The 143,086-nt window shown below is 29.4% G+C and overlaps 3 protein-coding genes across 5 annotated transcripts; 1 reads left to right on the top strand and 2 right to left on the bottom strand.

The window, feature by feature from the left end:
* Positions 1-1,805: 1,805 nt before the first annotated feature.
* On the bottom strand, positions 1,806-12,401 carry mRpL20 (mitochondrial ribosomal protein L20). Its single transcript, XM_075355625.1, has 4 exons — positions 12,213-12,401; positions 7,924-8,034; positions 6,339-6,482; positions 1,806-2,025 (listed from the first exon to the last, which is right to left on the bottom strand). Exons 1-4 carry the CDS (start codon positions 12,297-12,299, stop codon positions 1,891-1,893), a joined length of 477 nt encoding a protein of 158 aa, XP_075211740.1. The 5' UTR covers positions 12,300-12,401; the 3' UTR covers positions 1,806-1,890.
* Positions 12,402-21,649: 9,248 nt separating this feature from the next.
* On the bottom strand, positions 21,650-53,474 carry LOC142318942 (ubiquitin-conjugating enzyme E2 J2-like). 3 transcript variants are annotated; one of them, XM_075355622.1, is made up of 6 exons: positions 53,167-53,474; positions 45,050-45,185; positions 41,066-41,191; positions 33,822-33,930; positions 30,379-30,507; positions 21,650-26,130 (listed from the first exon to the last, which is right to left on the bottom strand). In XM_075355622.1, the coding sequence occupies exons 2-6, from the start codon at positions 45,166-45,168 to the stop codon at positions 25,891-25,893; spliced, it is 723 nt and encodes a 240-aa protein (XP_075211737.1). In that variant the 5' UTR covers positions 45,169-45,185; positions 53,167-53,474; the 3' UTR covers positions 21,650-25,890. The 3 variants fall into 3 exon arrangements, with proteins under 3 accessions (XP_075211737.1, XP_075211739.1, XP_075211738.1); XM_075355624.1 differs by lacking the exon at positions 53,167-53,474 and adding an exon at positions 49,195-49,292; XM_075355623.1 differs by lacking the exon at positions 53,167-53,474 and adding an exon at positions 47,075-47,189.
* Positions 53,475-54,112: 638 nt separating this feature from the next.
* Pink1 (PTEN-induced putative kinase 1) lies at positions 54,113-96,388 on the top strand. Its single transcript, XM_075355621.1, has 9 exons — positions 54,113-54,746; positions 66,408-66,561; positions 75,495-75,681; positions 81,194-81,373; positions 83,322-83,444; positions 86,088-86,265; positions 87,563-87,808; positions 93,432-93,536; positions 94,318-96,388. The coding sequence occupies exons 1-9, from the start codon at positions 54,363-54,365 to the stop codon at positions 94,477-94,479; spliced, it is 1,719 nt and encodes a 572-aa protein (XP_075211736.1). The 5' UTR covers positions 54,113-54,362; the 3' UTR covers positions 94,480-96,388.
* The last annotated feature ends 46,698 nt before the right edge of the window (positions 96,389-143,086 follow it).

Here is a 143,086-nt window from a genome sequence, read left to right as displayed (position 1 = left end):
AGAAAGAAGAAAATGCCAAGTGGTAGAAGAAAAGCCAGTGGTAGAAGAAAAGTAATAATATTTTTTTTTTATTTTCAACTGTTACTAAAACCTGATTTAATGGTTTTTTAGGGACTGAAATTTTTTTGGGAAATTGTGTTAAATGCTCTTTTTTTTCATTTCATTTGTACTTGTTTAACACAAAAGAAACAAGAATAAAGAATTATTATTACTATACACTCAGCACAAAGTCTGGGCTATAAGGGGGATCATCAAAAATATCCCATTGGAACTGATTCAGAAGTTCTTGAGTTCTTTGAGCACTGAGGAAAAGCCTTGTCATGCAAAAAAATGACAGCATACTGTGATGTTGATTCTGAATAGCTTGCCTAAGTTTCTTCAAAGTTTTACAGTAGAATGCTGAAGTAATCGTCGTACCACGTTCCATAAAATCAACTAGAACTCCCTTGACATCCCAAAAACCGTAGCCATAACCTTCCTTGTTGATAAAGTTTCACGTTGGTTTGCATGGAAAAGTGGTATAGTCCCAGGACACCGACTGTTGTTTTGCTTCGGCATTCACACACGCCACCCAAATTTAATCCCCAGTCACAATTGTTTTCAAAAAAAACTTTCTCATTCCACTTTGTAGCTTGAAAGAAACTGTAAGGCAGAGCCCATTTTTGGTTCTATGGATCTCTGTGAGCATTTTTGGAACCCACCGAGCACAGAAATTACAGTAGCCCTACTTTATCGGCAACAATCTTGTACAAAGCCGTACGAGAAATTTTCAGTTCGGAAAGTTCAGAAATGGTGAATCTTCAATTTTCACACTTTTTCATCAATTTCACTGAAAAGATCATTACTCACAACAGAAGGCTACCATTTTTCTCTTCTTCATGGATGTTTGTCCTTCCCTTTTTAAAAAATTGGACCCATTGCCGCACTACACCGTCACTCATAATGTTTGGTCCATACAGATTACACAACTGACGATGGATGTCTGCTGCAGAAACATTATGTGCCCAAAGAAATCTTATCACTTTGGGCATGCACTTTGTAAAATTTTCTATTGCAGCACTCATATTTTTAGGTTATAACAAGTGAACAGGTTAAAGTAAGCAGTTTACACTGATTCAGAGAGTATGCCGATGTGTCAACGGCATTGCCACTAACAGCACTACTACTATTGCTGCTACAACAAAGGTTACTTTCTGAACTGCCTTCATAGAATGTGTAACAATTTATACCTAATCATAGTTTAAAATACAGCTTTAATAATAACATATTAGGCTGAAAATAATATACTAGATTCTTTAAATTATTTTTAATTTGTATTTGTTATGTAATTAAAATAAATAACACAAAAAACTCTACATTACCCCCCTCAGATAATTGATTCCAGTTAACTTCGATTTTTTTACAATAAATTTTTCCTTGTCGAACATTTGAACAAGTCATAGGGAACTGACTGTCATAGCTGCAGCAATTTGAGAGTTGATGTAAATAGGCAGGTTCAAACATGTAGGTTTGATTAGATAGCGGCTAAGCTGTCGAACAGCTCAACCTCTATGACAAATTATGACTGAGTTGCTGTTGAACTGGCAATCATTTTTGTTACAAACATTTCAAAGAAATATGTTTTCTGAAAAGCGACCACCACAGCTGAACAGCAGCGACCTGCTGATGTAAACTAACTCTTAATTTCTTAAAAATGATGTATATACAATATTTAGTACATATAATTATGCATGTACATAATTTAAATAATCGAAGTGCTGTACAGCAATAATTCTCACAGTAAAATGGTTAAAAAGTAGACAAAATTCAAAATGATGAGCATATAACATTTACTTTTAAACACAACAAAAAATAAACTAACCAACCATACTTTATATTATAAAATTAAAATTAACTATCCTTTATTTCTTTTTTCAGCATGCCTCTAGTGATAACATTTTCAGGAGATTTTCCCAATTTATCTATATCTCTGAAGCCATTTAAACCATCCTCAACTCCTTTAGTCCAAGCAAGCTGGGTTAAGGCCTGTAAATTTTACAAAACAGAATGAGAACATTTTAAAATACGAAAAACATATGAACTAAAGGATTCACATTAGCTGAAGAAATTTATCTATATTGGAAAGAAATGATTAGTAAATATCTAGAAGCACTGAATGTTTCACTAAAACTAACTTCATTTTATTAATTTTAATAGACAGTTCCTTTTAAAAAATATAGCTTTTATTTGCATTGCTTCAAACAATGTACTCAAAATACGATACTAAATGGTTTAAATAAATTAAATATTACTGAGGAATTATTTGGAATAGTATAAGTCATTAACTCATGTTCTCATATTTTGAGCAGCAATGTAGGAAAATCATACTACAGATATAGCTGTATAGCTAATTTTATTGTCTACCATGTCTGTTTACATTCTGATGCACACATATCTTTCCCACATTTTATGTTGTGCTTTTCACAATCTCTGCATTATAGTAAATTTTATTAATCTCTTTTACAATCAAAGGAGATATGCAGAATGGGTGATTAAACAAACAAAATTTTAATAGTAGGATTTTTTGTTCTGATATGCAGTATTAAAAAACATTTTTCTCAGTAAGAAAAAAGCTTTTTTAGCAAGGATCAAGTGTCATACAAACTGGTATTTACGTATTAGCCCACCAACCATAACCACAATGATACTGTAACTTTGAAAATATTTCAAAGTTACAGGATCATTAACAAATTTTACATATTAAAAATACAGGCATTATTGCTTATAATTATAGATATAAATTAACCAAACTTAACCTACATTTGCTAGCCCCGACTAATTAACAGCAATGTTTTGATTGTTTAAATAACCGCAATACTTACTGAATTTATAATTTAAATACTCAAAACATTACAATTGGTCAAGATTAGTGAGTATATGTTAAGTTTGGTTAAATTATATTTATAAATATAAACAGTTAAAAAATGGTAATATAATGGTTATGTCGGGTGATATTAATAACCCAAAAGTTTGCAATTTATTGGTAGACGGGCTAAAAAGTAAGTATCCCAACCCTGTAGGGGAAGACACCCACCTTGTGATGTTACTGATCGTCATACCACCCCCTCTCTTCCGAACCCTGAGGGTTTTTACCAAGGTCTTCTTTAGACCCTCTAACTGATTACATCTCACAGTCATCAGCCAGGTCTCGGTCGGGATGCCACCAATGTAAACGCTTCGGCAGACATTTGCATCAGTAAAATAAAATTTCGCCTTCACATAGGCCTCAACCAGACATCTTCACATCCAACCTAACATGATTCCCTCAGACTAACTGACCGAAAGTCAGCCATCTAAACACGGATTCGTTGGGAAGCAGCCAATCGGCCCTTAAGCAACATCATTTTAGGTTTCTCTTGCCTGAAAATCATCTTATGTTGAAGACTCCACAGAGTGTCTACCTTGTTACGTGAATCCCTTTCAATCAGCAGTAGCGCGTCATCAACATAAGCGACGACATGGCAACCTTAAACATAACATAGAATCGAATTCTATGATCCAAAGAAGGAGGACTCCGAGCACTACCCTGAGGGCATCCTTTAGTTAAGGTCTTGATGAGCCGCCATACTCAGGGATACGGTCTGATGGCTGAAATAACTTGACAGCACTTCTAATTCATTTCGTGTATACTCATGCTTCTGCATCTGAAACAGAGCAGAGGGCCACCATAAGTTGTTAAATGCCCCAGATATGTCCAGAAAAATACCTAATACATATTTACATGGACTAGAGGAAGTTATATCCATCACCTTTAGTATGGCATCCTCAGTCGCTTGCCCGGTCGGAAACCATACTGGTTGTCCATTAGCAAATGATCAGTGGCCATATTAATATGCAAATATAGGACCTTGCCAATTGCAGGCAAGAGAGTTAGTGGACGGTAAGAACAACTAACAGTAGGATCTTTGTCGCCACCTTTCAACAACACGAAGTCTCCACACTTCCAACATACCGGAAAGTGGTCAGCGAAGAGTAACCTATTATATGTTCTAGTTAGAGGACCAAGGACTACTGGAAGCACTCAGACGAGGAGCTCCACTGTGATACTATCATATCCAGGGGCCTTGTGCCATGCCATACTACAGACCATCTGCCGCACCTCCGCCTCAGTGATCTCAAAAGATTGCAAGTCAGTCTCGAAAATTGTGACTTCCCCCTGACAGGCTGGTGGTATGAAACCTCACCCACCATAGTGTCATCCAGGAGAAAATCATTCAGCAAAATATTAAGGACACGGTCCTTATTGATTACCATACCTTCGCAGTTTGACAAAGATGACAAGAGGACATCTTTCCTGCACTTTGTCCGACGGCTCTATACACTAGACCCCCAAGGGTCTCTATTCCCTTGCTCCTGAATGGAGGAGCACCAGGTATTACGCTTGGAGGACCTAATGCTATGAAAATACCTAGTCCTCCTGTGGTAATCCGCAGTTAGGGCTGTACGCCGATCAGAATCACCCTCTCATTGTGCAGCCCTTCTGAGTCGATTCACAGACTGCTTCATGGCTGTCAGATTCCAACACCACCAACCAGATATACATTCCCAGCCAGTGCCTCTAGGAATGGTGGCTTCAGCCACCGTCACCACTGCAGAAGTGAAATTTTCTGCCTGGATATCTAATGGCAGGCCGTCAGGCTCTCGAGAAAAAATCTCCAGTCTGGACTCCAACAAAGAGGAGAATTTTGACCAGTCCCTATGCAAGAAACACTCCCAATAAACAGGAAAGTGTCCCTCATGGCCATCGTGTAACTCATCCGCTATTTCAAAAAGTATCAACCGATGATCGCTAGAACAGTCGTCGACCACAGACCAGTCAAAGACCCTGCCACGGAGGTACTACCAATGGTGATGTCAATATTTGTACCTGAAAAGACCCTTCATCTGTTAATCATACTGAAGTAAGTGGCCAACTGGTCTGCAACATTAAAGATCTCAAAATTGTGCTGCACGATGAAACTATCAATTACGCCACTGCCATGATCAGTGATCCCACTGTGCCAGAAAAGCAACTTCGTATTAACATCGGCACCAATAAGGATTGTACAATTACCCACAATACGAAGGATGCTATCCAATCTCATTAGATGTTCCTCAGTGGGATCCCTCTACTGGAAATATGAACTAACAACTATAAGGTTCTGTCCGTGAATGGCAAGTCTGACCACAACATGATGTATGTCAGAAACTGACTTGATAGTATCAAGCGACTTCCTGCACAGAATAGCAGACAATATACAGGTATGCCCTACACAAAAATTTTTCCAGCTGTGAAAGCCCAGCAGATCACCCCATATATAATTATATATGGGTGCTGCAGAAGGACAACATTGAGGCTCCGTCTCTCTACAACCTCACCTAACTCAACTTGGACCCTGGCAATTTACTTGACGAAATCTAACCATCTAAGGAATTAAAGTACAGCAAAATGGCCCTTGCATAACAGTCACACGTCTTGCTAATAACTGGGTGCTCATGATTCTTGCAATCTCTTACAGTTAGTACAGGCCGGAGCCTCAGACCCATGCAAACAATCATCACGCTTGTGGCCCTCCTCACCACAATGGGCGCACACCAAGGCAAACTTACAAAATTTAGCCCACTGACCAAATCTGCAGCACTTGAAACATCTTTGGATATCCACGTACTCTTTTACTTGGCAGGACCTTAAATCGATACATAGTCTGCCTGCAGACTTAAATTTTTGAAATAGACCAGAACCTACTTCAAAGACTCCGTGATATTTCTGGATATCACGCCTACCTGCTTTAAAGACAACCTGCAGTCCCACCAGAAGGCGGCGTCATCCAAATCAGTGTTCTGCTCCCTAATGAGGGACAAGACATCTTCATCGGTAAGGTTACGGTCAATATCATAGACTATAATGCAGGGCCTACGCGTTCTCTTCGGGTCTATTTTTACATTCAATTGCTTAACCGCCGTTGAAACTCTAACTGCCTGAATGGTCTCAGTATCATCCGCTACCACAACTAATTAATCCCTTGCCGGTCTCTTTGATGTTCCTGATTTTAAGACCTTTCCAGTCACCCCGAGGGGCAACCTTGAGATCTTTCTTCAGCTGACTGCTGGACAGTCAAGCCCTCTGCTCTGCTGACAAATACAACCTCAGGTTTCTTAGATTGGCTGGCTATGTAAGTATACACAAACATTGCAATCATGCTTCATTTATTATTTTATAAAAAGGTTAAAATTGTGTAGGTGTAATTTTCAGTGCCATACTGCCAATGAGTATATTTTATGTATCAACACACTGAAAAGAATAAAAAAACTTTAATTACCTTAAATGTGCGAGGTTCCCAAACTGCTAATTCAGAAAGAGTTTTCTGACTAAGAAGTATATCAGATCGAATTAAACCTTTTTGAAAATAATTAAATGGTAGTCCATGTTCTTCACATCCAGCTGAAACTCTGGTAATCCACAACTGTGAAAGAAAACAGTTATTTACATTTTTTTCCAAATCATATAAATTCAGTTTGTCTTAGAAATGGCCAGTGTCACAGAAGTTCTTACAGAGAAAATGTTACTACTTCAGGAGCTGATTATAGAGCTAAGAAAAAAAGTTTTATAAACAAACATCATATCATGGCAATGTCTGTTTTCAAGTTTTGATTTCAGTAAGATTTTTTCATAAATGTTTGGTAAAAGTTAATATAAATTTTAAAGAAAACTAAGGCTGTCTGAAATAATTTTATGTAGATTGTTACGTGAAGAGTTTAATTTAGTTAAATCCATAGACACATTCCCTCTAAAAAAAAAATTGTATGAAATATCAATCAATGAAATCTAATGGGTAATCTTCATTAAGGAATAAATATTTTACTAAAATTTAGAAATATGGGTGTTAATAATTTACAGGGTTTATTTTAAAAAGATTTATATAAAGGAAAATACTAATAAGAAATCTCATAAAACCAAAATAACAGAGTATTGTCCACCTCCATAGCAGAGTTGAATTAAAGAGTATCTTCTTTCAGAAGATACTTTAAAACAGTAACATAAATTTCACCATTTTTCAAATCAAAACAAATTTTTCAAACCAAATCAAATTTTATTCTAATGTTTTTTTTTAAACAAATAATAATAATGCTTTCAGCTGATGTGCTGACTTTCACTTGAGTTAAGAGGATGTTTACTTAGAAAGGAGTCTGAACAAAATATTTAAGTTATGCCACTTTGGAATTTTATTTTTGAGTATTTTTTTATAACGTTAAATTACAAATCTATGTATGTGTATATTTTGACTGCTGTTAAGTTGGTGTAATTGTTTCTATGGGAGGTAAACAAATGTTAACTATGTTATAAAATTTCTTTATATGTTTGTTTAAAGCTCTATTTTTTAAATATAGAACTGCTCTGCAATCAGAGCAGTGTAATAGGTTTATATCCAAGAGGAATTCTGTTACACATAATAATTTGTTTTTGTTCTGAAGGTTACTTCAAATGATGTATATGAGAATTTAAGATCCAATTATATAACACAGTCCCTTTTCCCACAGAGGAACTGCAAAATGAGACAAACAAATTTAGATAAAAAGATTGTCAAGAATTCAGATAGCGTATAACCATCCTGCCCCACACCTTTGGCATATCATCCAAAATGGGAATACTGTATTCATCAACAATTTTGCTTCGACTAATTTATAAAAATATTTACAGTAAAAGACTCTTACTCCAGAAACTAGGCAGCCACCAAAAATATTCAGGCTAAAGAATAAAGAAAACCTTTGTTCAATCCCAGCAAGAATGTATGTGCAAATACTCAACTGAAATCATTCAACCACATCTCTCTTTCAAGGTGATATGGTTACTTTTACTAACTATGATTAATATAAGTTAACACGTTTTACAATTAAAAAACTCACATTTCTCATGTCTATCTTCTTTAATTTTCTAGACATGGTTGCATAAGCCAGAGCTCTATGGACATATCGTATTGCAATCGAGTAACAATTTCTTTTGCGACCCCAGAAGTGCTGCAACAAAAAACCATATTATAAAACATTATATTCATAAAAATAAAGGAAACAGGTTCTACATTATTCAGAGTACGATAAACAAACCTTATTAATAAAATAAATTGGATACACTCACGGTTTATTGTAATTAAAATTAAACAACTGTGAGAGAATCAATAGAATACTGAAACAGAGTTAAACTTAAGCGCTAAATTATACATCTGAGATTTTATGTCCAAAGCCAAACAGCTGAACATTACAGCCATACCATAAACAATAATTAAAACTAGCTTTAAGCACAATTACAACAAAGAGTCAGTTCAGACTCCGAACAATCATTTCCGACAGTCCTAGTAATAAAGTACCAATAACCAAAAAACACAAGTTTGAGACTTGATTAAAAATAACAATAGCTTTAATGACTACACCATAAAAGAACTGTAATTACAGATGATCTGTGATGACGCAAACTTTTTCAAGTTCTGCAATGGGGAACAGAGTTCTGCCACAATCTGAGTATGAAAGGTTTCATAAACCCTTAGGGGAGAAGCAGCTACAGTCAAGAGCCTGGACTTACCTGCTTTAAAAAAGCAACCTTCAACTTGTCAATCTTGGTAAGAAATAATAATTTTCATATTAGATAACTTTTACAGATGTAGGTAATACACATGATATAAAAGATGAAAAAGCATTTTTATTATTACAACCTTCAGGATATTAATAATTTAAGGAGAATAAGTAGGATAAAATAATTAATGAAAGATGTCAGTTATTGAAAATGTTGATTTAAGCCAACACAGAACTGATTACCAAGTCATACCAGTTTTTAATACAAAACTGTTTAGTTGCTCAGTAAAATGTGAAAACATGAACTGTAATGGACAAATCAACAAACATAGACTGAAGACCACTTCACTGACAATAAATAAACTCTTTTCTGTTTAAGCATTAACTATTAGTCAAATAACAACTTAGTTAATTAACAGGATATAAAACTGAAATTAGTTGTAAAATGTCACTGGTGCTGGTTCAGTATACAGTCTACTGTTCCACGTAATTTATTTAAAATATTAAACTAATATTATAAATTATATATTTTATGTTAATTTGATGAGGTTGGGTAATTTTTTTGTGTACTGAACTCATAAGATATACACATAACCTAAACTTGTCTAATTAAGTTTAAATGTACAAATTATATACACAATAGTATGGTAGACTGCATGGTAATGATGATGGTGGACTACATACTAAATAATGTAGCACCTGTCATTTATATAGATTTCTTTAAATCCAATTGTCATGACAAAGGGTTCAAAAATACCATTTAATTCATAATTCTCACTACGGATTATAAATCTATAATAGTTTTTCAATAATTAAAACAGAGATAGCAACACTAGAAAAATTGCTTAATAGAATAAGCTGAAACTGTGTGACCTTCAAGTTGGCACCTGTAACAGAGAGAATATCAGCTGTTTGAAAAAAATTTTTGTTATTATAACCTCTTGTTTATTTCAAAATTTTAGCTCCAATTGAAATTTGTACCATAGAACATCATTCTATGATAATTTTTTTTAAGGTGTTAAACTGGCTGAAATTCATTCTTAGGATGTAAACAGCCTGGTAAAAAGTGTATTAACCCATTTTTATAAGTTGACTGAACAATTTAAATCAGGGGGAACAAATAACACCAATTCACAGTAAACTACAATTTTTAGTGGAAAATAGTTCTTTTTTAGATTGCATAATAATTTGCATTGAAATTTGGATTCATCGTTTTTAACCAGAATACAAGGATCAAAATATGAAACATGAAACTTCACCTGCCATTAAAAAATTTGAAACCTACCCATCAGCCAGTAAAGTGATGCTAATGAAGTTTTGGAATTGTAAAGGAACAAATTTTTAGAACAACAACATAATATCAACAGTGCGTACTACTGTGACATGCTAGAAAATAAACTAAAACTTGCAATAAGGAAGAAACATCCTGGTTCTCTTTCAAAAGGAATAATTTTTCTGTATCATAATATCTGCCATCCCCATACTAATCAAAAGAAAGTAAAAGCTATTCATAATTGGGTTGGGGATGTTGCTACATCCACCTGACAGTTCCAATCTTGCACCAAGATTTTTTTTGTTTAGTCCTCTAAGAGTTTTTGGTGGAAATAATGAGCAGATCAAGAATGGTTCAGAGACAAAGAACAAATCAATACTGTAATAAAAAAGCTCATAGAAAGATGGGATGAGTGCCTAAATATTCCTAGGGATTATGTTGAAAAGTAGCGTTAGTTTCATTATCATTCAATAAATAATTTTTCTTCTTTTTTTTAATTATGATCCTCCAATCATACACAGAATTTTAATTCATTATACACTTCATGGTGCTTGACATTTAATAACAGAACATAATCACTAATGAAATTTTGCTGTTCAAATGACAATTATAACGATGTCATCTAGTTTAACTAGTTCTTTAATGAATTTGTAATTAATTACACACAATATAATTAATGTAGGAGTCTTCCAGACTTGGAGAGATGTGCTCAGAGAGTCTCCAGATGTTTTAAGCATAAGGCTACATGTAACCATCAATGGTGGTTGGTTTTTGGTGCTGTCACATGTGAAGCTCTAGCAAGAAGTTAATTTAAAAAATAGTATTTAGTTTTTACATCTACAGTTACAAATCACAAATTTTATTATAAAATATTTTAGAATTACAGTAATTCTCAGAATATGATCATATACTTACAGGCCATATTCTAGTGTGATCAATCATACATACAAATGAGTGAAAGATGAGAACTACAATAAATTACATGCAGTGCCTTCAGTATGCACTCATACTGACCAACCCTGCATCAGAAGAGGTTACTTGCAGGAGTGATGTGTATGCCACACTGCTTTATAGAGCTGAGTTATGGGCCGGAGTAACTAGATATGTAAAATATCTAGGTAAACTAGAGGCGATCCAAATACAATGTTGTTTACAAATCATATCTGCATATAGAACTGTCTCTAAGGAGGCTGCTGAAGTTTTGGCAGATGCAATGCCGATTGATTTAGTTATATCTCAAAGGAGGAGACTTTGGGAGCAAAGGCCTTTGCCACACACAGACAGGAAACACATATCATCCAAGATAGGAGAATTAATGGAGGTCTGGCATGGGTGGTGGGACCGAGGTACTGAAGTCGGTGGACCTACCACCTCATTAGCAACATCAGGAGTTGGTGTAGGAGGATCCATGGCTCGCTGAGATACAGCTTAACGCAGTTCCTGGCAGGCTATGGTGGTTATAGGGCATATCTGTACAAATATGTCTGGACCACATGGATCGCTGCCCTGAATGCGACAAGGAGGAGACTTCCTTTCATGTACACTTCTAATGCGAAGAAATGTTAGACACATTGGATTTGGAAGATATGTTCTGCTCGGAGGCCACAATGTATAATGCTGAAGGGTGTTAAAGAATGGAGAGCAGGATGAAAACTACGTTAGAAGGTAATGGATAGATTACATACGTACGAGGAGACTCACCAGGGAACATATCGGAGGATGCCGAGGCGGACAGGCCCGCGGCTGAACGCTTGTGGTGGCCAGGCCACGGGCACTCCGCGTACCGGCATCTGACAGCGTGATACTCTCCCCTTTCAGAAGCAATCCTCTCCACGAGTGGTCCCAGAAAGGGGAAAAAAGTATGCACTGATCTAACAAATCAGTCAACCCAACCGATTTAATTCTTAAGAAGTTATAATTTTAATAATTACTAACACTAATTCTATTTTATAATTCAATTTTAATACATTATTGTGTTTTCAATAAAATACGCCAGTTTAATATGTAATAAATTTTATAGTTGAGAATGCTCAGCTTTAATTCATTCTACAATGTATTCTGCACAACATAATACGTATTACCGACAGATTTTCCCACCTTTATTATTGAGAATAAATGTAGAACTACTTTAGGTAAATATATTTTAATAGAAAATGAAAAAAGAATAAAATTTTCAATGCAATTCACTGGATAAAAAATGTATTCCCACTTAATACGTTTTTCATACAATACTAATTTCCACAACGTCGCATGAAAAACGAATATTTCCCATTAAACGAGTATCACAGCATAATTACAGCGTCTTTCTTCCAATTTACAAAAATTTATAGAATATAAATTTGCGAACATTACTTACCGCAGCTAATTTAAAAATTTTTCTTTTCCGCCAGAACTCATCAGGTCCTCTATTTCTAATCAGTAAAACTGCTGTTTGGAAAACCATATTTTTGTAAAAATATTAATCCTGCTATTTGTTGAAAATTATCAGTTACGACTTCCTAACCTAAATACAACAGAAGCAGCTGTTAGCATCGATTGTAGAAGCGATACCTTACCGCCAAATTCTAACACATTACTTTGGAAAGATCGACTTGAAAATGCATCGAGTGTACAAAAGTAAAAGTGTATTTATAATATTTGGTACCGCACACATTTTTATACATTAATAAAATGAAACAGCTCGAAAAATTCTAATACCATTGACGTTTGTACATAAATCAAAAAACCATATGTTTTTAATAAAACCGGTTTTAGTATAAAATTTTGATATAATTAACATCCTCTTGCCTTAAAAGTAATCGCCGACAGTCAGGTCAAAAACATTGGAAATTTCTATTTTTGTTGGGGAAATGCTTCTGATATTACATAAGCTAATTATGGTTGTATTGGATGATCGCTATAAAAAAGTTTTTAAACTAAAAACTGCATTAACCGTTTGAAGTTTGCTTTGTTCATTAATCATCATGCTGCACACAACCCTTTAAAAGACTTAAAATATATTGGTTGGGATTAGTACCATAGGTGAGAGAACTGCTTGTCAAAAATAAAAGGATTACAAACAGCTGTCAAGTATGAGTCGTGGCTCTCTTTAATACAGGAATATGTAATTCCCTCCCACAAAGACGAAACTAAATTGAGGGTAGCAGCAAAAATTACCCAATTTCATAATGATAGGGTGACCTTTCAGGCAATCATTTCATATTGAAATTGAATGCATGTAATAGTGGGCATTTATCCAGTCCAGAAACTAGTTAAAAAATATAAGATGACTTCACTCAATAAAAGAAACCGACTTCAAATTTTGAAACAATTTAAAAATCTGAATCAAAAAGAATTTCTCCTTTTATGATTTAAGAGATTTTTCAAGTTCTACAGCAATACATTAATTAGGTTTCTGATTTGCATAGATATTCCATCTATTCCATTCCATCTATATGGTTTATCAAAACATTTCAGTATTTAGTGATAAGCATTAAAACACGTGATTTCATGTAACACAAACTTCATAAGACATGCTTTCATATATTTCTGTATCTTTTATTATGTTTTCCATTATGATGCTAATGGTGAAGGTTTTATTTCTAATAAAAGGATACAAACATCAACTTTATTGTTTCACTTCTTCTATCACTAAGCAGTTAAAACTGCTGTTTTAAATGTAAGCAGAAATAGAGCAGATACAATAGCAAATAAAACTATTCACTTAACTTCCATGCTTTGTTGATAGTAAACTGAATTTGGACTGCCGTGGTCTATTGTGCAAGTAGTGAATGGTTGGTTAGTTTTCCGATATAGAAATACTACAGTTGTCATTATTATTGTTATAAATATCATTTTTACTATGTGAAATATTGACATTTTTATTTTTATTACTACTACACGACAGTTTTGCATTTTACACTTCGTTTAATTTGCTGTTACTATCAATCCTTTTTACTGGATAAACATCATTAGAAAATATTTGTTCATACAATTCCATTTTAATACTACTGTTATTCTCATTACTTTTTAAAGAATTGATTTCACTTTCATTTTTACTAGATAACAAAATATCTTCTGATTAATTTTATTAATTATCATTTTCTCCAAATTATTAACATTAATTTTCTTTAAGTGAATCCTTAACTCCCTAAATACATCTTTATTTATATTATTAATTACATTAAACTGTTCCAACTTATTCAATCCTTGACTTGACTTTTTAGCATTAACAAAACAATCATCTAGTTGAATGTTATTATCTTTGTGTGGTAATGACATGACAAATTTGCCTTAATATTTCAAGCAGTGTTGGATTAAAAATGTTTTTCACATCTAGAGGTTTCATTAACTGAAGCATCAATATTGACTTCAATTTTCCAGAAATTCTTGAGTATAGTTGGGAGATTTTTATTAATGTTACGAGCAAGAAAAGATGCGACAATATTGCTGCCCTTAATATTATTAGAAAGGCGACCACTAAGTAACCATTACGACCATTAGACCACTAAGTATATACCCTAATTTAATTTCCTGAATAATAGGATCTCTGGAATTTCGAATGAATTAGACAAGATAGACTAGGCAAGATAAGACTCAAATAGAACTGAGCTCCAATCAGTATGTGAATGTTATTTGCTATATTGAACTTGGGATCTGCTAGAAATATATTACGAGCATAATTAAAATTAGAAATGTCAAATGTGGTTGATGGAAGGCTGTCTGATCATTAAATTTGTCCATGTGAACAAGTGTATTATGTTTTTTTGTAAAAATCATACATAACTTTTTTGAGTAACACTCAATAATAGAATGGCTTTTATTTAAATAAATAAAACAACAATTATGATGCCCCAAAAAGTCTCTGCGTTCATTGATGAACAAATTTTAGAATTCCTTACATTGTTGTAAATGATGATTTGACTTACAAAACAAACATTGCTTAGAATTTAATTTTGAATAAAAACTGACATTGTTTCCTTAATATTGCTTATTAGGATTAAAGTAAAGCGTTTTTTAAAAGATTTGGTTGTTTTGTTATAACGTTGTCCTTTGGTTTTGTTTTCTGTTTTCACTTGCGTGTTTGAACTGAATGCATTAATATTTTTGAGTTGTCTCAAATTAAGAAATTTTTTAATAAAATCTTGAAGTTGGAAATCTTTCATTTGACTACTTTTCCTTCCATAATCTTGAAGTATCGTAATCCAATTTTGATGTTAAAAATTGGAAAACAATAAATTCAATTGCTTCAAGTGAATTTACATTTGAGTTAATTTCATTAATAGATTTAGATAAAGTATCTATGGGATCTCTTTTTATAAAATCTGATCTTAAAATGCGCTCAGCATTATGAAATGCAATTATATCTGTTATCAAGTCGTACCTTTAATAATTCTAGAGCGATAATAAATTTTCATTAGTTATTGGCAGACCTTTAATGATAGTTAAGGCTTCATCCTTCAAAGAAGAATGTAGATAGTGTAATTTTTTAATATTAGTTAAATCATCTCTATTATGTATTAAATCAATAAATATATTAAAATAGTGCTGCCACTCTAACAAATTACCTCTAAATGCAGGTATCAATGGGATGTAGTTAGTTATGTTTGTTTAAATATCGTAATTGAATTAATTTCTTTATTAGATGATTTTTGATCATTATTAGGTATCATTCATTAAACATTGCAATTTGCATTCTATCATACACGTCTTCCTCTACTTGTTCACAATTCAAAGACAAATCATCATCAAATTCCATTTCAAGTTTTGATTGAGTGGTGTCATATTTGTCTTGCAAATTAAGAAGATTCCTTAAGTTAATTTGTAAGTCCATTCTATAATCTTGTGAGGGATCAAATTTGTCAGTAAATGTGCCAATTCTAGTTATAGAGGCCTTTATTGATTCTCTTTGTTTAATTAACTGTTCCTTTTCCATGACAGTAATAGTAATAACTTAAATAAATAATGTGTATTATTAACAAAATAAATTAAATGTAAAATGAATCAAATGATATTGTATAAACGATGAAAATAAGTTAAGTGTATTAAATTAAAAAGATATTATGCAGCTGTCCAAAGAACTTTTAAAAATTAAAAATCTTTCTTTAAAATAAAATTTAAAGTTCCTCATTAAAATAACCCTGCATTTTAACAGTACTGATAAATACAATAGCACAAAAAACAAAATAGCCGATACATCAGAAAGTCAATACAGTAAACTAGTAATAATTCACAGTAAAAAATCTAATGGAAAAAACTGTTCTTTAAAAAAGCCTCTCAATGATGCTATTCGATACAATCCATTTGATCACATCATTAATGATTTTTTTTATTAAGACTAGTTAGCATATGTGAAATGATTACGAATGAAATTTATCTTATTAGAAATATGGGTGAATTATCTTCTACATGTTTAAATTAGTATGACATACTTTAAAGTAATGTTTGAAAGTCGTAGATCATATAATGTTTCATGAATGGTAAAAATATATATAATAATATATTCTTTACGTAACTGACTTAGAATCTTGAATTCATTGAATAAATCCCTGCTATGATAAAGCCTACGTCTACCCAAAAGCATTTTTAGTAAATATTTTTGGATTACAAAAATTTTATTCAGATTTATATTTGCCGCTCCACCCCACGCTTATTCCATATTAAAGCATGACTTGAGCATATGCAAAATAAACAATTTTAGATATAGTCAAATCCCTTAATCTATTGACATATAAAATTTATGAATTAATATTTGAGCCTTTATGATTGATATGAGCATCCCAGTGTAAATGAGAGTCCAAACACCTAAATACTAATCTTTATTTTCTCTTTTTAATTTTGGACATTAACAAATTATATTAGAATATTTATCACAATTAGGTATATGAATATTTATATTATGTAAATTTGCTGGTTGACCTCAACTAAATGGAGAAAATGTCAAAATGTACTTTTTTAGAATTAAGTGTTCATCCAACCAAGATTTCACAATACTGAGCCCTCATTCACTTAAATCTTTAACATTTTCCTATGAGTTTTCTGTAAAAATTAATGTCGTGTTGTCTGCAAATGAGACTGTACCTATATTTAATTTTAATAAATCATTAATGTATATAAGCAATAATATGGGAGATAATACAGTTCCTTGAGGTAGGCCATAACCAGGTATTTTTAAAAGCTTTTATTTAATTCACTTTAGGAATAATCAAATCTTGCAACTGCTGTATCTTTTTATCTATCATATGAAAATCACTGAAATTCGGTACATGTGTGTAACTTTGATGACAATACAGCACTACAGTGTCGGAATTTGGTATGTTTCTTTGATGGTTCAAATTTGCACCGAGATGACCTTTAATACAGTTCCTTGAGGTAGGCCATAACCAGGTATTTTTAAAAGCTTTTATTTAATTCACTTTAGGAATAATCAAATCTTGCAACTGCTGTATCTTTTTATCTATCATATGAAAATCACTGAAATTCGGTACATGTGTGTAACTTTGATGACAATACAGCACTACAGTGTCGGAATTTGGTATGTTTCTTTGATGGTTCAAATTTGCACCGAGATGACCTTTAAGGGTTAATAAGATTAAAAATAAAAATTAAATTTAGAAATCTTGCACAAAGTTATTACGTTTTGACGGTAATCTGAAAAATTATTAATTATTATCATTATTATAATTGTAATCGTAATTATGTATTCATTAAATAAAAATTCATAATTAATTAAAATGAAACTTTTAGCGGAAAGAGTGCGTTCAATTTGGCTTAGATTACAAGCAGAATTCGAAGATGAACTTCATCTATGTGAGAACACGTACAAAGAAAGCGAGTGGGTGCATTTTCCCAGATTGTTACTTGTAGATAGTCAGGCTCAATTGGAGAGGTTCCAGCAGACCTTTCTGCTTCCTCGCGTTATTGAAAATGAAAATTAATTGTTGTAAAAATAAATGTTGTGTTGTTTTAAATAAATTATAAAAACTGTGCCATGCTTTTATTTAACTAAATATTTTCATTACTTTTAATTTTAAAATTTAATAATTATTACATTTATTTATTTTTTATTTATTTCATATTTATATAATTTATTTTTTACTTTTCAGTGCATTTTTATATTTGTAACTATATATATAATATATTATATTTTTTTGTTTAAAATTCTCAATTTGATTTATTTCTTATTTTTTACTTTTTAGAGGGTTTTTCTAATTTGTTTCCTTTTTTTATTACTGTTAATATTAATATTAGTTAAATAAAAGCTTTTTTAAAAAATAATTTTTTATATGTAATCAAAAATACTTTTGTAATTTTTTTTGTATTTTTTAATACTTGTTTTGTTATCAAATGTAAGAACCTGAGATAGTTTTCCATGTAGCCTGGTAAATAATTTAAGGGGACGGCCATGAATTCCCAAGTTTTCCAGTTTTTGCAAAAGTCTTAGGTGTGGTATAGTGTCAAAAGCCTTGGTCAGATCTATAAACACATCCAGAGGTTCTGGGTTCAAATCCTCATCAGGCATAGCATTTTCATACGCTACAAAAATTGTCATTCATCCTATCCTCTGAAGTAATTCCTAATGGTAGTTCTGGAAGTTAAAAAAAAAAGATATAGAAACAGCAAGGGTTTTATTTTTAAAATTGTTAGATATATTTATTACATGTGATATAGAATCTTCAGTGTATTTATTTGCTACAAAACCATATTGTATGAATAAAAATTTTCTAAATATTTTATTAACTTCATTTTAATTAATTTTTCTAGAAAACCTTAGAAAAGTTATAGAAGACTAATAGGCTTGTAATTTCTTAGGTTTTCAGGGTCCCCAGATTAAAACAGGCATACTGTTAGCAATCTTATGGTTCAGGTAAGTGTCCTTTAGACAGACATTTATTATTAGTTTAAATGGCTTTAATATGTATGACAGAAATTTTTTTAACTGAAAATTACTTATCCTAACAATTCCCAGAGATGAATTGTTTTTCAAGAAAATTAACATTGGAAATTTCGTTTTCATCTGTTGCAAGATAAAAAAAAGGAATTCTGTGAGTTAACTACAACATCTGGATATTTATTTGGTTTATTTTTATATTATGGGAATACTTTGATTTGCCAACTGTTTGGCATAAATTTTACCTACTTGTGCAAAATGCTCATTTAAAATGTCAGATCTGTATTCGGTTTAGAAACTTTTTGTTTAATATCTAGTAAGTAATTTATATATTCTCAAATTTTTTTACTATTACCCTTATACCGTGTGATTTTTATTTCATAATAGTCAAATTTACACAATTTTATTAATTTGTTTAACATATCTCTGTACTAAATATATTGAGTTTTTAAGTTTGCATTGTAAAGTTGTTTAGTGACTTTTTATATACCTTATCACATATTCTTATACTGTTTATTAGGCCACTAGTAATACAATATTTATGCCCTATAACATTTTTAGTTGTTGCACGTTAATGTAGTTACTTTATTTGAAAAAAAAAAAAAAACAGTGTTGACTCATCTGCATTTGCAGATGAGCTAATTGTTTTTTCCCATTTTTCATTTTATCAATTTAAATATCAGAATTGATCTCCATATGGCAAAGATTTTTACAAACTTCTTTTATTTTACTCTTATGAATTAATTGTAAAGTAGTAAAAAAGTGATCAGTTATATTAATTTTAAAGATTGAACCGACTATGTTCAATCAATTATGCCTCAAAAGATGTGTTTTTAAAGAATTTATGATCTATACAGGAACTTTTACCTATTTTTAACCCTAGTAAGTTTTATTAATATATGATTTCAATCTGTGTTAGCTGCCATAATACAAAAATATTTTTTTGAAACATTAGTATTTTTATCGAAGTGAATATTTAGATCTGCGATTAGAACAGTATTACACATTTAGTTTTCAAAAATTGTAAATACTCATTAAAGCTATCTAGAAAAATATTTATATATGTAGATTGAGAGTGATATAAGCTATAACAGTAAGAGGTACACTTTCATGTGGCAGTTGTATGTCTAAAATTGTTGAGTTTGCTTCTAAAATTTTATATTTATTTATACTTTTGTCAGACTGTCTTTAATGAACATATATATACCATTAAATCTGTAAAAACCTAGTTCAGTAACTGCTGAATATTCATTCAACAAATAATCAAAGGAACATTCATCAGCTATCCAAGTCTCTGATAATGTCACTGATGCGTATATGACTAGAAATTTAATATGTCACCGATTTCAATAGTGCTATAACATTCTAAATAAATCTCATTTTCAAAACTGTTTACGAATACCATAAAGCAGAATAATTAAGGAAAGGTAACACAAAAAGAGAGTAAAAAGTACTACTAAAGAGAACAGTGATTACATGCCACACTAGTCACTTATTTAGTAATACGTACCAAAGAATTGATATCTACAGAATATTACAACATATTAGTACAAGATCGGCACATGATTTCTGCAGATATCTTTTTTTTTTAATGAAACTAGATTTAAATGAATGATTAATGATAATTTAATACATTACTGGTGGATTTCTTAGCAAAAATTAGCTGCAATTACCTTTAATTAAATATATTGTAATTAATTTATTTTAACGAATTGAAACTTTATTTTTTTTAAGTGAATTAAACATCATTTGAAAGAAAATGATGTGAAGAATATAAAAAAAAAAAAATGGTTGCCAGCTCTCAGTCAGCCACAACCTCCAAGTATGTTATTGTTAATTATTTATGCTCATCGTGTTTGCCAAAAAAATTATATACTAAATTGAAGTTTATTTTTTCTGTACATGATAACACATGGTTGCCTGTAAAAAAATGGCCCCAAGTAATGGTTGCCCTTATTTGAACTATTACTTACAGTTTCGATGTGAATGCTTTGGAATGTGAATGCTGCTTCAAGTTGTAAACAAGAATGTAGCACGACTATCGTGTACAGAAAAAACTAACTTCAATTTTTTTTTTTAGAAACATGATAGCATATATAATTAACAAACCTGTTTACACCTGGCAACTTGGAGGCTGCGGCTGACTGAGATCTGGCAACCGTTTTTTTTATATTCTTCACATCATTTTCTTTCAAATGATGTTTAATTCACTTAAAAAAATATAGTTGCAATTGGTTAAAATAAATTAATTACAATATATTTAATTAAAGGTAATTGCGGCTAATTTTTGCTAGGCAATCCGGTAGTAATGTATTAAATTAATTAATCATTCATTTAAATCTAGTTTCATTAAAAAACAGATACCTAAAATCAACAACTAAAGGATTAAGCCAATTACTTTTAAAAATCGACAAACGCAAGAGGTAAGTGGTTGTTACAAAGATGTATTACAAGGAACTCCTTAAAATGGCATAGCCACTTTTAAGAACAAGCAACCCATGTCAAATTTACTAAAAAAAAATAAATGGTTTCTAACTGCCTTCTTCACTAAGCCAAATTATACAACTGCTTAACAGCATGCCAATTACAATAAAATGCTGGTGATATACAGCCTTTTAAGTGATAACCTTGGTTTTTTTCACCATAGGGACTGATGGTAGTATAATGAACATCATTATACTCAAAGAAGATATAACTATCACCTTTTATATGTCACGTGTTACAACTGTAAGACGGACAGGGAGAGGTAGAGTAAAGCAATGAATTAATGTTGCTTATCAGTAAAATGATGTACAGTAACAACCAATTTCATGCTTATTCATATCAAATTCTCTTTCCTTTAGTTTAATTACTTTTAAACATCTTCAATTTGGAAAATCATGAAAGTAAAATAGGACCTAAATTCGAATGAATTAAAACACAAATTAGTAATAAACAAATTTACTTACATATTACAATATAATTTTTTTTTAATATATTAAGTTCTAAAAAAAAAGAAAAGGGCTTTATATAATCATTAAACAAAATATTACAATCCTATATATAAAGTAACATGGTACACAATAAATAAGAAATAACAATTTAAGCAAAAGCTTCCGTTAAAAGTAAATTACATTAAAAACATTTTTCCTTTACTTTTTAAATTGTTTTATTATGCAAGTTAAATCTATTTCTTTAATTGATTGATATATGTCATAAATTTCTTTACAAAATTACAAAAATACTACATTAACTTTGAATTCAATAAGGCTGTAAGTGGTAAAACAAAAACAATTTTTTCTAGATAAAAAATATATTCCTTTAGGTTACTTTTCTTAAGTAATTTAAAATTTAACTTCTAGAATCATTTTATTATACAATTTATATGCAGTTCACATGCGTGAAAGAAAATGGGGCCAATAGAATTTATTTTTCTTTTATACAAAAGCCTTACTGAATTAAAAGCAATAATAAATATGTAAATTATATTTTTATAATGTTTGTTAGTAAGATTTTATAATAATTGTTAGGAGTAATTTATTGATTTTATAATAATTGTTAGGAGTAATTTACTAATAAGATATACCGTAAGCCTTTAGGATTTTCAAAAGAAAATAAACTGGAAAAAATGAAAGTTCATTTTACTTATAAGAACATAAAGGTTTAAATATTTACACTTTAAAATCTCTGTAAATTAGTAGTTTGTATTAAATTTTAAACTGTATATTATGTACCTTGTAAGTTACATATAACCATTTTACAGAATACATTTATAATAGTTTATATTCATTATACAATCTTGAATTATTATCCTTTCTTTAATCTCTGAGAAAAGCTTTTATCATCGATAAATTATTGGATAATTCAGTTGAGTAATAATGCATTAGCTAGCCGTTTGTTTATTTTTAATAGTATTTCAAGCTTTCTTTTCAATAACAATGCCAATCCATTAATTTAGTTAGGATTCCAATGACAATAAACATTAAGAATACCAGAATATACACATGAACTCAACATGATCAACTCTTTCCTGTAGTTTATAAATTAGTTATCTGACTATAAATTCTTTGTTATTGTTATCTAATGAAAGCAGACAATGTTTTTAGTAATAATAAGAAGTTGTATGACCATCAAAAAATAAATACATTTTCTACAAACAATATACAATCAACTCTATGAATTACAGTAAGGCAATTCATAAATGTAAATTATGTATTAAGTAGTATTTATGATAACACTACCATAGAGACTGCTAAAGCCACCATACTTTAAGACTTTACAGTTAAGAAAAATAAACACATCGAATATTCAATCCTATGAATATAAAAATGTACTGGTTAAAGTAAATTTTAAAACTGTAATAACATATCTAATATGCGGGATTAAGTTCAAAGAAAGCATAAATAAACGACCACAAAATCAAAGAGCTAAATAACAATTTTGCAGGTACACGCATACGTGTAGTAATTAATTTGAACTCTTCATACTCAGATCAACTTTCTTAAAACAATTTTAGAAGTATACAATCTTTTACCAGATAAATTTATTTAAATTTCATGAGCAAAGTTCTCATATTACATATGTTCAACTCAAAAAAAAATACCTTTCAGTTTAATTTTTGGATTGGTTGTTCAATTACAATGAATACTTACAGTATAAACAAAAAATATTCAGACACAATTACAAATTTAAACATGGCAAATATAGATATCTCTTGTTGCAATAATATTGATGAAAAAAAAACAAAATACTTTCAACAGAAAGGAAATGTCGGGCAATCACTTTTATACAAAATTAATCATATTACATATAAACAATTATTATTATATATATATATAAAACCATATAAAACACAAACCAGAATTAGCTACTTTACTAATACTCAAATGAAACAAAAATAAGTAAAATCTGATGTTTTCAGTCATTTACAAGCTGTAAAATCATTCCTATCTTATTTCTGGCAAACTCTATGTTCCAACACAATCTTACAATTAACTACAATATTTATAACACTAATTAAAATTATAAGAAGAAATTAATATTGTATACAAAAAAAAAAAACAAACGACAGTTTTTTCTAGTAACTAAACAGTACTAGGAGAAATGCGTTTCATTAATTTTAAAGAAACACACTTAAACATAACAGAACTTAAATTTCTAAATTTACCAATTTCAACTTATTCTTTATATTTTAATCCTTTTTCTGCATATATTTTGGTATGTATAACTTTAGTAATATAATTGCAACTTATCAAAACAAATAGGAAATTAGGATTAAAAAAAACAGAAAGAATTTGTGTCCTTTAATATATAAATGAAATATAGTATTATATGAAAAAACTGAACTCAACCTATTTTACACAATGTCAAACTAAAATTTCTATGCATTTACTACTATAATATATTTACTAACAACTTAAAACATTATTTAATATAAATTATAAAAAATAAACTCATATTTTAGTTAATTTGGCCAGAATCAGGGCAAATTACTATTTTGCTTACAAGAAGCACACAACGTATTTCAAGGTATACTTGAAACAAGTATATAAACTAAATAAGTATAATATAAGCTGTTACTATAATAGAAAAATACTGAATAAACTTACAAAAGCATTGGATGGCATAGATCAGATATAAGTTAAGAATCTAAAGCAAATTCTTTGAATAAAATATACATTTGTTATTAAGGCAGACAAACTCACTTGTAAATACATCCTAAGAGAAAAAAAAATAAAGTGAAAAGTAATTTTTTGTCAGAATCATTCAGATACCACAACAAAATGAGTCTAAATGTTCCATTAATATTAAAAAGTGTTGAATACACAAGTAAAACATTCTTTTACAACTACGTTACATTTTCTATTTATATTCACTTTTTTATTCATAATCTATGCCTTTACAATACTTTTATCATGTTTTTGTATTTTTCTCAGTTAATAATTTTACAATATTTTAAGATAATTGTTTTAGTAATGAAATTACTCAATTTTACATTTATAGAAAAAAAATGGTAAAATAATAAAATCACTTGTAAAGAATTAGTGAAGAGACTGTCTACTAATCTGTAATAATTTGTGGCCTTTAATCAATATTTTGAAGGAAATATACACATGCAATTCATAAAGACCAGCTTAGTATCAGCTAAAAGTAGTTAAATAAATTTTACTGTAAGAACTTAACTAACAAGCAATAACATAAGAAGGAATGAGTAAGTTTTAAAAAAGTTCCAATTTTAAATTTGGATTTTATCGATTGGTTTATACTTGGCCTTTTAGTGACATCAGAAATAATAAACAGAAATAATTTCACCTACAAGATATAACCCACATATATTAAATTTTATGTCAAAGATTTATTCTGATACTATCTTGAAGAGGTAAAATATTGAAGTGACATGTTTCTGACCACCTGGACACTTTTAAGTTCCAGTCTTACATAATACAAAATTATTTTAACAGTTTCAGAAATTTAATACAACCTTTATCTTTTAAGAAAGCTTTTTGGAAGGTAAAAAAATATTAGCGCTTGAAGCCAAATATTGAAGAGAAATATGTAAAAGCAAATCCATAATACAAAATTTATTTATAAAAGATATTTCTGGTAAATAAAATTCTTCATATATTTTCCTACAGTAAACTGAATAATTTTATAATAAAAGTAGAATATAAGAAGTCACAATATTTTTATAACATAAGAATATGTGAGGATACATTCATCATATTCTGCCAATGACTCACTCTATTCAAATAATGAAGATGTTAAAAGAAAAAATACAGTCAAGCTGAAAATTTATTACTGAAAGGTAAAATTATTTGAATATTAAAAAAAATCTGACGTTACTATTTAGAAAATATTAATTACTTTAATGTTTAAAACAATAAACAGATTTTCTAGTACATGTTTTTAAATGTATGTATAATTTAATTAATGATTACAATTTTATTCATAAAAAAACTAATTAACAGTTAATCATTTCACAGTTAACAGGAAATTATTCAATTTGGAATGCAACTTTTTATGAAAAACATATATACATAAACATACATACATTTCAGCTGTTGATCAGTTAACAATGTTTGATTACACAAGAATTATTAAATTCTTGTCAACCTTACAAAAGTAAGGCAGATTTCTCATATATACTTTTATACCACATTATTTGAATACTAGATGTTACAATTAATTACTCGGCAGCTATACTGCGTAAAACGTATTTAACTGTATAGGCAAAAGCTGCAAAACCAATAATGACACAGAGATTCGTAATAGCGCCATATAATGGACTCTGGTCCCTTGGAATATTACCACCAGGACCAAACTGGTCTCGCAATGATGATAAAGTATCACTGGTTACATCCCCATTTGACACTGAATTACTGTGAGCAGTTGCTTTGGCTCTTCTTTCCTGCTCAGTCTTAATTTTCTGAAAAAAAAAAAAAAACATAACTACATATATCATTAATAAACTTTGTTTTCATAAGAACTGATGATTTACAGTAATTTAAGTAGAGAAAATTAAGTCAAACTGAAATGTAGATGATTTTGGAGTAGCTAGTATTAGTTTTGTGGAAAAAAATAAGGGAAAACCCTCCTGAAGAATATAAGTCAAGGATATAGTTTTATAATCAATAATATGAATGATAATTTTATATTAATTACACTGCCCAACAATGAAAATGTTTGGGCTCAAAAATAGTTTATTCTTATGTATTTCCACTTGCTGAATTCAAAAATCACCATAAAAATATCCGATTAGCTCTTGCTTTAGAGATACAATGACGTGTGATATTTACCCGATCTACATTCCAGTTTGGGGGTAAATTCTCTGTTTTTGGAGTTGTCACGCTTGTTAAATGACAAAACAAAATGTTCTCCAGCTATTTGTAGGTTATAAACATTACTACTGTTACTGTGACTGAGTTTCATATTGTTTGTGTTGTAATTAGTACAGAATTTCTGGTTTTCGAGTGCTATTGAAGTGAAAAATTTGTTATATCAAAGAATGTGTAAATTCAGTGAATAATTTTTGTTACATGTGTGGTGAAATAACAATTCACAGAAACGCAATTCAATGCCTCTTGTTAAGACTGCCCATCAGCATTATTTTGGTATGAAGGTAGGGGACTAGGATAAGTCATGGGCTACATATATATGTTGCAACTCTTGTTAAGTTATACAAGAATGACTGAAAAATAAAAAGCGATCTATGGCTGTTGCTGTGCCTATAGTTTGGCAGGAGCCTACAAACCATATGGATAACTGCTATTTATGCTCGACTCCACCTATAAAGGCAGGATTGTCAATGAAAAAAAGAGGAGAACAGTTCAATACCCTAATCTTCTATCTGCTATTCAACCTATTCCATATTCAGATAGTTTACCAGTTCCTATTCCACCCCAAAATTATGAGCTTGAAGTACAAAATGAAAACAGTGTGGAAGAAGAAGAAACAAGCCTTCCACCCTCAGGACTCTGATTTTGATGAAAAAGATGATAAACCACACTGACAGAGTCAAATGGAATTGAGTTATCTCATTCGAGACCTTGATTTGTCGAAGGAGAAGGCAGAATTTCTAGGGTCAAGACTACAGCAATGGAATCTTCTCCACTACAACATAGAAGAACTACATTTCTTGCCATGTAAACATAAATTTACAAATTCTTTTTATTTTAGTTTCATAACCCAGGGTGGAAATCAGCTATTTAACAGCTGATTTTCAAAGTTGAACATTCTAAACTTCAGATTCTACTAAGTTAGGTTACTTTTATGCAGAATTGAATATGAGACAGTGGATACCAGTGCACTGGTGCAGAGAATTCTTCTCCAGATACTACACGAGTCTGCAAGTGACTATTGTTTCTACCAGCTTGCTCATAATCCTTACTAGAAGAGCTGGGTGTTAGCAGGCAAAGCAATACTTCTCCTTATTAGGCTTTAGTACAGGAATCATAATGATCTTATAACACACCATGTTTAAGAAAAACTATGCTGTTTATAAATTTTGCTGTGCAATTTCAATAAATATTTTCATACAAAATTTAGAAGATCTAAGTTTTGAATTATATGATTTTTAAAGTTTTTCATTTAAAAATGTTTAAATACAACCCCCAATGGAATTCAAAGATCTACTTTAATGAAGGAAAACTCCAAAAGCTAGAGAGGTTGCTATTTTTTCTCCTGTTTGAAACTGAGATCTAATTTAAGAAGTATAGTATAGCCTACTTCAATTTTTTGAGTTAGGGTTTCATTTCAACCTTCTTTTTTTCATTTACTGCTTTCAGAGAAAATACACACATATAAAAAAAAACTTTCCGTTTTCAATGTTTACAATGTTGGTCGGCACATTGGACTGGTTTATACTGAGTTCTAAAAACTACTACAATTAGATTCTATTTCTATGTTTCCCACTCTGTACTGGACAGCTCATTATAATGTTCATTAAAAACCAGTTAATCACTGAACAGAGTTATGTTTTTGTAGGTAGACAATAAATAACTTTTGTATACACTAAACTGACTTTTTTTAGTAAAGTAAGTGAACAGACACATATTCAAAGATATCATTTCAAATAAGTAGATCTTTTCTTTCTTTTTCCTGTATAGCCTCTGGGAATTATCATTCATGTACAGACTAAGTTTGACCATTCCTGAGATGTGTGGTTAATTGAAACCCAACTACCAAAGAACAGCGGTATCCACAATCTAGTATTCAAATCTGTATACAAGTAGTCTGTTGAGGTCGTTTATTAGGACTTGAACGCTGGAACTCTCGACTTCCAAATCAGATGATTTGGAAAGACGCGTTTACCACCAAACCAACCCGGTGGGTTAAATAAATAATTGGACCTACATCCAATGAAAAATGAAGTATAGTTTTAACCAGAGATTCTTATACTAATTTCTTAATACTTCTCTCGTAGTGTTGTAACTTAACTTTGACATTCAAACTTTTCTTTACAATGTCTGAATGTGAATTGAAACAAAGAATAAGTATAATTGTTTAAGGATATGTTGACGAAGTTAAATATTTTGAAGAAATTACCAATCTGACTCATTCACACTTTAATTTCTCTTGAATAAAATGGACAGTGTTATAGTTTATTTTTTTTGAATAATATACACTAATAAATAATTACTATTTGTAAGTATGCAACTCACATTCACAGTATAGAGAAACTATGACTTCTGCCACCCAACATTATTTTCACTATTTCCTACACCCACCTAAAAAACATGCAGATATGTGTAACACTCCATATTTAACAGCAGAATATGCTGCCTTCAACTTTGGTAGGGGTCACTATATGACCATCCCTTTGCAATCTGTGACTTAACCATCTTTAGAAGAGTGGTTAATTCACTCCCAAACTAGCCACCCAGGTACAGAATATAAATTTGCTGGCTAACAGTTAAAAGAAAAAAAATTATTTGTCTTTCCTTCAAACAGTTTAACATCAAAATTGCAATGTTTCACAAAACTGTGATGTCTCTAATAATAGCAAGCCTAACCGTAGCTCTGTAATTTACATAACAAAATCTTAAACAAATACTGATGATCCACAAATCCACAACTGCCTGCAGTTGAATTAGTAAAATATCATAAAAATAAAGCATAGAAATTCTCTAATACATGTAAAAAATCCAGTATGAAAAAAATATTATATGAAAGAGTAAAACAAAAACAGTAAATATTCGTTTATTTTTATTTATCTTTTCCAAATCAGATTAAAAAAAAAAACAAAAAAAAAACAGCCATAAAATAGTCATATCAGGAGAGCCATGGCTCTGCTATGTGATTGTATATAATAAATATACGCAATTTGCATTACATAATATAACATGTAGAAAAGATTTCTCTTTGCATCTTACAGATTCCAAAACTAAACCAGTAAGAGATATCCACAGCAAGTCAAATAACCCATGAAACATTTTTTTTTATCAACAGCACAGACTGGATCAGTCAACAGAGCTGAATTCAGGATTAGAATCAGTTTCATTAATTTCATAGTTTTATGGTCTAAAATCAGACTGGTAATGAGACAGCCTCCACCTTTGCATTAGGGCTGATAATCCATGTAAGAGTGCAAACTAAGAGCTAGAGTAAAAATTGAAAGAATTTGGAATGAAACTAATAAATGATTTTTGGACTGAGTATATTATTCCTCTAACTGGAAAGCAGTGTCCAATCATAGATGGTGGAGTAAGATAAGAGGACTGGCTTCGAATGGAATACCGCAGATGAAATAGCAAAGAGAAGGAGAACAAATTTCAACAAAGTTAAGGTAATGATCCAAGGTAAGATTAGATCTAAGAAATGGCTGAAGAAACGTAATGTCTAATGGATACAAAAAGGAAGGAAAGAAAGAGTAACTACATCTATCACAACTGATGGTTTCAGAATATCAATCTAATGAAATGACTTACAAGGAATCTCTTACATGTTATATAAATTATGTGCACAGCCAATATTGCTGTCCAAGATGGTTATCAATGAAGATTATACCATGCAAATTTTTAATGATAAACTAATCTGATGAAAGTAAGAAATATCTGCTAAATATAATTTTAGATTGTCATTAAAAACATTGTCATAGAGCATAATGACAGAATAAACATGTTGCATGTAGTAAGATAATATTTAAAAGATAAATATAATAATAAATTATACAAACTTGAACAAGATCAGGAAAAAGTTCACAGAAATGCCTATCTTTAAGATTGAAGTCAAGGCTTTGAATAGCTAACTGGCGGCGCTCAAGCTCTGATGTTTCAATGCTGCCCAATGTTGGAATTTTCTCAATCTGAAATCACATAAGATGTTTTAAAACTTTAGTCTCTACAATAATGGTAAGGTTACATACAAATATGTACATAATCAATAATAACTTGTCACCGAAGATTAAGACAATTTAAATGATATGTATACTAAAAATTCTTTTTTAACAGCATTTATTATACAATTATAGAGTTATTCCCCAATTTAATATGTTATAGTGGGTTTGTTATTAACACTAAGCCTTCCAACTTAAAGGGTTATTGTAAGCTTCTTGTACTTAATTCTGTTATGTGCTAACAAAAAATTAAAACATGTTTGCACATTTTTATAACTGCTGTAAATGGTAAACCAAATAAATTCTATAAGTTTTTAGAAATTAAATAAAAATTGACTTCAGCAATTCTAGATTAATAAAAATTGAAACGATCAGTTATCATTATGATCAGCAATTGAAATAGTCAAAGACCTTTCATATGAACTACTTGTTTGACTCTCTCCTTAATCCCAGGACATTTTTATCATGGCTTGAAATGTAATATGACCACCGAGCATCTAGTTGAAAATCTTTTTCAAGTTGGAAAATTGCAGTTCTTTGTTCTTGCACAAAGCAGCATCACCAGTTAAATGGTGAAATGTCTGATACATATGGAAAATCTATACAATTATTAACAAATATTAATTTTTTACTTATTTAATGCTTAATTTGTTCTTTTCCTGTGTTTTCTAGTGATCTCGCAGATATGATTTTACTGAAGATATAATAGAAATTTAGATTAAAAACGTAGCTACTCAAACATTAATTTAAAATTCATGTTTTATATTAGTTTAAAATATTAATTTTTGGAGAGGTTAAATACACCTCTCTATAAAAACCATTAATAAATAACAATATTCTTATTTTATGACACAATTTGCTAGATTATACATTAACATGGGAAACTCTCTTTAGGAGTCCACTGACAATTTTCAAGTCACCAGGTACATGAATGAGTGATGAAACACATTTCTAGGGTTATTACATGTAACCCACCGGGTTGGTCTAGTGGTTAATGCGTCTTCCCAAATCAGCTGATTTGGAAGTCGAGAGTTACAGCGTTCAAGTCCTAGTAAAGCCAGATATTTTTACATGGATTTGAATACTAGATCGTGGATACCGGTGTTCTTTGGTGGTTGGGTTTCAATTAACCACACATCTCAGGAATGGTCGAACTGAGAATGTACAAGACTAACAACACTTCATTTACAATCATACAAATCATCCTCATTCATCCTCTGAAGAATTATCTAAACGGTAGTTGCCGGAGGCTAAACAGGAAAAAGAAAGGAAAGGGTTATTACATGTAACAAACCATCCTGTATGTGACCCTGAATTAAACATGAGGATCATCCTTTACTGTAAAGGAGCAATTCTCTAACTGAAATCTATTGAAACTAATGTGACCAACATTGGTTCATAAATTTTCTAAAAAATTGAAATTCCTTACGACTTAAAAAAAACCAGCAATGAAAATGAACAAAAGTAAAATATGAACTTGCTGACTGGATTAAGGAAATAAAAACATAATTTAAATTAATAAAAAAATGTATAATTTATATTTAAAAATATGGTAGTTTAATTTTCTAAAAATTGTAATTGCAGCAGAATGATTGATCATTATATTTTATTTCAAGTGATCATAGTATACATGTATAATTTTAATGCTTAAATAATGAATTATCTATTCTCTTTACAAAAAAAAGGTTGTGACCAAATAGAGATAAATTACTTAGTTTAGATAAATAAATTACGTGATAAAATATTTTTAATTTATATTTTTACGTGATAAAACATTTTTTATCAAATAGATTCATATTTTTTTTGTGGACTGATGATAATTCTTAGCATTAATTTTTTTACTGAAAATTAAGTTAATTATCAATTCATTAAGATTGACTGATTAATATAAAAAGTGTATTTTTTTTTGGCTGAAAAAAAAAATTTTACCTAAACTACTGCCAAAAAATGAGAATCATATATGTTAGAAAAAATTTTGTGTTTACAAACCTATATGAACACAAGAGTGAAACTTTGTAAAAATCTGAGCTGGTAAGTCTTTCCAGATTGAACTGATGTCTTGTGACCCTACCACCTCTTAGGTCTCCTTGTGCAGCAAAGCTCCAAGATGTTCCTCTGACTGAATGCTCTGAGTAAGTCTTGTTTATTGAGCATGTTAGACATCTTTTGTAATCACACCAGTGTCACAGCAACGGTCTTTTAGTTTGATCTTTATCTTGAGTTAAGAGGAAGAAGTTGCAGGGGGCCAAATCTGATTGCAGTTAGAGCATACAATTATTCTTGCACCACAGATCAGGGTTTTCCTACATATTCTCCAAGATGCTGAAGTCTTGTAGAACTGGGTGTTGACAATTTGATCCACAAGAAATTCATGCAGAAGAACCCTGTGAATTTTAAACAAAACACTAAGCGTAGTGTAGGTTGCAGTCCTGTCCTGGGAAGTTTGGAATTATTCACCACAAAATCCTGTCTAGTCATGATTGTAGCCACAGACCTATTTCTTTTGCAGGTGGAGACCCTTAGTGTGAATTTTGGATCAGAGTTTCTTTGCTTTGTTAAGAAAAGATTTGATCAAGACATGTGTATGGAAGCAACATGGTGCTAACAGAAATAAGTTTGTTTAATGCAAACATGTTTAAAATGACATAGAAAACAAGTTGTACTACTCCAAATGATATATTGATAGCAGAAATTTCCTTTGAAATTTCTTTTGAAACTGATCCAAGAATCTTCACGTACAAACTGCTTTTTCTTGTTCACATTATGAACAGTTTTTCATAAAGAGTTGCTCTCATTTCTCTTTGCCCACAAGTAGTGATGATTTGCCCTATGTGTACACAGAATAGTTGAGCCTTAAAACATCTTTCCTCACACGCTGTTCTACTGCTGTTAAACTGCTAATAGCAGCAGAGATGAAAATTAGAGTTCTCTTGAGTTTGAGACAGGATAAAATGATTTTTTTTAATCTTATGGTTTACAGTGAAATTACAAATACAACCGTTTACATTCCATACTTGCAAAAACATATTTAGCAGATAATGTTCTATAAAATAATGCCTCTTTCATTATTATTTTATTGAAATTAATATTTTTTCTCCTGTGAAAATAATTTCAGAAAAATTAAGGTAAGATATGTCTTACTTCAATATTCTGTACTAGGTAGTTTATTTAATAGAATTTAAATAAATATAAACATGTCCATTTTTTTTTCTATTATTAGAAAAAAATTCTGAATTTGTGATAGAATTTCTAAAATTTACTGTATACCTATAACAATCACTAACCATAAAGCTCAATAAACCAGTTAATATAGTTGAAACGCTCCAAGCAGGGTTCCACGTGTCTGGATGAAAGTCACTGATAGAAAGACACAAACGTGTATTTGTTTTAAACCTGAAAGAGAATAAACCAACAGCAACAATTAAGTTATAAAATCAATTTACATATTAGATATTTACATTTTACATATTTAGTTATAATTACATATTTATCAACAACTTTTGAGGAAAAGATATCAGATAGAAATTTAAAAATAATTTCCTTTTGATTAATCTGGATTTGTTTATTTAGGTCAATCATACACTTTCTTCTAGTCTACATTATTGAGTTTCTAATACCTGGTGTGTTTGACAAAGCAAAGCAAAAATTTAATGACAATTTTTTAGGGGAAACTCTTTTTAAGTCTTATTCCAATGTACATCAAGCATAAGCTTGATGTATGCTTAAGGTGGAGGTGTGGAAATTAAGAATGACTTCAGTAACGTGCTAATAGCATCACCTCTTGACTTCGCACATACATATCAAACCTTTCTTGTATAGAAACATATTAATATTACTTCTTTCATACTCAGCAGTTCATGGGAATTTCTTTTGTACAAAGGAAAATATATTAAAGTTGAGCTGATAACATCATAACCATTTGTTTCTTCCTAATTACACAGAGGTGCTGATTCGGGAGCAGTCTCTATGTGTACTGTGGTATACAGAATCAGAGGTGTTTCCAGTTACAGATATAAATTTAAAGGAAACTACTTCCACCTTATCAAGTTAAAATGGAATATATTTTAAGAAACAGGAGGAGCAAATAAATATTAAATCATACATTTTGTATATTCAAGTTATGTTAAAAAAAGACATCTTTGCAATCACATTATGCATAATCCCATAAAAAATTTGCTGTTTCTAGCAATCCTGAGTTTATTTCATAAATAAGCTGAATATTCAGATTTTTTTTTGTAATTAAATATTCACAAATTAGTAATCTCTCATGCTTAATTTTTTTCTGAGAAATATTTTAAAATATTTTCTCACATTAACACTCTTCATTATGAAGGAAATAGTAGTTAGACGAATCATTAATATCTATGTTAATGATTTGCATGAATCTATTTCAAGACAATCTAAAAACATTTTCATGGAGTATTTCAGTATTATTTGTTTAAAATAATATAATTTAATTACAGTTTAATGTAAAAATATAATGTATTTTTCTTAATATTGTTTTTTTTTTGAATAAGTTTTTATTATTCTGAAAAATAATATAACAATCATCATTAATTCAATAATGATGAAATATATGAAAATCTAGCAAAAAAATTCAGAAATCATTTGAGAAAAAGAAGATTGATTCTAGTACCTTTGAGAAAAAAAGTTAACAAGCTGGATCCAAAAAAATCACAAAAGATCTAGAAAGAAACAATATAAAGGAGGATGAAATAACGAAAAAGATGAATTTCAGAGTGTGAAAAGTAGGATTCCAAGGTGGGAAAGATAAGAAAAAGTGGTCCAAGGAAAGGAAAAAACACATAGCAAAAAGAGTACTGGAAGAAAAGGAAACAAACAAAAGAATTTAATGAAATTGCTATGTGGTCCTTAGTTGGCCATAATAAAGGAAGAAGAATCATTAATTCTTACAGGTAGATAATTTTCTGATTATTGGCTATTTTTAAATAAATTATTTTTACATTTATAATATCATTACTAGAAAAAAACACAGTAACTTCAATTTTATGAGTTAAAAAGAAAACATTTAAATTAAGTTTCAGAACTGTGATGGCTGACAAGGTAAAACCAGTCCTGAAAATGAAACAACCATTTCAAAACAATAATAGGCAACTTATGGCAAACTTACTGGAGAAAGTAAGGAGTAAAGTTGCTTTCTGTTGCCTTCTTTACTGAGCCAAACATACTGTAGTATGTAAAATGCCATACCAACTGAAATATAAGTGACGTTCAGTCCTAAAAGTAACACCTTCATTCTATTTACCATAAGGAGTTCGATATAACAAACATATTATCCTCAGTGTAAATAAGTCTTGGCTGATCTTTTGCACTTCAGGTGTTTTACATGATTAAAACTGTAAAAAGATTGGGACAGTTAATATAAAACAATAAATTATTGTGCTTCTTTCTGTGGTGAAATTATGTATTTAATGCTTCAATTTGTTCCACGGTAGTAGTCTCTTCAATTCATCAAGAAGGTCCAGTATTCAAATCATGGTAAGGTTTGGGATTTTTCATAACTATTTACTAACTTTATTCTTTGTATGTAGTTTCATAATCTGTTTTCTGTATCTTGGTGTATGGTGATGTATCTTGTTTGCTGTTGTTTTGCTGTAACTGATGTGTTTCTGTTGATATTCCTATTATGATGCGATTGCACTATGACAAGTGTGTATGAGTGTGTGTGGGCGTGTAACCCCTCTTCCAGAAGGAATGCTTCGTTAGAGATTCCAGGAAGAGTGCTAGCCAGGGGTGGCGGTTTAGTCGGTAGTGCCCAGGTTTACATACGCATATTAATAACATCTTGCAGCAGCTGTTAGCAAGCTTGACACTGCTTAGGCGTCCATAAATGTGATTCCCCACCTCTTTAACAAAAAAAAGTTTGGGATTTTTCATAAAGGGTTCATTTTTCATAAAATAAATGTAACTGGGTGTAAGCCTCTTATTTCACAACAAATACAAAAAGTAAATAAAAAAATATATAAGTAATATTGTATTAAATATAACCACCAAAACACAGTAATTAGATACATTAAAGTTACCATATTAATTTCAACTTATCTAATTGCTGTATTTTGTTGGTTTATATTTCATATAATACAAAATATTAGTCATCAGTATGTTAATGAGTTATTTGAATTAAAAAAAAAATATTAATATATAAATATACACAAGATCTGTAAATAAAGTAATGAAATTGGTTCAGAAAAACTTTTTATTTACAATCAAATTATACATGGATCTATTACTTATGAAATAGATCCCTTGGGAAGCCACGCAATGCTTCAAATGGTTTTCCCACTCTTCATAGCGTGCTGTAACTCAGAAACTGGAATATCCTTGATGGTTGGTTATATATATATTTTTATATTTTCTACTGTTCCAAAATGGTGTTTTTTTAAAGTAGGGAACAGGAAAAAATTGCAGGGACTCAAATCAGATGAATAAGACTGTTGAGGAACTACGGGAATGTTTTTCTTTCCAAAAATTCATTAATTGAGAGTGGAATGTGACAAGGTGCGTTGTTATAATGTAGCATCCAGTTAACTGTCTGATGGCTGGTCTCACATGGATAACTCTTTTCTGCAGTCTTTCAACAATTTCTCAGTAAATATACTGATTTACAGTCTGTCCTGTAGGAAAAAACTCCTTATGGACAATGTCATTACTATCGAAGAAACAAATTAACATGATTTTGATTTCTGATTTGCTCATTTCTGGTTTTTGTGACACGGTGAGTTTGTAGTGTGCCACTCCTTGCTCTTGTTTTGTTTCTGGGTTGTACTCAAATATCCAAGATTCATCACCAGTAATAATATTTTCTAGAAAATCAGGATCAGTTTCAATTCACCATAGAAGATCGCAGCAGACTTTCACACTGTTGTTTTTCTGTTCAACAGTGAGGTTTTTTGGGACCAATTTTGCATAAACTTTTTTCATGTCCAATTCGTTTGTCAAAATTTGATGGACTGTGGTATGGTTAAAATTCAATTGTTCTGCAATTATTCTAACAGTTAATCGCCAGCCGTATCATATCAAGTCTCTGACTTGCTCAACACTGTCATCCTTTTTGATGTTAACAGCCTTCCAGAGTGTGTATAATTCGCAACTGATTCCTAGCCATCTGAAAATGCTTAAACCACCTAAAAACTTGGGCTTGTGACAGAGCGTCATCTCCTTATGCCCTTTTCAATTTTGATAGTTTCAGTAGCATTGTCAAAGAGTTTTACACAAAACTTGTTTGCGTAACATGGCTCATAATTAATAACACTAATTTAAACACAACAAAAACTCATTTCACAAAAAGTTTGTTTATGTCTCACATGGCAACAATAGACTAAAAATATTAATACCTAATTTAAATCAGCTGTTCATATAACCATATGTTTACTAGTAACTTTACAGTATTGCCACTTTGGCTGTCAAAAAAACTAGTCTCATTACTTTATCTACTGACCTATATATATATATAGGTCAGTATATATATATATATATATATATATATATAGGTCAGTATATATATATATATATATATATATGTGTGTGTGTGCGTGTGTGTGTGTGTGTGTGATTTCATATTGCACGGCAATTTCTTGGGAGATTATATGACTAAAAATAAGAAAAAAAAAATCTCATATAAACATAGGTAAAAAAAAAAACGGTTTGTTAACGAGTTTGGATTTGTGAAAACATTTAGCCCTACTTTCCGCTCCCTCTGTGAAATTAAACAATACAAAAATTCTTTGGGTATAAATTGAGGGGTAAATTTGGTGCATGGTTTTTGATCTAAGAAATTGAATAAAAGTGGTCTGACATCTCTATCTCACTTTGGATTTAAGAAAAACAGGGTAACATATGAAAATTTTTTGTTGGAAAATACACTTTTTTAGATTTGGAATAAAATAACTTTAATTTACCAATAAACACAAATAAAAATTTCTAGTTAACTTTGTGGAGAATTTCATTCTAAGAAAATTGATGTAAATAATGTCCATTAAACGCAAATTTGAGAAGTTCAACTTGAATTAGAAACAAAAACACAAACTGGATCAGAAAGGTGATACGATTTCAAACAGAACAATTTTCATCAATGTTTGAACAACATAATGTAAAAGAAAACAAATAGAAAACTTATCCATAACAGGAAAAAATGAATAAAACATAGATTTAAAAAAAAAATCACACCCTTTTTGTTTTTTCTAAAAATGATTAAATATCAAAATGGTTACTTGATAAAGCTACAAATATTTCTTCAAAGTAGTTGCTTAATGTGGCTGCCTTCTGTTCAATGCATAGTTTAGCTTGGCAAATCCATGCTAACCAGGCCCATCTAATAGCATCATTATTACACCTAGTAGTAGCTAGCTCCAGCTTCTACTATATGATGTATCAATTCTTCTTGTGAGCCAATATGTACAGAAAAGACTAATGACTTCATCCAACCCCAAAGGAAAAAGTCTGCTGGCATGAGATCGGGAGATCAAGGTAGAAATCATATAATCATCTGCTCACTCAGAATATTGTGTACATTACATTTTGAAGGCATACCAGTTCCCCCTACTGCCATATACCAATACCATGCTCTCAAATGATGTCACTTGCAGTGTTTACCATAATGTTTTTAATTGATGTGCTTGACTGAAATTGCCATGTCTTCTATGGCCTCTTGTTTCGTAAAAAATGTGGCATACCAACAAAAACATGTTGCATATGATACAAAGTTCTTATTGGTTCGTTCAACATTTTATATGTTTCAGAAGCTGATTAAGAGACACAAACCTGAATTTTAATGTTAACTGATACTTTTTCCATGCTAAGTAATTACCCAACATACTCTAACAAATGATCAATAACTACAGCAATCAACTTGAAATTGACACAGGAAATAGACAACACATCTGGATACTTATATGCTTGCAGGTCTGCCACTTTGTGTGCTTTAAATTTGCCTGTGAAAGAGAATTAGTCTCAATACTCTTTGAATCACCCTTGAATATGAGAAACATTTTGTGCAATCCATTTTAGTCATAGTTTGAAATGCACTGTATGATTTGACACACATTTTAGAGAATGTCTAACTTTCTTTTCTTAATTCACATGTTTTAAATAGTGATTATTATAATATTACATCTTAATAATTTAGTAAATAGAATAATTTATCTCTCAGATAAACAGTGCAGTTACTGATATTACCAAAATATTATAAACAATTTAAAAAAAACCTTTCCTATCAATTTATTTCAATTACAACTAAAATATTTTACAGAAATAATCTTATTACTAAATAGTCTAATTATTAAATAGAATTAATTAAAATTTAACAATTTAAGAATATTTTGAAATTTTTAATGTGTTCTCACTATAATATTACTTTCCTGGATGCAATCTATAAAGAGAAAGTATATAAATTGGTCCAAAATTTTTGCACCTTTCTGTTGATATACAATGCATATACAAAAAACAAAATAAAAGCACACATGAAAAGCGATTATTAGTATTAGAATATATTCTTATATAAATGCCAATCTCCATGCCAGAGTAGTAAGAGTCTCTGCCTTTTTTTTTATGGAAGGTCCTGCATCAGAACACGGTCAGGTTTTAAACTTTTTTTTTGGCTATAAAATTATATATTACAATGTTCTGGTTATCTCCAAGCAATGAATGTATGAATAAACATCTTTTAGCACATGTATTGGGAGAAATAGAAGCCAACTTGAAAATGTAATTTAAAAGATTTTTTTTCACTATTAGGTTCTCCAGCCTATCCCTGTTATACGATTCAAGAACAACAAAAGGATAGTATCAAGTTTCCAATGGAAAAAACTGAAAATATACAATCACCATCTAGACACAGCGGTCATATATCTCAGTTTATTAATTTTTAGAAACATTTTCAATGACAAATGTCATCAAAATGATACATGTCAGCTCACTTGGGAAATGCCAGAACAAAATCAGTCATTACCAAAGCCACACAGAATGCACAATGTAGCCAAGTAATATTGTAAAGGGAATGAGTTTAAGAAAAAGTTCCATTCTCTCCAATTTAGTAGATTCCTCCAATCTAAAAATTATATTAATTTCAAGGAAGAATCATACACAGATATTTTTGAACCTCCATGATGCTGCACAGACACCAAAATGTCTTTTAACATAATTAACTTGTTTGCAGCGATTTATTTTATACGCTAGATGCGTACGTGCTTAAAAAAAAATAATCATACTGGTTTTATTATCATCACAATTATTTCTACTATGCACTTACTAAGCGATCACATAACATAATATAAATAACTGCAATATCAGCAGGTAAATGTAGCATCACGATTAGTAAATGAACGGCTACTGTCATCTTTCACATGATATTCTTTTATCACAACTTCTGACAGAAGTATTACAAATTTATTGCAGGTTACAATAAGGAATTATCAGATAAAATAAAGAATGTTTTTAATAGTTTTACAATCAAAAAATACTAAAATAAATAACTATTCAGGTATTAAATAAAACAAAGTAAGGCACAAACCGGCCATTAGGTGTCGTCATATAGATGCTCGGCGGTCTGAATGGAAATTCTCTTTGAAAGACCAATTTTCCAAGATACATTCCACCTTCATACGGTGTATTTTCAGGGCCTCTAACTACATAGTACCTATAATAAAAATAATTACATAAATTTTATAAAAGTAAAATTTATATAGCATGAAACAACCTTAAACTACTGTAGTTTATAATAAGGCTATATAAAAACAAAGAGCAATGTGGTACAATAGGGAGTTTGTACTATGACTTCACACAGTTTATTTTCAGATTGCTGCATTATTTCTTAAAAACTGCATATATAGAAATAATAAGGCTTAACAATTTATTATGGGAATTCTCCATTATTAAGGTACCACTTTCCATTATTGGCTTATTTTTGTATCAAAGATATAAGCTCATTCTAGATAATTACAGATATTACTTAAAATAATTTTTGACTTCTGTGGACTTATAAGTTATATTCTTATTAACATCAAATACTGTCCAATGTAGTAAAAAAAAAAAAACATTGAGAGTGGTAAAACAATAACAAAAAAGTTATAAAAAAAAAAATTGAGTCGTAAAAAATAAATTTCAAACTTTTAGGATATCTCAACATAATTTTATTACAGAAAAAATTAAACAAGAATATCAATAAAGCAAGATACCTGGTATCTTAAATTCATAATCTGTAATTTATGTATAAGGGTCAATCCATTTGAAGTGTCCCAAAAAAATTAAGCTGGTTGCTTTACCCAATTCAAAAAAATTGAAACTACCCACTTGTTTCTTACATTTCTCAGGACCTTAAAAATATTATTTTTATATTTTTTATTTAAGCAGTTTACCTGTGGTGGCCATTTTTGTTACGGTGTGCAAAGCTAATTTTGTGATGATAATGGTTTATGGAAAGAATGATAACTAAAAACCTATTGGTCCTGGAAAGATGAAACAAAAAGCAATTTATTTTATTTTTCTTCAAGGTAAAAGATTGGTTACCTACCTCTTCTTTCTATGAGAAGATTACCAATAAAGTTGAATATGAAAAACAGTGGAATTTCACTTTTGATAATTTTTTCAAGAGGCAGGGATGGTATACACAGTTTGAATTATCTGTTATATGTAGGTATATGTTAGTAATTTTACCATAAATAATATTAATGGTGATAAAAATCTAAAATTTGCAGAACTTTCAGTGTTTTTGTAAATGTTTATGGCAAATAAAAAAGTTTCTTGTACTAATAAAAAAGTTATAACCGCTCAAAAATCATGAAAAATCTGTTAAAAGCGATACCATTTTGACTCATTAATAAGTGCTCCAAGGAGGTTTCTTGTCTTCTTGGCACTTTAATAATTTTATACTTATTACTATAGTTGAAATTGACTTATTTGAACCATTCACCTGCAGTGCTCATCTTCATTGACCTGTTCACATCTTTACAGTGTCTCAAATTTCATTCTGTGTTTGGAAGTGTTTATTAAATAAAAACGTTTTACTTAATAATATTATATTTGCAAATTTTAAAATCAATTTAATTTTTACATTATTTTCATATAATTTCACATAAAACAATGAAAGAACAATGTTCCATATGAATTTATGTGAATGAAGTGTTACAGTGTATGGTACAGTACATTAAAATTTGTGAATTTAGTGATGAAAACAACAACTTCTTTTTTTACATGTAATTTCAGATGTCACTAGTGTTTGTAAATATCATGGAAAAAGGTTTTTGTCAAAATTCAGTCACCTGTATGGACAGTTCTGTTGTGACCCTTTGAGAACTCAAAAAAAAACAGTTAAAAAAAACTTAACATTAGAACAAGCTCTTGAAGAACATATTTTTCCAAATTTAAATTTAGTTCCTGGAAAGTTTCTTTGTGTTAACTATTTCAAAAGTGTTTTTTCTCAGCAGAACAAAGAACTGTATGAATGCGAAGACCGAGAGCAATACATTGCTCCACATCACAATATTGAACAATTGGATGCTGCTTGTAGCATTTTGGGTTTATCACCTTCATCAAAACTGATAAAGTTGACATCACTTGAACTAACTACAGTGACGGGTTGTTCTCACACAATTTCAAGAGAATTATCAGGAGAGATATCAGAGCTGCTTGAAACCACACTAAATGTTAAACTTCACTGCTACAAAACAGGTTATTTCACTGAAGAATAATTAGAATTTTGCTACAATCTTCGATAGTGATTACAAAAATAAAAATGAATTCTTGAAAAAAGATATAGGCTGCTCATTGAAATCTCAGTTTGAGTAAGTTTTATGAGCATTTTTGAATCAAAATTATATTAGGTTACTGGTATTGGTTAAGTTATCATTAAATTACGATCTATCATTAATAATTTAAAAAACTATTTTAGAAATATTGAAAACCCCAACTTCAACACAATATAGGGGGTAAATATAAAACATGTAAAATGCAAAGAAGATGAGAAACCCCCTTGGAGCACTTATTTAGCGAGTCAAAATGGTATTGCTTTTAACAGGCTTTTTATGGTTTTTGTGAGGTTATAACTTTTTTAATTAGTACAATACACATAAAACGTTTTTATTTGCCATAAACATCTACAAAAATAATGTAAGTTGTGTAAATTTGAGATTTTTATCACCAGCCCCATTAGAGTTATTTGAAGCCAAAATTTGATTATAAAAAAATTAGTTTTCAAAAATTCACAAAACTTTAGGGGTAAGTAAATCATGATTAATATTATTCATGGCATAACTACTAACATATACATACATATAAAAAAATAATTCAAACTGTATATGCCATCCCTGGCTCTTGAAAAAAATTAACAAAAGTGAAATTTCACTGTTTTTCATCTTCAACTTTATTAGTAATTTTCTCATAAAAAGATGAGTTAGGTAAACAAACCACTGGACCAATCTTTTACCTTGAGAAAATGTGATTAAATTTCTTTTGTTTCATCTTTCCATGAGCAATAGTTTTTTAGTTATGATTTTTTCTGTAAATCCTTACAATTACAAAATTAGGTGTGTGCACCATAACAAAAATGGCTGCCACAAGTAAATTGCTTAAATAAAAAATTTAAAAAGAATAGTTTTACGATTCTGAAACGTGTAGGAAAGAAGTGAGTTAGTTAAAATTTTTTTTGAATTGGTCAAGCAACCAGCTTATGTTTTGTTGGGACACTTCAATTGGACTGACCCATAAAGGGCAGCGATGTGCTACAATGACTTATTTTAATCAAAATAAAAACACTCACTCAAGAAACAAAATAGTTAAAAGCTTGTTTAAAAATAGACATTTAGATAATTTGCATAACTAAACAATAAATTAATTATTAAATTAATCATAAATAACATATTTTTATAAAATGTAATTAATTGAATGAAACTGGTGGATGTATGTTAGGTTATGGTAGACTGTAATGGTTATATAAAACTTGACATAGTGGTTACTTTAAAAAATGCCACGTTAAATTTTTAAGAATAACAAGATCTCATGTCAGGCTTCCTGAAGAGAGCAAGGAATAAAGCGGTTTCTTGCAGCCTACTTCACAGTCTGATATTAGCGTGCCATAAAGGCATGCTGCCATATTCTGAACTATAAGTAACATCTTCATTCTGTTCAAAGGGGTTGGCTATTTAATAAAAACAATTACCTGGTCAGCAACTCTCCTGATTACTATGGCTTATACCTAAGACACCTTACTTGCATCACAGTTATATAAAATAAGGTGATAACATAAAGCATCAAATTAATGTACCTCTTTATGAAAAATAATATATTTCAATCTATTTTTATTCACACTATCTCCACTCAATAGGAAAAGTGATAATGCATAATTTCAATACTTGCTTTACAAATGGCAAAATATCTGATATGAAATTGTTTCATCTTTCTAAAATTTCTATTATGATACTTATAACCAATCTAAATCAATAATTTAAAATTTACACAGCATCATCAATAATTTAATGTAAAAAAAATAATGTCGGCATACCATTCAAGTATATTAGATGGTAAAGGTTCAGCTACGACATAAGGAACAGGATCTTTTTTTAAACGCAGATAATCTTGTTTTAAACGTGAAACAGCACAGTTAGGTTTTCTATTTGACATTTTCTATACAACAAACACTGAAACAAATTAATTTTATTATACAAACATCAATAATAACAATGTTTATCTGTAATTGAATAATAATAATTATGTATTATCTCCACTCTAAAAAGTTCATTTTTGTTTAAAATAATTACTAATTTTACCAATTAATAAAGGTTTCACTTTAATCTAATATTTGTATTATGTCAAGAGATGTAATCATTAGTTTAATAAAAAAGAAAAAAAATTCTTAGAAACAGTAAATCTGATGTTATTTAATTTGTTAAGATCATGGATTGTAGTATACATTATAGTCACGGGAGAGTGCAGTTTTAAAGTGAAATCTGATTAATGATATCTCTCTAAATGATACATTTTAGCAAAAATATAAATTGTTACACAATCTTTTAAATTATTATGGAAAAAATTATTAAATCTTGCCTAAAACAACTCTAATGCTTATTTAGTTAAGTGCTATGAGTATATAAATAGTTAATGTTTGATTCTATCAGTGTTCACTTAAAACTGACAAATTACTGGAGCAATTATAAATAATTTATTCAGTGATATTTTTAACAACGAGAATAATTGTAGGCAAAAATATCTCCAGGTGACTCCATTCCTGGGTGAGTAGTATCTGTATACAGAATTAAAGAATGGAATTAGGGGGTGCGAGGGAAGGCACCTGATTTTTCTCCATTTTTCTTTAAATTTTTATTACAAAACCATCAATAAGGTATAGTAGCATTTCTCAACTCGGGGTTGTGATATTATAGCCTACAACTTTACAAGTAAACAACACTAAAACCATTTTATAAGAAAAAAGATCATTTATTATATACATTTTACTTATAATTATTAGAACACATATAAAATTAAATTAATAAGATGGTTGCATTTGTTTTTCATTTAAAAGTTTCTCCATACATGTATTTATGACAAAAGCAAATTGTTTTCAAGTGATAAACAACAATTCCTATATTTAATTTTTAGTACACCTAGGCAAAAAATCCTTTTCACAATGGTAAGATGTGGTGAAACGGATTAATATTTTCAATGGTCTGAGGCTAAATTTCAATATTCACTTCGACAAGCAAGCCAAGACATATCTAAATAGTCAGAAGTGAATTGTAGTCTAACAGAATTTTATCGGCAGAATTTTGATGAGCTGATCATGAATCTCAACGGTAACATAGCAGCTGCAACAATGTTTTCACTAAATGGATTCAGTACCCATCCCTTCAATAATACATCAGCATATGTATTACAACAAAAATACACCACCTAAGTAAGCCAACAGCAACATATACTCATTGTTCTGTAAAAACATTGAGAATGGTGTTTGTTTGTTTACCCTGGAAAGATATTATTAATTCATCTAGCATTTCCAATAATCAGGTTAACAATTTTCCCTGCGATAAACATCTGACTTCTGTATGGAAGAGAGATTTTTTTCTTTTTGCCTATTGCATTGCATAATTTAGCAAAAGCATATTTTGTAATGGTTGACTTTTTTACAGCTTTACAAAGAATTTGTTTGAGATTTTCTAGAATATTTTTTGAGGCAAGAGCGTGTCTGTGAAAGAAGCAGTGCATCCATTCTGTCCTTGGTATAAGATAATCTTTTAATTTTTTCAGAAATCTACTGTTCTTTCCTGTTATCATCTTAGCACAATCACTACATACTACAATATATTTTGTCCAGTCTGCGTTAACAGTTTTCAGTAACTTCATAAAAAAAGGGACAGAAAAGACAATTGTCCGGTTACATGATTAGGTACTGATTTGCAAAACAACATATTTTCTTTGACTGATGACTGATCTGTTCCTATCACATTCATATCTACAAAACGTAAGAACTAAGAAATGTTTCCCCACAGCTGTCGATTAATCAAATTGAAAAAAAAAATTAATTTGAACTCACTTTCTGAATTATCTGAACGTGAACATCACATCATAGTGTCATAGATTCTTCGTCTTTATACTGGTGTTGTTTTCAATTATGAATTATTTTCAATTTTTTTTTGCTTCCTTCACGCGTATTAAAACAGTGACCATATCAATTACTACAGGCAATATGAGGTTTTCTTGATTGTATGGGGTTTGGAGATCTTAGCTACTATTAATACTATGAGATAAGGCGCTTAAAGTGATCTTTATCAGTATGGCTTGACTTACAGATAGAACCTTGTTGATTTCTTAAAGTATGTAATTTTCTTTCGAAAAATTTCACATCTTATGATCTGGATGTTTAGTTTCAAAGTGTTGAATTAGCCTAGATGGCTTCATACTTTCATCGGAGAGGACTTGCAAGCAAAAACACACTGCGGCTTTCCATCCAATTAAGTAAAACCGTAATTCAAACAACTGCCATTGTACAATCTTGTCTTTTTTGCAAATCTACTCACTTTTTAAAAATTTTTTCACATATTTAACTATTTTGCATAACAATCTAAGTGAAAAAAACCAGTTACACCATTTGACAGCAAACTAAAAAAAAGAAACCTCAATTATTACTATTTGCAGAACTGACATTCTGCAATCTATTACGCCTCATTTATACTGCTGAGAGCACAACCAGTTCAAATGCTATCATATATATATTCGAACATGATGCTCTCACAACGAATATTATGCAAACAGACCACATTATAAGGAGCATGTACACATTAAGTTGGCTGTTCATACCACTATCGATACAGCTAAATAGTTTTAATTATGTTTTGTTGGGTTGTGGTTGGGGAGGGGGGGACACAAAGTATTCATATATATTTTTTTCTAATTTCTGCGGGTCATGTAACTAAAAAGGTTGAGAATCACTAAGATAGAGGAAATATCTTTATAATATTTGAATTGATAGTAATTAAAATAACCACAGAATTGAGGATGCACAATAGGTAACAATGACCATTCTATTTATGCAATCATCTGTTTACTGTCTGCTATGAATTTGAAATTGCTTCCTCGCTTTGTCATTATTTAGTTAGTTGTTACTCATTCAAAGTATTACATGTTATTATACGTTTTGAACATTGCTGTTAATAACCTTTATTATGTTAGACGGATATTTGAAATTTGCCTGGAAGTGAAGAAAAGGTGTGTGCCTTCCTTCAGCAGGTATTCTACCTGCTTCTAAGATGGAAAAATTATCATGATATGAAGCTTTACTTTGGTGGAAATGTGGAGTGGAGCTGCAAATTTATGCAAATGCCAAAATAAGATTAATTTGCACATAGATAACTGGCCAAAAAACCACGTATTTTGCTTTAATCTACCAACCTTGTGCTTCTTCTACTCCTGGTTCAAAGATTTTATATTTTTTAAATAGATTCTCCATCAATTTAAATTGTGTAATAAACAAAAAACTGGAACAATTACATGCGGGAAGTGTGCACAGACGCACTAAGCAAGCAGCCCATTGTTAAAATCAGAGAGGCAGATAAAATCATCTAGACTGATGAGAGGTTATTCAGTAAAAGGAGGAGGAAGAATAATGCTGGCTGTTACTTTCACAACGGATATTCAAAGGCATATGTCTGGGAATAGAGACAGCTGTTTCTGAGCAATCCTTAAAGCTAAGAAATCATTTTGGCCTCCAGTTACATAGTAGTAACAATGCCTATCTTCATTTGGGAAAAATTGGGTTTCTCGCCCTGTTAATAAGTAAATAACCATTAAAGTTATGTAATTATGCAAATAACTGCTAAGATGTACTTCACTTTCATCTTATCTTTGCATTCCATGTAAATCTAAAGCAAGAGAAGATTTTTGTTTCAACCAACCAACAAACCCAGCTAACTTTGGATCTGTTTTGTTTAACTTTGATAAGAGCTTATGCATAAACATAGCTTGTTTAAATTAATCTTAATAAAATAATTTATTTTAATTAGATGCAAGTTCCTAATCTAATTAAAATATCTACAAATATAAATAATGTAACAGTGAAATCTTAGAAATCCTATTTCTTCACTATAAATATTTACTAGTAGGCTATTCCTTGACCAAAAAAAAAAAAATATTAGATTTTTAGTATTTACTACTTACTCAGGACATAGTTAAAAAAAGGACAAGTTAAATTTACATTCCTTTGTAAAACTTTATTTACTTTAGTTTACATATTCTCATTGCATTCTAGCAAAAAACTCAAACTCTGGAAACTACAAAAAAAAAAGAAAAAAAAAGTATAACTATCACAGTTTTTTGAAGGGTTATGGGAACAATAAATAAAACTTGGAAAAATTATTATTGTAGGTATATAAAATATATTTTTTTTCTGGGATTTTGACAGAGTAATCTTTTTGAAAAAAGTGTAATCCATAAAATTGAAATTAGTATGGAACACAAGGTAGCTCTGCCTTTTTTTTATATCTATACACACAACTAAACAATAGGTCAATACATTTTATAAAAATAAAAAGCAAGTTTAAATGTTCCTAAAATCCTAGGATTTCTCAAATGTAAAAAACCACACACATTGTCGATCAAATTTGACTGACTCTCTTATTAGTATAATATTTTTCAGTATTAAGATACAGTTACTAAGATAACAGTTGGCAATATTATGTTAATTCTAAAAATGCAAATTTATTCTCATTTTATAAATAAAAACACTACATATGTATTGTGATGGCAGTCAACAGTTTGATAAATTGTGATCCAACTGTTGGCCAATTGTAATCCATTACAAACTTCAACTGCAAAATCCAGTGAAACATGTTAAGGAATGAAAAATAACAAACCAAAGATATTAAATGTTAATGTCCACTTTGTGTAAACAGTGATTTATTTATTTTTAATACTTCATTTGCTAATATATTCACCAAAATTAGAAATTTTAGAATTAATAAAAATTCTGAAAAGGGAACTGTTTAAAAATGTTTTATTGAAAGAATGCAACTGAAATTTGAACAGAAATGTAGAAATCTAATATATGTAACAATAATTTGTACTATATATTATGAGTTACACTTAAGTTTTATGTAGAATGTTAGAAACAGTAGCTTAAAATATAAGCAGGAAATTAAAACATAATACATATAGAAATGAAGTATAGAAACTATAACTTTTGATTATATTTAATAGTATAATGTTAATACCTCAAGTAACTTTGTTAATTTATTGAGTAAACCTGACCAAATAATACATAACAGTAAAAAAAAAAAAATTAACATTAGTATATTAATAAAGAAAATTTTTAAAAGTATATTCACAAAACACACTGCTTCCCTCAAAAAACAGTTTAAAAACTTGAAGAATATATTAAAATTATAAATCCTCCTACATTAGAAAAAAAACAATACTTATATTCAACCTCATGAACCCCAATGAAATTAAGCTTCTGATAAATAAGTTATCCAATATGAATTGGAATTTAATCACAATCAAATCATTTATAGATACCAAACACTACTTTTAAAAATGTATAATTTCATTAATTATTGCTGACAGAATTAATTATTACAATCATTATTTAATTAATATATTTATAATAAACGCAGTATAAATCATTAATTATACTGTACAATGTTGTAACATGCTAATTTTTTTTTTGTTAGAAATAAATACATTTTCCCACACTTTTTTACCCTGCTATAGTTTTATCAGAATTGCAGCATACTACATAATATGAAACTTGCTACATAATATATCTTTAGTTTACAAAATTATAAGTAAATTTCATTATTGTTGTATTTTCTAAAGTATTTAAAAAAATTATGAAAATTGACTTTTAACTTTTCTTGAAAAGCATACCATATTAACAAAGTTTCAGCATGGTTTTGGGAAAAAATTGTCTACTGATATAGTCTGCAGAAGGTACCTTGGGCAGAGAATGCACGAATAAGGAAGAACTAACTACTCTAAATATGAGAAAAGAGAATGTTGCTAAGATCAATAGTGAAGCGGAAGAATAGTATGGTTGGTCATCTACTACACTACTCAAGCTGGTTCACCACTCTCTAGGGGGGGAAATAGAAGGAAGCAAAGGATGAGAAAGACAAAGACAAGACTTCATGGATGAAGTAAAGGCAAGAAGACCATACAGGAAGTCAAAAGACTGGCTCCAGAGAAAAAAGATTGTAGACAAACCTTTGGATTGAAAGAAGAAAAGACTAGTAGCTATAGCATTAGAGGAACTGTTTACAATTCTTTAAAGTCCTACCTTAACAATTATAAACAAATGGTTAAAGTTTCATCTTCTGATAAGAATACACATGTATAAGTGTTCTTGGTCCCTTACTTTCTTATTGTTTATTAATGACATGCTTCAAAATCTTGAGCCATTCATTGGAACCCTTTTTGCAGAAGATACAACTGTATCTGAAGATAATTATTTAAAAGCATGTGAAGATTGTACAGTAAACTATTCACTGGATGAATTTTAACTTTAAATTTTGATAAAACTGTTGCATTGTGGTTCTCAGGTTGATGTAATATTGCTGATCCTGTGGATGGAATTTCCGTTAATGATACAGATAGATTCTGTTGCCCCAAAGCAAAACTTCTACATGTTTTTATAAGTTCTCTTGGAATGATCAAATTGATTTTATATGCAATAAAATCAAGCCATACTGCTGTGCTTTGAAGTGCCTTAATAAAATTCTAAGATCGTCATCATTACTGGATATTTATTATGCCTACATATATTTTCATATAAAGTATAATGTCACCTCTTGAGACTCCCTCAAACAGTCAAAATGAGTTTTTAAAATACAAAAATAGGTTGTCAGATCCTGGTGCTTGCGATTAGAAATTGAATAGACCTATATTTAGAAAATGAAATGTTAACTTACTTATCCTTGTGTTTATATTTACGGATGTTCAATATTTGCTAAAACAAAAGAAGGTCACTTATTCTTAAAAAATAACAATAATCTACCTTTACCAAACCAAAGGAACTGTTTTCTTATAACTCAACAGAATACTTAAGCTTATGAGAAAGGACCTAATTTTGTTTTTACTGACCTTTTTAAAAATTACAGAAATATCTATTTGAAATATAATATATACTGTTATTATTTTGAAATTATACCAACATTTGAAATATTTATATAATATTATATAACTCTGTTGATGAATTTTTAAATAATATTATGAAATAAAAAAAATATTTATTTGCATCCATTCAACATATACATAAACATGTGCTCAATATAGTGAGGTATATGTTTTTGAATTACCAGTTATTTTGAAGTATTTTTTTATATTTAATGTATATTTATCTTAATATGTCACTTGTTTGTATTTAAATAGTTAATACAAACCTCTATTTTTTATCTTTAATTTTGTTTTTATATTTATAATTTAATTTCACTAACGTGATCTGTATAACAAATTTTTATGTTCAGAATAAAGATTTATTTATTTATGTATACAGTATGAATAATGATAAGCAAATCAAAAATGTGGTACATTACAATGGAATACAGCAGAGTACTAGATCATGACATAATGCAAAAGAATGAATGTAGTTATGAATTACAATTCTTGTATTTCAAACAAAATTTAATCAATATAACACCACTGAACCAAAATGAATTTCAAAAATTTTAAATCAAATCCTAACCTAACAATACAGTTTGGACTTTTATCATAATACAAACATGTATTTCACATGTTAAAAAATCATCATAAATAACACAAAAATGTTTTAAGTAGTGATTAATCTAATCATACAGAATAAGGAATAATAGTAATCGTAATGCTAAAAGACTATTTGAAGGTAAAAATGCATAAATTAAATCTAACTTCACAACAAACGTTTCTATAATTTACAAAATCAACAGAAATTAAGTATTAAAGTATAATTAATAAATACAAAGTAATAAACGGATTTGACGCTAATTATAAGATTTATCTCATTATAGTTTTGTACTTCAGATATGTTTTTAAAATAAGAGTCATTACTGTATGGTAACTAAGATGTTATCATTTTCAAGGCTGTGGGTGAAACACAAAGTAAGCAATATAATTAAATGAAAAGAAGTTAATTAGCACATTAAAGGCAGAAAAACTTACCTTAAAATCAAATCACTGACAAAAATGATCACTCATAACTATAATACTATTTTAGAACTTCTATAAAATGGAATACGTCATTGACCTAGCAGAGCCAGACATTACAATTGTAAATAAAATTTTTCAGTCTTAATAGTCTTTCTTAACAAACGATACCTACGGGCAATGTACAAGTGAATACGTAATGGACCTTAGCACACTCGGATTCACATTAAATTTCTAACAATTAAACTTTCGTTTCTCCAAAACCAATTTGACACACAGCAGTAATCTTTCATCAGCTGATACAAACTTCAAAGTCAAATTTAATACTGAAAGTTAGTATTAGGTATTCAATTTTTAAAATAATGTAAAAAATCATAGCAAATGCTAATTACAAAAAATATTAGCTGTAATTTTATACTAAGTCCACATAAGTTATATTTTATTTGGGAAACCTAAAATTATTAGTTTCTATACTGATTCTGGGTTTTTGAAATAATTCGTGCCTATGAGATTCGGAAATTTACGTATTACAGAGAAATATTTTCGCAGCAAAATAATAATAGTAATTTTTGGTTAAACTACCGCTAACGATTTGGCCATTCCATCGTTATTGATATAATACAATATTATTTCCTTCTAGAGATGTATTTTAAAAGGATTTTAAAAATGTTAATGGAAACTTAAGTCACACGCAATTTCAGAGTCTATTTATTGTTTAATCTACATATTCCGCAATATATTTTTCTTTTTCAAATATCTTTGGTAAATTAAATAATTATACAGGTATTCTATTTTTGCATTATTTGCAGATTGATTTATAATCATTATTGAAAATTTAATATCGTTGATGTTATCTTTTCTCCTAATTGTTTTCAACGGAAAGATCTAGTTTTCTTCTTTGCAGAGGTGAAACTTTTTTTACGCTTTAAATAAATATTTCGTAATTCATTAGGCTGCGTTGGAAATCAGGACTCCACATACACAGTTGACAAGGTCGTCAGCTGTTTCGTTTGCTTTTTATCGCGTTAACTACGGTGTTATTGTTTAATTTTTTTTTGGTATGGTCGGTTTGGTGTATAAACCGAGTGTTTATACGTAAACAGTTTTTAATAATTATTTATTTTTTATAAAACTATTGCATTAAATTCAAGGTGAAGATAATTGGGTTTAAAAGAGCTTGGTTGTGGGCTCGACCTGCCCAAGGCTGGGACATGTCTCTGCGTTTAGCTTTGAGTCGACTAACACAAAATGGTCGAGTATTATTCCGATTCTGCCGATCCCACCCAATCATTGTGGACGTCAAGAACCTCAAAATTTTACCCCAAGGCGTTCAAGTAAGGGCTGGTTCAACCCCGAGAAGTATACCCAGTTCTGGTGTACAATCTCATTTTCAGAATTTTCGCAAATTAATTGTTGATAATGTACTTAAAAGAGTTACAAACTCCTTGAATACTGAATTAAGACAGCGTACTACTAGGCAGTTGCTTTATGGTAATTCTGCTCCATTCTTTGCATTAGTTGGTGTAAGTCTTGCTTCTGGAACTGGCATTTTGACGAAAGAAGATGAATTAGAAGGTGTCTGCTGGGAAATTCGAGTAAGTTAACTACAAATTTTTGTTTTATTCTATATTAGTGTTAAATTATTTTAAAATTATGCTAGAATTATTACAATCTATCCACAGAGTAATTTTTTGTTACTAAATTGTGTTATTACAGATTTTATTCCCTTAATTGATGTCGTACTACATTTTCTGTTTGTGGCATTTGTTTAGATATACTTATTCTGACTTACTTTCATACTGTTTATATTGTTGGTAAAAATTAAGAATTTCTATATAACAATAAAGTTATTAATTCTAATAATCATATATTTTTATAAAAATATTAATACAATTAATAAAATTTTTAATTATCTGAACACCTTGAGTGATAAAAAAAATGGAATTTGACAATTATAAAATAATGCGAGTTGTGTCATTTGTTATAGTTTTATCAGTAGAATTAAAAAAAACAAAAAAATTGCACTTCACTACTATAAGAGGGGTTAGTTGTGATTTTTATTAAAATTACTTTTTTTTTTTTAATGAGTTTGTAATTATATTTCTTTCCTGATACAAAAATAAATATGTAATATTAGTAATATTTCTCTTAAAGATTATTCCATCTTTAAAGTATGGAACATACTACATACTTGTACATACTACACAAATTAACAATTTATTAGGGTTAACAGAATTTTGCTACTAATAGTTGTGACAGAGCTCAGAGCTAAAGTGACTGATGGCAACTGTCTAGTCAGAATGGTAGAATATTATAACAATTTTTCCAATCCCATTAAAACATTGTGGATGTCAAGAATCTCATTAGTTTAATCATGAGAAAGGTTATACTTTAAAGCCTGGACTGGTTTTATAATATTTTGCTATGTATTATATATACTAGTATGCAAATTAATCCAAACATGGAATTTTTTGTTTTATTTCTATATTGTGGCTACACTTCTTCACTACACCCATTCTTTAAGTTGTCTGTGTAATGTGAGATTATTTTGCAATTTTCATGTTATAAGTTTTTTGAATGGTTTTTAATTTTTTATTACAAAATCATATTTTCGTATTTTTTGTTTTTCTGTATTTCTTGAATATATATTAATGGACATAACTCCAAGAAAATGTTTGAAAATTGTTTCTCTTTCTGAACATACCATTATGACACTGATAAATAGCTTCTCAGTAGTGTGGACTAGGGACAGTGAATGCTATTTTAAAACAATGTAAAGAAACTGGCCCCTTTTCACCTCTTTTGAAACTTGACCTCTTTTCACCATAAGGAAAGGGAAATTGTAAAAAAAAAAAACTAAAAACTGGAAAAAACTAATAATACAGGATAAGTTTATTAGTGAGAAAAAGTAAACTAACCAGAATTATCTGGGTGGACTTACGTTAAGAATTAGTAGCCAATGGGACAAATTTACATGTGACAACTGTTAGATGCCAACTTCTTACATCTGGACAGAAAGCTTTGTTGGCCAGATAAAAATCAGCTTTTGGCACCTGCAGGGTGTAAAAAAGACCCTTGTGGGCCAAAGCAAATGCTAACTTGACCAAAGAAGTGTGGAAAAATGTTATGTTTACAAAATTAGTCACATTTGTTTTGTTCAGGGACAAAACAAAAGCATCAGTTGAAAATACATCACCTGCTCATATTCAAGAATCAGTTGAACATTCTCAGAAAATAATGTTTTGGAGTGTTGTTTTTGCACATTTGAAGGCCCTTGTTCATTATTTCCAGTAGATTGTATCTTGAAAAGTTATATCAAGATTCTGCATTAAAGGGTTGTGACACAACCTTAAAACAAATTCCCATAAGGTAATGGAATGTTCCAACCAGATCTGGTGCTATGCCATACTTCGAAAAAAGTGTAAAATGTTTGAAGAATGAAACATTAAAGTGCCCCTGCAGCCAGACAACTTACTAGACTTAAATCCAATTGAAAATATTTGAGCAGAAGTCAAAAAATGAAGTCTGGTATAGACGTTGGCTTCTTCAGCAATTTGTCTCCAATCTCTCTTCTCTGAACTATCGCTCCCAGTGACCTCATTCCTCACTCCCATTGACCTCAAGTCCTCCAGTATCTCATCCAGTTAATGCTGCCCTTCGTCTTCCTCTTCTTGTACTTTACAACACACCGTGCAACATCTATCTTGCTAGTCACTGGAATTGTAATGATGAGGCAGAAGAAATTTGCAGCAAACTTATCGAATTAACATACTTTAGGTCAGCAAAAGATAAGTACTTAAGAGTTTCATAAAATCAGTGTTAGTTATTTACAAACGTTTGCTCAAATAAATTTTAAACTGTAAAAAATTAAAGTATTGCTCATAATCAAACTCGCTTACTAATTGTTGTTAAACTCGCTTTCTAAATTATATTGGATCTAGTTGAGGAATCAAATCAAATCAAGGAATCAAGCATCAAATGCTTTTGAATAATTTTAGCTCTTACTGTATCAAAATCACATTGTAGTTTTTTAAAGGAAGTTACATGATTGTCAATCTGTATTTTATTTTTAGGCTGTAGATGAAACAGAACCTAAAATAAGTTTTCCCCAATTCCAGAAATTTTCAGTCGTTCCTCTTTTTATATAAATATATGTAGCTCTTCAGGCCTTTTCTTACAGCAGCCAATCTGAAATTTTTTCTATAGAATTTCAAATATGGTATCCACTTGTGGTAGCATGGAACCAGATTGTAGAAGTAAAAATTTGAATCCAAAATTCAGAAATGTTGAATGAAACACATATGTGCTACTATTACTGTTACTATCCTGCTTATCTATGCTTTCACCAGTTGACTGAAAAAACTGCAATAGAATGTGTTTGTAATTTTTCTCTGGAGATTAGTACTCATAGGTGCAGTGGATGGGAAGCTGTTATTTCATCAAGTGCAATTCACTTGCATGATTTTGAGCAAAAATCTTGATGTCTGACAGAAAATGATGTAAGATAATGTAAGATAAGATAAGATAATAATTGATGTAAGATAAAAGAGTTTTCCACTCTTTTGTGGCTAACAGAATTATTTATACATTCATTCTATGGACAATGCAATTGTAATTAATTCTTGTATGAACTGCTTTTAATTAGGGCCTGCAAACCACTGTGCTGTTCAGCCATCGCATCTGTTTGATTGCATGTTTGTGCAAGTAGTTTATTTTTCCACTGGAATTATTTCTAGGTATCAAATAATTATTGAGCTAATGCTTTGTCATCACAACTGAAACTCCCAGAGATTAATAAAACCAATTTGAATTACTCTGATTTTATCTGCATACCATATACAGTAACTTGTTTGGTATACAAGTGGTTTCATCAGTTTTACCAAAATTCACTTTTATCTTCAACTACCAGATTTGCAGTAGAATTCACTCTTTATGACTGCATGCAGAATTCTCACTAAGAAGAAAAAATGTAAGCGGTGCTATAATGAGAAATCAGTTATTGGATTGCTTACAGCAGTCTAATATTAGCCATGTTAGAGCAGGAGTGGGGAGAGTGTTCAAACATCACAACTAATTTGCAGTTGTTTAAGTATAAGTCTTAGTAAAGCCAGTTATTTTTACACGGATTTGAATACTAGATTGTGGATACCGGTGTTCTTTGGTGGTTGGGTTTCAATTAACCACACATCTAAGGAATGGTCGAACTGAGAATGTGCAAGACTACACTTCATTTACACTCATACATGTCATCCTCTGAAGTATTATCCAAACGGTAGTTACCGGAGGCTAAATAGGAAAAAGAAAAAAAAGTTGTTTAAGTATAGGGGCATAATTTTTTTAATAGCTTATGTTAAACACCCATTCGCTTAAGAATTGTTAGTAGTTAAGTAATATTAATTTAAAGTTAAATTTTCCCATCTGTACCACCATACACTGTAAAAAAATTTTTTTTTGTTCCTAAATGTGCAGTAAATCTGTTATTTACAATATGCATAAAGTTTTCATTACATTTTTAAAATCCCTTACAATATTTGTTATAAAATATTATTGTAATAACCTCCCCCAATTTTGGATTGTCTCAACTTCATGAAGATCTCGTTTCCTTATAGGAGATCCTGATTCTGGTGGTCGATGTGTTTTGATTACTGATTTTTAAATTACTTAGGAAAGCTCTTTCTCAGAACAAAGTTTATTAATAATCTTTATAAATAGATTCGTATTGAGGGATGTTAAACTTCCATCATTTACTTGTTACCGATCAGTTGCATCGAGTGCACTTGAAAAAATGAGAGTACCTTTCTATTAAAATGATAAAATTTTATGAACATTGAAAGTAGTTTATTCAGCTTAAAATTATATTTTGCCGATTTGTCTAAATTTGTTTTCTGCACTTTCTATCGGTTTAGTACTAATCGTACTAAAGTTAGAATTTTATAAATATAAAAATTTATCTTTAGTATTGTTGAATTTTTTTGGTTTGTGTAGTCAATTACAATTAATTATTTTCAATGATTGTAGCCTAATAGATTTTAAAAAGTATTCATTACTATTTTTTGTATTGTTTGTTCATTGAAATTGTCAGTTTTTACTTGTAAAGAATTAGAGCTGCTTGTGTGGTTTACTAAAATGATATGTAATGAATTACTTGTGTGGTTTTAGTAAAATAGTTTAGTTTAGACCACAAAGTGACAATTTTATCAAGTTTTATTTTATATTTCATTATGATGTTTTTTCAAGATATTGCTTTTATGATTATTGTTTTTAATTTATTTTCTTGTAATAACGGGTTAATTTTTTTTTCTTAAAAACTGGAGCTATGTTAATTATCATTTTCTGAGAAAATCCATTCTAAGCCATGATGAATTTCCTTTAAAAATGTGGTTTATTGCTTGCGAGTATGAAATGTAATATTTTTGTGTTTTTCATTATCTTAGTTTACAATTTTATAAATATCAGACAATAATAGTAATTGTTTATGATAAAAATGGATTAGTGTGAAATGAATTTATTTGAAAAAAAAAAATTATAAAATTTAGTGTCGATAATTTCTGTTGCTCTCTATAATTGTATGTAAAAGTAACAGAGAAGATACTATATCCGAAAAAGAAAAATCCTCCATACGTAAGCCAAAAAATTATTTATTTTCTTGGTAATAAACAAAAATTTATCTCATATTTATTTTAAAATCATAACTAGTGAATAAAATTTCACATCATATTCATAACATTTTTTTCTCAAAATGTAAAGGAAAAAGTGTTTTCACGACAAAAAGGAGCAAAGGGGAATGAATTATTGTTTCATTTTGTTTCTGTCCGTGCTGTTCTTACAGCTGTGATATATGTAAATCACCTTTGATCTAAGGTAAAGGAAAAGCTCAAGTAAGAGTTAATTTTTTTTTATAATGTGTTATAGAATGAGAAGTACATTCTTATCTATAAAATTAAACTCTCATTTATAGCTAATTAATTGTGAATGTTGTTGACGCACATCTCTCTTTTCATATATTTTTCTTATAAAATTAAAACTAACCACCCCTTTACCACCATTTATATTTATCTGTTATTTTTATCATCGTATGCAGTGCAATGGGTTATTAATATTAATAACATTAATATTAAGCGTGACTGACTTTTAATGTCAAATATGTATGGGGATTATGACCCTTGCCATTTTGAGAAAAATTGAGTTCGAAACAGTAATTTTTAACCTTTATGAGTAATTATCTTATTACTCTCACTTTTGAATCTCATTGTCAAACAGTTGCAGTCTCAGTACAAGTTTTCAATATAATTGTTCAAAATATATTCAGTCGTCAATTAAAAGATAAAAATCAAAAGCACAAATGTTATGTAATTTGTTTAAGATTTTTAAAAAAGTCACAATCAGGCTCTACTACTTCTCTTTAATTAAAGCAATCTTTAGTGGTTTTACTTTCTTATGATGCATTTCACTAAAAGTTTTAATTTATAAAAAAATAATTTATGATTAAAAAAAAAAGTATTTTGTTCAAGAGACCATTTATTCCATTATAAAACTAATTCAAAATTGTATTTATATATTTGTCAAATTAAAAATTTGTTAGTTGGGAATAATATTTATCACTTTTATTAGAAAATTATGAAAGTACAGCTTTCACAGTAATCAGATACTGTTGCTTAACAATAAATAAAGCGAATAAAATAAGAATAAATTGCAAAAAAGAAGCAAAATTTTTATTTGCAAAAGATTTGTTGTTCTAAATCGGTTTGCAATGGTAAAATTTTTATGCATGTAAGTATTAAAACTAAATTTTGAGAAATAAAATTAAATATCCAAAAACCAAAAGTAAATGTTAAAGTTTTATTTTAAAAGCAGTTTCTGAATCAGTTGTATTGATAAGCATACAAAATAAAAAACAGGATTTTAGCTACAGTTCTGGTTTTTAAATGCAGTATATTCTGTACAAAGTATTTCTCATTGAGATTTATGGCTAAACCTCCATTGATTTTGGTTAAATCAGCCATTATTTAAAATATAATTTCCATAGTCTTAATTATAATGAGATGAATTGAAAAAAACCTTAGTTTTAGGAAAGTTTTTTTTAAAGTTCTGTTAATTTCTTAAAATTAAAACTATTCTGTTTGAATACATACTAGAAGAACAGATGAAGAATCTGTTCTGACCAAATTAATACTAATGAATAATTCTGACTAAATTTGCCCTTATTAATGACATAATTCTGACTGATTAATGAATATTCCAATCAGTTATTTGTTTTTTATAGGTACAAAGTTTTTAATGGATATACATGTGGTTATATTATTAATTGACTATCTTCTCTTCATAAAAGAAATTTGTATTTATTTTTTATTATAAAGTGAGGTATAAATCATGAGTCAACTCAATAGATTTTTAGATTTGATGAGTAAAAATTGCATTTAATAGATGTCCTTTATTTGGGGATATATAATATTTGGTGTAGATCATGTTATCTCTTGGATTGATGCCTGCTTATTAAAAAAATTTAGTTAGTTATGTTGATTTTATTTTCATGAATTTTTGACTGTTTTTTTAGAATGTGATTATTGTTTATTAATTTATAGTGAGACTAAAATTCTAACTTTAGTTTATTATTACATAGAACAAAATCTTCTCTTACTTTTTTATTAAAAGAAACATAAAATAACAGAAAAAGTAAAAAGAAGTTATAAAATTCCTAATGGATTATTCCTTTATTATGGAGCAGCATATTCTTTTTCAAGGTTGTACGTGATTATCCTTGACATCACCTACAGAATATGCTAAACTAATTATCAAATAATATTCCTCAATGCACAATATTTATTATTAAACTATGATGATATGTATTCATTTTTTAACATTTTTTTCTTAATTGTCACTACTAATTTTTAAAATTCTATAGCATGTTTTTAACTATGTGTGATAATGTTTAACAGAATTTTTAGTTTTTGTGTCAGATTGGTTTTTAGTGTCTTTTTAAAAAATAATTAAAGTAATTAAAACATACAGTTAACAGATTTGAATTATTACTGCATTCTTGGCTGCGTCATAATAGCTAAATAATGTTAAAGGAAGTGTAGATCTGTATCATTGGTACAAACTCAGTGACTGTCTCACTAGGACCTGCTGAATTCTTCAGGGAAGAAGAGATTAAGAATAACGGAAACAGGTGGCAGTGAGAAGAGAGGATCTACTCCTAGAGAAACAGTGAAACAAGATGACTAACCTATGTTGTTTACACCTCTGTTATGGATAGCTGGTTTCATATTGAATTGTAAAACTTGTTCCAAAAATTATTTTTAGGAGAAAATTATTAATTCAATAACGAAAGCTAGTGCTGACATAATGATAGGCTTAAATTAATTGTTTGATTAAAACTCCCTGAGAGAGAGTATATGTTAGTATAAGAAAATTTAAACTCATTAACTCATTTAAACTTTTAAGCTCATTAAGAGTTAAAAAATTCAAAATGATGACTCTAATCTTTATAAAATTTTTGATAAGAATAAATAATAATTTACATCGAGTATGAGATTTTTAAATTTTCTCTGCAGTAGTTTAAACTTCTTTATCACCTCAAAAAATCTAAATATTATTCACACTAGTTTATATTAATGTCTTGAATGCTGTAATATTAACAATCAAAAAACTATAATCTGTAAAAAAAATAATCAATTTTCCTGTTTAAAAATCATGAATTAGTAGTAAAAGCTAATTGTTCGTCTTTCATCTGGATGATTCTGGGTTAGAATTCCAGTTGGGAATGCCTTTTTTCATGTGCTACAAAATTGTTTTAGGCTGCCTATTGTTTATAAAGAAAGTAAAAGTTTATTCGTATATCAACTGACAATCATGTATCTAGTACATTTTTCATTTTAGTACAAATTTCATTTTTTAAATTTAGAAGATAACAGTTGAAATTGAAGCGGTAACTAAAAATTAGTCTTGTTAAATTTGTTCAGTTTCATATCGTGCTTTCTTATGATAAACAATCTATGTATCTCCTTTCTTCTTTCTTATATAAACTATACAAGTATGCTAATTCAAGTTTAATTCAACAGCTGTTTTGATATATTATTTTACTTACAAAATGTTATTTTTAAGTACTGTCTTGTATTTTTAAATATGTTACTGATCAGTTCAGAGATATAATTCATTGCCTAAAAAAGATGTAAAACTAAAATATATTAAAAGGTTATTTCAGTTTCTAATAAATTTAACTTAAAACAGTAAAAGTAATATAATAATATGAAAAAGTTACAAATAATATAAATATATATGAATTATGCATAATAAAATATGATTTAACACAGTAACAAAGTATTTATTGAATTCAGGCGGCAAGTGCATCGAATACTAGTGCATAGGGGGCACATGTTCACACATTTTTTTTTGTCCTCGTACTGAGGATATGTGAAGATTTAATCTATTGTGGCAAGCTTCAGATACACACCATTCAGGTTACGTCTCACAAGTCTTTAACACATCACCTTTGTGGCTCAATATAGGAATTCTAATGGTTGCCAATTGAAATGCAGCCTACAACTTATTTTTCATATCAATTAATTTATTTTTCATTTAATTTTTATTTTTATTATTGTTAATTAAGAATGAACAGAGAACAATTAATTAGACAGAGAGGACCAATTAAATCCTCTGTAACAAGAATTGGTACTTTTATAGAAAAATAAAATGTTTCTCAACTTAATATGTTCACCTTCTACGAATCAAATTAAGAAACCTTCAAGTGTTGCAAGGCAAATATGATGCCATTCAAACGCAACTTAAAATGGAAGATGAGGATATTTGTACAGACCGTGTACAGATTGAAGAAGATTTATGCAGTTTTGAATGTAAACTACAACATTTAATAGATAATGTTAAGCATTTGATCATTGATCAAGAAATTAATGTAGTTACAGCAACTAAGCAAACGCAATTACAACTGATTAATTTACCACTTTTCAGAGGTAATATTCTTGACTGGCAACATTATTATAGTTTATTTAGTGCATAATAGAAATGATTTAAGTTATTTACATACCTCCTTGAAAGATGACGCGTTACCAATCATTAAATATTTACCAATTACGAATGAAAATTATGCATTGCATTAGATCTATTAAAAAGGCATTATGACAATAAATATTTGATTGCATCTCATAATGCAGATTGTGTTTCAAAACTAAATTCCATAAATGGAGAACCTTTGGATAATTTATCCAATTTTATTAATGAAGTATCTTCATATGTCAACGCTCTTTAAGCAATGAATAATCCAGTCAATACATATGAACTTATTGTTGTACAATTATTAACATCAAAGTTAGACTACAATACCTCCAGATTATGGAACGAGAAACTTTCAACTAATTTCCCACTTTCAAGTATTTAATAGAATTCCTTGAATTCAGAAGACAGATGCTTGAAAATATCAATACAAATAAGTCAATCTATAAAGACATATTTCCAAGGGACTACGATAAAACAATGGAATTAAATCTTATAGTAAACATTTTAACATGATTGCTAATAAGCAGTATAAAGCAAGTAATTTTAGCTGTTAATATGAAACTTAATTATAAACAGATTTAATTAAAAATTTAATTATAAACAGTGGTGTCTAATTTGTAATTCTAATCGTAATTTACATTGTGAAATTTTTAAACTTTTCTGTTGATGAACGAAAGAAATTTCTGGAACATCATAATTGTTTCAATTGTTTACTTTAAGGTCATTCAGTTGATAAATGTTCTAAACTTATATGTGATAATTGTTCTCAAAAGCATAACACTCTTATTCATATAAATAATACTGATTGTAAGTCTGAGAATCATAATCGCACATCATTTAAATTGCATTCAAATAAAAACATAATTTTATCAACGGCATTATGTATTACCAATGATATACGTGGTTAATACTCATACATGTTTTACTAGACTCTGGGTCAAGAAGCATATTTTTGTTCTTATGAATTGACACGAAGATTAGAACTCCCATTTTTTTTTGAAAAGTGATATTCCTGTTTTAGGAATAAATAATACTTTTTCATTCTGAATATAGTGTTGAATTACGTACATTACACAATTATACGTACATTATCAGGTTACCCAATTTTCTAGGAACAGTATTAAAATAGTGATACGTATGTTTATTATCAATTATTTCTGATAAGCAATTTATCGTATCCAAGCTATATAATTGTTCTTATTATTCATTACTATGTATAATTGTATTATGTATAACAGAGGTGATCATAATTCAAATTATTTCAATAATGTGACTGGTGATATGTATAATTAATTTTTTCTTTTTTCTTTCGCAGATATATTGTATAAAAAATCATATTTCATGTTATTATCTTATAATTATCACATTATTATACGGCGTCTTAAATCATTTAACTCTGCATATTACATATTTCTAATTATGTTGTTAAACTTGTTACGTTACAAATAAAGATTATTAAAATTATCTCATTTAAATTTATAAAGGAAAACGGGCAGTTATGTTCAGTTTCATAACCTCCTTTCTTATGATAAACAATCTATGTAACTCCTTTCTTCTTTCTTATATAAACTATACAAATTTGCTAATCCAAGTTGAATTTGACAACTGTTATAATATATTATTTTAATTATAAAATGCTATTATTAAGTACTTTGTTGTGTTTTTAAATGTGTTACTGATCAGTTCAAAGATACAATTCATTACCTAAAAAAGATGTTAAACTAAAATATATTAAAAGGTTATTTCAGTTTTTAATAAATGAAACTTAAAACAGTGAAACTAATATAATTTTTTTTTTTTTTGTCTTCAGTCATTTGACTGGTTTGATGCAGCTCTCCAAGATTCCCTATCTAGTGCTAGTCGTTTCATTTCAGTATACCCTCTACATCCTACATCCCCAACAATTTGTAATATATGCACATCAATATATGTACATACTAATATAATATGCACATCATAATAATATGAAAAGTTTACAAATAATATAAATATATCAATGTATCTAAATCTCTATGAATTGTGCGTAATAAAATATGAGTTAACACAATAATAAAGTATTTATTGAATCCAGGGGCAAATGTGTTGAATACTGAAAATTGCATAGGGCATGTGTTCGCATAAAATTATCACTAGACAGTTTATTTGTTGGTTTCTATTAAGTTCATAATTAACTTTCAGGTAATATTGAATATAAGTAGACTAAACTTTATTTAAATGTCATGTATGATTACTTTTTTCCTCAGGAAGCAATTTCTCATATGCAAGTAAAGACAGCAGCTGCAGAGTATGATGATTTCATTAGTGAGGAAGTAAGTGTAAATGATTTTGAGGTTGGACCAGCGATTGCAAAAGGTAGTAATGCTGTAGTTTATGCTGCTCGAAAAAAGCTTTATAAAGGTTTGTTTTTTATGACTTTTGTATTTCTCTATATGTATTATAATATATTGCCTATGTATACGAGGGCTTATTCTGTTTTCAATCTCCAATTGTGCTTCTAAGTAAACAAAAGATAGGGGGGAGCCAGGTCTGCACATCGTGCAATTGCACCGCCCTTTCCCCACCACAATCTCTACCATTGTTGGCTCCATTGCAACAGTCTGAGCCAAGCTATGGGGAATTGAACATGGCCGCTATGATCAATGCTCCCACAAAGTGTGATTTGCGAAGTGTGATACATTTTCTGCTAGCAGAAGGATGTTATGCTGCTAAAATCCATTGCAGAATGAGCCTAGTTTATGATGAAAACTTTGAGTTGTGATAGTGTGCGGGAATTGGTGTAGGAAATTTAAAGAAGGGTGAATGGACGTCCATGACAAAGGTAGGCAAGGATAGTCTGCCCTGTCTGTCAATATTGTATGCCTGGTTGAGAGTGTTGATGATTTTGTCCGCGACAAACAGGTTTATGAAAAATGAACTTTCTGCAGAAATTTCAAGGTCTTTCTCTGTACACATTTGTGACTAAAGGCCAGTGATACCGGAAACTGTGTGCAAATTGTGTCCCAAAAATGTTGAGTGACTATCACAAAACGCAGCGAATGATGTCAGTCATTCTCACGTGTTACAGTAATGAGGGGGAAGAGTTTTTAAAGTCTTATCATTACTGGTGATGAGACTTGGATTCAGTATGACAATCCAGAAACCAAAGAACAATCTAACGTTTCCAAGTAAGTCGAAAAAGTTCAAACAGACACTGAGGAACAGGAAAACAATGGCTACAGTTTTTTGGAAGCATAAAGGTGTTTTATTGTGGACTTTATGGAGCAGAGGACAAAAATAACAAAGGAAGTTTATTGTGAATCTTTGTCACCTCTGCTGAGTGATCAGAATAAACAAAGAGGCATGCTTTCGTCTGGCGTGGTTTTGATCCACAACAATGCATGACTGCACTGCGCCAGCATGATGCAAGACCTCAATTCAAGTGGGAAGATTTCAACTATCCACTGTATAGCCCAGACCTAGTACCCAGCGATTTTTACCTCTTTCAAGAATTGAAGGCATGTATTTTTTTTTGTGGACAACACTTTACCACAAACAAAGAACTTCAGGAGGCTGTCAAGATGTACCTACATCACTGGTGGCAAACTTCTTTGAAGAGGGCATCGGAAAGCTGGTGTCACGATATGACAAATGCCTCAATTGTTTTGATGATTATGTAGAAAAATAAGTTAGATACTACTCAGCTTTTAGTAATAAAATCATTTTGTTATGTCAATATAACTTTCTTTTACAGCCCATCGGAGGTTGAAAAAAAAAACAGCCTTCATATTTTATGAACTTAAGATATATGCTTTTTTTAATTTTAATTCTTTAGATTATGTACCATTAAATAGAAAAGCAAACAAAAAGTCACATAAAATAGTGAAGCCAAACAAAGATTAGGCCAAGCCCACACTATATTTTATTTAAGATATTAGAATTTTCAACATACACATAATATGCCCACAGAAAGAATATACATAATATGCCCACAGAAAGAGACAGCTGACCAAACTGAATAGGCTAGTAGTTTTTTGTTTTTTTTTTTACCTAAAGATATAAAGTTAGAAAAAATATAAAACAATGAGCACCTTCAGTTTAATTTTTATGAAAATTAATATCTAACAAAAAAATAATTCATTTACATATTGAACATAAGGCCATGACAATTCTAATGCAGTTGAAAAAGTTTATATTATTTTTATTTACTTGTTAGACTTGCAAGTGAATATCTTTAAATGTATTATTCATTTTTTTTGTGGAAAAAAATAGTGAAAATTTGGCGAATGCCAAATGCATACATTCTGATTTGAGAGCACAACAAAATTATACTTGACATTCCTGTTGAAAAAATCTTTGTTAAGACAAGGTTTTGAATTTTTAAGTGACTAGTTTTTGTTTATTTTAATCTTCACAGATTATATTCTACTAATTATTATAGAATTATAAAAACATCCTCTAAAAACAAGGCAAACAAAATTTTGCTTTACTTACAAAGTTTTGTTTTTTTTGCGATCAGTATTTCATTTTATCATGGCATTTTCAAGTGAAATAAACTTTTATAAGTTCCAGGAAAAGTTCTGTATGAAATTTTGAATGGGGTTCATCCCCTTTTGGAAAGTCTCTTTGTTTTTTAATTTCTGGTATTATAGTTGAGTATATTTCAAGGAAGAAGAAGAAGAACAAGAACAAATTTCTTACAAAGAATGATTGGTATAGGTGATGTTAATTCAGCAATTTTTGTAGGGATCTGATCATCAAATTTTTATCCGGCATTATTTCTTGAGTATTTCGCTTAAATTCGTGAATGAGCCAGAATTCTCCAGTTTTACAAAGATTATGTTATGTATAAAATAATTCTTCCCTCTTCCCTCCCCTTCTCAAAACAGAGGAAGTCTATAAGCTAACTAGTGAAAGCTTCTTGATTGAAGTCTTGGCTGTTGAATGATTTGCAGTGTTTCTTGTTGTGAGATCAGTCTGTGCAGATATCTTTCTTTTTCTAAAAAAAATACTTAAAAAACTATTTATAATAAATAACCAGTTAATGTAATTCAGTTGAAAATTTGATGTCCATTTTGCTTGTTGTAATATACGTAACACATAAAACCTGTTTCCTATTTGTTTTTATTAATGAAATTTGCAAATAGCAGAAATTATTGTTCACTTTAAAACTGCTTTAATTTTCATATTAATTTTTTTTTTCTTTTTACACAAATGATGTATTTTTAATCTTGAACATTAGATTTTAAGAAAATAAATTTATTTATTTTTCATGTTTTGTTTGGATAATCCTTTGATTGGTCAACAGTATTCCTCAGTTGACTCCTTTTAGTGAATTAACATTTTTTAATTATTTGTCATTTTTCTTTATACAAATATTATCATGCTTTCATTTAAGAAATTGAATGTTTATACTTCTTTCTAATTAAGGCTATTTGCCAAATAGATTTGCCAATTATGTCGGCTGTAATATGTCTTGGCAGGGTTGTTAGTCAAGAAAACAGTGGAAAGAAATGAAATAGAAAATGTAAGAAATAATTTTGTAATTTTTTAATAGAAATTTTCATAAACTAAATAACTAATTTGAGGCGTTTTTCTTTGTCATAATTATTTTAATTTTGTATAATATTAAATAATTTTTTACTGTTGCAAGTATTTACACTTGAAATTATTTTTATTCATATAATGGCTGTTAGATAAAGTTACTCAGACTTATTTATTCTCTTAATCATGTAATTACATATTTGTCATTATTTAATGTGTACCTATGGAATAGTTTTAATCGTATAAAGAGTAATTATAATTAAAATAACGGTTAGATCTTTTTTTATGCATTTGTCAATTGTTAATTTTTTTCTATTCTCTTATTTCATCTAAAATTTGTTCTTAAAAATACGAGGGAAAATAAATTGTTTTAGAAAAAAAATCATTATTACTTTTATTATGTGCAACCTCTAATTATTTCAGTCATTAAAATCTGCCTTTTTCATATGTATACAACTTGTATGTAATTTTTTAATATTATTGCATCATAATATGCATAATGTTATTTTTTTATTAAGTATTCATTGAGCTTTTAATAATTGTTAATTTAATTGCTAACATTTGTTATATATTTACTATTGCATTGATTGCTTTGTTATTCTTAAAAACTATAAGTCTGGTTTTTCTTTTCAGTTTTATAAAAAAGGTTAAAAACTGTTTAAAATAATACTGTTAAGGTAAACCCTAATTCTTTAATGCTTGTTTAATGTGTATTTAAATGTCTACCTCAAAATTAAAAATGCTTTCAAAATTATTATTTTATTTTTAATTTAGTTATTGTCTTCACAAAATTCCTTCATTATTATTATTATGAATATAACAACTTTTTTATTATGTTAATTTTTGTTTTATGATTTCTTATTCTTTCTGGAAATTTGGGAGCAATTACTTTTTTGTCATTTATGGAGTAGTTCATTTATTCCTGATATGATCTCTATGACATATAGTTTGATATGATATATAAAAATTCACTGATCTGAATTATGACCCAAAAGTTCTCATGTACATGAAGTCTGTAATACAATAAAAAAATCTTCCGTTATTTAATTTGTCACATTTAAAGAACTCTGTAATAAAAACATAAAGAGAACTACATTTATGAAGAGAAGGTTTGATAATTATTTAATAAGATGATGCACATTCAAATGTTAGTAATGTTAGCATATGTTGTTACGGTCATCATGTTAATCATCAATAAACAAGGAAAAGGTGTTGCTCTACCATAATTTTTAAATTTTACCATCTTTTAGTTTTAATAATAATAATAATAATGATTGATTGTTTTTACTTTTTCTTAACATATGAAAAGGGGATAAAAGTCATTAGCAACACTGCTAGACAAAAAAATGTTTTTTAATGTTTCTCTTAAGTATGATACAATTTCTTAATTGCTTTTTTGCGTACATTACAGATCTGTAAATACAATTTTTCTATCACCCTTAGTTTTAAATGAATTATGCTTAAAAATAAATTACGGGAAAATATAGTTAAAATCTGTAAAATTTATGATTTTGTATGTCCATACCTTTGTTAGAATGATTTTTCTGATGCTTTTCTTTTATAAATAGCCTCAGGCACATCCCGAATTAATGTCCAATAGTAATCGGCTAGCATGTTAGTATTTCATTTCCATTTAATAGCGGCTTTCCATCACTGAAATGCCTTGGTGGTGCTGATATGCCTTGGAAGACATAAGTGTTTGTCACTTATGTCTTCAAGGTTGTCCGGGGAAAAATCCAGATGGGTAGTGGAGGAAATGTATTTTCAAAGGCATATTACATCCCATAGCTCTGTATGAAGTAAGAAGTTGATTAACAATATGTTGGAAATTGTCGGATTTTTGTTTGCTGAGAAAATTTTTGCAAACGTCTTTAAATGAAGCCCAAGCTGCACTTTCTATTATTATTTAACATTGAGTTAAATACATCATCTTTGTTTGACCAACTCTCTAATTTAAGGACCAGCAAATTTTTCCTTTACTTACATTCAGAAATTTCTGCCTGATGTGCAAAACTCCAGGACTAGCATTCTTCATTGCTTTTACAAATTTTTTCATTAGTCGTAGCTTGATATGGTGAGGAGGTAAAAATCTTTTTTTTGTGTTCAACTAAGTGCTCATGAATAATATTTTTCCAATTTGTTGTCTTGTTTCTTCCACTCTTTGGTAATGTTTATCTGTAGTTCAGCTGTCCCATTTGCAAAGAAAACACATGTATTTAGTATAGCTTAACTGCGTGCCTAACAAAATCGCTATAACTTTCAAATCATCTTATACGTTCCAGCTATGTTTTTATAATTTAGTTTTTCAAGAATGTCTCTTTCAAATTAATACCATAAGTGATTGGTATCAAAGGATATTTGTTACAGTTGTGTAGTAGAACCACTTTTAAACTATACTTGGACAAATCTATGAAAAGGTATTGATCCTCAGGTATATGAATTTGTCATAAGTGTAACATAAGTTCGTCAATATTTGTGCAAAAACCAAATTATTTTCATCAATAAAGTACTGAGAAAGTTCTTTTTGTCAGCTTCAAAGCCTGAAATTTTTATATTTTTTTAAAAGTAAATTCCAATCTTGTAGTCTTGATCCCAACAGTTCAACTTTTTTTTATTAAATTTAAATCCCTAACAAAGTCATTTAATTCACCTTGTGATTTAAGATGTGGCTTATTGGAAGATAATTCAAAATCATTGTCGTCTTCTTCAGTACTGCCTGATTCTTCATTGCTGCTTTTGAAACATACATTCACAAGGTGGGTCAGGAACTGGAATAATTTCACTGTGAGGTAGGCTGATTGCAGATTGCAGTGAAGGTTATTTTACAGTATGTTTAGATTTTTTAGAATTTTCAGACACTTGGTAAACTAAAGTAACAATTGGTTACATATCTTTTGTTTGGTTCATATCAAACCATAGGTAGACCAAATGGCAAAGCCTTCCGTGTACCTTTCAGCCATCCTCTTGAATATACATTAAATATACAGAACAATTAGTGTATATTATATGAGGAGTCCATGTCTTATCCTGATCACCAATTTTACAGTGAAAGTACGAATGATATGCTTTTTTTAAATAAAGGTGTAATGTTTTTTCTATTTGATTTTACCGTATACTCACCACACACATAACAAAAGGCATCCACATGAGAGGCATTATGACACTGCACTGTTAACAAACGTAAGACAACAATAAGATTGAACAAAATTAATTCATTAATTCATTCCTAAACCCAGTGCTTAATACAAACAACACAGCTTTGTTTTCAGCTACATGTTTTGACCTGTAGAGACATGATTAATCTTGCCCATGAAGGTTCACTCTTCAGTATTAGATATGATGTCATAATATGTGACTGATATGATTTAATTCTTTGTCTAGTATTGTTTATTTATAGTTTACAAATTATGTCAACAAAGTTAAACAATAAAATATAAGGTATAAAACACAATATAAGAGCTTAAAATGCTATCGATATGTTGAAAAATAAAAAGATTATTTAATTAAAATTTGAAAGTTTTTAAAAAATGGTGGGTGATAGAAAGATTCTGAGTTCATATTCATTTTCAGCATTAAAAAACAGATTAAAATCATGTATCGCATGTTAGGAAACAAAAATGATGTTTGTGTAATTGAATAACTATATTTTTATATACTCTGTTCTAATGTAAATGACTCGGGTAACATCTAAAAAGAATCATTATGATGCTTTTCACCCAAGTTATGCCTCTTGTAAGTTACAAAGTACCCTCACCAAAAATTTTATAATTTCAGTGTTGTTCAAGGTACACCTTGTACAATACTGAATTACATTATTTTCTAACTAAATAATTATATATAATTATTGATGTGGCCTAATAATTGCAATTGGCCAGTTTAATATGTTAAGGTTAATTAGATAGGTTAGTGAAGCAAGCATTAGGTTATGTTTACTGATACTGTAAGTAGTTGAAAAAATTTCATTTTTGTAGTTTAATTCATGCTAATGTTTCATTACAATCATATCAATAACTGAAATCAGTAAGACACAAATTTCAATGAAGTATTTTTCAGAATGAATCATTAAATATGGATTATATGAAAATGAAAAATTGTGAACATTAGAGTATAGATACAAATTCAAGATATTACCCTTACCACTATGGGAATAAGTAATTTTTTAATTTTAAAATCTTTGTCATAAACTACAATAAAGCGACATTTTTTGTGTTACTTATAATCAACATTGTGAAATTAACAACATAAACCAAGATTATTGGGTTTTGTATGCATGTAGTCTTTCCAAACATTGAAAATTGTAAATAGATGTTTAGTTTATTTTAAAGAAAATTCAATTTGGGAATAAGAAAATTAAAATAATTATTCCTGGCAGTATAAATAATTTGGTAGTTAACATCAAACAAGCTAATGGTTATTAGCACAATTTGTTATTTATGGAGCTCATGTCATACGTTGGCTTATACAGCATGATTACAGAAAAGATGTGCATACAATAGCATCAGTAAATGAAAACCTAAACAGAGTTATAAAATAGAACTTACTGTAGGAGAGTTGCCTTTGGGTCCTTAGACCATCTTAATTTTTAATTGTTGTTAATGCAGTAATTCAGTGTAAAAAATTACATCCAGTTTCTATAATCTAATGATACTCTTATTCTTGTTATTATATATTATTATTACTATATTAAATTAAAGATTTAAGACCATTTTTCAGGTCTTAAGAACCAAGTGATGTTATTACTTCAACAATGACTTACCTCTTATTACTATATTTTGGTGGTTTGTTTATTAATATTGATTTATTAATCAATAAAATAGTGATATTATGTTTAATTATGCTTAAAAATGTATGTGTAGAGGTAGAAATAGAGATAAATAATAATCTGATTGTTAGGTACATTGTATAAATGTACCCAACAATTTATATAAAAACACCTAGTAAAATAAAACACCTACCTTATCACTTTAATTACAATTTATATGTGGTATGTGTTTACTGATGAGTTGTACCTTAATAGGTTAAATTTAGAATTATTTTGAAATTGTTTTATTTTGTTTTCCAAACAGTTTATTGCTGACGTGACCAGTTCATTTTATTAATAGAATATAAAATTCAAAAATTGAGTAAAAAGTAAAGACTTTAATATCCATGTGAAATTCCAAAACCAAAGTGTTTTCACATTCTTTAACTAATATGAATGATTTACACATACATCTTTTATAGTTTTTGCTCAGTTTGAATGTTTTATCATTCGCCATTTTTAAAATAATCATTTTAACAGAAGATTACATATTTTATTGATAAATCTATAGATGAAACTATAAATCTATGAATGAAGCTGACTTTAGATCGTATGAAACCGCTTATAGTATTTATTAACTTATTTCAGCATCAGTTTGTTTGTTAATAGTAAAAAGCAGAATTATGGTAAGATAATATCTCCCTTGTTATCAACCTGCTGATGGCTCTGCAACACCTCAAACATCTCTCAGCATTGCATTCTGGAAGTTAAAAGCTGTGATGTTATAATAGAATACTAATACTGAAATCGAGCTTGGTTAACCAGTTTTATAGATTTCAACAGGTTAAATTCTGGGAACAGTTTTTGCATGAGGCTAGCATTTATTGTTGACTGTTGATTACAGAAATGGATGCCACTAAAAAGGAAAGATAAGACAGTTATGTTGATAAATGATAGAATGTTCCAAGTTTCTATTATTTAATTTCTCCATACAGATATTTACTATTTGTCTTAATGTAGTCATTTTGCTATTATTGTTTTTTTTATTGACCTGTTTTTTCTTACTTAGATGATACAAATAACACTATGACTGTGAAGACAGATGAACCTGTATCTTCTTTCCCTCTTGCTGTCAAGATGATGTTCAATTACGATGCTGAATCAAATGCTACATCAATTCTACGTGCGATGTATCGAGAAACAATTCCTGCAAAGGTTCGCTACAGTAATGAAGATATTGGTGAATGGGAAAAGAAGTAATTTATCATTTTTTATTTATGTTAAAACTTTTTATTATTTTATCAAAGTGCATCCTGACAACAGAATAAATAATACTAAACTCAAATGTCTTACAGTTTCCTTTTTTTAATTGTTGAAACACTTTGATGGTGTAAAAATACTTTATAATTAATAATACAAATTTTTTAACAAAAAAACTTTGTATTAAAAAGTGCTTTTTCAATCTGTAAAGCTTTTATGTGCTTTCTCGCTCATATGCAATTAACAATTTATTACTTTATTGTGAGATTATTCTGCTAGTTCAATAGTTGCTAAAGAAAAAGCTCATCAAAAATGACATAACAGATTTTTAATACTCATCAATAAATCCTGACGGTTACTTTAAATTCTGTTTTGTATTTAATCACTGTTTATTATTGTTATTATTATTATTTGTGTGGTTACTATTTTTATTATTTGTTTTATTGTTGTCGATTATTATTATTATTAATACAGTATAACTGAAAACAACCTTTACAGACTGAATACAGTTGTTGTGAAATGCAAAATTTCATTTATGAAATGAAAAAATTAAAAGTTTAAAAAAAAATGAAAAATTAAATTCTGTTTTTATATTAGTGAAAGTTTATATATTTATCATATTTTTATAAAAGACACTGGAAACGAACACCTTGCACAGCAATACATTTTTGTGCTTGATGATCATATTGTGTCTGATTTTAAATGTTATAAAAGCCTTGATTTCTTGTTTCATGTGTTGGCTTTCAGTTCTAAGGTAAAAAATCATAACTAGACAAATCTGGGAAATTTGGAGTCCACAGCCCTCTGCTGACAGTTCATTCTTTCATAAAGCTGTATGAATGCATGCTAATAAATTGATGGCCACACATTGGTCCATCTTGTTGAAAGAAGCCGTACTCTTTTGCAGAGCATAGAATTCTTGAAAATTGTATGGTATACTTGTGTGTAGACAGGCCAATGAAAAATGTGGACCTCATTTATACTTTTACCAGAAATAGCACACCGTACACCGATATACTCATCGTGAAGTGGATGCTTAAACATCCAGTAATGATTTTCAGTTTTCCATACCTCATGCAAATATAGTGGATGAATACATGCTGGGCAAAAGGAATGAAAGAGGGGACCGACTTATAGAGTTTTGCACGAAGTATAATTTAGTAATTGCCAACACCCAATTTAAAAATCATAATAGAAGAATATACACTTGGAAAAAGCCAGGCGATACTGCAAGGTATCAGATAGATTATATCATGGTTAAGCAAAGATTTAGAAATCAACTCGTTGACTGCAAACCTTACCTTTGAGCAGACATTGATAGCGACCATAATTTGGTGATAATGAAATGTAGATTGGGGTTTAAAAACCTGAAGAAAAGGTGTCAGATGAATCGGTGGAATCTAGAGAAGCTTGAGGAAGAGGAGGTAAAGAAAATTTTTGAGGAGGACATCGCAAGAGGTCTGAGTAAAAAAGATAAGGTAGAAAAGGTAGAAGAAGAATGGGAGAATGTTAAAAAGGAAATTCTTAAATCAGCAGAAGCAAAATTAGGCAGAATAAAGAGAACTGGTAGAAAACCTTGGGTTTCGGACGATATATTGCAGCTGATGGATGAACGTAGAAAATATAAGAATGCTAGTGATGAAGAAAGTAAAAGGAACTATCGGCAATTAAGAAATGCTATAAACAGGAAGTGCAAACTGGCGAAAGAAGAGTGGATTAAAGAAAAGTGTTCAGAAGTGAAAAGAGAAATGAACATTGGTAAAATAGACAGAGCATAAAGGAAAGTTAAGGAAAATTTTGGGGTACATAAGTTAAAATCTAATAATGGGTTAAACAAAGATGGTACACCAATATATAATACGAAAGGTTAAGTCGATAGATGGGTGAAATATATTGAAGAGTTATACGCAGGGAATGAATTAAAAAGTGGTGTTATAGAGGAAGAAGAGGAAGTTGAGGAGGATGAAATGGGAGAAACAATACTGAGATCTGAATTTAAGAGAGCATTAAAAGATTTAAATGGCAGAAAGGCTCCTGGAATAGATGGAATACCTGTAGAATTACTGCGCAGTGCAGGTGAGGAAGCGATTGATAGATTATACAAACTGGTGTGTAATATTTATGAAAAAGGGGAATTTCCGTCATATTTCAAAAAAGGTGTTATAGTAATGATACCAAAGAAAGCAGGGCCAGATAAATGTGAAGAATACAGAACAATTAGTTTAACTAGTCATGCATCAAAAATCTTAACTAGAATTCTATACAGAAGAATTGAGAGGAGAGTGGACGAAGTGTTAGGAGAAGACCAATTTGGTTTCAGGAAAAGTATAGGGACAAGGGAAGCAATTTTAGGCCTCAGATTAATAGTAGAAGGAAGATTAAAGAAAAACAAACCATACTTGGTGTTTATAGACCTAGAAAAGGCATTCGATTACGTAGACTGGAATAAAATGTTCAGCATTTAAAAAAAATTAGAGTTCAAATACAGAGATAGAAGAACAATTGCTAACATGTACAGGAACCAAACAGCAACAGTAACAATTGAAGAACATAAGAAAGAAGCCCTAATAAGAAAGGGAGTCCGACAAGGATGTTCCCTATCTCCGTTACTTTTTAATCTTTACATGGAACTAGCAGTTAATGATGTTAAAGAACAATTTAGATTCAGAGTAACAGTACAAGGTGAAAAGATAAAGATGCTACGATTTGCTGATGATATAGTAATTCTAGCCGAGAGTAATAAGGATTTAGAAGAAACAATGAACAGCATAGATGAAGTCCTACGCAAGAACTATCGCATGAAAATAAACAAGAACAAAACAAAAGTAATGAAATGTAGTAGAAATAACAAAGATTTCACTGAATGTGAAAAAAGGAGGAGAAAACATTATGGAGGTAGAAGAATTTTGTTATTTGGGAAGTAGAATTACTAAAGATGGATGAAGCAGGAGCGATATAAAATGCCGAATAGTTAAAAAAGCTAAACGAGCCTTCAGTAAGAAATATAATTTGTTTACATTAAAAATTAATTTAAATGTCAGGAAAAGATTTTTGAAAGTGTGTTTGGAGTGTCGCTTTATATGGAAGTGAAACTTGGACAATCGGAGTATCTGAGAAGAAAAGATTAGAAGCTTTTGAAATGTGGTGCTATAGGAGAATGTTAAAAATCAGATGGGTGGATAGAGTGACAAATGAAAGAGGTATTGCGGCAAATAGATGGAGAAAGAAGCATTTGGAAAAATATAGTTAAAAGAAGAGACAGACTTATAGGCCACATACTAAGGCATCCTGGAATAGTCGCTTTAATATTGGAAGGACAGGTAGAAGGGAAAAATTGTGTAGGCAGGCCACGTTTGGAGTATGTAAAACAAATTGTTGGGGATGTAGGATGTAGAGGGTATACTGAAATGAAACGACTAGCACTAGATGGGGAATCTTGGGGAGCTGCATCAAACCAGTCAAATGACTGAAGACAAAAAAAAAAACATCCAAATTAACATGCCAAATATGCCTCATCTGATATGAAGTTCAGCACTGGATCTATCTAACCATTGACATTGTTTTGAGAAGTCAGTTGTAGTAATTAGATTATTTTAGTTTGTTTGTACTCTTAAATTGTTAAATGATATGGTTTTAAATCTTAATCCTGAAAAATCTTACAACAATGTGTATTTTATACCAGATTGTTGTGATAACTTATGTATAGATTTTTTTAGACTGGCATAAATTCTTTGTTATTCTCCTATGACGTATGGTTTCCTAAAAGAAGGTTGCCTATTACATTTTGAGTTTGAAAATGACCTTATTGTATGCCATTTTTTAATTGATCATGTATGCCACTCTTTGTTGGGCTACCAGCATTTGGAAATTTTTCCACAAATATTTGATGCATTTCTTGAAATGGTCCAGAACGCACATTCAGTCTGTGCGGGTATAAAACTGGCCAAAATTCTGCAGAGACTGATGGCACAGTTGGTGGTTCAAACATTATTGACGCCACATGTTTTTCCCTGGCATAAAAAATTTATTGATTTGCCATTGTGAAAAATACATTAACGAAGAAGAAGACTATGTAGAGAAATGCTGTAAACTTGTTGCTTGTTTTACTGCAAATAAAAAAACATCATTATTTGTATGCAAATATTCTCGGGTATTCTTTTTGTGTAATTTTAAACACAAAATGTTTGCTATAAACATATTTTAAAGACTATGCAATAAAATTTATGTTAAATAACAGGGATAATAAATAAGTCAAGAAAGGCTGTGTATTGCTCTATATTTTGCTGTAGATTGAAATTTTTTGGGTATCTTTGTAATAATACATAATTTTATTTGTTTATTACAATAATTCTTAAGATAAGGCGTGGTTTTTTTTGTATTCCAAAAACTTTATAGCAATGGGGTAATAAAGTTATGTATGAACATTAATGCTTGCTTATGTATTAAACAGATACAAAAGATAATCTCTTTGGTACATTTATACATAACAACATTTACAAACATAATGATAACAGTTAATATTTATGGTTTGTTTCTCCTGAATAATAAACAATAAAAAACACACTTCTTCTTTTTAAGTACATCATTATTTGTTAACTATTACTATTTATTATTTTATACCTGACATCTTTGCTCTTTTATCACTAAAGAAGTTAATCTGTTGAATTTGAAAAAATACCAAAACTTTGTAAGTTTGACGAGTGAAATGACAGTTATCACCAGTGATAGAATTTGTCAAAATTTAATAGTGAAAACTTCTATTTAAATTTATTCTCAATTCAAATTTTTTGCAATTAGTGTATTAAAAAAATTCTTTTCAAATATTTAGGATTTTATTCAAGTACTTTGTCTTAACAACTATAATGCTGTAGGCGACATGAAGTGACATGAGACTATAATAGCTTTCAGAAATGACATAACCATCCTAAACCAATCGTCCTGTGCCTATTACTCTGGGAAAGTGTGGAGTGAATTTGTATCCTATTGCTTTCTTTTTCATTGAACCAAACATGTAGTATTACATATCAGCATGCCAAGTCACTAAAATGTAAGTGACATTCAATACTGCAAGTGACACTTTCATTTTATTCATTATAGGGACTAGCTGTATATGCCAAACATCGTTTCTAAGAATAAGTTCTTGCATGGTGCTTGTACCTTGGCTGCTTGATATGCATCACAGCCATAAGAAAAGTGGACAGATTGTGTGAAGCAAAAATTTAATTATTTTAATCTACATTAATATATTATTTCTAATCACATTTATTAAAATAAAATTAGTAGGTCCTTGTGGCCATTTTTAGATTTAAATATGGTAAATATTTATTTATAGAAAGAAAAAAAATTTCAATTATGTAATCCTACACAATTTCCAAATGTTCTTATCTTTTAACTCAAATTGATTTTTAATTTCAACTGATCTGTTTCTTGTAATTTGTAAAACTATCAAAAAATATTGTTTTGTTATAATGGATTTAATTTATTTATTAGGTTTTTATTTGATTACAGCATGGGTGAACGTGCAGTACATTTACCTCCACACCCGAATATAGTTGCTATGCATTGTGCTTTTGCGGATAGAATTCCTGATATCCCTGGGGCTAAAAGTTTGTATCCTGATGCTTTGCCAACAAGGATAAATCCTGATGGTTTTGGACGAAATATGAGTCTGTTTTTACTCATGAAAAGGTAACACTTAATAAGTTCGAATTGAAGCTTTTTCTTCGATTTTATTTTATTAATACTCTGTTATACTCTGCTCTGCATAAAATGTTTGTCAAACATTTCTGATTATGTTGCTTAATATAGGATTTTGTATATATAAAAACAGAATAATATTGTGATAATTTTAATAATACATTATTTGATGTGTTTTTGTTTGATTAAGTTAATAAAAGTATTTTATTTGTGCTAAGGTGCTATCTTATTCTCTTTTCCTATTGTGAGTTCTTTTAAATTGTACGCTTCTTCAACAGTTTAGTATTATCTTTAATCAATTTAAAAAAAAAAGTTTTATCTGAATATGTTTATGTTAATGTTTTACATATGTAAAAAAATATATTGAACTGTTGTCTGTGTGATGAAGGTACTATGAAAACATTAACAGGAAACGAAGGTAAGGTTACACTTATCTTCAGTAATATACAGTTGGTACTTGAAGGTAAAAAAAAATTGTATATTTTTCTTTGTACTCAACAAAACCAAATATCTGAGCTGACCTGCATTGTGGAATGGTATTATTTTTGTCTTTTATGTAGAAGGTTTTGAGTTTAAATGCTAGCCAGGCTTGGCTTTTTTTTGTGTGCTAAAATATCTTTTGGTATTCTAGAGAAAAATAAATAAAATTATGATTCTTTATACCAGATGGTCAAAAATCACTTCCTGTAAAAATATCTATTTCAATGAGTGACAGCAAAGTGCGACAGTGGTGCAGGAACTTTTAAACAGGATGTACAGATGTTGATGATGCCGGCGGTCAGGGAAGGAAGCGAGTGTCAACCGATGATCTCGTTGAGCGAGTGGATGAGTCAATTCGAGAAAATCGTCTGTTCACAATTTCTGTATTGAGTGATTCGTTTCCTGAAATTTCAAGGTCAGCTCTGTACACCATTGTGAGTGAGAGACTTCAGTACCACAAACTGTGTGCCAGATGGGTTCCCAAGATGTTGTCTGACCATCACAAAACAATGAGAATGGACACCTCGCTAATGTTTCTCCAGCGCTACCACAATGAAGGAGAAGATTTTTTGAACAAAATTATCACAGGGGACGAGAAGTGGGTCAATTTTAAAACTGAAGAAACAAAAGAACAATCCAAACAGTGGACGCATTCTCATTCTCCCAGTAAACCAAAGAAGTTCAAGCGAACCTTCTCCAACAGAAAGTGTATGGCTACTGTGTTCTGGGACTGGAATGGAGTTCTGTTGGTGGAATTCATGGAACGTGGCACGACCATCACTGCCTCATACTGTGTGACTCAATGTCTACGAAGGGCAATTCAGAATAAGCGGAGAGGAATGTTGTCATCAGGCATTGTCTTTCTCCATGACAATGCTCGGCCGCACGCTGCAGCTGTAACAAAGAATCTCCTGCAGTGTTTTCGTTGGGAAGTGTTTGATCACCCACCGTACAGCCTGGACTTGGCTCTATCCGATTTACCTCTGCTTACATGAAACTCTGGCTAGAAGGACAACATTTTGGCACAGACATCGAGCTGCAGACCAGCGTAGAAACATGGCTTAAAACACAGGCGGCTCTATTCTATGACGAGGGTATTGGAAAGTTGGTATTGCGCTACGACAAATGTCTAAATCGGAGTGGGGACTATGTAGAGAAATAGCGTAACTATGTAAGTACTTGTTAAAAATAAAAAAAAATTATTTTCACTGTGGTTTTAATTTCGTGACCGATCGGACCTTGAAAAAAATAACCCTCATAATTTAGTGATAATTTCTCTTAGTACCAACTAAGCCATTCAATTAATGACAAAAGTAAATGTGAAGATTTTGTTTAGAATAAATGATAAACATTGTTTTTATTTATGTTGATAAATAAATATAAATTAAAAATAATGTTGTAAAATGTTTATTCATATTTTAAAATACCATTTATTTAGTGATGTGCTATTTCTTTTTAGGTATGATACAAGCTTGAAAGAGTATCTTAAAAACAATAATCCAGAAGTACGTAAAGGCATCCTTCTTTTAACTCAGTTATTGGAGGCTGTGGCTCATATCAATAGACATGGTGTTGCACATAGGTATTATTTAGATTTTGTTTTGTAATTATTGTTATTGTTAAACTTAAGAATTTTAATTAAGTGACTTTAAATTTATAGCATCATTAGATTATCATTCACTGCTTGAATTATTTACCGAATGTATGACATGAGAGGATGAATTAGGAACAGCAGTCCCAAAATCTGAAGTTGAGTGAGCAGTAAGATGTCTTAGTGAAGAAGAATTATACAAAAGATAGTGCAATTAGTGCGAAATTATTTGTAATAATGGGAGGTGGTCAGAAGACTTTCGAAACAACTAATGATTCCAATCCCCAATAACATGCTGCAGTTAAATGCCATGGTTTATAGAATTTTGTGTTGTTGGCAACAGAACATACTTGTTTGTCCTTCCCAGAATCACCAGTATTTTCGTTGCAGAACTATATGCCATTACTGAGGCATTACTTATGGTTAGCCCGAAATGTTGATATGTTCTGGTTTGCTCAGATTCCATGAGCACCTTAGACAATTAATGAAGTTTATTCCAGACACCCTGTTTATGAGATTCAGTGTGTTATTTTACTAGATATAATACAATAGTGAGCTTCTGCTGGATCCCCAGCCATATAGGAATTTCAAGCAATGAGCTTGCAGACAGTGCGGCAAAGGATTGTTTTCAGCTCCTTTTACCAGTTGTATTGCTTCTAACAATATTGTCTGTTTCTTGAAGAGGGTTCATGAGTGGCAAAGTGAATCAGATACCTCCATGAACAATAAATTTCACCTAATTAAGAACACTGTCTCGCTGTGGAGCTCCATGCAGAAATAATCACATCAAGAGGAGGTTATTATCTGCCGTTTGTGAATAGGGCACAACTGGCTCACTCATGGATATGTAATGACTTAAACAAGTGCACCAGTTTGTACTCGCTGCAGCTGCCGACTGACAGTGCACCACATCTTGTTGATTATATTTGTTAAGTGGGTATTGCATTGCAAGTTTAAACTAGGGACTAACATGTGAAATATTCCTATTCTAGGCAATGATGAACTGTGTTTGTCTTAAGTTTTACAGTTTTGTAGGGCTGCCCATTTATACCCTTATCTAAATTACTGTAGTGTGTTTCAGCTATTTATGCCAATTGATATAGGAATTGGAAATTTTATTATTCATTGTGGTATCTAGATGTTTATTACCACAAATATGTCATTTCCAGGTGATAATACCAAATTGTTTTTTGCCCATAAAAAACAAAAAAAAAGTGTGAAAATAAAGAATGTTCAGACAGTCATTTGACCCAGGAAGAGGATAGTGAGTGCTGCATATGACCAAAAGATATATTCAAAAATGTCCTTATGAAAAAATTGTTTGCACACGAGGAAGAAATTATTGTTTAAGGTTCACAGAAATGATGAATCTTTAGGAGATGACCTGGAGGGTATTCATCATGTTTTAAACATTAGAAGACATACTATGACAAGATAACATGAAAATGAATATTAGAAAAAAAGTGATAAAGATAAGAAACAATAAATCAGTGCATGTTTACTGCTCAAAAGAAGGAAGAGTTAAACAACCAAATGGTACAGATACTTAGGTTTCTAGTTAATAAAGACTGAAAAAGTGAAAATGGGAACAAAATCAGTTGCAACCAAGGAAGCATTTAATAGGAAAAAAAATAGTTGTGTTAAAAGATGGAGTTAGACAGGGAAGGTATTTCAATATAGATTTGAAACATATGGCTAGTAATAAAAAGGAAAGAGAGGAATTTGAAATCTGGTTATGGGAGACTGGAAAAGATTAAATAAAGTAGTTAGGGGAGTGAGTGATAATAAAACTTTTAACAGAATTATTCAGAATAGGAAACCCAACCCAGGAACACCATCTTTCTAAGGAGAAAGATTAATTAAATCAGTGTTGGAGGATTAGTAAAAGGGATGATAAAGAATCTGGAAAAAAATAAAAATTAGATAATTAAATGAATTGTTAAGATGAGAAACAGAAATTGTTAAGTGAAAGGAAATGCTTCAGAGTAGATAACCATTTGATGATACTGATTGAAATTTAATTAAAGTTGGCTAATGCAGCTCAAAAACTTTGAAATACTTCTACTGCAAATTTTTTTCTTGTAATGGCCACTTTGTCAGGTAAAAACATTTATTTCAGAAGTATAAGATTGTTACATTGAATTTCATTATAGTATCAGTTTTTAAGAAAATTATGGATGCTTCACTTATAAAATTTTACTGTTTAATGAATATTAAATGTAGTTTAATATCGTGATTTTTAGGTTACATTATTCAGTTGGTATATGTTAACGCTTTTACAAGAGAAATTTGAAGACTATTTCCCTTTAGTCCAATATTGCATATTTAAGTTATGCTGTTAACTGCATAGATATACAGCGAGGGTAAAAGAATGCAATTTTGTGGAGAAAAAAGTAACTTTTTGTATTCTTTGAAAAAATAAAACAAATACTTGTGATAAATTTTTTTTATGAAAAAAATTTCATTAAAATTACAAATAAAACTGTATTGCTGTACGAAACAATGAATTACAAACTGACATTATTATACTAATTATCTATATTTATTAACTGTTTTGTTATAAGAGGTTTTTAAGTTATTATTTTTATTCTACGATTTAAAAATTTATTTTATCCTTTAGTTTTAATTTTACAGAGATCTGAAGAGTGATAATATTCTCCTTGATACATCAGTGGAAGATTCAAGTGTTTGTCCATCGCTTGTTGTAACAGATTTTGGATGTTGTCTAGCAGATAAATGGTGTGGTTTGAGTATGCCTTATCGAACTATGGATACTGATAAAGGAGGAAATGCTGCTTTGATGGCTCCTGAGGTATAAATGAAATTTGTGTTTACCATACTATTTAAATATGTGTACATGCCCATGAGCAGAAATAGTTGTTGTTAGATAACTTATTTAAACTAAAATTTGCCACTTATTAGTTCACGACGTAGTTACATAATCGGCTTCAAATCATGTAAATAAGTTAACATCAACTTAATCAAGAATTCTCTCTTGATCTATAGTTTTATATGTAATATTAACAAAGCAGTCATTGTATTCAATTTGGTTAATGGTTTTATACAGACTGATACAGCAGCTAATTAGGCATGGCATTCTTTATGTTTATTTTATCGTATTTAGTTCTATTTATTTCTTATTTTAGTTCTATTTCAAAGTAACTATTTTAGATAATTATTCAAACAACTACTTCACAGGCTTGAGTGCATATTATTGAAGATTTAAATTAGTGCCTAATTTCTGTTTGAGTTTTTTCTAGAGTTAATTTTCTGATTTTTACCTTTAATCTTGTAAATTCATGTTGGAAAATCATGAAATTGTTACCCTTGAGGGTAGATCCCTTGCACCTGTTCTTCAATATTTCTGGCCAAATCTTAAAGTTTCTGATGGCTCTCACTTTCTTTAAGATCGTCTGTTAATCCTTACTTTTTTCCAAGCTCTTTGCATTCTCCTCTAATCAGGCACTGTTTAAATCAACCATTTGTCTGTCATGCTATCTCCTAGTCTGTTATTTTTATATTTTGAATTGTTTTAATCAAAAAGCTATTTTTATTCATTCTCGCTGTTTATTTATTAATTTTTCACTTTGTCGATTTAATCTTCCCCAATATCTTGCATGTCAAATTTCAAAGGCCCACCCAGCATTTCTTTTTCCACATTTCATAATGTTTGTTTCACATCCATACAGAAATATATTCCACCTAACACATTTCACGTGATTCTTTTCAAATCTTTAACTATACCATCGTATTGGATAATGTTTTTTTGTTTTTTAATTAATTTTTTATTAGCCATTGTGGTTCTTGTTTTTATTACTTTTTATCATTTTTGCAAATTTCTGTTATCTTTGTACATAATTATTGGTTATCTTTTCTATGTTATAATTATTCCTTCTTTTGTATAGATATTCATTAGATTGTTTTTTATGCTAATGAATTTTCATTTTAGGAAAAAGTGAAGGTAATTATTTAAGGCTTTACTTCAGTTTTTTAAATTTATTGAAAGAAATATTTAAAAAAAATTTGTATGTTGATAATTTTTTATTAGTTTTTAATATGTGTGACCTTCATAAAGTGAACTGAAATTTTTTGTTTGTATTTAAAATTAGGTGGCATTAGCTACTCCTGGAGTTTTCTCTTACATTGATTATTCTAAATCTGATGCTTGGGCTGTTGGTTCTATCGCCTATGAAATTCTATCGGAGCATGGAAATCCATTCTATCGTTCAAAAAAAGATAGCTCATTTCTTAGAAATACAACATATTCTGAAGAAGAATTACCAACATTGGGTGATGATGTGCCTGAAATTATAGCAAGACTGATTTATAGCCTTTTGTCTAGGACTACTAGTAAGGTTAGTAGTGAAATGTCATTTAATTGTTATTTAATTCATAGGTTGCAGTCTTTTTATTTTTTTATTATTATAGATGAAATATAAATATTAATAAAACCTGATTTTTTAATAAATTGTTTTTCTTCTCTAATGAGATACATGGTTCTATTTTAGTTCAATACAGTCCTCTGTTACAGAGTTTATAATAGATTCAGTATTGTGTGTTGTTAAGATTAACGTATGAGAAGTGTTCTACAGTTACAGGTCATCTGTTGTAGTGTTTATTAACTCGCATTTGTTAAATACTGGTACCCACTCAAAACATTCTTATTTCCAGCCGTATGAATTTGTTATTAAAAATATATTACATAAACCAACAAATAAAAATATAATGACAGATAAATAAGATGATTGCAAGTAGAGTATGCGGATAGTGATTTTTTATTTGCTTCAAGTTAATTAAAAGATGTCTTTATATTTGGAGAAACTTAGTTGTATGCACAACTAAGTAAAACTTTCATATAGGTAATGGTCTCATGGATTTGAAAAAAACAATTACATTATTCACCAGTCTTTTGATTATCTACTTTGTGAACTGAGAAAGATTATTTTTTGGTTATATTGAAGGGAAGTTATCAAGTTATGTTGTCAACACTGAATATTACCTGTATTTCAATTAGGTTTTTGTTTTGCTAGTTTGGTGATATTTATGCATGAAAATGTGCATTATCTTATTCTAAAAATTGAAGTCTGTTTATATTTAATGTAGGTTTAGGCAGAATTACTGTAATAGTCCTGTAACACTTAATAACTACTTATTTCAGAAGTTTTAAATAATGAGTAGCATATGAAATATAATATGTTGGCCATGCATGCCCTAGTGAAGAAAATGTCCAGTATTTTCAACAGCCTCTCTTTAGGAGCTCAAAGATATCATTTACGTAGTTTAAGGTTATTTTTTTAGAGATTAAGATTACATGCATATGAACTTTATCTAATGCACAAAAGTCAAACTGATGTTTATCTCAAATGGTGTTAGGTCTTCAAATGTTACATTAGGCAAACTGAAAATTCTTAAAATTGGTATTCTTTGAAAGTAAAAGTTTGTGGAGACCAAATTACTGAAACATTGTAAGGATGTTGTTGTTTTGAGAGATAACTATCATGGCTTAGAAAATAAGAATTTTACTGATTTTAGATATGGATGCCTGTTAAAAAGCTAATAGCTCATATGATTTTAGTGAAAAGTAATCCATCCACTCATTTGTATTACCTGCTGTTGATATGATGAATCTTTGGAAACTCATGTATTAACATAAATAAAAATTAACAGTAAATTATAAAATAATTTGTTTTTTATGGTGTTGAATATTAATTTTATGGAATTATGTGATGATTTACTTTGAAAGTAGATTTCTGTATTTTATTGATGCAAAAAAGATTAGCCAGCACTGAAACTTACTGTTAATTTATCCTCAAATGGTAATTTCATATGTTATACAAACCTATCATCATGACCTTCACTAGAATGCCTGAAAGAAGTTATAAAACCTTTTACTGAATTTAGATCTGTATAAAAAAACATTTTTTTTGTCTTCATTCATTTGACTGGTTTGATGCAACTCTCCAAGATTCCCTATCTAGTGCCAGTCGTTTCATTTTAGTATACTCCGTATATCCTACATCTCTAACAATATGTTTTACATATTTCAAATGTTGCCTGCCTGCACAATGTTTCTCATCTACCTGTCCCTCCAATGTCAAAGCAACTATTCCAGGTTGCCTTAAAATGTGGACTATAACTCTCTTCTTTTAGCTATATTTTTCCAAATGCTTTTTTTTTTCATTGATTTGCTGCAACGTTTTTTCATTTGACAGTTTATCCACCAATATGATTTTTTTACATTCTCCTTTAGCACTGCATTTTAAAAGCTTCTAATCTTTTCTTCTCGGGTACTTCGATCGTCCAAGTTTCACTTCCATATAAAGCTATGCTCCGAATTTATACTTTCAAAAATCGTTTCCTGATGTTTAAATTAATTTTTGATGTAAGAAAATTATATTTCTGACTGAAGGCTCGTTTAGCTTGTGCTATTCGGCATTTTATATCACTCCTGCTTCGTCCATCTTTAGTAATTCTACTTCTCAAATAACAAAATTCTACTACCTCCATAATCTTTTTTCCTTCTATTTTCACATTCAGTGATCCATCTTTGTTATTTCTAATACATTTCATTACTTTCATTTTGTTCTTGTTTATTTTCATGCGATAGTTCTTGTGTAGGACTTCATCTATGCCGTTCATTGTTTCTTCTAAATCCTTTTTACTCTCGGCTAGAATTACTATCATGAGCAAATCTTAACATCATTAACTGCTAGTTCCACATAAAGATTAAAAAGTAACGGTGATAGGGAACATCTTTGTCGGACTCCCTTCCTTATTACAGCTTCTTTCTCATGTTCTTCAACTATTACTGTTGCTGTTTGGTTCCTGCACATGTTAGCAATTGTTCTTCTATCTCTGTATTTGAACCCTAATTTTTTTAAAATGTTTGTGCTGTTTGGCATTTTATATCGCTCCTGCTTTGCCCATCTTAGTAATTCTACTTCCCAAATAACAAAATTCTTCTACCTGCATAATCTTTTCTCTAACTATTTTTACATTCAATGGTCCCTCCACTTTATTTCTACTACATTTCATTACTTTCGTTTTGTTCTTGTTTATTTTCATGTGGTAGATCTTGTGTACGACTTCATCCATGCCATTCATTGTTTCTTCTAAATCTCTTTTACCCTCAACTAGAATTATTGTATCATCAGAAGAAAGTCGTAGTATCTTTATCTTTTCACCTTGCACTGTTATTCTGGATCTAAACTGTTCTTTAACATCATTAACTATGCAAAGATTAAAAAGTAACGGGGATAGGGAACATACTTGTCTGACTTCCTTTTTTATAACTCATTTCTTGTGTTCTTCGATTATTACTGTTGCAGTTTGGTTCCTGTAAATGTCAGTAATTGTTCTTCTATCTCTATACTTGAACTCTAATTTTTTTTTAAATTCTAAACATTTTATTCAAGTATGTTATCAAATGCATTTTCTAAGTCTATAAATTCTATGTAGTTGTTTTTCTTTAATCTTCCTTCTACTATTTATCTGAGTGCTGAAATTGCTTCCTCAATCCCTATACTTTTCCTGAAACCAAATTGGTCTTCTAACACTTCTTCCTTCCTCCTCTCAATTCTTCTGTACAAGATTCTTGTTAAATTTTGTTATATATAAGTAGTTAAGCCAATTGTTCTGTATTCTTCACATTTATCTGTTCCTGCTTTCTTTGGTATCGTCACAATAACACTCTTTTTGAAGACAGATGGAACTTCCCCTTTTTTGTAAATGTTACACACCAGTTTGTATAAGTTATTGCTTTTTCACTTGCACTGCCCAGTAATTCTGCAGGTATCCCATCTATCCGAGGAGCCTTTCTCCTTCAAATACTTTAATGCTCTATTAAATTCAGATTTCAGCATTACATCTCCCTTTTCATCCTCTTCGACTTACTCTTCTTCTTCTTCTTCTTCTTCTATAACACCAGTTTCTAATTCATTTCCGCTGTATACCCGTTCAATATATTTCACTCGCCTATCAACCTTTTCTTTCTTATTATAAATCGGTGTACCATCTTTATCTAACACATCATTAGATTTTAACTTGATGTACCACAAAATTTTTCTTACTTTTCTGTAGTTCCGTCTACTTTAGAAATGATATTTCTCTTTCCACTTCTGAACACTTCTTTAATCCATTCTTCTTTGCTAATTTGCACTTGCTTATACTATTTTTTAATTGTCTACAGGTCCTTTTACCTTCTTCATCATTACTATACTTATACTTTTTATGCTCATCCATCAGCTGCAATATATCCTCTGATATCCAAGGTTTACTACCAGTTCTCTTTGTTTCACCTAAGTTTGCTTCTGTTGATTTGAGAATTTCCTTTTTAACATTCTCCCATTCTTCTATATTTTGTACGTTCTTTTTTACTCAGACCTATTGCAATGTTCTCAAAAATCTTCTGTAACTCCTTTTCCTCAAGCACCTCTAAAGTTCACTGATTCATCTGACACCTTTTCTTCATATTTTTAAAACCCAATCTACATTTCATTACCAATAAATTACAGTTGCTATCAATGTCTGCTCTTGGATATGTTTTGCAGTCGATGAGTCCTCTAAATCTTTGCTTAACCAAGACATAATCTATCTGATCCCTTGCAGTATTGCCTGACTTTTCCCATGTGTATGTTCTTCTGCTGTGATTTTTAAACTGGGTGTGGCAATTACTAAATTATACTTTGTGCAAAACTCAATAAGTCGGTCCCCTCATTCATTTTTTTCCCAGTCCATATTCATCCACAATATTTCCTTCCTTGCCTTTTCTGATGCTTCCATTACAATCTCCCAACTATTATTAAATTTTCATCTCCTTTTATGATTTAATTTTAATTGCTTCATCAATTTCTTTGTAAACATACTCTACCTCATCATCATCAAGAGCACTTGCAGGTATATAGATGTTAGCAATCATTGCCTGCTTAGGTTTTGATTTTATCCTGATTACAATGATTTTATCGCTAAGCTTTTTGAAATACTCAACACTCCTCCTTGTCTTTTTCATTACAAAACATACTCCTGGCTACCTTATATTTGATGCTGAGTTAGTTATTCTAAAATCACCTGACCAATAGTCATTTTCCTCTTCCCACTAAACCTTGCTAATTCTTATTATATTTACATTTAACCTACCCATTTCCCTTTTTAAATTTTCTAACCTAACAAACTTTTTTAGACTTCTAACATTGCTATTTTTTAATTTTCTGATGAACCCTTCCTTAGCAATCCCCACCTGAAGGTACGAATGGGGAACTAGATGATTACCTTCGGAACATTTTACCAAGGAAGTCGTCTCTTTGGTATGTGAAAATGCAGAGAACTACATTTTTGGAAAGAGAAACAACTACAGTTTTCCATTTCTTTCAGCTGTGCAGTACTCAAGAAGATTGAGTGATGTTGATATGGGCGTTAAGTCTTACTGACTTACTCTCTTAACAGCTACTGAAAGAGCTGCTGCCCTCTTTCAGGAATCATTCCTTAGTCTGGCTCCAGGTCGCACAAAGGTACAACCGTATCGGAGTGATTCATAGAGGGGAAAAATATATTTATTTTAAGAGAAAACTTTAAACAAGATAAATATATTCTTTTGATTCAGTAAGAGAGTAAGTAAATACTAAGTAGAGTACAGGCATTGTCTTAAATAGCATTGTCTTAAAATGAATGAAGGCCCTTCATAGGAATGTGTAACGAACTTCAAAATATTGTGATCAGTTACATTCATATTCTTAGTTTATTGTAGAATAATGTTTATTTTTTTATAAAATATAAAAAAATGTTCCATTAAGTGATATTGATTTTATTGTAATTGTCGATAAGATTTTTTTTTCTGTGTATTTGCATTTATTTAATGACTTGAAATACATTTTCTGTAGTTTTTATTTCTGTTCCTGCTGTTGCTCTTATAAATCTAAAATGTGACCACACATTACAGTAACTGTACTGTTATATTTATCTGTGTATTTTTTTTTTTTGAAGAGGCCTAGTGCTGAATTAGCCGCAACCATTTGCCAGCTTTACCTGTGGGCACCTAGCTCATGGCTTAAGCCATACCAGTCAGGACCACTTCCTTCAAGCAGTGAGGTATGCATGACAAAAAATAATAATCACATTTAAAATACTAAAAATACATATATGCATATAAATACATATATATATATACACACACACACACACACAGTAAATATGATTCTAATTAAATGCTTTAAAAAAGCACTGCGATAAAACATATGTGTAATAAAAAAATAAATAATGATGCTTGTAACAATGGTTGAACGGAAAAATGGGAAAAATTACTACATCTGATAAAGTTAAAGATATTAGTTTATAATTGAGTTTTGTGTAGTTGAAATGACACTAAATCATGTAGAACAAAGTTTTTTCTCGAAGCGGTAAGTGATAATCAATGCAGTGACAGTTGCAGGATGGAAAAGGAAACTGTTTTCATGTCAAAAATGTAAACAACATATACTGTGTTTATAAAACTTTTTTTTTTAGATCACTGTCATTAACGCAGTAAGGAGTGTGTTAGGGATAATTCTTTTTTTCTTTTGTTGAATACTCTTAATTTTAATGTTTTATTTGTATAATGCTAATAAACCCTATAATCATCCTTTTTTACCATCTATATGAAATAGCTTTTCTTGAAAATTAAAATCTGTCAATATATATTTTATGGTTTCCCATTATTTTCTATATCTTGTAATCGCACAGGAATATCCTTTTAAATACCATTGTAAGACGATTTACTGTTTAGCCACCAAATATCAGATCATTTTTAGTCATTAAGACCAGATGATAATAAAACTATAAATAAAAAATTCATTACCTCTATTACTGTCTATTCTTCAAATATTTATTACAGATCCTCCAGTGGTTGCTGTGTTTGACAACAAAAGTACTTTGTGAGGGTAGATCTTACATCGGAAGACGAACTGCTACAGAATACGAACTGATTTCATGCTTCCTGAGCCGGATTAAATTGTCAATTATCCGTCAAGCTTTGTATTGGATACAGCAGCGTTAAATTGTTATATTTTTTTCTTTAAAAAGGAAGAACAATTCTAAAAGGAAATTGAATGCACAGTATTGAATAGCTTTGTAGCTTTTAGCTTATATTTAAATTAGCATTTAAACAATTTTTTTTTATTTTACTAAAAATTATTCCTTGGTTAACATTTGCTGTTAATTAGGTGTGTGTATAACACACACATACCTGTTTGTTTTTATAAATTACAATCATTTTTCATCAGTTTTTAGTTATTTAAATGTTACATTTTATTTTCTGATTTGTTGTAATTTATTCCATCTGTGTAACTTAATGGTGATATGTTCTCGTTTTTTTTATTTATATTCTCTTGTATAAATATATTTTTCTTATGTGTATTTTTTCCAGTTATATATTTTATTAATATATTTTATTTAATTATCCTTTAACTGACTGATATATTAAAATAAATTTTTACTTAACAAAATTTAACTATATTCTTATTTATAGTTTTACATTGCATATTACTTACTTATTTTCATCGCTTCTGATTCATTTCTTTTCATTTCAGTTTTTTTTATTGTCAATTTGTTTTGAATTTTTTTACTTATTCTCGTATTTAATTATTTTATTTAGATAATTAATTTTTGAAAAAGGTATAATGAAATCTGTCACATTACATTACTCCACTGAGCTAATTAAACAGTAATTTGTGTTTATTTTTTAGATAAGGAGGCTAAAGTTGAAAAAGCTGTTTTAAAAATTATATAGCTCGCTAAAAATTTTTTAAAATATTTATGTAACTATTCATTTTTTTATCTGATTGGGCATTTTTTATTAGATTTTTCATAAAAAAATTATGTTTAGCTCTCACAATGCTTTCATTTACATTCTGAGGTGATGTTTGATGTGTTGAGGCCATTGCATATAACAATGTTTTGTTATATAATGATTGACAAATTTGTTGCTTGAATCGATATTAAGTCAATATTTTTACTTAATATTTTTTTTATCCTAATAACTAATCTCTTGAATTAAAATATTGAGAGCGAGCTGGAATGTACTTTTCTTCAGAAATCAGGTTTTGAATTCTGTTACAAACATTTGATTTGTATTTTCTAAAAGAATACAACTATTTTGAGCTATGATTTATATTGTCTTGAGGTAAATTTAGAATAAAGGCAGAGTGATAATTATGGGTTATCCTTTTGTTATAATTATTTTTATTTTTTTCATTCATAATTTGTGTTTATGAAATTAAGTGAAGCTAATTAAGCCAAATTCATATCTTTGATTTGTTACACATTATCTTTTAACTAAGGTTATTTTTACATTTTAATTACAGAATTATTTCTTGTAAAATTGCACAATGCAATAGTTCTACAGTTCTGTTAATTTTTAAGTTCATATGATGGCATCACTTTATAAATTAGTTATAACTATTGAAATTCAGCCCTTAGAATTTGAAAATAAACTGCTTTTAACTAAATGTTCCTCAGATGTTGCATTCAGTCCTGCCATCTAGATTTTATATTTTACTTTACATGGGAGCAGTTCAAAATTATTATTTCTGGCAGTTTGTGTGCTAAATAAACTAAATCTGGTATTTAAATTAAATTTAGCACTAAAGAATAAGTAAAAAAAATTATCAATGTAAATTTTTTTCCTTTGAGCTAATTTCTGAATTTCAATTGCAATTAAATAGTATAATGAAGTATTTATTGTAATTGAGTGTAATAAGTTACTAATGTGTATATACTGATTTAATTAAATCAAAAAGTATTCTTATATATATTATTGTTATGAAAAATATTTCAAAAATATTTATTTATTTATATATTTATATATATAAAACATGCTTTCTTGTTCAATGAGATAATGTTCTATTATGTTAATTCAGTATTTTAAATGGCAAAGAAATAAATTTTATTTTAACGTAATCATTTAATTACTCTTACTTAATATGACAAACCTTTTGTCGTCTATTTTTATAGCTGTGTACGTACTTAATGAAATCTTAATGTTTTACTATATGAAATATGTCTATTATTTTTTAATTTCTGACTGCCTGATGAAAAAGACTAAAATAGAGAAGGATTAAATTATTGGCATAAGTTGCTAGATATCCCTCTGTTTTGGGACAAATATTTAAAATGTGTTGACAAACGTTTTCGCTTATACGGTGTTTGATTAGTTTCTCTGAATAAAATCCAACAATAGCCACCCATTATTCCAGGATACAATCTTCCTTGGTACTGATTCCCCATGGTCAGAATATCCCGGAAACACTTTCCTTACTCATCACAGACAAAGCTCAAATTTTCAGGAAAAAGTAACCAAAAAACATATTTTCATCTTTTCTGTTGCCTAAAAAACCACTGAAAACATCTTTGAATGACTTCCGTGGAGCTAGTTCACATTCACTAAGTTCATCATTAGAAGTTCAGTCCTTAAGCGTTTCTTGATTTGCAGACCAATAAATGTATACCCTCCTTGAGCTTACCATCACTCATATAGGAAAACTTATTTTTAAGTGATTAAATCCTGATCCATCTTTGTGTAGTACACGAGTGAGTTTTATGTGAAGTGGCGGCAGTATGATTTTATCACTCTCATTTAACGCTTTATATTTTTTACACCAGCCACAAAGTTCTGCCGCAATGGCCAGTGGTAATGATTTTTTGTATTACAACTATCCCAAAGACAAAGAAAACAATATTTTGTAAACCAAGAAGTAATGCAACAATTCAGATTGCTGCTAACTTGCCACATATGCTGTTTATATTTTATTGCTTCTAATAGTGGTGCCATAGTTTCACACGTTTGTAAGGGTGGCTATTTATCATTATGTAATAAAATTACTTTTATGCTAACTTTAGAAGAGTCTGTAAAAAGGCACCATTCTTCAGGAATCTGCTGAATTCCAAGCTCTTTCATCAGGTCATTGACATCAGTACAAATGCATAATGGATTTTTCACAGTAAAATAAGTTGGAGCTCTAAACATAAGAGCTAAAAGATTCCACTGTTGTTGTCTAGACTCCAGAAGTTCAGCTTGCTGCTTTGATAACTTTGAATCGCAAACTTAATGATTAAGCTCATGTTGTTGATTTAAATGAGATCTCATCAGATACAGGAAGAAGAAATCATTTCAACATCCTGTTCTTCTTTTTTAGATTGTTCTAGCAACGTTGGATTAGATGATACTACAGATACAGGTAATTCCTCTCTGTGAGGTACCTGCTTAAGAATTGACGATACATCTGTATATTTTATGAACTTTCTATTTTTGAATGAAAATCCAAATTATATGTCATACAAAAGTAGCAGTCAGTGAAGTGGTTCTTAGGTTCATGCCCAACCATCGGTAAAGCAAATGGCATTGCTTGTTTTCCCTTCAACCATTCAGTTGTTATTGAGCATGATATGCAAATAACATGAGGCACCCAGATTTTATCTTGAACCTGAGTGCACAATGAAAATAAAATTTATAAACTGCTTTTATCAATTCATAGTCTTAATTTGAGTTTAGGTGTAAATTTTCCACAGACAACAAAAATTATCTGTGATTTGAACATCCATGAACTTTTGCAGAAGTCATGTTATAGCAAATAAAAAGAAGAAAAATCACTTTTGTATTGTAAACAATTGATGAAAGTATAGCAATCTAGTAACTCTGTGAAACACAATACACAGTACACAATACACAATACACAAGTGAAGCTAGGCTGAATAAGATTTTAAACTCTGTAGTAGGCTACAACAGTTGTCTGTACGACAGACATGTTTGTGCTACAGACAAGTTGTGTAACAAGTTAGATACAAATTTTGTGTTGATTGGCGTATTATGCGTAATTAGATACTTTCAGCACATTTTAAAATTCACATTCATTAGGTATGAAAAAGCCATGATAGGTGTCCCAAGATCCACACTGAGTGAAACCATAAAAATGTTATACGGTGGGGCCTGGTAAGTGTTCTTCAACAGGGGAGTGGTGTGAGAGAAAGCAATGTGGTTATCTCATGTTGGTAGCTATCTCATTGTAATAGCAATGGTTACCATTACTACTTGGTATCAGTATTTAATGAATAGCATTTTAATACACCCATATTTGCACAACACATTCCTGATAGAGGCACGCTTAACAGTACCAGTACAGTATTTGTTTAAATAATTGTAAAATTTACACATTTTTCTGCTGAAATAATGTGTTTTTAATTAAATTACATTAATCAATCGATAATTTTAAAATGTGATAAATCGTCATCCAAGATCCACATTGAGTGAAACCATAAAAATATTATACTGATGAAGCATGGTAAGTGTGCCTAGTTGGGAATTTGTATGAGAGATAAAGTTATGTGTTTGTTTCATGCCGTTAGCTAATGTATATCTTGTCATAGCAATACTTACTAGTTTTACTCAGTATCACTACTTATTAACCTTTTCCCATCACAATGATTCGCAGTTGATTAGCGCTCTGCAAAAATATGTTGGTATCTGATTGCCTTCCTTCATAGTCTTTTGCTACCTTCTTGTGAAAAAATTTCAATAAATTACAGTATATTAAAGAGATTTTGACAAAAAAAACAGTTACGATTGGATATTTTTTATGCTTAACAACAAAAAAAAATAGAAACTGTACAAAAATTACGATAATTTAATTGCAGAATTTTTTTGCGGATTTCTCCCGCGTTTTTTATTAGCAACATTTTTTTTATTTGCTTTGTGTTTATGAAACATAGTTTGCTGATTTTAAAAATAATACTTTCAAGCAAATTGGTTGAAAATTGGGCAAAATATGATGAAAAACCAGTGTCATAAATCACAGATTAGTAACATATGTTAGTATAGCCCTTTCGGACCCTACCCTCACTTTTTTGAGGGTTCGGTTTTCAAGCTGCAATTATTTACAGAATGTATTGAAAGTGACTAGACCTGGATAGCACTATTCCGCTGGTTTTGAACTATAATCTCTGTGATCCTACTAGTGCTGCAATTTGTTGAGACTATTTTGGTACTACATTGAATATTCAGTTAGTGTAAGAAACATGGCTTCCACATCACGAGCAGGTAAATATGTTTATATTATTTTTAATTTAATTGTAATATATGTTTTATGTAATGTAAAATGTTCAGAAATGAATTATCTTCACAATGTTTTATTTAGATCATATGTAGGAAGATATTTAATATTTTTTTTTAGTGGCCAAATTTTTAACCTCACTTTTGTGAGGTCTAGGACTGACTACTGCTAACATCGAACTGAATATTAGTAAACATTGTTGTGACAACTCATTTTATCTTCCTGCAGAAGTTAAATTGGCACTACAGATATTAATTTTATGCTCTTTCATCATATTTTGGTTAAAATTTTTTTTTTTATTTGAGTAAGGAATATATGAAAATAATGTACAACAAAATGGTTATTATTTCTCATTACAGATCTAAATGAGAATGCACTGAATGATGATGCTATATTAGCTTTATTGGACGATTCAGATATCGATTGTTTGAGTGATGATGATTGTACATTTGTATGCCCTTTCAATGTACCAGCTCAGATGATGAAGAGGATCGGTGCCCATCGCCCCCACAATCGGACAGACCATTATGTGATCGTATCAAGGACCATATCCGATGGAGACACAGACGCTGGAAGATACCAGATGTACCAAATAATGACGAAGAAAATGAAGTGTACACAGAACTGGTACTATTCAAATGAACAGAGTGAAAAATGTCAATTTAAGCCGGAGAAAAGTATGGCACATGGAGATTGTAAAGAAATATGTAGACAAGACGACAATGTATATATAGTTCGTTGGAAGGATTCCAAAGTTGTCACTTTAGCCTCTACATTTCATGGAAAAACACCGGAACATGAAGTTAGGCGATGGGACAAAAAGGGAAAACATTATATCAATTTATCTTGTCCCAATGTTGTAAAAAAATATGAGAAAATGGGAGGTGTCGATATTTGCGACCAACAGATGGAAGCATATCGCACATTTTTTAAAACAAGGAAATGGAAACTAATTCTGCAATATATTTCATTGATCTAGCAGTAATAAATAGCTGGATGGAATACAGACAGGATGCAAAAAATAATGGTACTGCAAAAAAGGATATACTTGATTTGTTAAATTTCCGTTTAGCTTTAGGTAAAACCTTGTAGCTGCTACTGACACAATTCCATTTGAGGAACAGGATAATGAAATAGAACCCCCATTTAAAAAAAATTGTACCCCACTTACATGCATTGAAAAAAAGATTCGATAGTTTTTCACACTGGCCAAATGTGGACAATCTTACTGCTCCAAGGATGTGTCATATGAAAGGTTGTCAGAGCCGAACTAAAGTTCGCTGTACAAAGTGTAATGTTTATCTCTGCCTATTTTCAAAAAATAATTGTTTCTTAGCATTTCATAGCAAGTAGTATAACACAATAGATTGTAGTAGTAATAAGAATTGACTGTAATAATTGTTAATCAGAATTTCATAGCAAGTAGTATAATGTATTAAATAGTATTAGTAAAAAGAATTGGTTGTAATAATACAGAAGTAAGTAAAATATGAATGTAAGTAACTAGAAAGTATGTAGAAAAAATTGAAAAATAAATATTACGTAATTTGAAAATAGTTGGTTTTTAAAATTTATAAGCGTCGACTTAATATTTTACAAATTAATACAAGTTGTTTTCTATGCAAATGCCAAAGCAGGTAAAAAAATTAAAATATTAAACATAACAGTAACTGATTGACAAAAAACCATTATCAAAAATAAATAACGTGTATACAAAGTGGCGTGGAGTCCCAACACTCACAAAAGTGAAGGTACTAAAAACAATAGAAGTGGTGGGGGAAAAATTCCAACAAAAAAATTATTCTATGTTTTGGGGGTCTATAGTGGGCAGGAAATACAAAAAAAATTGTTTTCCTTTTGTAATTCTACACTCGGGTCTGAAAGGGATAAGTGAAAGAGATTCAGAAAACTACGTTTTATAAAAATTACCACCACTAAAAAGGCTATTCAGATTGACAAAAAACAATTTTTACTGTATAGTGTTATTCATTACGAATCGTTATGTTACATGTTTACCGATATCATTTGTCAGAAAAGATATTTATAGACCTCAAGTAAAAGTGACGTATTTATGACCACAAATACCTTCTTTTTTTATGCCGTATATCAATTTATTATGTTTTTCAATATTGATAAAATAAGCTATTTTTGTAAATAATAAATAAATTCGTAACCCTCATAGCAATTATAATACACAAGCACATTTCTGAGAAAAAATGGTCATATTCTTTTTAGTCTAAATAAAATATTTTACATCGTGTAAACATCGTTCAAATTGTATAATAAAACTGATTCCTTTTTAAATACAAAACAAAATAACCGACTTAGATGCCATATAAAATGATTTTGTAACAGCATTTTAAAACTGACGCCGTTCATAGCCAGTTTAGTGGCTACATGAACTGAAAAGGTTGTGACATTGTAGTACCACCATTGTTATCTCTCTCACAGAGTAGGTAGCATCTGCAGAGGTATCAGGTTTGAAACCGATCAGACATAGCATCTTTTCAGACACTTTCAATTTATCCCGACATGGTCTTGTATTTCCCTGGTATTTATGAGTCCAAATTTACAAGTCGTGAAATAATTCCTATAATGGTTGGTGGTCCATCAGAAAAAACCATCACAAGATGTTATGTAAAAAGACTTCGCTGAGCTTTGTCTGACGACTAGGAGAAGAACTCTATAGAAAATAATATATTAAACTGTTATGAATCCCATTTGCAGTATAACATCAGATTTATAGTTCTCCAAAACAGTCAGGAAGGTCCCTTCGAAAGGTCTCACCTTTCCTGATAAAGTAATAAGTGGTTGACCGAAAAACTTTAGGAAATTAAGAGACTGTTTGTACCTGTCGAGACGTTTAATCACTAACAGAGTCGATCACAATTGCGTCTCAACATTATGGGTTAGAGCAACATGAAAGCTGTATGCCACAAATCTTTGAATACCAGCTGAGGAGTAATTTTTTGCCTGGCCTTTTGGAAATTGATTTTACTGTGATTGCCAACCTTTGTATGCAAGATGTAAAAGTGGAAATACCTACTCCCTTTTTTATACTAACATTGAATCGTCCCTGTACCACCAGAGAAAATAATTGTAGGTTATCTTTAGGTTTAAGTACAACCATTCATTCTCAACCTTTGGCGGTATTTCCAGTATGGCCACACTATATCTTGTTTGAAAACTACAGTATGTGATAAAGAGGGTCAGAACAATATTAACTGTCAGGAGAAAGAAAAAGGTGCTAACTGGGTTCACATTGAGCTTGTCACCAAACTGCCCAACATTTAAAGAAAAGAAGACTATTCACAAAATCTTTACGTACAGAAGCTACGTTTTCTGACTGCGCAAAGAGAATATAGAAAGAGAACTCCTGGAACCTGGTTGAACCAGATGCCTATTTTGCCGCCGCTGCATCAAGGCAAGCACCTGTAAATGCGGCACAAAGTATTTATCCTGCAGAACAGCTTGTTCAGTTGTTATCTGATTTGTTGCTTCGCTCACAGCCACTATTTAAGAGCTAAGATTTCAGATATTTTTGTTGGGAAGACCGACAATGGTTTACCAAAAATCACTTCTGTTGATACTCCACAAATAAAATTCCGGGTGCACTAACTATCAAGATCCCTATGAAGGGATCTATTAAAAAAACGTTGCCTGGTAAGGTATCCCGGCCTTCCAGCTTCCTCACAACCATCTCGAGGACTCTTCGATGATGTGTTGATAGATGGAGTGCCCGAAGAAGCAAAGCAAAGGTAAACGTTTTAAACATAAAAAGAAACACCAGATAATATTTGGTAAATAATCTACAAGCAGGGTTTTATATATAATGGGAAAACATTAATTTTATGTGTACAAATATTATTTGTAAGATTGTTTGCGATCTACGTTTTTGACGTGAGAATCTTTGTTTGCATGGCATTTCTCCCGCCACACCCCATTCGGTCGCTCTAAAGCATAAGACCGGATGTCTGTGCTACAAACTGCTACTGATCCTTGAACAGTTTAGCAACCAGTATCCTAACATAGCTCCTAGAGCTTACCAAGCAGCATGAGTGGACTAAGCGTGGTGCCATATACCATCGGCTTACGTGTCCCAACCGCTCACTTGTCATATATTTGCTAAAATGGGTAGGCGCACCCCATCAACTACTAAAAATATATCTGACATCCATAATAAAACTTATTTCGTGGCAGCAATTCACTGCCACGCCTAGGTCGCTGATTGGCAGCACATACCTGTCTACTATTTTATAGCGCTTGGAGCCATAATAATTGGCTGGTGGTTAGCCATACCCAGGGTTAGCTTCCCACGGCAATGCGGTAAGAGTATTTCCCTGAAGCAAATTATGGATGCCGATTGAACAAAGCAACCGCATCTAGGCACTCCCACACAGTCCGACAAAGCGGCTCTCGCCACATTGACTTGCCGTTTGTGAGTGGCCAATTTTCTCTTTACTTCGAAGTTCCAGGGTGGCCTGGTCTCTGCCCCCCCCCCCCCAAGAGCAGGGCAGTCAAACATCAGGTGTTCGTTTGACTGGACGTCCCCGCAGATGCACAGCTCATTAGCAGCCAGGCGGAACCGAAACAGGTATTGGTTCGAATTAACGTGATTGGTTGGTGAGCTCGAGGCATACTATCCCCCAAATCCTGTATAAAGTTAAACAAGGATCTTCTCTTAGTCGTGGTGTCCCATTCCAGTTGCCATGCTTCCATAGCGAGGCTCTGCAGCCTCTTCCGCAGGCGAGAGATGGGCAACTGAACGAAATTTAGATCTGGTGCATTGTGATCGCCGTTCCGCTCCGGTACTGGGTCGTCGGCTCGAAACCGCATCCCAAATACCTCGGCCTCCCGACTTCTTCGCAATCTCCACATGGCTGCCCGAACTTTTACCACTAAATCGATTCGGATAGCCTTCCCAATACGGTGGTACCCTCGTAGGAGGTTGTTTTAAAAACAAAAGTACATACAATTAAGGCTATGCGCTGGGCACTCCTTAAATTTTGAGTTAGTGCTCTATTCGTATCCCATCTATGCGCCCAAACGGGCGCCGCGTAAGAGATAATACTTTCGAAGACACCTCGGTTTACCATGTACATTTGACGGCCCGACAACCCATATCTCACGGTCTCGCCGTGAGTATATCGAAATCCTACTAAAGGAAGAATATCCTTTAATACTGTACCTGCAGGAAACTCACCTCCGTGCGTAAGATCTTTTCGCGGACAAGTCTGCTAGAGAAGCGATAATCCAGCTGAGAGTAGAGTATGTGAAGGTGTGGCTGTTTTCCTTAAGGGAAGTCGTATTGGCGAAGCGGATTCCGCTGGATACAAACATCCCCGCAGTATCAATGAAGATATTGGCGCCATATAGGATGACAATCTTCCCTCAAATTCCGATTTCAGTGAGGATGATCTGTCCAGTTTACTATCATAGCATAGATTAAACAAATGTTATTGCTCGATCTTTAATCGATCGAGCAATAGATTAAAGTTAACTCAGTTCCTAATTGTGTACATAAAATAACGATTTAAATAAAATTTCATTTATCCAAAACATCGACCAGGATGAGCTCGATTATAGATTGTTTGAACACAGATCAGAGTACTTGATAATGGTTAAAGCCCTCAAAATAACCATATAAAGATCATTTAAATCCCTTTCGGCACTCCGGAAGTAGATTTATCCGGTGCTAAGTAGGGGATAAAAAAGATTTTCATCTTAAGTTAAGAAAAACTTCAAATTTATTCAATATGACAACGGTTACATGTTTAGCATACGACAAGCCCCATTTTCATACAATTCTAGCGACCTGTCCTTGACGAAGGGTTGGTCATATCAAAACGTTTTACGTAATGTTTGGAGGACTGACGACCACTTTAAACCGATTCGATACTGTGCCTATTACGGAAGGAATGATTTTTTTTTGTCTTCGAACTCCATTTCTTGCACGTCCTGGGTCAATGGTTGGTGATATCAAAAAACTTTATTTAAATAAATTGTAGGTATATATAATGTCAATTTTATATCACTATGTGCATTGTAATGGTAGGTATGTAATACAATTTAAGCTTAGGACAATCAAGAAAGGAATATCTTAATAAAAATAGCAAGAACGGAAGAGAAAATTAAAGAAGTGAATTTAAGGTTCAGCTTTTTATTTAATCAATTTATTGCAGTGTAAAATTCCTAAAAGTTTCGAATAAATTCGGTTATACAATTTATGTAGTCCTTTATTTTAATTTGTATCCTCAATTATACGATTATATACAAAATAAATTTGGGGGGAGAGGGTCGAATCATATTATTGTTATAATTATTATTTCTAGGGTATTTCTAGAGCATTAGGGTATATTTATGATTTACTACAGTTTGTTTTGTTATTATTTCTGTTCAGCGAAAAGTAAATGCCTTGTGATATGATAAAATAATTTGAAATAGCAGAAAGAGGTTTTATTTAAATTTTCTCAAGAGTTTTGTATTCTTGACACAATTATTTTGAATTGCGTTAAAAATAAAGTAAATTTTCGTCAGGTCTTTGACAAATATCACTTCAGAACTGTTCACTTATACATTAATATATAAAAATTATACATTAAATTTTGTATACTATATATTTAATTTTTACGGTGTTGCCAGCTCGTTTTCGCAAATTGCATAATTAAAATTTTGGAAATAATATTAAAAGTTACCTTCCCATAAGTACATCAGTAAAGAAAACTTATTTTTATTAAGTTCTTTTCTTAAACTTCCAATGGTTCAACCGAGTTCTAAAATTTTGCAACTTTAATTAATTAAACTCATTTCCCGATGTCATACTTAGGTGACATTTTACACAGCGACGTAAGTCGGGTGACAATACAACATTCCATTGTTAATTTTATATATTTTATACTAGCATTCCCGTCGACCTTTGCACGCACTATATGGTTACATAGGATTAATTGTGTGTCGACCAACATTTTGTCGTTTTCGACAAATATGAGGAAAATCGGATTATAAATACAATTTTTCGAAATATATCGATCCCAGCGCTACCTAACGGGTCCAAAATAATTTATAAACCTTTACGGGCATGCGCACAACAACTCACCAAAGTTTCATCGCAATCGGATGATTGGTGCAGGAAGGGGCATACAAGATAAATAAACAAACATTCATTTTATATATGTAATATTTCTATGTATAATGCAGATTTAATAACTTGAGGATGGGAGTAGAATCGATAAGATGTAGCTATCGATCCGATTGATTTTGACTTAGTAAATAAGAAATAATTTTTTAAGCTTGCGAATTGCTGGTGTGTATTGTTGAATAGCATTAATTATAACAGTTTCACGGTTGACTTCATTCGTGTTTGTTACTAACTTTTCTTATTCTCGAACAGACTGCCCTTTAGCTATCCGCTTTGTAAACGGTTTTTGATTTATTCACATGGTGAATATTTTAACTATATATACAATTTTCTTTTTAGCTGTTTGTCTGATTTTTTTAACAATATATTCTAAAACATAAGAAATATGAAATTTCTCACTTAAGGTAAAAAATATAGAGGTATGCAAAAAGTGAACTATCAATCGAGACCTGCGAAAAATTTTAGTGAGACGAGACTATAAAGGAAAAACGTTGATAATATGAATAAAAATGTCTATTTGTATGGCGGTTGGTATATCTAGTAGATTAGTGGTAATGGGAATCAGAAAATATGTCGAAAAAAATTAAGGAAAATGTAATTTAAAAGTAAATAATGACACTAATAATCTAATCTAAACTTATCTTTTTTATAACAAAATTTCATAATTTATCAAATTTTTAATTCATTTTCACTTTTTTTTAAGATGTAATAACCTTTAAATAAATAAACTAATATAATCATAATCTTTCTAAAAATATTCAGTGATATGAAGTCTTTCAAAAGCACTAAAGTGTTGTTAGATTTGATTGATATAACCAGAGTTAAGTGATCCATAAGTTATTTACACGAATACAAAGAAGCATTTTCCCTAATCCCAATATATTATCATTTTATACTTAGTATTTTTAAGTAGGTTAAGAGAGACTGTCAAAGTATAAGTATACTAAACTAATGTAATTTTATAACTTATATAGAACAAATTTTGTTTGTCCGTCGGGAGACTAGTGTAGCTGCGAGGCTTAACACACCAGGCACCGAGTCGACCGGATGATCGAGTTCGAGACCCTGCCAGACTGAGTTTTTTTTTTTACACTTAAAATATAATTAATTTATGTAATTCTACCGTTCATCTGTGATGTCACTACTTAGCAATAATTTAGAGCATTTTTTGGGGTGGCAAAATGGTAGTACCATTTTGTAGAAATTTTTTTTGCAAACATTGTTATTTTTTAATTATTAAAATCTGTACCTAAGAAAAATATACCCTTAATTAAGCGAAATACTGCCGGTATTTCTGAGGGTGATCTTGTTCTAAGCCTCACCCCCTTGACCTTTTAAGGTGAATATTTAATGGCATCAATGCCCCATATATAGAAGTAATCTGACCAAGTTTGATCAAAATCGGTCCAGTAGTTCTAGAGGTATAAGGTGAGTTACAGGCCAACATCGAACGCACACGTACGTACGAACATTAACATCTGGAAAATTTCCATCCGGTTTCTTGGGTTCCTTAGGTGTCAAAACGTGAAGATCCGGTGAAAACAGCATGTGCCTAAATTGGGCCGATTACAATACTTTCCCTTCTAGAGCTACAGCTCTGCTATAGCGTTATCTAAACGGGAAAGTAAAGGCGGCCATTAAACGCTTTTGAACTAATTTCCAAACTTCAAGAGGAATCGCCATCGTAAAATGAGATTTTGAGGTTATCGACAAATTTTTACTCGCATTAAAATTACATTAGTTAGTGTCGACCGTTGCCACTTATACCACCACATCCGCACGAATTAAATGCGGTTCGCTTTAATTAGAATCATTGAATTAAATGAACCAAAAGAATATTATTTTTAAATAGAATTATAAATATTTTAAATTAAGTTTTGTGTGTGTGTAAGCATGAAGCAAAAACATAAGAATTCACGGGGCAAAATTTCCGAACCCGAACATCAGAAGAAGAAATCATGATGCTAGTCTTTTGGGATGCAAAAACCTTGTTTTTTATCGATTATCTAAAAAATTCAATGAACAATAACTACCGTATACTTCTGTGACGTGTTTATTAATAAAGTTAAGCCAACAGAGTTGTAAAACGCCCTGGTTCTTAGCGCAAAGGCCATAATTCTACTTCAATATCAACTCAAAATTATTAGCGGACATCATTTCTCAAAGCGGATTAATGGCTTACCATTTTTACACTATTAATTAAAATAAATATATCCAATAACAATTTCAGCAAATTAGACGATCATATAAAGATTTAAATTTTAAACTACTGGAAAGTAATGTACGTTAAACAATTTAATATATTAAATTATGTACAGTTTGTAAAAAATTTAAGAGTAAATAATATGCATTATATAAATGCTACAAAACAATTTATTATCAGAAATCTGACAGATTGGAATTTTTTTTTTGTCTTCAGTCATTTGACTGGTTTGATGCAGCTCTCCAAGATTCCCTATCTAGTGCTAGTCGTTTCATTTCAGTATACCCTCTACATCCTACATCCCCAACAATTTGTTTTACATATTCCAAACGTGGCCTGCCTATACAATTTTTCCCTTCTACCTGTCCTTCCAATATTAAAGCGACTATTCCAGGATGCCTTAGTATGTGGCCTATAAGTCTGTCTCTTCTTTTAACTATATTTTTCCAAATGCTTCTTTCTTCATCTACTTGCCGCAATACCTATTCATTTGTCACTTTATCCACCCATTTGATTTTTAACATTCTCCTATAGCACCACATTTCAAAAGCTTCTAATCTTTTCTTCTCAGATACTCCGATTGTCCAAGTTTCACTTCCATATAAAGCGCCACTCCAAACATACACTTTCAAAAATCTTTTCCTGATGTTTAAATTAATTTTTGATGTAAACAAATTATATTTCTTACTGAAGGCTCGTTTAGCTTGTGCTATTCGGCATTTTATATCACTCCTGCTTCGTCCATCTTTAGTAATTCTATTTCCCAAATAACAAAATTCTTCTACCTCCATAATCTTTTTTCCTCCTATTTTCACATTCAGTGATCCATCTTTGTTATTTCTAATACATTTCATTACTTTCATTTTGTTCTTGTTTATTTTCATGCGATAGTTCTTGTGTAGGACTTCATCTATGCCGTTCATTGTTTCTTCTAAATCCTTTTTACTCTCGGCTAGAATTACTATCATCAGCAAATCTTAGCATCTTTAACTTTTCACCTTGTACTGTTACTCTGAATCTAAGTTGTTCTTTAACATCATTAACTGCTAGTTCCACATAAAGATTAAAAAGTAACGGAGATAGGGAACATCTTTGTCGGACTCCCTTCCTTACTACGGCTTCTTTCTCATGTTCTTCAACTATTACTGTTGCTGTTTGGTTTCTGCACATGTTAGCAATTGTTCTTCTATCTCTGTATTTGAACCCTAATTTTTTTTAAATGCTGAACATTTTATTCCAGTCTATGTTATCGAATGCCTTTTCTAGGTTTATAAATGCCAAGTATGTCAGTTTGTGTTTCTTTAATCTTCCTTCTACTATTAATTTGAGGCCTAAAATTGCTTCCCTTGTCCCTATACTTTTCCTGAAACCAAATTGGTCTTCTCCTAACAACTCTGGCTGGTACCTGTTATACCACTGGAAAAACTGGTGCAGAAAGTATAAAGCAATGTACTCTTTTTTGTTATAAAACTATTTTAGGCAAATTACTTAAAATCATCAGTGGATATATATATATAGGTATATATACAACCCACCGGGTTGGTATAGTGGTTAACGTGTCTTCTCAAATCAGCTGATTTGGAAGTCGAGAGTTACAGCGTTCAACTCCTAGTAAAGCCAGTTATTTTTACACGGATTTGAATACTAGATCGTGGATACCGGTGTTCTTTGGTGGTTGTGTTTCAATTAACCACACATCTCAGGAATGGTCGAACGGAGAATGTACAAGACTACACTTCATTTACACTCATACATATCATCCTCATTCATCCTCTGAAGAATTATCTAAACGGTAGTTACCGGAGGCTAAACAGGAAAAAGAAAGAAAAGGTATATATATATATATATATAGTATTATATAAAGAAGAAGGTGTTTTTTGTTTGTTCAGGATAAAAAACTACTCAATCATGCAACCAAATTTTTACCCTTGTTTCTTGGCATAACTGCAAAGGATTTTAAATATATTTCATCTTGAAAAAGAAATTATATTGATTTGCTGGATGAAGTACAAACTTTAATGTGTGTATCACTGTGTGAGCTGGGTTTGAATTGAATGATTTGAATCAATCGAATGAATAATATTACAAAAATGATAGAATTAAATATACATTAAATAAATTTAAAAAAATTCTGTTTAACAATGATGGGCTTCGTGTGAGGCTAGAGTGGTGAGGTATGTAAGCACGTAGTGGAAGGCTAGACCAATCATCACCATCATCTGGTAACAAATGGGGTACCCCTGGGGTGCTGTTTTAGGAGGTGCAATGGAGTGCACTTATATCTCTGCAAAAATTGTCCCATTTTCATAATCCAAAACGGGGTATTTGTTTTTAGGTTGAAGGCTACCTTTTGTCTATATATAAATTTTATGTTCGCATCATGTGAGAACCAACCGACCGATTACTTTCAGATTTACACGATTAATTCCTTTTATTCCAGAGAAGGTTTTAAGCCATTGACTGAGGGCTTAGCACCGTGGAAGGTTAAGATATTAAAAATATTCATTATTTCTTGAAGGTTCTAGCTCCCTTGAAAGTTAAGATATAAAAATATTCATTATTTTTTTGCCCCCAAGAAGGGTGAAGTTGTAAATTAAAGATATATTAAGGAAAAAAGTAGACTAATCCTTTTACTTCATTTCTGTCACTGTGGCAAAGGAATAAGTTATGAATCTTTTGTCGTCAAAGTTGTGTACTTTAGTTACCATAGTTACTATTATTCTATCTTTTGTAATTTAGCTTCTTTTTCAGGTTTCTATAAAGCCTGAATACTATAATTATTTTTTATCAGTATTATTCTCATAGTCATGTGGTTAACGTACAGTGCAGGGGTTCAGGGGTGGAGACCTCTGGGTAGACGGGAATGGCGACCGAAGCAAGCTCTGCGGCTGTCCAGGACGCCGGTCCCCGTGGCAAATTTTATTTTGGTTTAAATAGTCAGAATTTAACTTTATTAATACCGTTTATTCGTCTTGCATAAACATTTAAAACAATCACATGACCAAACGTCCTATTTAAAATTTTTGAGATGTCCTTTGTCGCCCGTTCCAATGCTCTAAACTGGACTACTGATTCCGACATTGCTCGTTATGGGGCGTACGTATTCCCCCTCATCACAAAAAAAAAAATAATAAAGAATCGGGGTATTTCAAATAACAAAAAAAAAAAGAAAAAAGGGGGAGCATACAACACTGTAGTTGTAGCTATCTGAAAGAAACACATTGTTGGCCACCATTTTGGATTGGGCGATCAGAATTTAGCTTTAATTGTATAGTTTTTCTCGTCTCTTTGGGTTATTTGAAATGTCCTTGACATTTTTAAGTTGTACGGCCGATCAGAAATCAAGAAGAGTAAAATATATGTTCAATGAAGTAGCCCCTCAGTACAAGGAAGAATGCCGCAAATCGAATCCGGTTATCTCAATTATAAGAAAAAGTTAGAAGGAGGTTTAAGTTACTTTTTAGCCACCTGGTATATATGTACAGGGTTATCATAAAAGAATGGTGCGGTTTTGAACATGTTTTAAATTAAAACAGAATTACTTACAGTTTATGTTTTTTATTTTTCAAACTTGTCTCAAACAGTTTTTTACATAATTAATTAATTTCAATATGTGCGCCTTTAGTCGCTCGACAAATGTCCAAACGATACTCAACTTCTCTCCAAACATTAGTTAACATTTCTTCGTTAATGGTTGTAATTGCTTCATTGATCCTGTTTTTTAAGTAGTTTAGGTCGCGAATTTTTTGTATATAAACAACGCTTTTGATGTACCCCACAAGAAAAAATCGCTAGGTGTCAGGTCTGGACTCCTTGGAGGCCAAAGTATGGGTCCTTGCCGGCCTATCAATCATTCTCCAAATTTTTCGTTCAAAACGTTCGTGACAAATGCATTGAAGTGGGGGGGGAGCACCATCATATTGGAAATGAAGTCAATGAATGTTTTCGAGTTCATCCAGCTGAGGAAAGCAATAATTGGTTAACATGCCGAGATACACAACTCCATTAATTGTTTTTTCAGCAAAGAAGAAAGGCCCTATTACACGATTCGTCAATTGAGTCTGTTAACACATCCATTCACGTGGAATGTAGCTTCGTTTGTAAAAATTATATCATCTAAAAATGATTAGTTTTCACTAATCTGTCCAACATTTCAACAGCGAAATTGTAACGTTTTACACCATCATCGGGTTTCAATTCCTGCAGTATCTGGATTTTATAAGCGTTTAATTTCAGTTTTTATGTAAAACTTTGTGAACTGTTGATTTTGGAATACCTAATTCGACGCTTCGACAGGGGATGGACTTCCCAGGACTTCTAATTGCTGATTGTCTAATTAGTTCAACCGTTTCGTCTGGTACACTTGGTCTGCCGGTTGATTTCTGTTTCTTAACCGATCCAGTTTCTTCGAATCGTTTGAACCAACGTGTTATGTTATTTTTTTGTGGCGGATCTCTTCCGAATTCACGTCGAACTAAAATTACGGATTTTAATTCAGCCATCAATAAAACACACTTTGCTTTGTCTTTATCCGAGAAAATAGTAACTCACTAAACTCACCGCAACAACAATACAAGAACTGACGTTGTGGTTACAACTGCTGATAAACAAACTTTTGGGTTGGAGGCTTTCAGGGATACCAATACAACATCTAGAAATTTCCCTACAATCTTCCTATGAATTACTGAAACCGCACCATTCTTTTATGATAACTCTGTATACTGTTTTATATATTGATGTGGCCTTCTAGGGACCGCATCAATATCGTTTCTTTTTTGCTTTATTTTTTCTTTCCAACATTTCCTTCATTTTTTCCGAGCGTACCCGTTTTTATTTTTGTTCCGTTTTCCTTCCAGCGTTCTTTCTTCCTCGATCCACAAGAACCTTTGCGTTGCAAATTATTTTTTTAACGTCATTCTATTTAAAGAGACCTTCCTGTTGTTGATGGTTTATCGTTAGGTTTTGAAATTCCTCTTTTATCTGCTTTATGTATTCCGTTTGGTTTTTATTTTCCGAAGTTTTTCAAAAGTTTGTTTATTCAGTTTTTGAATTCGTTCGGTTCATTGACGCAGGAATTTAATCTTCTTTTTTTATTTGCTATTTTCTTGGGTTTTATAAATTTCTTTATTTGATTTTAGTCGTGCTCTTTTCCTTTCAATTTTGACGCGATTTTCTAGGCCAGTCGTATCTTCTTTTTCAATTCCGTGTAAGTTCACTGGTCTGACTTATAATATTGGTTATCATATCTTTGTTTTTATTTTATTTACTGTTTTACATATTTTTTATATAAACTCTTTTACGTAACGCTACTTTTCTGTAATGCTCTTTTCTGTGTCGATTATTGTTAACATAAAAATGGGTATCTAAGTTTAAAAGCTAATTAAAAATTTAGCGAGTGGTTTTGGAGCGAAATATCATTTTAAAATCTATTACAATAATGTTTTAACATAACTGTTTATTTTTATCATTAATTTTAACAGATACCGTTGTTTTTTCTACCGCAAAAAAAATATATATAACGAAAAGAATCGTAAAATATAAAAACGTAGGCTTAATTAAAAGTAAAAAAGAAACTAAGTCGGTAAAATGTTTTTAAAATCGGTCTTAAAATAATTAAATAGCACGAATTATACAGCAAGTTATTGTGTACGCAAGAAAATTTTCTTGTTTTTATTATTAAAAATGTAAAGAGTGTTTTTATCTAACAAACGAATAAAATATATTTATGATTATTAAAGTATTAACAATAGATATCAGATTAATATTCCGACTAAGTTGAAAACATAAATCCAGTAAAAATTAAAAAGAGTTTAAATATTTTATAAAAGGCATAATAAAAGTGATGCGCAGTGATTCATCTAGTACCACAGTACTTACAAAAAAATCGACTACACAAACGAGGCCATTAATAAACATAACACCAAGAATGTAATTATTCTATTAATCATTTTAGTACAATTACATTATGTATAATTTATATGGATTTTTTTTTAGAAAGGAAAATATCTTTGATAAATCTATTTTATTTATTTTTCCTTTTATATATACGATCATAATCTATACGAATTTTGGAATTTTTAATAAAAAAAGAATAAACCGATTTTTTATATTTTTATCTAAATGATTTTAATAAAAAAATAAATCGGTTGATGTAACTCAAAATAAGAAATAAACTAATGCAGCCGCGAGGCATAACGCACTAGGTACCAAGTAAACCGGGTGATCGAGTTTCATAGACCCAGCCAGAGACCGAGTTCCTTTTTACGTTTTAAATATTATTCATTTATTTAATTCTACCGTTCACCTGTGACATCACAACATAATATTACTTAACACAACTTTTTTTTTGTCTTCAGTCATTTGACTGGTTTGATGCAGCTCTCCAAGATTCCCTATCTGGTGCTAGTCGTTTCATTTCAGTATACCCCCTACATCCTACATCCCTAACAATTTGTTTTACATATTCCAGATGTTGCCTGCCTGCACAATTATTTCCTTCTACCTGTCCCTCCAATATTAAAGCGACTATTCCAGGATGCCTTAATATGTGGCCTATAAGTCTGTCTCTTCTTTTAGCTATATTTTTCCAAATGCTTCTTTCTTTATCTATCTACCGCAACATTTCTTCATTTGTCACTTTATCCACGTTTGATTTTTAATATTCTCCTATAGCACCACATTTAAAAAGCTTCTAATCTTTTCTTCTCAGGTACTCCGATCGTCCAAGTTTCACTTCCATATAAAGCGACACTCCAGACGTATACTTTCAAAAATCTTTTCCTGAAGTTTAAATTAATTTACGATGTAAACAAATTATATTTCTGACTGAATGCTAGTTTCGCCTGTGCTATTCGGCATTTTATGTCGCACCTGCTTCGTCCATCTTCAGTAATTAACACAACATAACAGTAGAACCCTTTTGGGGGTGAGGTTGCGATATTGTAAAAATGTTTTTTGCAAATATTTTATTTTTTAATTGTTATCAAATGCGCCTAAGAAAAATATGCCCTTAATTAGGCGAAATCTTGAGATATTGAGAATGACCTTGCTCTACAGCCTCACCCCCTTGACTTTTTAAGTTGAAAATTTAATGACAGTAATGCCCTGTATATATAGGAGTAATCTGACCAAGTATGGTCAAAATCGGTCCAGCAGTTCTACAGATATAAGGAGGGAAAAACCGGACACACACGCGCGCGCGCGAACATTAAAATCCGGAAAATTTTCATCCAGTTTTTAGGTATTTGTCTTTCTTAGGTGTCAAAATATCAAGATCCGGTAAAAACCGGATAAACACAAATTGGACCGATTACAATACTTTCCCTTCTAAAGCTATAGCTCTGCTATAGCGCTAGACGGAAAAATAGTAAATTAAACGTATTTCAATTTTTCAAAGTTCTGAATTTATTGTTACTAACAGCTGCGTTTACTCGTAGTTTTTACAAATTCATTACATTTTTCGGTATTTACGTATTAACGCCACCGCAGCTTCAGCTTTATTTAAAAACGAAGTAGTCAATCGGATTTCGGTGGAAAATGGGCCGATTTAATAAATGGTTATTTTTATTTATTTTATAAATATAATTTAACCAAACTTAACCTACGCTTGCTTCGCTCGCTAACCTTGACTAATTAACAACGTAATTTTTTGAGTATTTATTTTATAAATTCAGTAATTATTGTTATTCAAATAATAAATAATTGCAATAATTACTGAATTTATTAAATAAATACTCAAAAAATTACGTTGTTAATTAGTCAAGGTTAGCGAGCGTAGGTTAAGTTTGGTTAAATTATATTTATAAAATAAATAAATATAAATAACCATTTCTTAAAATTAATAAAGAGGCTCAATAAAATAAATACTCAATTTTAAATAAAGCTGTAGCTGCGGTGGCCTTAATACGTAAGTACCCATTTTTCTTGTTAAGTTTTGTTTTAATCAGTTGTTTAACAGGTGATTTTTGAAGTCAAAGGTTTTGAGGTTCCAATTGTAACAAAAGTTAGTAGTTGCTTTTGTACGGATTTGAATACTAAACAGTGGATACCGGTGTGCTTTGTTGATTGGGGTTCGATTAACCCAACCCCTCAGGAATGGTAGGCCTAAACATCTTACATGTTTTATATATCATTGTCATCTCATTGGGCCTTAGGGGAGGATTGTTCATATGTTGAACAGATTGCAACGTACACATTAGGAAAATGAAAAAAGCGTTTTATTCTGTTTTGTTTTTAATAATAAAACTTGACTATATTTTGTTTTTCATACACTTTATTACATAATTTTTTCAGAATTAAATTTTCTACAAGTTTTTATAATAAAATTTTCCAATTTATTGGCCATTTAACAAAGTTTATTGTACTTAGAACCTAAAATAAGTGTTTTTTGTCACAAAATTTTCTGTTTTCTGTTTTCTGTCGGATATCATTAAAACTACGGAAGATACAGTTCTGTGACCTGATTTATTCGATTTCTCGAATCAAAAAACATAACAAACATCTTAAATAAGAAGTTAAAAATTTCAGTATTACTTCATTTCACAGGGGGAACTGAAATCCGGGGGAAATGTTTCACTAGCCTAAGTCAATAAGATAAAAGTTCATTTGTATGAACTTTTTCTAAGATCTAGAATAAATTACCAAATCCTATTCCTTTCTTCCTGAAACATCTGTAAATAAACAAAAGTAATAATCCACATTTACACAATTAGTAATCAACAAAAAAATAAAAATAAATAAAAATCATATTTATTATTAAAAAAAATAATAAAAATTATAAAGGTAATTTCCATAGTAACCATATTATATTTTAAACATTTATTTAAATTTATTATGAAAGATAGAAGATGATTTAATTGACATGAATTTAATTAACACTGACAGTTATGAAATTTCTGAAAATTTATTTTATATAAATACATATATATATATATATATATTATTTAAAAGGTAATTTTTTATTGTATTAAATCTGTTTTTAAATTACTTAATTTTTGTTGAGATTAGTTTAAACTATTTAATACCTTTAACAAAATGTTTTTCTTTTTTCAGGGTTAATAATTTTCTTTCCAGTACATAAGAAATGAATATAATATCAACATAACTAATAATTATTCAGTATAAAATAATTAATCAAAGTGATGGTAAAGATTCAATTTAGTATTTCTGAAAGCAATTATAGAGGTAATAAATAAATTAATAAAATCCTAGGATTTAGGAAAATTTCTATTAGGATTACTAAAAAATTTCTTTTATTCAGGGTATTAACAATTTTCTTTCAGGTACATAATGTAACGAAAATAAAAACAAATTAACCAATTCAGTATAAAATTATGATCTGAAGTGATGGTAAGAGATTTATTATAATATTTGTGTAAACAGTATAGGACTTGTTTTAACTTTTTATACAAAATATATTCTTTTCATGGCATTAACAATTTTCTCTCATACATTAGAAATACTCTTGTACATTAGAAATGAATGTAATATAAAAAAATAACTAATTATACAGTATAAAATTATCATTCAATGCAATAGTAAGAGATTAAATACAGTCTTTGTGTAATCAATATAGTAGTTGACTTAATTTTTTTAACAAAATGTATTCTTTTCAGGGTATTAACAATTTTCTTTCAGGTACATATGAAATGAATGTAATATCAATATAATAAATAATTATGCAGTGTAAAATTAATAATCAAAGTGATGGTGAGAGATTCAATTATGTCTTTTTAAAACCAACGTAGTATTTGTTTTAAATATTAACAAAATGTATTCTTTGCAGAGTATTAACAATTTTCATTCAGGTACATATGAAATGAATATAATATAAAACAATGATTTACTTAAAAACAAATTATTATTCAAATTGATGGTAAGAAATTCAAAATGGTATTAGTGGTAGCAATGTAATATTTGTATTATGTTTTTTAACAAAATGTATTCTTTTCAGGGTATTAAAAATTTTCTTTCAGGTACATTTGAAATGAATATAATATAAAATAACTAATTACACAGAATAAAATTAATATTCAAAGCGATGGTGAGAAATTCAATTTAGTCTTATTGTAAGAAATATATTACTTGTTTTAGGTTTATAATAAAATGTATTCTTTTCAGGGTATTAACAATTTTCTTTCAGGTACATATGAAATGAATAAAATATAAAATAATAACTAATTTTTAATAAAAAGCTATTATTAAAATAGATGGTAAGAGATTCAAAATGGTATTTGTGTTAGCAATTTAGTATTAGTGTTATATTTTTAACAAAATGTATTGTTTTCAGGGTATTAACAATTTTCTTTCAGGTACATATGAAATGAATATAATATCAAAATAATAAATAATTATTCAGTGTAAAATTAATATTCAAAGTGATATATTCAAATTATGTAAATAGATGGTTAAAGATTCAAAATGGTAAGTGTTAGCAATGTAGTATTTGTATTATATTTTGTAACAAAATGTATTCTTTTCAGGGTATTAACAATTTTCTTTCAGGTACATATGAAATGAATGTAATATCAATATAATAAATAATTATGCAGTGTAAAATTAATAATGAAAGTGATGGTGAGAGATTCAATTTTGTCTTTTTATAACCAATATAGTACTTGTTTCAAGTATTAACAAAATGTATTCTTTTCAGGGTATTAACAATTTTCTTTCAGGTACATATGAAATGAATATGAATATAATATAAAATAACTATTTTTAATATAAAATTATTATTCAAATTGATGGCAAGAGATTCAAAATGGTATTTGTGTTAGCAATGTAGTACTTGTATTATGGTTTTTTTAACAAAATATATTCTTTTCAGGGTATTAAAAATTTTGTTTCAGGTACATATGAAATTAATATATCTAATTCAGTATAAAATTAATATTCAAAGTGATGGTACGATCCAATGTAGTAGTTATTGATGTTATGTTTTATAACCAATTTTTTTTTTCAGTGTATTAACAGTTTTCTTTCAGGTACATATGAAATGAATTTAATATAAATAACTGATATTACAGTGTAAAAGTAATACTCAAGTGATGGTAAGAGATACAATACAGTATTTCTGTTAGCAATATAGTACAACATTTTTTTAACAAAATGTATTCTTTTCAGGGTATTAACAATTTTCTTTCAGGTACATATGAAATGAATATAATATCAAAATAATAAATAATTATTCAGTGTAAAATTAATATTCAAAGTGATATATTCAAATTATGTAAATAGATGGTAAGAGATTCAAAATGGTATTAGTGTTAGCAATGTAGATTTGTATTATGTTTTTTAACAAAATGTATTCATTGCAGGGTATTAACAATTTTCTTTCAGGTACATATGAAATGAATATAATATAAAATAACTTATATAAAAAAAAATTATTATTTAAATAGATGGTAAGAGATTCAAAATGGTATTAGTGTTAGCAACGCAATATTTGTATTATGATTTTTTAACAAAATGTATTCTTTTCAGGGTATTAAAAATTTTCTTTCAGGTACATTTGAAATGAATATAATATAAAATAACTAATTATACAACATAAAATTAATATTCAAAGTGATGGTGAGAAATTCAATTTAGTCTTTTTGTAAGAAATATATTACTTGTTTTAAGTTAAAATAAAATGTATTCTTTTTAGGGTATTAACAATTTTCTTTCAGGTACATATGAAATGAATATAATATAAAATAATAACTAATTTTTAATACAAAGCTATTATTAAAATAGATGGTAAGAGATTCAAAATGGTATTTGTGTTAGCAATTTAGTATTTGTATTATGTTTTTTAACAAAATGTATTCTTTTCAGGGTATTAACAATTTTCTTTCAGGTACATATGAAATGAATGTAATATCAATATAATAAATAATTATGCAGTGTAAAATTAATAATCAAAGTGATGGTGAGAGATTCAATTATGTCTTTTTAAAACCAACGTAGTATTTGTTTTAAATATTAACAAAATGTATTCTTTGCAGAGTATTAACAATTTTCATTCAGGTACATATGAAATGAATATAATATAAAACAATGATTTACTTAAAAACAAATTATTATTCAAATTGATGGTAAGAAATTCAAAATGGTATTAGTGGTAGCAATGTAATATTTGTATTATGTTTTTTAACAAAATGTATTCTTTTCAGGGTATTAGAAATTTTCTTTCAGGTACATTTGAAATGAATATAATATAAAATAACTAATTACACAGAATAAAATTAATATTCAAAGCGATGGTGAGAAATTCAATTTAGTCTTATTGTAAGAAATATATTACTTGTTTTAGGTTTATAATAAAATGTATTCTTTTCAGGGTATTAACAATTTTCTTTCAGGTACATATGAAATGAATAAAATATAAAATAATAACTAATTTTTAATAAAAAGCTATTATTAAAATAGATGGTAAGAGATTCAAAATGGTATTTGTGTTAGCAATTTAGTATGTGTTATATTTTTAACAAAATGTATTCTTTTCAGGGTATTAACAATTTTCTTTCAGGTACATATGAAATGAATATAATATCAAAATAATAAATAATTATTCAGTGTAAAATTAATATTCACAGTGATATATTCAAATTATGTAAATAGATGGTTAAAGATTCAAAATGGTAATAGTGTTAGCAATGTAGTATTTGTATTATATTTTGTAACAAAATGTATTCTTTTCAGGGTATTAACAATTTTCTTTCAGGTACATATGAAATGAATGTAATATCAATATAATAAATAATTATTCAGTGTAAAATTAATAATGAAAGTGATGGTGAGAGATTCAATTTTGTCTTTTTATAACCAATATAGTACTTGTTTCAAGTATTAACAAAATGTATTCTTTTCAGGGTATTAACAATTTTCTTTCAGGTACATATGAAATGAATATGAATATAATATAAAATAACTATTTTTAATATAAAATTATTATTCAAATTGATGGTTAGAGATTCAAAATGGTATTTGTGTTAGCAATGTAGTACTTGTATTATGGTTTTTTTAACAAAATATATTCTTTTCAGGGTATTAAAAATTTTGTTTCAGGTACATATGAAATTAATATATCTAATTCAGTATAAAATTAATATTCAAAGTGATGGTACGATCCAATGTAGTAGTTATTGATGTTATGTTTTATAACCAATTTTTTTTTTCAGTGTATTAACAGTTTTCTTTCAGGTACATATGAAATGAATTTAATATAAATAACTGATATTACAGTGTAAAAGTAATACTCAAGTGATGGTAAGAGATACAATACAGTATTTCTGTTAGCAATATAGTACAACATTTTTTTAACAAAATGTATTCTTTTCAGGGTATTAACAATTTTCTTTCAGGTACATATGAAATGAATATAATATCAAAATAATAAATAATTATTCAGTGTAAAATTAATATTCAAAGTGATATATTCAAATTATGTAAATAGATGGTAAGAGATTCAAAATGGTATTAGTGTTAGCAATGTAGATTTGTATTATGTTTTTTAACAAAATGTATTCATTGCAGGGTATTAACAATTTTCTTTCAGGTACATATGAAATGAATATAATATAAAATAACTTATATAAAAAAAAATTATTATTTAAATAGATGGTAAGAGATTCAAAATGGTATTAGTGTTAGCAACGCAATATTTGTATTATGATTTTTTAACAAAATGTATTCTTTTCAGGGTATTAAAAATTTTCTTTCAGGTACATTTGAAATGAATATAATATAAAATAACTAATTATACAACATAAAATTAATATTCAAAGTGATGGTGAGAAATTCAATTTAGTCTTTTTGTAAGAAATATATTACTTGTTTTAGGTTAAAATAAAATGTATTCTTTTTAGGGTATTAACAATTTTCTTTCAGGTACATATGAAATGAATATAATATAAAATAATAACTAATTTTTAATACAAAGCTATTATTAAAATAGATGGTAAGAGATTCAAAATGGTATTTGTGTTAGCAATTTACTATTTGTATTATGTTTTTTAACAAAATGTATTCTTTTCAGGGTATTAACAATTTTCTTCCAGGTACATATGAAATGAATATAATATCAAAATAATAAATAATTATTCAGTGTAAAATTAATATTCAAAGTGATATATTCAAATTATTATGTAAATAGATGGTAAGAGATTGAAAATGGTAATAGTGTAAGCAATGTAGTATTTGTATTATATTTTGTAACAAAATGTATTCTTTTCAGGGTATTAAAAATTTTCTTTCAGGTACATATGAATGAATGTAATATCAATATAATAAATAATTATGCAGTGTAAAATTAATAATCAAAGTGATGGTGAGAGATTCAATTTTGTCTTTTTATAACCATAGTACTTGTTTCAAGTATTAACAAAATGTATTCTTTTCAGATTATTAACAATTTTCTTTCAGGTACATATGAAATGAATATAATATAAAATAACTTATTTAAAAAAATATTATTATTTAAATAGATGGTAAGAGATTCAAAATGGTATTTGTGTTAGCAATTTAGTATTTGTATTATGTTTTTTAACAAAATGTATTCTTTTCAGGGTATTAACAATTTTCTTTCAGGTACATATGAAATGAATGTAATATCAATATAATAAATAATTATGCAGTGTAAAATTAATAATCAAAGTGATGGTGAGAGATTCAATTATGTCTTTTTAAAACCAACGTAGTATTTGTTTTAAATATTAACAAAATGTATTCTTTGCAGAGTATTAACAATTTTCATTCAGGTACATATGAAATGAATATAATATAAAACAATGATTTACTTAAAAACAAATTATTATTCAAATTGATGGTAAGAAATTCAAAATGGTATTAGTGGTAGCAATGTAATATTTGTATTATGTTTTTTAACAAAATGTATTCTTTTCAGGGTATTAGAAATTTTCTTTCAGGTACATTTGAAATGAATATAATATAAAATAACTAATTACACAGAATAAAATTAATATTCAAAGCGATGGTGAGAAATTCAATTTAGTCTTATTGTAAGAAATATATTACTTGTTTTAGGTTTATAATAAAATGTATTCTTTTCAGGGTATTAACAATTTTCTTTCAGGTACATATGAAATGAATAAAATATAAAATAATAACTAATTTTTAATAAAAAGCTATTATTAAAATAGATGGTAAGAGATTCAAAATGGTATTTGTGTTAGCAATTTAGTATGTGTTATATTTTTAACAAAATGTATTCTTTTCAGGGTATTAACAATTTTCTTTCAGGTACATATGAAATGAATATAATATCAAAATAATAAATAATTATTCAGTGTAAAATTAATATTCACAGTGATATATTCAAATTATGTAAATAGATGGTTAAAGATTCAAAATGGTAATAGTGTTAGCAATGTAGTATTTGTATTATATTTTGTAACAAAATGTATTCTTTTCAGGGTATTAACAATTTTCTTTCAGGTACATATGAAATGAATGTAATATCAATATAATAAATAATTATTCAGTGTAAAATTAATAATGAAAGTGATGGTGAGAGATTCAATTTTGTCTTTTTATAACCAATATAGTACTTGTTTCAAGTATTAACAAAATGTATTCTTTTCAGGGTATTAACAATTTTCTTTCAGGTACATATGAAATGAATATGAATATAATATAAAATAACTATTTTTAATATAAAATTATTATTCAAATTGATGGTTAGAGATTCAAAATGGTATTTGTGTTAGCAATGTAGTACTTGTATTATGGTTTTTTTAACAAAATATATTCTTTTCAGGGTATTAAAAATTTTGTTTCAGGTACATATGAAATTAATATATCTAATTCAGTATAAAATTAATATTCAAAGTGATGGTACGATCCAATGTAGTAGTTATTGATGTTATGTTTTATAACCAATTTTTTTTTTCAGTGTATTAACAGTTTTCTTTCAGGTACATATGAAATGAATTTAATATAAATAACTGATATTACAGTGTAAAAGTAATACTCAAGTGATGGTAAGAGATACAATACAGTATTTCTGTTAGCAATATAGTACAACATTTTTTTAACAAAATGTATTCTTTTCAGGGTATTAACAATTTTCTTTCAGGTACATATGAAATGAATATAATATCAAAATAATAAATAATTATTCAGTGTAAAATTAATATTCAAAGTGATATATTCAAATTATGTAAATAGATGGTAAGAGATTCAAAATGGTATTAGTGTTAGCAATGTAGATTTGTATTATGTTTTTTAACAAAATGTATTCATTGCAGGGTATTAACAATTTTCTTTCAGGTACATATGAAATGAATATAATATAAAATAACTTATATAAAAAAAAATTATTATTTAAATAGATGGTAAGAGATTCAAAATGGTATTAGTGTTAGCAACGCAATATTTGTATTATGATTTTTTAACAAAATGTATTCTTTTCAGGGTATTAAAAATTTTCTTTCAGGTACATTTGAAATGAATATAATATAAAATAACTAATTATACAACATAAAATTAATATTCAAAGTGATGGTGAGAAATTCAATTTAGTCTTTTTGTAAGAAATATATTACTTGTTTTAGGTTAAAATAAAATGTATTCTTTTTAGGGTATTAACAATTTTCTTTCAGGTACATATGAAATGAATATAATATAAAATAATAACTAATTTTTAATACAAAGCTATTATTAAAATAGATGGTAAGAGATTCAAAATGGTATTTGTGTTAGCAATTTAGTATTTGTATTATGTTTTTTAACAAAATGTATTCTTTTCAGGGTATTAACAATTTTCTTCCAGGTACATATGAAATGAATATAATATCAAAATAATAAATAATTATTCAGTGTAAAATTAATATTCAAAGTGATATATTCAAATTATTATGTAAATAGATGGTAAGAGATTGAAAATGGTAATAGTGTAAGCAATGTAGTATTTGTATTATATTTTCTAACAAAATGTATTCTTTTCAGGGTATTAAAAATTTTCTTTCAGGTACATATGAAATGAATGTAATATCAATATAATAAATAATTATGCAGTCTAAAATTAATAACCAAAGTGATGGTGAGAGATTCAATTTTGTCTTTTTATAACCATAGTACTTGTTTCAAGTATTAACAAAATGTATTCTTTTCAGATTATTAACAATTTTCTTTCAGGTACATATGAAATGAATATAATATAAAATAACTTATTTAAAAAAATATTATTATTTAAATAGATGGTAAGAGATTCAAAATGGTATTTGTGTTAGCAATTTAGTATTTGTATTATGTTTTTTAACAAAATGTATTCTTTTCAGGGTATTAACAATTTTCTTTCAGGTACATATGAAATGAATGTAATATCAATATAATAAATAATTATGCAGTGTAAAATTAATAATCAAAGTGATGGTGAGAGATTCAATTATGTCTTTTTAAAACCAACGTAGTATTTGTTTTAAATATTAACAAAATGTATTCTTTGCAGAGTATTAACAATTTTCTTTCAGGTACATATGAAATGAATGTAATATCAAAATGATAAATAATTATTAAGTATAAAATTAATATTCAAAGTGATGGTGAGAGATTCAATTTAGTCTTTTTGTAAGGAATATATTACTTGTTTTAGGTTTATAATAAAATGTATTCTTTTCAGGGTATTAACAATTTTCTTTCAGGTACATATGAAATGAATATAATATAAAATAATAACTAATTTTTAATACAAAGCTATTATTAAAATAGATGGTAAGAGATTCAAAATGGTATTTGTGTTAGCAATTTAGTATTAGTGTTATATTTTTAAGAAAATGTATTCTTTTCAGGGTATTAACAATTTTCTTTCAGGTACATATGAAATGAATATAATATCAAAATAATAAATAATTATTCAGTGTAAAATTAATATTCAAAGTGATATATTCAAATTATTATGTAAATAGATGGTAAGAGATTCAAAATGGTAATAGTGTTAGCAATGTAGTATTTGTATTATATTTTGTAACAAAATGTATTCTTTTCAGGGTATTAACAATTTTCTTTCAGGTACATATGAAATGAATGTAATATCAATATAATAAATAATTATTCAGTGTAAAATTAATAATGAAAGTGATGTTGAGAGATTCAATTTTGTCTTTTTATAACCAATATAGTACTTGTTTCAAGTATTAACAAAATGTATTCTTTTCAGGGTATTAACAATTTTCTTTCAGGTACATATGAAATGAATATAATATAAAATGACTTATTTAAAAAAAAATTATTATTTTAATAGATGGTAAGAGATTCAAAATGGTATTAGTGTTAGCAATGTAGATTTGTATTATGTTTTTTAACAAAATGTATTCTTTGCAGGGTATTAACAATTTTCTTTCAGGTACATATGAAATGAATATAATATAAAATAACTAATTATACAACATAAAATTAATATTCAAAGTGATGGTGAGAAATTCAATTTAGTCTTTTTGTAAGAAATATATTACTTGTTTTAGGTTAAAATAAAATGTATTCTTTTCAGGGTATTAACAATTTTCTTTCAGGTACATATGAAATGAATGTAATCTCAATATAATAAATAAATATGCAGTGTAAAATTAATAATCAAAGTGATGGTGAGAGATTCAATTATGTCTTTTTATAACCAACGTAGTATTTGTTTTAAATATTAACAAAATGTATTCTTTGCAGGGTATTAACAATTTTCTTTCAGGTACATATGAAATGAATGTAATATCAAAATGATAAATAATTATTGGTATAATAAATGGTATAAAATTAATATTCAAAGTGATGGTGAGAGATTCAATTTAGTCTATTTGTAAGCAATATAGTACTTGTTTTAAGTTTCTTAACAAAATCTATTCTTTTCAGGTTACTAACAATTTTCTTTCAGATATATATGAAATGAATATAATATCAAAATAATAAGTAATTATTTAGTATAAAATTATTATTCAAATAGATGGTAAGAGATTCAAAATTGTATTTGTGTTACCAATTTAGTATTTGTATTATGTTTTTTAACAAAATGTATTCTTTTCAGTGTATTAACAATTTTCTTTCAGGTATATTTGATATGAATATAATATAAAATAACTAATTAAAATTAATATAAAATTAATATTCAATTTTATCGTAAGAGATCCAATATAGTCTTTGTGTAAGCAATATATTACTTGTTTAAGGTTTATAATAAAATGTATTCTTTTCAGGGTATTAACAATTTTCTTTCAGGTACATATGAAATGAATATAATATAAATATAATAAATAATTATTCAGTGTAAAATTAACATTGAAAGTGATGGTGAGAGATTCAATTTAGTATTTTTGTAACCAATCTAGTACTTTTTTTAAGTATTAACAAAATATATTCTTTTCAGAGTATTAACAATTTTCTTTCAGGTACATATTAAATGAATATGATATAAAACAATAACTTATTTTTAAAAAAAATTATCATTCAAATTGATAGTAAGAAATTCATAATGGTATTACTGTTAGTAATTTAGTATTTGTATTATGTTTTTTAACAAAATGTATTCTTTTCAGGGTATTAACAATTTTCTTTCAGGTACATATGAAATGATGGTGAATAGTGATGGTGAGAGATTCAATTTAGTTTTTCTATAACCAATATAGTACTTGTTTTAAGTATTAACAAAATATATTCTTTTCAGAGTATTTACAATTTTCTTTCAGGTACATATGAAATGAATATGAATATAATATAAAATAACTAATTTTTAATATAAAATTATTATTCAAATTGATGGCAAGAGATTCAAAATGGTATTTGTGTTAGCAATGTAGTACTTGTATTATGGTTTTTTTAACAAAATATATTCTTTTCAGGGTATTAAAAATTTTGTTTCAGGTACATATGAAATTAATATATCTAATTCAGTATAAAATTAATATTCAAAGTGATGGTACGATCCAATGTAGTAGTTATTGATGTTATGTTTTATAACCAATTTTTTTTTTCAGTGTATTAACAGTTTTCTTTCAGGTACATATGAAATGAATTTAATATAAATAACTGATATTACAGTGTAAAAGTAATACTCAAGTGATGGTAAGAGATACAATACAGTATTTCTGTTAGCAATATAGTACAACATTTTTTTAACAAAATGTATTCTTTTCAGGGTATTAACAATTTTCTTTCAGGTACATATGAAATTAAATGTTCTTTGTGATGGTGAAGAATTCAGTACAGTATTTGTGAATGCAAATAAATTAAATTAATAACTCTATATATGCCTTATATTTTTGTATAAATTATTTTTTTCAAAATAACTTTTTTCATCCTATTTACATTTTTCTTGTAGGTATCCTATAAAATGTATGCATGTATCCTATAATATTTTGTTTTTGTCATTTAATGTTAATTTTCTCATTAATTTTTTTTTCTGGTGTTTATTTTAATTTCATACTTAAATAATTTAGTTAATATATGTACTTATTTTTATGTTATGTTTTTTGTAGCTGCCGCTTTTTTTATTGTCTGCTACTGCACTTCTTTAAGTACTTGGATCATCCAGACCCGGAGATATCTGATGAGTGCTGCCTTCATTACAATGTCCTTCAGTCTTCAATTTCCAATCAAAGAGGAGAAGATTGCTTAGTCCTTATTTACACGTTGAGAGGAATTTTCTTCTATTCCCAGGGTGGCCGCAAGATGAGAAGATACTCCAGTGGCATCAAATTTGATTGGGATTCCAAAAAAATAATGTAAATATGTTTTCTTGTATTTTATATTTCACATATAATGTACATGTATGTGTGTGTGTGTGTGTGTGTGTGTGTGTGTGTGTGTGTGTGTGTGTGTGTGTGTGTGTGTGTGTGTGTGTGTGTGTGTGTGTGTGTGTGTGTGTGTGTGTGTGTGTGTGCATGTGTGTATGTATGTATGTGTGTGTGTCGTTTTGTGAACTAAAAATGTCCTAATTGCATATTTTCATTCATGTTTGTGTCATACTAGGGAAATAAAAAACACATGTAAGCAGGAAGAAACATTAGAGCACAAATAAAAATATATACATATTTCACTAATTACCTCTGGTTAAAAAATCAGATTTATTATAGACCGACCACGTATACTGTGCAAATGAGAACTGCTTTGAATCTAGTTTTTTACAATATTTTCGCATTTACATTTCTCTATAATTTATATCTTTCAAATTGCTAGAAAAGAATTCAGTGTTAATGCTACCACTTCCCAGAAATAATCCTAACTGTACAAATATTTCATTTTGATGAACATGTAACTTTGTTATCCCATCACTGATTGCCACCAGTAATGTTATTATTAGACATTCTAAACTTATTCTCTGAATATTTATTTTCAGGTTTAAATATCTGTTGCAAAACTCCTATAAAGTACGTATTTTGTTCCTTTTCAGAGACCTATATAGATGCTGTATTTCAGTATAAATTTGAAGTAGCATTTTAATACATCTATTGAGCTAGTAACTGGGTAAGTAGGTTACTACTTAGTAAGTAGGCAGTTGAAAATTTATCTAGGTTTCTCCACAAGCTCTTTTAAGTTTTCTATGTATTCAGGTTACAAATATCAGTTTCTTTTGGAAAAAATAGAAAATAATCAAATATAATCTGCCGACATGATTTACATTATTGAATATGAAAAAAAAAAATTAATTAGAAATTCCATTCTGATAGTTTGAAAGGTCTCTTGTCTCTTAATAACGTGATAGGCTATCCACATCTCTTAATAGTCATACATATTAAAGTTGAATTTTACTGGATTTGAATATACCAAAATTCTATCAATACATCATTATATGGGAAGACAAATTAACTGTATTCTAAATAGTAATTTGTTAAAAAAATATGTTACGTAATAATAACATAAACAAGAATAACATAACTTAATTTATTAGATTTATCATATAGACCTACTGGGTTGGGCTAGTATGAACTTATCACAAATCAGCTGATTTCAAAGTCAAGGGTTCTGAGGTTCAAATCTTAATAAAGACAGTTACTTTTATACCAATTTAAATACTAGTTCATGGATACCAGTGTTCTTTGGTGTTTGGGTTTCAATTAACCACACTCATCTTAGGAATGATCGACCTGAGACTAACAAGACTACACTTCATTTACGAGTACATTCGTACATATCATCTTCATTCGTACTCTGAAGAAAATTAAGTGCCAGATGATTAATTTACTTGACTTAATAGCAGGAAAATACAATTAAATAGTGTTGTGTAGCTTCTAATAGCTAATAATTGATAAAAGCAATAGTCTTTTTATAGCAATGAACTTGTTTTATTTTTATAATTTTTTTTTTAGTTTTAGTTTTTAATTGTCTAAAAATCCAATAATTGTTAAAAAAAGAGTATTGCAAAATAATAAGAAGGAAAATTCGAAATAAAAATAAGAAACGAGGTACACAATAAGTTTGTAAAGGAATTATCAATTTTAAGTTCCCTGACAGACAGGATATTTTATTACGCTAAAATTTTGAAGTAAATTTTCATTTATTTTGCGTGAAAACGCATAATTTCAGAATAAGTATCATTACTATGCATAAATTTAGCATTAAGTAATTATGTTTAGGAAAAAATGATATTTTGTTTCTGATTTTCCAGTTTTATTTTCTTTGAAGAAAAAGTTACTAAAGAAAAGGAAAAAGACGAAGAAGGAAGAACAAGTTACCTTAAAAAAAATTTGACTTAAGTGGAAGATTCTTAAATGAAATACTGTGTTATTTTAATAAAAAAATTTGATATTAATTTTTATTTTATTCGTCATTATTGCTTAGTAGTTGTATTATAATAGTAAATATGTAGTTTTTAAAGTCGGCGCCAAATTAAGGCTCTACTAAAGTTTTATTTTTAAAAATTTTTTTTTCGTTTATACCATGGGGCTGACTGTCTAGCTGATAAGAAGATATTAATCAGAGCAAGTAATTATGATTTTGTTGTACCTCAGGTGGTTTTGCATACATCACAGCTACAAAAAAAAAATTGTGGCAGATTTTGTAAAGCAACATACTAGTGTATCTTTTTCTGTAGTGAAATAATGAGTTATAAACAACACTGCTTTAACTCAGAAAGGGAAAGTTAAAAATTAGCTTAATTGATAATATTTTCCGTTATTTTTGTAAAAATTCGTTTTTTAAATTTTAAAATGTAATCAATATTTTTTTAAAGTTAAAAAAATACTTATAATCTAGAAGTTGGCAGAAGAGCGTGAATGTGAAATATGGAAATGGATTATCTTAGTTATGAAAAATGCCGAGCATGGGATTCGAACCCGGAACTTCCAAAGTAGTAAATTAGATTCTCATAAACATCAATCTCCTTAAAAATAAGTACTCCCTCTGAACATCGTTACATCTTTCACATTACATTTACATTTTTACTTACATTTTTTAACTTTTTCAAAGTCAGTAGTTCTGCGAGCCCGTGTTCGGCGCAGTCGTGATAAAAAATACCTAAGTAAACCATTTAAAAATTACCTAAATATTAATGTAACCTAATGATGGACCAAGAAAGTAATTTTTCGTTTAAATTTATAATTATAAGTTATTGAGAAAACATAGTTATATAAAGTTACGTATATAAAACCAAAACTCAAGTAATATAGTCAGAATTATCATTTAAAAAGATACCTTTTTTTTGGGAATAATAATGACACAATAGATATATTAAGTACGCACCTGAGCCCGAAATATATTGAGCTTGCGGTCACAAAATGATGTCATTGTCTACTGAGGTTAAAGAAAAATATAAACGTCATTCAAATAATCTTTAGCTCACCACATCCTTCTTTTTATTATATTATATAAATATATATATTTTTGTTTATCAAGTTGTATATAAAGCAGTGGTAGTCAACCTTTTTATACCTACCGCCCACTTTTGTATCTCTATTAGTAGTAACATTTTCTAACCGCCCACCGGTTCCACAGTAATGGTGATTTATAAAGTACGGAAGTAACTTTATAAAGCATATAATTTATTTATTTAGCGTATGGCACCAAAACACACCACAAATTACAGTAAAAAATTACAGATTTAAAAAATTAATATAAGCTACTGATTCTGGAGTCGCCATCAGGAAAGGACAAACTTCTGTGATGTGTTTAACAGTTTGATTTTCGCCACATTCATAAAGGGGCTTAAACCACACTGGTGCACAATATTCAGCAGCCGAGAAGACGTTCAGAGCCGATGTGCGCAAAGTGGATGCCGTTGTTCCGCAGAGCTTATGTATAATGTTGTTTTTCGCTTTCAATTTCTCTGCAGTTTTCATTAGGTGCTCCTTAAATGAAAGCGTTCTATCAAGTGTCACGCCTTGGTATTTGGTGTGTTATTGTGAAAGAGCCATGTATTCTCGAATAGAATTTTAAGCTTCTTATTGCGAACTTGTAACTCAAATGGAAGCATGACAGCTCTGTCTTACTAGCATTTGGTTGCAGGCGCCATCTCCGGAAGTACCTTCCCAGTTTTTCCAGGTCAGCCATCAGGACCTCCTCTGACTCTTCAAATGATCTACATTTTGTTGTTAGCACTCAGTCATCGGCGTAGCCGTGCTTTTTAGATCTTGTCTCTGGCATGTCTGCAACATAGAGGCTGAAAAGGAGAAGCGCAAGTACCGACGTTTGTGGCAGGCCGTTCTTGAGTTTCCTTGGTGAGCTTATATCGGATGCCATGATAACTTGGAACATTCTGTCGTTCAACATGTAGTTAAGGTGGTGAGCTGTTAGTTTGCATGGGATTACACGGACGACCTTCTCTCCAGACAGTGTCGTAAGCGGCCGATAAATCAACGAATGCAGCAGAGTATTTAAAGTAACAATATTCTATTCTATTCATCAGCCATTATAACGTTTTTAGTGAATTATATTTTGGTATTTATAATAAATCGTCATTAAATCAATTTTGTCTTTGAATCGCTATTTTGTATTTATAAGAAATTGTTACGTTTGTTAGTCTCTCAGTATCCTCGTCGAGCGGCGAATATGCAAAAATATTGTAAAGTTTCTAACAATATTAGTAGTGCAAAACAATTATAAAATAAGAAAGGCTTATTTGACCTGGCAATTAAATTAACCATGAAGATATCACAAAATAATCCCTATAAAATTAAATATAATTTGATAAATAATTCAAAAATCTATATGAAAACCTAATAGAAAATAAAATTTAATAATTGCAAAATTATTTAAAGAAATAATGAGATGCATGTAAGTAATGAAAAATAGAAGCCTGAATTACATTATTAAAACGTTCAAAAAACGATTGAAAAACTTTCAAAAAATCATTTATTTCCACCTTAAAGAACATCGCTAACAGACGCCACATAATTTTCTATATTCTTTTCTTTTATAACAATAAATATTGTTACCTCTCTAAATATTTTTGTTTACTTTGATTCTTAACCTACTCCAATAGTCGGAAAAATGTAACAGTTATTGAAAAAACATTATTAAATTTTTCACAATTTTACATAAACTGAATTATCGCCTGATCGATTTTTTTTACAAAAGTGACATTCAAGTAAAAATAATAGGAAAATAAACTCACTAATGTAGAGAGGTGTGTGCTCCATATACTCGTACATATTATATAACAGCTTGACACTCAATAAATTTCAAGACCAAATCAGTCAAAGAATTTTAATAAAAACTCATAAATGGTTAAAAAAATGTTTCAGGCCAAATCAATTAGATAAATACAATCTAGAATGTATACTTTTCAAGCTGTATTTTTTCCGGTGAGTAAGTTTAATAGTTCATTTCATAATTACGGTGAAAAAAATTGAGAATGTTATTTTACTTCACGATTACGTTATCTGTTAACATACATAGTTTCATTTCACTGCGAAAACGTTTCTTCAAAATCATGTAGAAAATTAAATCAATTTAATTCTTTTTGATTACTTTTTAATCTAAAAAATATGAATTACAAATATTTAAAGTACATTAAAATTAAAATTAGAAATAAAAATTGTTTCCTGGGGGTATTTGAATCCAATTGTATTCTATTTCGTAAGGAGCTTTTTTATTGTTAAAAAAATGTATGTGTTCATTCTCATTACCTGCATATGAAAATGTGTACTACGACGGTGATAAAGGGATATTAGAATGATGTTTTTTTAAATAACTGCAATTTTAAAAGTTGAAAGAAAACATATATTATAAAGTCAACTACTTTTGTTTGTTTATACCTTCTGGAAGACAAATGGACTAGCTAATAATTTTCTTGAAAGAGTTAATCGTTTGATCGTTTGCACTAGCGTGAAATTTAATCACAGTTTTATTTAATTTTTAAGTGTTTACCTATTTCGCTTTGTTTCCCACACGCACACTAATGAGTTAAAAACCAACGACACCGTCTTCTTTCGACCCATCAGTGTATACCACCGCATCTGGGTTCGTCTTGGCGAGAATATACTGAAACATTTGCCGGAAAACAACAGGTGGTGTTGATCGTTTATCGTATGTTGTAAGGTCAAATGTAAAATTTACATGGATATGAGCACGTATATACTACTGCTGCTAATTACATATTACATTATAATTTATAACTGTAATTATTATTGATCCTGTGTTATAATTATTATGAGTCGTATTAAAAAAATTAAAATTGTCTGTAGAACAAAATATATAGGATAAAATATTTTTATATTACTGAAGACTTGTTGAAGTTTGTACTCTTTTATAAAATCAGTAGGCGTCCGTAGGAAGTTGTTCGCTGTTTTAACCTGTTACCTCCTATTGTATCTTACCAAAAATATAATCAGGCTATGCTCAAAATTTAATTCTCCAGCAGAAAATTATTCTCAAACAACACGGACACAACTCCATTCTAAGCGAAGTTATTAACACTCACATACGCGTGAGAGGCGTACACAACCGTCGCTGTGACCTTAAAATTTAAATTAACCACATTTGACTACTTTTTTTGCGATAGCAAGATTGCATAAAACACATAGTTGGAAAACATCTTTATTTGATCCGATCGCTCGAAGAACTCAGTATTTTATAGTAATAATAAATTGTCAATGTATTCATTGCAAAATATAAAAACTCAATGGTGCATTATAATAAAGTATTTTTATAGACGTTACAATTGACTATAAAGATTTTAAGTTACGTAGATACGATGTAATTCATTTAAACGACGTCTCTGGAAATCGCCTTGAAGTCAATCAAATTGTGCTGTATTATAATATTTATACTGTATTTCTTTGTCAGTTTTTCTTTATTAATTGGTTTCAGGCAAATAAAATAATTAAATTTACGACGTTAAAAAAAATTTCTATTCCTCATTAAATTAAATAATGTTATTAGCAATTATAACTATTTAAAAATAGTAATAAATAAACAAAAACCTTCATTTTACATTTTTACTTACTACTACACAAAGGCGAACTGGTCTCTAGATGAATGGTATGTAATCGTAGAACTACCCAATTTTTGAATTTTTTTTATTAAAGAATGATAAAAATATTATCAAAATAAAAATATGAGCCTACGCAAAAAGTAAAAAAAATTACAAAAATATTAATCTAAATAAAGGAATTCTTTTTTTTTAATCGTGGTAATTCTTTAATACAATAATATTTTTTCTGCTGGCCTCCGTGGTGCGAGTGGTAGGGTCTCGGCCTTTCATCCGGAAGTCCCGGGTTCAAATCCCGGTCAGACATGGCATTTTCACACGCTACAAATCATTCATCTCATCTTCTGAAACATATCTAACGGTGGACCAGGAGGTTAAAAAAAAAAATTTCTACATAAAAATTGCTGCTATTAATAAGCTTGTCTGTACTTTTAATATCTAGAACTTCAAGGTGAAGTAAATTGAAATATCCATACTCCATATTAAAAAAATTTGGTAGACTAAAAAAATATAGTTTTTCTGCAATTAACTAATTTAGTTACAAACTTCGTTGGGGTATTAAAACACTCATTCATCAGGCCACAGATAACCAGCATGTACTCCCTACGCTCACTTGATTACTTCATTACTTGATCCCTAAACAAACTAATTAATTTTTCTGAAAGTTAAAAAAAATGTATGACAACAATTATATTATCAATATGAAGCCGTCCGACACTAAAGTCTCATTTTCTTTTAAACGAAGACAATTTCTTATGCGGCCAGCATTTTGCATGACATTAACATGGTGCAAGGACAAATTTTTAACTGAATAGAAAATTAACCTACCTGAACCGGTTTTTAGGTTGCCCTATTAAGCGGAAAACGTTTTAAAAATATTAATTTGGAGATGAAAGGTGAGATGAATTTGGAGATGAATTAGCTGTGCCTGGAAAGAAGCTTATAACCACCACAAAGTAAATTATTTTTATTAAGTTAATTTATTTACTGAAACTGCGGAGCAGCACGGGTCCTCTAGTTATTGCTATTAGGTTTCCTCTACATGTCATTATTATTATTATTATTATTATTATTTTTGAATCAAATTTAATAAAAGGAGGAGGTTCTCAGTTCGACGAGTATGAATTTTATTTTATTTTAAATGTATTTTCAACCCTTTACCCATTTGGTAGATTTCATGGTTTATTTTTTAGAGGGAGTTCCTTGATGATTTCGTTGTTAAGTTTCTGGATAACAAGAGAAAGATTTATTTTTAACGAAAAATTGCATTGTTTACATAGATGATTTGACAACATTTTTTTATTATCATAATGCTTACTATATTTTTACTTACGATAAATTGGGAGATATCATTTATCTCCCAATTACTGGTTGATTAGAGTAAAAATATGATACTTAAATTCTATTTTCTCACTCCAGGTATCATTAACTTACCAATCGAAAAAGTATTTTTCCTTTGTATTAATATTTTTATTTTTTTATAAAGATGCAGATTACCGGCCTTGCGAGTAGTCGATTTGAAACGTAAGCTTAACTGTATTTTACACAAGAATAATATTAAAAATATTTCAAATAAAATAAATATTTAAATATAATAAATTAATCATAAAAAATACTTCATTAAACAGAATATTTGCTCAGTTCTTTAAATTTTATTTTTTTAAGTTAACTCCCATTCTCCAAAAAATTAGTGATAATTATATGTTCTTGTAGGTATTTTATAGTTATCTTTGATTATAAATATTTTCTGTACTATTTATTTTCAAATAACTCAAAAATTAATAGGAATGACCAATTTTGTTTTTTTATAATTTTTTAGATGATAATAATGTAATTGAGTAAGTAATATTGTGCAAGAATATAGACGACCACTTACATACATTAAAGAAAATTTTATTACTATTTATCCAATTTCTTTCTTAGACATATTCATTCATTTTTTATGATAATATAAAATTATACTGACTACTAAGAAACAATGTGACATTTATTTGGGAAGTTTTTTAATGTTTCCTTCTTTTTTTAAAGAATGTGTAAGTCCAATTAAAGGAATAAATTTACACTGCTATATTATTATTTCTTTTTATAAAATATGTTTAATCTCAAAAAGATATCTTGTGAACTAGTTGTTAAAAGAGGTAAGATGGAGGGAGAAAAGGAAAACACAACAAATTCTTACATGACCTTACTACATTTACCACATTTAAACTTTATATTTAACAGAAGTAGACATTCTCGTTTATAAAATCAACTAAAGTTCAAGTGTTTGGAAACGTTTTTGTTAATAATAACAATTTAATAATTTATTTTTACTAGTAAGTTTATTTAAATCTTTATTTCACTTATGTTATTTAGTTTTGTCTGTTTAACAATGAGTAAAATTTGATACCGCGTAGGTATTGTTAAATGAGAAAATGTTTAAATTTTTTCTTCCAAAACAGTGGTACATTTACAAAATTTTAATTTGTTATTTCGTTTTATCTTTTTAAAATTATACAAATAAAAAATTATTCAAAACGTAAAATTATTATTAATTTAAATAATGAAACACACATGCTTAATTATTAAATATATGTATGTATTTACGTATTGCGTGAGTTGTAAAGGTTTGTGTGTAAGTGCAAAGTCGAAAAAGTTTAATAAATAATAGGAAATTTTTTTTTGTTCTTAAGTTTTACCTAATTTTATTCTGTATTTGAATAACAGCATTAATCGTTAAAGGATGAAGTAATTTCTTTATTCTCTTCTTTTTTTAATCATAAATTTTATTCTACAAAATTTGATGTTCTGATATTTACAATTTAAATATCAGGTGGTAAGTATTTCTTCATTTTTTATTTGTCAAGTAAAATTGTTATCGGTCCCATAAAATAATGTACGAACCAATACGATACGAAGAAAGTAAATAAAATCTGTTTGCATTGATCAATTTACTGCCGTACAGTGACATAAATACAAACGATTAGTGTTTAAAATGTATATGTAATTCACGTTTTAACTGTTACTAAAATAAATATAGTTTTTTTTGTTTTTTACCAGAATATATAGTCACATTATGTTGAAACATCTAGGTTACATGGAATTTTAAATATATTACATACTACTTTACTCTCCCTCTCTCTTTCTCAATGATTCCCTTAATTTTTAAATATTGAAGTCTTGAGTTATATTATATATTGGGACAATGTTGCACAGGTTTATATTCTTTTTATTTCCTTGTACAAAGTAAAGGAAATATTGTGATTGCGAAAAATTTCGGTTTTCAGATTTCAACGGAAATATCAATTTTGATCATCCCTGAGTCCATTTTGACTAGTTTTGGCGTGACGTCTGTATGTATGTTCTCGCATAACTCAAAAACGATTAGCTGTAGGATGTTGAAATTTTGGATTTAGGACTGTTTTAACTTCTAGTTGTGCACCTTTCCTTTTAATCGCAATCGACTGGACCAAAATTGTCCAATAAATCCTACAACAATATATCTATCATAAGTGGTACTTATTTTCATTGGTTCAAGAGTTATAGCTAAATAAAATTATTATTAATGAAATATTTGGATCTTACAAGGGGAATGCACATCGGTTCGAATCCGACTTCATCTTTTTTTTTTTTTTATTTAAATATATCGATTTATTAATAATTAACCTCTGATTGTAGAAAATGTTTTACAATATATAATTTAATAATCACAATAAAAAAATAATGAAAAATATCAGAAGTTGTTAATAAAATAAAATTTTATGTACTTTTTATTTTAAAAATATGTGTACAGACATCATGTGATGTCCCATCAGATTTTTTTATTATTTCAGTCTTACGTTACTGAAAATTTTATTGACTCGTACAATAATAAATTTATATTTTTCTTGTCATTTTTTATTTAACATGGGTTGTTTTTCTTGAAAAGATTACGGAAGGTTCACAAAACAGGTAACAAATGGCGGTAACGTGAATAGACAGCAAATTTAAATGCAATCATGAGTTTTATTATACATGTTTTTGAACAATCAGTTTATAATAGACGTACACACATATATAAAAATGAAAATATGTCTGATCTGGGAGCGATCATTCTTTAATAATCTTGCACAAGGAGCTGACAAAACCTACATATTTTTTCATTATAGTAAGATGAAAAATAAATAAATAAACGCAAATAAAATTCTTTACATTTTTTTAATGACCACAATCTTATAAAATTACTTTCAATACCGTACTATAATGAACTCCAATTTCTAAAGTAAATTTAAAACAACTTTTCATGAAAGTCAGTCTTTGTGTTTGGACATCACTTTTAAATGATTTCTCGGTTTTTAAACATATTTAAATATGTTGAAGTAATTCATGTACATAAAGATTATTCTTTTTTAATTTAATTTATTTACTCTTATATCCAAAGCTTTTGAGAAAATAATTGCTGAAAGGAATATGGAGGAATAAGCTGTTGCGGTTTAGTTTCACAAGAGCTTGACTACAAGGTTAAACTCAACAAGTGCAAATCTACAACTGCACTTGTTGATCTGCACATTTTCTATCACTGTATATGCCAATCTACTAGTGTACTCTTTGATTTATCTAAAGTTTTTTACCGAGTTTTCAAAGAAAAGTACAGTATTACTTTCAGTCACATGATTGTAGTGGGTGGTGAAAATGAATTTTCTTAACATTTTAAAGCATGAGGAGTAAGAAAATACCATTTACTTTGACTAGTTCAGCGTGACGTCTGTATGTACGTATGTATCTCGCATAACTCAGAAGGGATTAGCAGTAGGATGTTGACATTTTTGATTTAGGACTGTTGTAACATCTAGTTGTGCACCTCCCCTTTTGATTGCAATCGATTGAACCAAAAATGTCCAAAAAATACCAAAATCCAAATTTGTTTGGATTTTGGTATTTTTTGGACTTTATTTTTTATATTTAATGGACTTTTTCTTAACTGCAAAAATAAGCCCTCATTGAGAATATCAGAAGTTATTAATGAAATAAATAAAATTTTATGTACTTTTCATTTTTTAAAAAATGTGTATATGTAATTTAATAGGCGTAAAGGAATTCATGTGGTGTTCACATCAGATTTTTTTTTTATCTCCCGGTAACTGTCCATTGGTACGTTTTTTATTTATTTCACCCTTTTCATTAAAAACATAACTTCTTTTGTAATTGTTTCTCTTACTAATAAAGTTGAGGATGTTTTGGACTTCTATCCTAATCTTTCACTGAAAGATACAAAATTAAATATTCATCATCCTAAATAATATTTAAAAATTCAGCTATAAACCATATTACAATGATGAATTTATACTTTACAGCAAAAATTAATAAATAATAATTGTCTCGTGTTCACGACTCGATCAAGATGTTGAGAGACTGACAATTAAAAAAATATAATTACAACTTATTAGTTTAAGAATATAATTAAAATAAAACAAATCCATAATAATAAAAATTAGAATAGTTATAATAATTAATGGCAATAACATTAATAATAATAATAAATGTCAACAATAATAATAATAATAATAAACAATGATTGCGTACAAAATAAAGTTTAAATTAAGTTCTGGATTTATTTACAGGTAATTAAATTGTAAAAACTAGAATTCAGTCCCATTGATTGACATTATCATGACCGCTAACATTTACACCTTTAACAACTAGTATTGTAGTATTGTACCAGATAATACAAGTCTAAACTTCATTCAATGCCAGTCTCTGCACATACCTTTGCTGTTTACAAATAAAACTACCCCAACAATTTACGAAGGAGTATCCCTTTCACTAATTGTCTATCAATAACTCATCGAACAACTTCCTGCATTCACCCACTGTTCAGAACGGAATGCTTGTGAGGTCACTTCACACACTTTACAAACTGCAGTACGACACGGCCAATCTCACTTCATACTCCTCGCTTAAACTGATCTTAACTCGCCTTTCCTAGAGGTTATACTCCTATCCTCTTGGCCGGCGAACCAGACCCAAGTTGAAGCGTGAGAATGGTCGTCCTAGTCAATTTCCCGTAAGTTCATACCCGAGTCCAGCAATCCTTTTCATTTATAAATATCTGTTGAGGGTGTGCCTCGGGCAGTATTACAAAGAACGATTGTTAAACGGACCTTTTAGCCTTAGAAAAAGGATTTCTTCTGAATTCTTTCTATTATTATTTTCTACTACTTTCTTCTTAATTGACAGGAATCCGTTACTCAGGTCCGTTATTCTGGTCTTGTTACAACATATTCTTGTACTATACTTGGTTTTCACAGGTATGAATGACAAACTAATAAACATTTTAAAACAATAATTGCTGTCATAGATAAGAATGCAAGTTATAATCATGAAGGATCAATGAGTCTTCTTATTATGACTTCTTTCTTACGTTCTTCAATTATTACTGTTGCTGTTTGGTTCCTGTAAATGTTAGCAATTATTCTTCTATCTCTGTATATGAACCCTAATTTTTTTTAAAATGCTGAACATTTTTTCAAGTCTACATAATCGAATGCCTTTTCTAGGTCTATAAATGCCAAGTATGTTGGTTTGTTTTTCTTTAATCTTCCTTCTACTATTACTCAGAGCGCTAAAATTGCTTCCCTTGTCCTTATACTTCTCCTGAAACCAAATTGGTCTTCTCCTAACACCTCTTCATCTCTCCTCTCAATTCTTCTGTACAGAATTCTAGTTAAGATTTTTGAACCGTGGCTAGTTAAGCTAATTGTTTTGTATTCTTCAGATTTATCTGCGCCAGCTTTCTTTAGTATCATGACTATAACACTCTTTTTGAAGTCTGACGGAACTTACCCTTTCTCGTAAATATTACACATCAGTTTGTATAATCTATCAATTGCTTCCTCACCTGCACTACGC

The sequence above is a fragment of the Lycorma delicatula genome, chromosome 2 (genome assembly GCF_047948215.1).
Source record: "Lycorma delicatula isolate Av1 chromosome 2, ASM4794821v1, whole genome shotgun sequence".
Classification (NCBI taxonomy): Eukaryota; Metazoa; Arthropoda; class Insecta; order Hemiptera; family Fulgoridae; genus Lycorma; species Lycorma delicatula.
Note: the sequence above shows the minus strand (reverse complement) of the source record. Positions and strands in the feature narration are given on the sequence as shown.

Bases quoted from the DNA above. Each gene is read 5' to 3' on its own strand.
- mRpL20 (XM_075355625.1), bottom strand. From the start codon at position 12,299: ATGGTTTTCCAAACAGCAGTTTTACTGATTAGAAATAGAGGACCTGAT. The intron at 8,035-12,212 runs GTAAGTAATGTT...TTTTTGTTGCAG, and splicing joins AAATTTTTAAATTAGCTGCG to CACTTCTGGGGTCGCAAAAG. The intron at 2,026-6,338 runs GTAATTAAAGTT...TAAAATTTACAG, and splicing joins GGGAACCTCGCACATTTAAG to GCCTTAACCCAGCTTGCTTG.
- LOC142318942 (XM_075355622.1), bottom strand. From the start codon at position 45,168: ATGTCAAATAGAAAACCTAACTGTGCTGTTTCACGTTTAAAACAAGAT. The intron at 41,192-45,049 runs GTATGCCGACAT...TTTTTATTATAG, and splicing joins CCATCTAATATACTTGAATG to GTACTATGTAGTTAGAGGCC. The intron at 26,131-30,378 runs GTTTGTATAATT...TTTTTTTTTCAG, and splicing joins TTTTTCCTGATCTTGTTCAA to AAAATTAAGACTGAGCAGGA.
- Pink1 (XM_075355621.1), top strand. From the start codon at position 54,363: ATGTCTCTGCGTTTAGCTTTGAGTCGACTAACACAAAATGGTCGAGTA. The intron at 81,374-83,321 runs GTAACACTTAAT...ATTTCTTTTTAG, and splicing joins CTGTTTTTACTCATGAAAAG to GTATGATACAAGCTTGAAAG. The intron at 87,809-93,431 runs GTTAGTAGTGAA...TTTTTTTTGAAG, and splicing joins TGTCTAGGACTACTAGTAAG to AGGCCTAGTGCTGAATTAGC.